The sequence below is a fragment of the Apteryx mantelli genome, chromosome 1, assembly GCF_036417845.1.
Source record: "Apteryx mantelli isolate bAptMan1 chromosome 1, bAptMan1.hap1, whole genome shotgun sequence".
Lineage (NCBI taxonomy): Eukaryota > Metazoa > Chordata > Aves > Apterygiformes > Apterygidae > Apteryx > Apteryx mantelli.
The window spans coordinates 25768313-25912491 of NC_089978.1; the positions used below are offsets into that span (position 1 = coordinate 25768313).

Sequence of the window (144179 nt, forward strand, 5' to 3'; positions counted from 1 at the left end):
ATTTTTATTCTTTTAAAATTAATGCAGAAAAGGGGAAGAAAAAGTTGTTTTCTCCTCAAAAGTCACAGGCCAATGATTAAACATTAGGGATATCAACTTGAACTCAAGTTTCAAAAAAGTTGAACAGAGAGAGAAAAATCTGTGTAAAATTCACATTTTTCATGTTTTCTTTTGAAAAACTTCTGTCTAGCTTCCTCTGTCTTTTGAATGTTCTCATTATAAACAAGGTGTCTCCAGTACGGTGAGATTTTTTATAAGCAGTGGGTAAAAACCATAGATCTGAGCAGTGTTCTGGGACTTGTAGTCTCTGTGTTTATATTTCAGAGATACGTGTGATTAATCCTCCATTTCATTCATTGTATTTTTACTTTTCTGCTACTGGGAACAGTAAATAAAAGAGAAGTTGCAATAAGAGTCTCCTTTTTAATCAGAGACCTTCTGTTTCCTGCTAACTGCAGGCTTTAAAAAAAAAAGAAAATCACAACTCTCTTGTACTCTGAAGTCATATTAAATGATTCAGATGGAAAAAAACAACACGTAAGTAGAGGCAGGTGAATCAAAGATGAGTGTCAAGCTCTCCATATGGGAAAAGTGACTTTAGGATCCACGGGAATATTGCAGGACCACCGGATATTTTCTCAGGTAGCATCAGGAGCAGCTTCTGCCCCAGAGGGGCCCGCGGGAAGACGGCTGGGGCGTTTTCAGCCCCCACCGGCTTGTCCGTGCGGCGGCTCCTCTCTAATCCCATCCGCGGCCCCGTTTGCTGGGCCTGGACAGGGCTCGTGCCAGGAATGGTCCTTAGTGCAAGCGCATTCACTTGCAGGGTCCTACTGAAGTCACTGCATGTCCGTATGGGTAAAAAGTCCCAAAGTGTGACCCCCGGACAAAACATTAGTCCCAGGGAAAAGTGTCAGTCTTGCAAAATGTCCAAAAGACAACACAGGGGCTGTTACTGGCCACGTCCGGATGGCCCCAGTCCTGCTGCAAGCTACACACATGGACTCTCAAGGAGCAGGAGTCTGTTAGCACTTTCCCATCCGTGGTTTTTACCGTAAAAATGAACCTTCTGCCCCCAAAACCTGCATTTAAAGCTGCTCCAATGCCGAAGAGCTCAGACTTTGGTGCACCTTCATCTACATTTTCCAGTACTGGTTTTACAAAAAAAAAAATATGTTTGTTTGTGGCGTCTTTCCTTTTAAAAGGTATCATTAGAGACCCGTGTCAACAAAACTAAAATGAGCGTAAACACCGCTACAGTTAAGTCTGATAATAAAACATGAGTCACTATTATTCAATCATTTACTAACCCACATTTTACAAGAAAGTTATCTCTTCTAGGAATCATCACCACATAAATTTGAGAGTCTTTTCAAGAGGATTTTGCTTTTTATAGCTTAGCTGGTTCTTTGCAGCAGCCTGTATCTGTGATCCCGATATTTGGCCCAGGCCCCTCTGCATTTCTATTTCGAATGCAGGTGTGAGTCTCGCCCTGAAGTTACCTGTCATTTACGGTTTATATGATTAAAGCTCAGTCCTCTGAGCACGTTACGTCACGCAGCTCCTTTCAGAACAGATTGGAAATTCCTAGCGGCATCCAAACCTGTAAAATAAAACCTTTTTAAATCAGATTGACCAGGGCATTTGAGTGGCAGCACCGCCACTGCACCTTTCCCTGCAGCCGCTGCAGGTGTAAAGCGCTCAGCAGCCGCCGCTTCGTTTTCTCCATGCCTCCAACCCTCCAGCCGCGGCTCCGGCGGAGGCACCGGCTCGGCCACCGCTGCACCGGCAGCAGCATCCGCTCCTGTGGCCGCAGAGCCACCTTTTGGCATTGCCAGCAGCAGCCCTCGAGGCAGAGCTCCCAGGTCTAGCTGCAAAATTATCTGCCCAGTATGTTTATGCATTAGCAGACAGGCACATTGCAAATAATTGCATGCCCGTGGTCGTCATCTGCCTACTTCACTTCGAATCAACCTATCTCCACACCGCTGAAATTTTTGGATAGGCTTCTTTAAGGAAAGCACAATTTTTGGAAGACTTGTCTCACAGCGTGTGCATCATCTGATACCGCTGAGCTTTACGCGTGCTGGGTTTCTTTTTCTCCTGTTACGTTGCATGATGCTGCCGGAAGACACTGGATTTCCGGCACCTGGTGCCAAACTAACAAATCCTTGTGATCGTTTCCTGTCTTTCCACGGCTCTCCAGCCGCGAGGGATTTTGAAGGCCCAGTGATTTTGGTAGCCTCTCCCAGCAGCCAGCGCTTCCCCATGTTCCCATGTAAGGCATTTTTCCAAGGGAGCCACCAGAGGCAACCCTGCAAACGCACACGAACGGAGGAGGCTGGAAACCCGGCTCCTCTGTCCTCCGCCACCAACGCTGCTGAGCCAACAAGCCTTCTTCAGAGAGAAGAAAAAGGATTTCCAACCAAATCCAGCATATCCAAATCTAAAAGTAATTGTTCAGTAAAACATTTCCTGGGTTCTGGAACTGAAAAAGGAGAAATCACAGGAAAGAAGCAGGAAAGAACAAGCCAATGCTGCTACCTTCATGTTATTTAAAAGGAGCAGCGAGGTATAAGGGATGTTACGTCTCAGCTAGAATTTCTTCTCATCCAAACATTTCTTAGAAAACATTATTTTTGCTACTGATGACAAGTGCACTTACCAAATGCCTTAGAACCACTGTCCTGTTTCCTCGCAATAAATGTAGCTTTCTTAAAAGTGTTTTGCAAAGAACATTTACATTGTGACCTCTTGCTGCTTTATGGTGTATAAAGAGAGCTGTTTCTCCCCCCCCCCCCCCCAGCATTGAAACTGTAGAATTTGGTCTTCCTTGCTTTTATTGAAGAATTTTGGGGAGGTCAGAAATGCTTTATTTGAGATTTTCATACATTAATAGATGAAAGGCTGCTGGAACCATTCGGATGAGACTTCTTCATCCCAAATGCTCGTCATTTAAGTTAAATACGTTTTAAGAATATAAGCAAGATTTTAAAAGGTGTAACTAAAACCAGGTAAAAATCCGCACTTTCCTTTCTTGCTCACTACTCACTGCTCTCTGCCATATCACCGCTTAGCTTGTCTCAAGCGCTCCTTCTAAAGGGAAGGCTTGAGTTTGTCATGTAGAAAACAAGTAGACTTCCTAATGTATAGCTTAAGTCTTTTATTCCATCATAAAGTAGCAAAAGAGACTTCTCTCTTGTAGGTCACCTCTAATAGCAATCACTTCAGCAAGATGAATTTCAGAATTAGGTGTTCTCAAAACAGAACCCATACTGTATTTTTCAACAGCACAAAGCTGCCATAAGAACAACCTGACCTTCATTCGTAATAGTAAATTCACTGGAGGGAAAATGCATTTTCTGTTTTTCTGCTTGAAGTACTGTCACAAGAAAAGTCGCAGCACAATGCACATACAAAGTAAAGATACACGATAATTTATACAAAACTATACAAAACTCTTGGAGAATTTACTTTTCAAATTTTTTCCTCAAACACTGGAATAAACTCTTAGGGCTTATCTACAAATACATCATCCTGTAATAAAGGGCAGTGTTTTAATTTAAAGTGAAATCTATTACAGACTAACTCCATGTGAATAATACTGTCTCAAAGTGTTTTTCTACAATCTATGGTTCTACAGTACAATCCACTAGCAAAGTTTGGGGGAAAAAAGTCTATCAATAAATACTCACATTCAGGCATTGCTTTGCACTAGCTGATTTGTAACATGTCCCTTAATTGTGTATTTCAGGGTCTAAAATAATGTCTATCACAACCTGCCAAAGCAAAATGTCACACACTATTATTTTCTTTTAAAGCACTCCCAAAAGGTGTGGTATGTAGGCTTAGTAGAGGAAAAAATATGGTGTGATGAAGAATATAACAAAGGAAAGTTGTTTGAAAATACTTAGAACTTTACTATTATTAATAAACCGACTGATACATTTGTGTCCTAAAGTCTCTAGCAACTACTACCAGCAGACACTGGAAAAGGTGCAAATCGATCGCCTCTTATATTAAATGCTATTTTTGCATTTTGCAATGTCTTTGTTACACATCCAAGGTTGAATAACATATTATAACCCAATACAGTACGTAGGCTTTGTTGCTTTGATTTTCCATGAGGCAGAGCTGCGAAGCCAGAACAGGAACGTTTATTCTGACCAGCAGGTTTAACCCTGAGGCTAGGAGGCATTAGGAAAATTTTTCAAGCTCTGCTTGTCACCCATATAAAGAATTTAATTTTACGGCTAGAGTCTGCCCAGCTCCTCTTCCGGCAGAGCTATTCCAACTGCTCTTCCCACTTTCCAGGAGCCCTAAAAACAATCATCATTTGGCCTTTTCTGCCTCGCAATGGGCTTATTATACCAACAAAGGCAGCTGCAAAGGGGCACAGCGTCAGCAGCGCCAGCGTTATCCTCATTAGGCTGCAGAAATCTTAACCGCTTCAGGTTTCTAGAGGCCTCTCTGCCTGGAATGAACCATTTTGGTTTATCGGCTCACCATTTTGCTAGACCTAGTGTGATCATTAAAACCACTGCAAAAGGGATGTATGCTTTCTGTACATCTAGTTAAACCAGTTTAAAATTATACAGAATAAAGCAAGCGGCAGCGACTTCAACCTGTTTCAGGATTTGAGGCTAAATTAAGACTAACAGCAGTAAGAGGAGTATGGATTCATTTGACATCCGAGATACCACAATTAAAACTTACTACTATTCAAGTTCTCTCCAAACCAATCCCCAATTTTTTGTTTAAAACAGGCAAAAAAGTTTTTTCTCTCTAAAATCAGCACTTATCTGAAGGTTAAAGCCCTTAGAAAATGCTTTTTGACAGTGATGTCAGTGCTGCCTAGTTCTTGTAGGGAACCACTGCCTAAATGGCTGCAATTTCCCCACTCATTATTCCTCAGCAAGCACAAACTTTTAAAGATCACAGGGAGGCAAATTCAAGCAAAAGTGTCAGTAATCACTGACCTCAGATCAGTAATCTCACAGTAAAGTCTGACCTAATATTGCTGAGAATCGGGCTGAGTTTTTGCTAACAGCATTTCATAACTGCCTGAGATAGCAGGAGGCCCTCTCCAAAGCACATTTTGAGAAAAGAACTTAAAAATTATGGCACTTCCCCCCAGAAATAGTGGTTTCAATGTCTCAAAAGGTTTCCAGAAGACGAAATTAAAAACTTCAGGCCAATATATGCATGCAAGGTCAGTGGACGTTACGTGCAGGTACCAGCTGCTCACAAGACAAGCGCAGCCCTGTGAACTGGGGTGCTCTCCTGAGGTTTTAATACAACTCCTGCAACCAGCCAACAAGGATATCGAGAGTATTATTGAGAATATTATTTCGGATTCTTTTTCTCAGAAAGTAGCATTTATAATGGAAACCTCCATTATGTCCACTCTTCAGCCTTGAGCACGTTGTGTTTGTTATCAATTTGCTCACCCCAAAGACAAGTCAAACACCATGACTAGCTGGTGGGTAAGCACTTTCCACTCATCTTTCAAGATCGGCTAAATCCTCCAAGTTACATTTGTCAACATCAAGCACTGAGAACAAAGGCACTGGGATCTTAAGTATGTTCTAAGAGCAAGAAATCCATCAACTTTTCCCTGAGGACTCCAGGAAGCAAAAACCCCTTCAGCACAGACAATTTATTTGTGACCAGCCACCATCATTCAAAGGGTATCCAGTTTAAAAAAAAGTCTGATCTGCCCTAAGTTGGCTGCTTTCCATATGGAGACCTTCTGAATGGCGAATCTCTTCTCTTTGAAACAGAAAGCAAGGATGTAAACATATCTGGAAACACCAACACCAAAAACAAAACAAAACAAAAAAAGAACAACCCTTAGGATATTAAGTGAGCCATTTAACTAAGTATTTAAAACCTCTGCAATTATTAGTTTATTAGTATCATCCAGGATTCAGATGTTCAATATTTCTCCTGAAGTTATACATAAATGCAAATTGAAATAAGAATCTGAAAGTCAAAATTGTATAACAAAACAATACTCCATCACAAAAGCGTGTAAAATTACAAGAATGCTTTTTTCCTTCTTTTTTTTTCTTTTTTCTTTTTTTAAACACTGGCACTTAAGAGAACCATAATTTTGTAACCAAAAAATTGCCAAATTGTCCCCCAAACTGGTAAGCAGGTATATGTGAAAACAGTTACAGTTGCCAGCACTTGAAGTTTTACTAAATATGCAAAAAAAAAACCCTTAGCTTTGGTTTTGGAAGAGAACTATATTTGACCAAATTAGACATTGTTGGTATACCATAAACATTTCACTTTTTAATGCAAAATTTAATAAAATGTACTTTTCCATACAGCTATATTTAACTTAAAAATGGGCAAACATCAAGAGTGCGGTATAAAACCTAACAGGAAAAATACATCTTATCTCATTTTCAATTTGAGACAATATACAACTTTGTTTTAAAGGGCTAAAACTAGAATTTCAAGAATACAAATATGAATTTACATAGATTTAACAAATAATAATGGTACCATTTATAGAAATCTTAGAAAGAAAAATCATTTCTCATGGGCCATTTGCTACCAGGAGAGTTTCATGGTATAAAGCCCGTGGCCATCACCAGACCTGTCACCAAAAAATATGGTAATTTTATGCTTTTAACTTTACACATTTTAGGTATGCTCATCTGTCATAAGTGTTCAGAGATTTACAAATACAACTTCCATTACATGGTAACAGAGTCGCACATGTAAATTTCTCCACACTGGACGGACAAACGCTCTTCCTATGGGTCCTTCTAGGACAAGTTTTTACGTCTCCTCCTGCTCCCCAGAAGTATTTCATTACTGTAAAATTGAACTCTATACTTCTCAACTCTCCAAGACTGGTAAACTCATGCAACTCAATAGAATATTACATTTCACAAAAATCTGAACAAATATCAGTTTGCTGAGATTGAATTTTTGTTTTGTTTCCAGTTACGGAAGAATATTCTTTCATCGTATGCCTATATATTTCTTTTCTTACCCTATCATGATTATGCAGGGTATGCAGATCAAAGCTTTGTTTATCAGCTGGTTATATGAAAGATGAAAACTGTAATATTCATGTGATCCCAAATGGGCATTCAACAAAGCAAAATATGAGTTCCCCTCAAAAAAAAAAAAAAAAACCTATGATTTTTCAAGGGCACCTATTAAAAGGACAACAATACTAATAAAAAAAAATTGTATTTACTTAGAAGCATTCAGAATGTCAACAAAACAGCTGCAATTTTTTTTTTTCCTTTTTGCAATTACAGAGTGGTATTCAGTTAACAGAACAACAATTATTTTTATGATGCATCAGAGACAACTGAAGATGAAAAATGAACTACATCCCCATATATAACTAATTTGTGCTGTGCACCAACAAGAACCTGCTTTAAAACTCCCATGCCAATTTACAACCCCCACACTGTACCAGGCAAGGTTAGTGGCCATTGAAATACCACTAAGGACAGGGCTATCTAAAGACACATTCGGTAGTGTGTTAACTATACAAAAAAAGAGACACTGTACAGTTTAAAAACAAATCTTACACAGCCTTACATTTCAATTTTTTTTCTTTAAAAGGAGTGAGTTGTGTACAGGGGGGTTAAATGCTTTATAGACAAGAAAGAAATTGCTCTAAAAGAGACTTATTCATCATCATCATCATCCTCGTCCTCCTCCTCTTCCTCTTCTTCATGCTCCTCCTCATCATCATCCTCTTCGTCCTCATCCTCATCTTCCTCCTCCTCCTTCTTCTTCTTGCTCATCTCAGCCTTGGCAACTACTTTTTTGCCTGTATCAACTTTCCCTTTGGCCCGGTATGCAGCAATATCCTTGGAGAAGAAAAGCAGGAACAATCTCTCAAAGATTTAACCAGCCAAGAGCTCTGAACAACTTCCAAATGATACTTGTGAAACACCTGCTCCATGTCCACTGGGGTAGGACCAGAAGTCGTGGCTTCAGTTATGACCAGGTAAACTGAGGCTCAACACAAAAAAACCCCCAAAGAAACAGAAAACCTCTAACACTGAAACGATAGTCGCATGCCAAAACACGCTGCTCATGGGTGTTGGGGAATCTCTACTGTTAGGCTTTTAGGAACACGTTGGAAAAGCAGCTGCCTGGGATGGTATAGGCACAGCTGAGCCCACTTTCCAGGAATGAAGTAGGGAAACCTCTCAAGGTCCCTTTCTACCCCTATTTTCTATGATGGCTAAAGAAATGCACACAAAATCCTTATCTGAGACATGAAATTATAATTAGCCATCAAAAACACATCAGCATGACATGGCCTAATATTTGCAGTGTTATGCCTCACTGAAGAGCAATTATACAGAATTCTGCCTAACTGAAGTTTACAAAATAAAAGGTACAAGAACTTTGATTAAAGGGTAGACAGTGCCACCTTCTGCATGCAATAAATTTATTCTAGTGGTTTATAACGCACAAAATTCAAGTTCCTGTCTTAGGCCAGTCAAAACTGTCCATGGGCTGCCCAGTTTTATGCCAAAATAATAAAAACAAGTATGTAACAGAATTTATCTACAGCACTCTTAAACATACCAGCTATAGAGAAATGTCAACACCTTTAGGCAGGCAGTCCAAATCTTCAAATACTCCCCACCCAGTATACATTATATCATTAACCTCACAGTTCTTTCAAACTCCCTTAGAGCTTAGCATTAAATTTTTAGAAGACAGAAAACTCACTATCAGTCAAAGGCCTATCAGTGCAATATTGAGGTTACTGCACCTTAAAAACCCCATCTGTAAGCATAAGAAACATGGACAAGACTCGTGAAGATAAAAATACCCAGGAATGAAGAATAATAATTCTACTGTTTTCAAAGTGTCTTATGAGTTGTTTGATGCAGTTGTATGTACAAACAATTACCATATTGGTGAGTTTTGCCTAAATTTTCACAGGAAGGACAATATGGGATACCTTCCACTCCTACAGTTCCTCTCCAGCAAATAATTAGGACTAAAAGGAGCCACCTTGCTCACTATAATGCTACAGTTTCAACGTGATTTTGATTGCCAGCAAGGACAAACACCCAGATAAAGGTCAAAGCACACAAATGGATAGCTGTGGTACACTAGCTATAGGTGAATGCTGACCCATAGTAAAGCATTATCAGTGTACGTTCTAATACGTATCCCCTTCTTTGGTTACACACCACTGTGTGCGCAACATGTGACAACAGCTCCAACTGTTAAGGCAGAATTTACCCTTAATGATTCAAGAAATTGTATGACAACTGCTTCATATGCATTAACTATGTTAATTACTAGAAAGGAGATAGATACAAAATAGAAACAGAAAAAGCAGGTCTAAAGCTAGCATCTCATTAACCTTATAGTATCTGTTATTATTGAAGGAATAAGCTGAAAATAGCATCTATTTTTACCAATTATTCCAATGTTCAGGGATGTTCTTCAATACTTAACCCCTCCAGAACCAGAGGGCATTCTTTACAGACCTTGCTTAATGCTACTACCTTCACTCAGATACTACTGTTGTGACTCATTGTTTTAATAACCAATACAGACACACCAGTATCTACTAAACCATCATTGGTGGTCCTGAATTACAGATGACTGAAAACAGTTCAACACCAAGGACTGCAATTTAGCGTTACAACTAATAAATAGTGTGCCTATTGAGTTATATTTTCCTACAAATATCATGACATTTGTCATTAGCATATTATATATTATAAATTATAGCACAAAATATTAGAGTACACTAGACAGGAAAAATGTGTAAATTCAGGTTTGTTCTCCCCAAACCTTCACCATGAATGTCCATGTTTACCTTTTCATACTTCTCCTTCAGTTTAGCAGCCTTTTTTTCATAAGGCTGTTTATCATCTGCAGCGGTGTTGTTCCACATCTCTCCCAGTTTCTTTGCAACATCCCCAATGGACAGACCAGGATGTTCTCCTTTGATTTTTGGACGAAACTCGGAGCAAAACAAAAAAAAAGCCGAACTGGGAAGGGAAAGGGGGAGAGGGGAGGATTTTAATTTTAGACTTTAATCTACTATAACAGATACAGAAAGTTACGATCTTTGTTACTGTTTCTTAAGAGCACTGTAAAAATATTTTGTAAAGCCACCTAGAAGCAAGACAAACATTAATTACAAAGGAAGACATTAGAACACAACTTTGAAAACTTAACACATCCTTGTACCTAAGCACTAAAGCACATCTGGTCTGATTTTTGGCAGGACCCCCAGAAGGGCTAATTTATATCTCGTATGCAGAGAAAATCTTAACAACAGAACGACTGAATGACACTAGGGGAGCAAATGTTAGGTCAGAACTGTTAAAGAAGGCAAAGCAACAACACATACACTGCAATATTTGTTGTGAAAATTAGGATTTCCAGATGACAGCATCAGCCCAAATAAAAGCATTCATTTGTACAGGAAGTTCCCTTATTCCCGACAGTGTTAGCTCCATTAAACAAAAAAAGAGAGATAAAAACGTATCTCTACAAAGTATTCTCTATATCTATACTAGGAGAATTTGAAAGTTAGTAGTCCTTTTTGTAAGAACTGAGGTTTTAATTCTCCAAAGCTGTTTCATACAAGATCATTCCTCTAATTTTAGATGGAATGCCAACCAAAGATCCTGTTCAAGCCAAAAGTTTGTGAGGATGGGGCCAGAAATATTACTGCCATTTTAGACAAGAATTACTGTCCAGTCAGAAAAATTGGAAAAAAATCAGTAAGAACTGCGTGACAGGATGGTGTAGATTTTTGCACCTGCTTTTAAAGGCTGACTCTGTTCCAACTTTATCCAAACTTGACCAACCCAAAAAATAAAACCTAATATTTATAATGAAAAACTCAACCTATCGTTACACCACCAATCAGAAAAAACACAGAGTCTTGTATTTCTGAAGTTTCCAAACCTGGATAAAAGATTACTTTGCAGATATACTCCAGTATGATGGTCACAAACAAGATAACCTAGCTGGAAATCTACTTACGGAGGCCTCTTCGGTGCATTTGGATCCTTGAACTTCTTTTTTGTTTCCCCCTTAGGTGGTACATAGTTTTTCATTTCTTTTTCATAACGAAGCTTGTCAGCCTTTGCCATATCTTCAAACTTTCCTTTCTCCTTAGAGGACATAGTCTATAAGGCAATAAAAAGTGAGAATCTAAGATTCAAAAGCATATGCAAGTCCCCTCCAAAACTCCAGTTAGGGGAGATAAAGGTAAGGCAAGAACAATGGATAGTTACCATTAGTTTTTAGCTATGTGTGAAGTACAGTTGTAAGACTAACTTTTAGGGAAATAGTTTACAATCTTGAATAATACTTTACACCAGGTAGTTATTCAAGGGTTTTTTTTGTTTGGTTTGTTTTTTTTTTAAGTTATTCCTACCTTCCATCGTTCTGAGCACTTTTTTGAGAACTCTGAAAAGTTCACTGAAGCATCTGGATGTTTCTTCTTGTGCTCCTCCCGGCAGGTTTGCACAAAGAAGGCATATGAAGACATTTTACCTCTTGGCTTCTTAGGATCACCTTTGCCCATTTTTGATGATTTTCTGTAACACAGTGGGGGGAAAAAAAAAAAAAACACCTTTACAACTTTTAAATCCCACCCACCATGGCAGAAAGCTATGAAGAATGATCATGCTGATTAAGAACTACCAGAGCAGTATTGTGATACATCATACTGGGAAGAAGTTTCTTTACTGGAAAACTTGCATACGATTTCTGCCATCACTGTTTAAGGTAACCTGGCAGATGCAAGCAACCTGAAACCTCAAAGAGCCTTCAAAACTTACACTTTCGGTCTCCTACAAACTAAAACATCCACTCCAAGCAATTTGTAGGTAAGTGGACATTGCACTCCTGGATTACTGCAAGTACATCATATGCTAGGAAGGAATAATTATATTGAAAGAAAAAAAAGAGTACCTTGGTATCCTGTCTCAGCTACTAAATTCTTTCTCTTTATAGTATGTGTTTCTGTCCCCCACCCCTGCAGACCTTCAGTGCTTATTTACAAAAATATATATTTTTTTGCATGCCATCTATTTTGACTTTCTCTTTTACTCTCTTCTAAGTGTACTGCAAGAAGGTACTCTCTCTTTGTATGTGTACCTAGAAATACAAGAATGAAACGTTGCACTCAAACATGTTATAACCAAGTCAGGGACTTGCAAAGTATGACCTTTACATATGACTAGCAGAACCGTGAGGACTCACTGCGAGGACTATCCTGACTCTTTCAGGGACTGAGGGGGAATGAAAAACACCTTCCTGGAACCTTCACACCCAAGTCAGATATTCAGAGTATTTCTTCATAGCTCCCTGGAAAAGGCCACTTGCACCCTGACAAACTCTGCTCTGCAGCAGGAATTAAAAAAAAATAAAAAAGTAAAAAAAAGAGAAAAAAAAGGGCAGCACACACCACCCGCCTGTATTGCCACAGAAGCAGTATTTCCTATCGGTTTGGCGGATAGACAGAAACAGATTTCTGCTCTGTGACTAAACACGTCCGGTTTGAAGTTTCTATCGAGTAAACAAGCGGCCGGAGGAGCGGGAGCAGCTCCTGCCCGCAATGGAGACGCTTCCCGGGCGGGCGCCGCGCTGGGGCACGCGGCGGCGGGTGGCCGCGGCCTGCTGCGCCGAGGCGGAGCCGGGGGCAGCGGCCGGCCGGCGGGGCCTCGCACGCGCTTCAGTGACTGGAAAAAAATATATATAAAATAATAATAATCACATGCCACCGCTGAAACGCTGCGGCTGCGAAGTTGCGTTTAAAAGCCTTCTTCCCGCCATTTTGGCCGTTTCCCCTAGAAGGGGGCAGAGGGAAACTTAGGAAGTCCCCTAAAAGAGATGGGGGGGAGGCCGGTGCTGGGAAGAAGCGGTGAAGTTTATTTTGCCCCCGGCAGCTCCGCGAAGCAGCGCAGCACCGCCCGCGCCCCCCCGCCCGCGCCTCTCAACGCCGCCAGGACAAAGCGCCCGCGCGGCCCCGAGCCGCCGCGGCCTCGCTCCGCCATGAGCGCCGGCCGGCGAGGCGGCGGCCTGCCCGCGCGGCCTGCGCAGCGCCGCCGCCGCGGTGCTGCGGGTGGCGGCGGCCGCCGCCGGGGGCCGCTCCCCGGCGCGGCGGCGATGGCGCAGGCTCCTGGCGGAGGAGGTCACCCGCCGCCGAGGCTCCTTCCATTTTGTGCGCCGAGCAGGGAACCCCCCCCGCCCGGCGGCGGCACCACACACACACACGCGGGCGGCCGGGCGGGGAGGGGAGGGGAGGGGAAGCGGCGGGACCCCCGCCGAGGGGCCGCGGCGGGGGCCGGGCGGCGCCCCCCGGCCGCGGCGGCGCGGCGGCGGCGCGGAATGGCCGCTGCTGGCGTCGCCCGCGCCCCGCCGCCGCGCGCACAGAACATGGCTCCTTCCTCCCTTCCCTTCCCTTCCTTTCCCTTTGTGTGAGTGCGCTCGCTACCCTGGCGCACACGCTCAGCCATTGCAGCCGGGGGGAGGGCGGGAGGCAGGCGGGGGGGAGCGGGGGGGCCGGCGCGCTTCCAGCGTCCGCCCGGGCCCCGGCGGAACGGGCAGAGCCCCGGCGGGGACCCCCGCGCCCGCCCGCCGCGGGCGGCCGCTCACCCGGACTTTTAAAGCCCCTTCGCCGCAGCCCCTGCGCCCAGCGAGCGGCGGCGGCTGGAAAAAAAGTTCCCCTGAACTGCGCCCCCGCCCGCCCGAGCTCCTCTCTGCTCCGCGCCGTTCGCCTTGTTTTCTCGCTCGCGGCGCCCGTCAGCCATGTTACAGCGAGGCAGCTCCGGGGCGAGCGGCTCCCCCGCCCCGCGCCCCCCGCGCCCGGCCCGGCCCGGCGGCGGCGGGCAGCGCGGCCCGGCCCGCCCGGCGCCCCCACCGCCGCCGGCTCCGCGCGCGGCGCCGCTCGCCGCCCCGCCGCCGCAGCGGTGGCCATGGCCAGCACCGTAAGCGGCTTACGGCGGGGCACGGCGCAGCCCGCGCCCCGCGCTGCCTCGCCCCCGCGGCGGCGGGCATTCCCAGCCCCTCGCCCCCCGCCGCGGCGCTTCCCTCGCCCGTTTCCCTCCCGCCTCCCAGTTCCCAAACTCGCCCGCTCCCCGCGCCCCCGGCGCCCCCGCCCCGCCCCGGCCCAGGGGCTCGCCCCCCGGGAAGTGCCTCTTAGACGCAGCCTAATTCGCCTTTGTGTGCCGGGGCGAGAGCCGGCGCTGCCCCGCGCCCCGCAGCCAGGCAGCGGCGGCGGGCACGGCGCGGCGCGGCGGGCAACGCCGGCTCCCTGCCCGGCTGCGAGCGCGCCCGGCCGCCCGCCGGCCCCCGGCGCATACTCACCCCGTGTCACACTCCGCACGCACCCCCTCGTTCGGCCCACGAGCCCCAGAGACGCTAGCCCGGCCGCTCGCACCGGCCCCCCAATGCTGCCTGGGTCTCTATGTAGCCCAATGCACTGCAATGGCTGTGAGAGCGGGATCGATACGCAGCCTCCTCACACTCTCAGCGCTGGTAACATTACTCTCAACACAGCCACGTCCCCATTGGCTGCCGCCAAGCCAGCCGCCGCGCCGATTGGCCGAGGCCCTTCCATTGTCCTGACCAGAGAGCTCCGCCGATTGGGCGCGGCGGGGGACACGTCACTGAGGATTGAAAGGGCGCGCAAATATAAAAGTGAGTGGAGGGAGCCGGGCGGCGGCGGGATGCAGAGTTCCGAGGCGGCGGCTCGGCGCCGCGCCGCCGCCGCCTGCGAGGAGCGCGGCTCGCTGCCGCTCTGCCCGCCGCGGCCCCCGCCGCCCGCCCGGCCCCGTTGCCCGCGGGGCAGCGCGCAGTGGGGCCGCCGCAGGTGCCCGTGCAGCGCCCCGGCAGCGCCGCCGCCCCCCTGCGGCACCTCCCCGCGGGGCTGCGGCGCGCGGGCGGTGGCCGCCCCGCAGGCAGCTCCATTTTACAGACGCGGAAACTGAGGCACGGAGAGAGTAGGGCTCGGGGCGCGGTGGGGCCCGCGACCCCGGGCCGGGTTTTCTCATTCCTCTTCCCTGGTTGCAGCTGTCGGATCACATTTACTGACACACGAATGTGGGCACGCGTGGCTTTGCTGTTAGCTGTTACACGAGTGTACAGGGTTTTGCATGCATGGACTATATTGTGTGGTAACTTTTTTTTTTCCCCCACCCCAGAGATGGATAAATTACTCCGGAGTCTAAGAATGAGAATCTGGAGATTTTGGCTCTCTTTGTAACTCCCTGTACAACTCTCAATGAAAATGTGCAGGTTGGGATTTTCAAGCAGTCCTCCTGGTTTTCAGCATTTCTAGAATCATATCCAGTTTGGGCACTGAAGAGCAGTGACAGGCTAAACTAACAGAAATTTGGCATTATGGGCCACATCTCATTTGCCCTCCACTTCTCTTTCTTCCTCTGCTTTTTTTTAGCCATTTGCACTGTACAAAACACCTAGAGAAGCCTGTCAAATTGAAGGAGTAACTGTTTACATCTACCTTACTCTGGTGCAAGTAACCATGTAAAGAGCATTGTTACAATAAATCCAAAACCACTCCCTTGAAAGGTGTTATTAGCATACTTACTGAGCTAACATACTTGCATGGAGAGAGCTAGACAGGTGTATATAGTAAAAACTGTTCTTACCTCTTAATTTTTTTTTAAGATGATAATATATGAGTAGCAGGTTCCTTGAAGAGATGATCTATGCAATCCTCAGAGTTTTGCAGGCAGTCTGAATGTGAAAATAGGACAAATCCTAGTGTTCAAGACCACAAACTCTTCCAAAACTTTACACGTAGGAAGGGATTTTTAAAAGAACAGGATAATTAAGTAGGTTGTCAAAATTAAATATTTACATGTGAACATCTGTGACCAGTAATAAAACATAAGTATTAAGGAGAAATACTGTTGAGCAAAGAGTCATGATACGCATTATCCTTGCATACAGAATTAAAAAACAGTAACATTGATTAAATTGAGTTTTTATACTATCACCTGGCAAAATAAACTAATTAATAAAGACATTATCTTTTTTTAGCAGGAGCATGGCAGGAAATAACTACAGTGACAAGTGAATTAACTCTTAAATTTCAACACAAGGTGCCTTTTAATTTTGTCTAATACTTCTTGCATAATTCTCAGTAAGAGAGAACCTTAGAGAATACTAGTTTAACAACTTCAGGCCTATACAAATGGAAAGCTGTGCAAATACTGAGAATTAAAAAAAAAAAAAAAAAAAAAAAGCCCCAAGCCCACATCTTAGTCATAATTGTACCAATTTCCAGTGCAGCCAGGTCTAAGTTCAATAAGTTAGCATCCTTTGCTTCCTCTTTCTTTAGATAAAGATGTAATCAAAAAGAAAGCAATATAATTATACTGGTACTAGTCCACTGCATGCACTTCTATGCCGAGATGTTCTGATTCTCTACTTGTTTGTTTCCATATTAGGTAGATAGAATCATTTTAACTGTATCATAGAAAACCCCTCATAAAATCCTGTGAAGATTCACCCAAGTGCTCACTTCACGTAGTTCTTTGCTCTTCTGTGTAAGCCATGGAAGACACTGCAGGAGTGGCTTTGCTACAGACTTACTATTTGATGATTCTTGGGCAAATCTTTGTGCTCATTCTTCCTCCTTTAAATGGGATAATATTTCTCCAGTGTTTATGAAACACTGTTACAACTGAAGTAAGTTGCAAATGAGCAAGTCCCTTGGTTGAGGAAATAGGTGCTGATCTATTAGAAGGAGTTATCCTACTGGAGTAGGACAACATCCTTAACTCTGTGCTAAGTATCAGTCCAGAGATAAACACCAATGACTGGTCTCAGTGTCACATTGGATGACATGACACAAAAAATGCAATTTGTTTCTTCACTGGCTCACTTCTTGAGTAAATTCAGTTTGCTTTTACATAAAGTACCTCTGTAAGTCCCATAGAAGTAATAAATAGGTTCTTGCTCAAGAAGCTGGCAGCACACACTAAGAGAACAGTAAGCTAAGAGCTGGTTAGCCTCACAAGAGTTAAACCATCTCCCAGCAAGCATTAGAATATGCAGCAGGGCAAGTTTATTGTTCAAGAAGTTTAAACCAAGGCTTCTTCTGAGTGTTGTCCAGACTTCCTATCCTTTTCCTAATGTGATTTTCCCATCCCAGAAAACTCAGATCTCTCCTCAAAGTCTTCCTAAATACTATTTAACTGGGCCACTTGTGGCTGAGGAACAGGCCCCACAAATCATACACATTTTCTTACAGAATATTTGTATTAGTATTCATCTGGTCTCCTTAATTAGACTGGGATCCAATAAGACCCAGTCCACTGTTACTGTTCCAGATCCTATGCCTGAACCACTTGCTGTTGTTTGGTCTCAGTTATCGCCTCTGATTTTTTTCCTTCTCTAGCTGATGTTTCCTTCAAAATATTGCCTATAAGAAGGCACACAAATTCCAAATTCTCATCAGAATTATCAATTGTTTGTCAAGGGCAGGTGGTGCTTTTTGGAAGCCAAAGACCCTCCTTAATTATTCTAATACTAAAACTGTCCCATTTGGGAAGAGGTCCAGATGGACACATGAGGAAGACAGGCAGTTCTTAACAGTTCTGATATCTGAAATCATGTGAAAATACATGGACAGTAAGGAACAGTAATATTTCTGTCTTAAGTAAAATTATTTTGTCTGGTTTATGTCTTAGAGTTTAAATCTTGCCTTTATACAGAATGTATATTGTAAAAAGTATTTATTTGGCCTAGCACACAGGAACTAATAACTTTGCTCATATTGAATGTCTTTGAAGTCTTTTCCTTGAAAGCAAGGCTGGAAATGAAGCAAATAGAAGGCATTTATCCCCAGCAGTTGTCTAGAGCCAACAATTTAGAAAAAGGTAAGAGATAATCTTTAAGGTGTCATTGTAAGGAGTGTATGAATGTGGAGATTCTGACTACATGACATATCCTTATAAAGGTTTTCCTTCATCTGTGCTGTTATATTCTAGGGCCTGTACAGGTTTCCATAGTCTGGGGGGCTTCCTCTGCTGTCCTTGAATACAGAAGTAAAAATAATTTATTCATCAATTGCAAACCAGCATTTTTTATGGAAGCAGTATGTTTCTTCTCTTGTTCATGCTGTGCCATATCCCTTCTGATACTTACAAACATGCCTTCTTCTGCAAACTTTATTGAAGTCAAAATCTGTTTTAAGTTACAGTCCATATAACAGGTGCAGTCACTGAGATCAATTGGATAACATGAGCCACCTTAGACTTCATGCAAAGAGGCTTTGCCCACAGAGTCATTACAGTACAATATGACTGCTCTGGAAAAAAGTATGTAGCTGCACAGGAAGTTTCAAAATCCCTATTTAGTAATTTTGTTGTTTTGCAAACTAGTGTATACTTTGGGAAAAGTCACACAGATTAGATGCAGTATTGCAAAGAAAGAATAAGACTACAACATCTACATGTGTGTGTTTTCAAATTCTTCAATTTTTACAATATCCTTTGTAACGACTTCGAAACTATTAGTAGAAAAGTTTGGAAGGAGTATTTTGATTCAACTTCTTTTCCATGCAAGGCGAGCTGAACTTGGATGGAAACATCAGCTATACGTTCTTAACCTTTTTTTAAAAAAATGTTCTTCATTTCCCATTTTCTTTAGAGATAACAAGGATAAGCAAGAGCAAGGCCTTTCCAAAGACAGAATTGTTCTTCTAAACAATGTAGTTAGTGAGTGGTAACAAGAAAGTTCCAATTAAATGAAGATGAATATAGAGAAGCTTTATTTTATGTATTTAAAATTATGCTCTTACTTCAGGACATCCTCTGTTTCACTCATAACTGAAGACTTCTAACAAAGACAAACAACGATGGAGAGTCCCAAGGAGTACAGATTACAGAGACTGTCTGGTTGACAGTGAAGCCTAACCAAAAGATAGATGCAGAGCGGATATCTGTTTTTTTCGCAACTTTCTGAAATAACCTGGTGAGATTCCTCTTTGTTCAACTGTATTTTCAAGGAAGTCAAACAATATAAAGAGCCATGCCTTAGAAAGTCTCTGAACTCTGTGATGGCTGACAGAGGTGAGAAAAGGAACTTACGTCAGGACACAGGAACTTTTCAGAACAGGGCAGCACACTTCCACTGGGACAAGGAGATCACTCTGCCATGCTGCCACCTTCTCTTTTGCAGATTCTGCTTTCTGTGAAGAACACTGCCTACTCCCCAACATTTTTGGCTGGAAGTCAGATGATTTCATAGCTTTCTTTGACAACAAAAAGAGTCACTGGAACTCTGGATTTTGTCACTCTTATGCTCCCTCCAGACAAAAGAGATCATTGTTTCTTCAGGTTAAAATTAAGAGTGTATTATGGTGAAAATGGCACAGCAAAAAGTAGCTTGTCAGTCAAATCCAAAAGCCACTATTAGGCTATTTTTGATGAGTTTTGAAAGCCTTTCTCAACAAAAATGTTACATTTTCAGCTCAAAATGAGACCAAAACCTCTGCAGAGAAAGGGCATCTGGCCATATGTACTTACAATTGAGCGGCAGATGATTTAAATTGTCACTGTTGTTTTAGAACACTTGCAGTCATGCACCCAGGTAGGTGGTTAGCGACGCACTCAGAAAAAGTGCTGTGTATTTGCCCTTTTCCTGAGGCTGCAGTGCCATCCTGTATGCAGCCCATATGAACACAGTTCTCAGTTTCTTAACAGATACAGACTTATAACCATGTTTTTCTCCAGTGTCTTATTCAAAATCTTCAGGAGATACTTCAAATATTTCCTTCAAACCATTTCTGAAAAAGAAAGACTCGTTTCAAAGAAATGAGACTTAGCAGGTCTACTAATAGTAAAAATGCATGGAATGTGCTTTGCTTTACCTTTCTGGCTGGATTTGTTCAGATTGCATACAGTAATCTGCATATATTGCTGACTCTCTTTTATAACTGAGCATTATCTAGAGAACAGGGTTTCAGAAAGCCATTTGTTCTTTCAGCGTGGATGAGTGGCTGGCTATTCTAGATGTGTGAATAAGCAGCAACTGAAGAGAAGCAGTAGCCAAACAAGGTAACCTCGGATGACTAAAGGAAGTGGTCGGGGGGAGATAGCCAGGGAACAGAGATGGGACTGGCGCTCCTGCAGTAATTTCCTCATCAGGCTTCGTTTGTGAACCAGCTGATTTTTGTTGACATGTGAGCCCTGCAGACAATTGCATCATTTCTATAGCTTGTTGATATGTTCTTCAATCAGGCTCAGTACTTACACAGTGGTCTTATCTATGGAATGAATAACACTGATACTTTAAGGATGTAATAGATACACAGTAAAGCATATAGGAAAATATATTTTATAGCAAAAACATATGCCCACACTGATCAACTCACAAAGTGGGCAAAACAGACTGATGAAGATACATTAGTATGGACTTTTCTTCAGATGTTCATTGTGCCAGGAACATTTTTTCACAGTGGAGATGTGTACGATAAGTAACCATTTCATCGTAACACTAATGATAATTATTTACTATTATGACATGTGATTCCTTCAGCATCTTATTCCTTACATATAAGCACGTGACTTCGAGTGCCTCTGTGAAGCTCTTAATGCAGTTTCAGACAGATGGGAATTGTGTTCAGCTCCAACAGCAAAAAGGAGTTCAAGAAATGTTCTTCAAGAACTGCACTATTTCTGAAATTGCTGACCTGTTAAGATGCTTGCTTTGCTGAGAATACAACATGTAGTGCATTTGTCTCTTCAACTTTCTGGAAACATTGCATCAAATATTCAATTCCTCTCCAAAATCTCCAAGCTGATTATGTGATTTTACACTCAACTTTACCACCAAGATAAGAGTTATCAACTGTAGTGCTTGCTTCTAATGAACACAAGATGCTGCTTTCCTTCACAGACACTCTCCTCTAAAGGTATTACTACTCAGTCTTCCTCACTCCAGTCTAGAGGTAGGTAAGTCTCTGATACTGACCCTGTTATTAGACTTCTACACCTGAACAGGCAGAATCCAACAAGGCCTAAGGTGACGTGAAAATATATGAGATTCCTTTTGTTCCTATTTTATCCATCTCAAAACATTCATGGAGATATGCTTCCTCACATCTGGGACTCCTTTTGATAGCCTTCAATGCTACATGATAATTTTGAAAGATCTCTTGGGCAAGGTATAGTACTGGGACCCAGCAACTATTCTCTTATGTATGTTTTCTGAAAACATACAGTACACAAACATCACTCTGACCTGCACTCTGATCCTTTTTACAGAACGCTATTCATATCTGCAGCACAGACTAAACCAGTCTATTTCTGAACAGATAGATAGAAAATACCTTAACACCAACAGTCCCAGACATTAGAAATCCTAGCACCTACTCCATAACTTGACTCGGTATTGTCTCTACAAGAGAGGAAAATAATGTGAATTTACAGGATGTTGGTATCTGAAGAAATAGGGGATGCAGCACACATCACTCTACCTGATAACTATATAGGATCTACCATGATGCAGTTCCAAGAACTGCTGGAGAAAATAACCATTAGCTTACAGCTTCAAAAACAAACCAGAGTAGTTTGACAGGACAGTCTTGCCCTTTAGTCGAATATGACTGCCACTGAGTACTATCCACCTCATCCCTGACAACACAGTGGTAGAAAATGCAGCGTTTCTCATTCATTCAGAGAATTTTACACATCTTCAGCAACATTAACTTGCTAACTTCCTGATGAGATATGGTGCTCAAGAAGGATTACAAGTACGAAAAATTTCAAAAAGGGATCCTTACAGACAAAGGGTGTGTTTGGTTACTACTTTAATGGATCTCTAGGACACACAGTGATCAATCACTATAACTTTATGGAATGCTATACTATATACTATATTACAGCTCTACAATACTACTTATTTTAGCTTTTTTTAAGTGAATAATAGGAGGCAGTCATTGATTACTAAAGTCTTTACTGGATACACACTCACTAAGAGCATCATGATTCTCCAGATACAACTAACTAGGACTACTGGAAAAGTCAACTCTGGGGTCTACTTAGGAAATAACATTTCTTTTTTTTTTTTTTTTTTCTCAACTTTTCTCACGCTGCAGCTTTTCTGTTGGAGAAAAGCATCTCAAAAGGGTCTTTAAACATGGAAAAACATATATGAGAAAAACAAATCCACCTCTGCCCCAAATTCCCAGATATTGTGGTCTCACCTCTGTGACTCTTCCAACCCTCCTGAATGCATGCAGTTTGCAAAAGAAACTATTACCACACAGATTCTCTTACATGGATGGTGGGCTTTTATGAATAAAGTCTTTAAGGAGGCATTCCCACCATCTAACCCAGGCTGCAATATGCCTTATAGAGACCATGCTGCATGCAGCCTAAAGATGAAGTATCCAAGCTTCACACAGCAATAGGGTTCAGGGTCCTCAATGTCAGCAGTTTTCAAGCCAGGGAGCAGGCCACGTAAGGAGGGCACAGAACCTATCCTGGGAGGGTGCAGGAAGCCTCATGAAAATGTTTTCCTATCTTCACCTCTCTCCTTTCTCTCCCTCTTTCCCTCCCCATTTTTTTCCCACACCACTGTGCAAAGGTAAGCTGGAAAATGTATTGTGGCAGCTGTGCCTGCTCACCATATACTCACCATAAGCACTATTTAAAGGGAGAGTAATTTTCTTGCCCTCTCCCCAAGTGGCTCTACTCCAGTTTGCTCAGATAAACTCCAGCTTACTCCAGTATATATTATACTCCAGTGGGTGCTGCATTGTTGCAACACCTATCAACAGTCTTTCCAATTTATTAGGAATTAAGAAGGAGGATCACCTCTTATACAGTAGTTCAAAGAAATGAAGTCACGCTAGGATTCTTACTGATGCTGTCTCCAGTTTCTATGATAATCATTCAGTCTCTTCTGCTATCTTCTTTCCCAGCGCCCTTTATTGAAGGGTTCTATTCCAGGATTTAGGGACTCAGAGGAAACTGAGGCAATCTAGGATGTAAGAAATTATACTCTTTATACTGACTAAGTCTGTGATACAAAAAGGCATTCAAGGACATGCCATCTTCTACCATCTCTTTCTAACAAAAATAGCTGTTTTAAAAGGGCTCTGTGAGCATCACCGCATGTCTACCCCAAGTCACTTTGTGCTACCAAAATCTTAGGATTAATTTTGTGGTTAACACAACTGCAAAGTATCTCTTTAGATTCAGACTTTTCTTAACTAGAGATCATCTGGCTTTTTATTCTTTCCTTAGTCCCCTTTACTCCCCTTTCAGGCATTTTAGAGGATTTTAAAGTCTTTTACATTATTTAATTTTCCTTTCCCCCCGTCATTTACCATGTCTTCATGAACTTTCATTTTGTTGAAACAAATTAAGTCCTTTATTTTGAATATGCTCCAAGTTTCATTGAGGGAATGTTGCCACAAAGGAGAGGCATATTCTTTGAAAGTAAAAAAGCAGGATAGTTTGGACAGAAAGTCAACTTGGTGACCTGAAATTTGTATAAAAATAATAGTAGAGAAACTTGCATTAAACTCATCTGTAGCACTGAGAGTTTAAACAGTCTCTTGTTCAGTTTCACTAAAATCTGAAGGTTTCTGTGAGGGATCAATGTGGATCTAGAAGCACAGATTCGATTTAGAGGCTGATATGCATGTAAGTCTTTGGGTAGGCCAAGATGTTTTGACCCTGCAGGCATCTGATTAGTCTACTTAAGGAAAATTTATATCAACTTTTTTTCCACAGTATGGATAAAAATCAAAATGAATAGCCCCTCCTTTGCTAAGAAATACTGCAGTAGCAAAACTTTCAAGAGGCTCTTTGAAATAGCAAGCTGCAGATTTTAATTGTTTGAACTCTTGCGGCGACTGCTTTTTATAACAAAAGAATTCTTGATACTATCTTATTTCTTCTAGTACAGTATAACATGTAACTGTTATACCTAAACCATGTAACTGCTCTAGGGTTTCCATATGTAAGCAAGTGACTACTCATGGGATTAAATGGACTTGAGGAATGTATATATTCTCATCCATTCACAGTTTCGCTTTCCAGTTGCCCAGACGGTTTGTTACTAACAAAGGTTTTTTTGCATTCACTCCTAACAAATTTTGGCAAGAAAAGGTATGTATTATGTTATCTATAGTACTTAAAAGGTTTTGATGTATTATCATTCTTTTTTTTTTTTTTTTTTACAATTAAGATTATTATTTTTGTTTCACTTCTATCTCCTTAAAAAACTCGGCACAAGCACAAATGCTTTTGCAAGCACTCCTACACACCATTCTCACTGAATTGATAGCCCTTTTGAAGTTTATGAAGCATTGCAATGCTTTTAAAACAATCCATCTTCTTCTGTCCTCCAATAATTATATACCCAGATGTGTTGAAGTCATATTAAATAGATGTTTATTTAATTGGACCTTGCAAAAACATCAGTTTCTGAACATACAAACACAGCAGTAACAGAGCAGTGAAGTAATTTTACTTCTATATTTGTGACTGGTAACATACAGTTTTATGTCTTTTTTTTTTAATAGAAAAATTACAAGGAACAGAAAAGAGCCACAAAATCATCTAAGAATGTGGAAAAAATGAGAGAACCATAAAAAGCTCAATCTGTTTAGCTGATCCCCCCCCCCCCAAAAAAAAAAAAAAAAAAAAGATTGAGAGGTAACTTGATTACAGGGTAAAAAGCACATTCCTGGGGAGAAAATAGTGAGTACTAAAGAGCTCTTTAATCTATCAGAGAAAGGCATAACAAGAATCAATGACTGGAAGCTGAAGGCAAACAAATCCAAATAGAAATAAGGTAGAAAATTTTTAGCAGCAGGCATGATTACTACTTGTATTATCTTAGTTCTAGGAAGCCAAGTCATGGATCAGGTCACTCTCCTGCTAGGTGCCGTTAAAAAAAACAACAACAAAAACAGAAAAGAAAGACAACCCCTGCCAAAAGGTTACATTCAAAGTGTAAGATAAAATACCACAATAAATCAATGATATAATATTATCCAACATGACAGGCAGCAGTTTCAGGCCACAGTTTCACGATACAAGCTGTTGGGTTGAGACACTGGCTTAAGGTATTTCTGCTCTATCAAGACTGATTCTTCCTGCTTTCACAACTTACCCACAGCTGTGAAACAACTTTAAAAACTGATCCATAAAAAAAGTATTAAAAGCAGGGGTTTGATTTTTTTCTCTAAACAAAACACTGGTAGAATTGACGTAATTTTGCAACATTTGACTTCAATGAATCCTAAAGAAATCCTTGACTGAAATTTTCCTAACTACCTCTATTTCCCAATATCAACTTCAATGCTGTTTGCAGGACATCTGAGTTTGCTGCATTACTTGTGGAAAAAAATTGTGCATAACACAGGGAAAATACGCAAAAGGGAAGCATATGGTTTTGTTTTTCTCACAGAAAATCACTAGCCCAGTCACCAAATCTCAGGCGTGGATAAGGTAAAATGTGAACAAGAAATAAAACTTATGCCATGGCCTATTAAAGATTCCCCCCCCCCCGCAAAACCCCATCATCCTAATCAATTCTAGCATAAAAAATACAGAGATTAGCTAGCAATTCCCAACACCACAGCTCTGTCACCAGATTCTAGGCACTATCTGTGGTAATTTACAAACACAACAGGCCATTATTGTCTGACTAAGGAGCAGATTAAAGGGGGAAGCTGAGAGCAATATTTTCCATTATAAAAGTTTTTGCTACATATTTTTGAGATTGAGAATCATATGGCTTGCCCCTGAAATACATATGGGAGAAAAATGGGATGCCTGAAGAGTGCCTTATCTTGGTTTCTAATAACCAATGTGAAAATGTGAAATAAATGTGAAAATTAAATTAAATGTGAAAAACATATATAGGAAAAAAAACTTTGATTTCCATTCCATTACTTACATTATGAGCAGATTATGCCAACGCACCAAACATCCCCAACTGATGATGAATACCTCTCTTAAGTTGGGCCTATCATGCAACACATACCAGGAATCTCCAGAAGAGGTAATTTCTGGGGTTAGGAATGCTGAAGAGGAAAGAAAAGGTAGGGTGAACACTCTGCAGATAGTTCCTGAGATTCAAGGGCAAAATAAGTATACCCATTTTGTTTATTACCCAGACTTCCTTCTCCCTCTCCTCCCTAGAGGTGACCAGCCTCCTCCTACTGGTTGATGTAATTAGTTTTGTATCTCACTGAGCTGAAGATTCATGTTCAAATGCTAGATAGGGAAATACTTACAACTATATATAATAGCATTTGCTTTTTTCTTATTTCTTGTTAAAAATACTTCAAACTACAGCTTAATGAGCTACATTAAAATAATGTTATTTCTTTGCAAAGTTTGAATATTTAATAGCCACAACATTCAGCCTCATGTGCTGATCCATTGCATCAATTTTTTCCACAGGACCATGGTCTCCCTGTGTGTGCAGGATATATGCTGCTCAGGAAATGAATAAGGGTTGTGCATCAAATTAGATTATTTATAGATTCCTATATGTGTTTGCTCTAGAAGTTGTGTAGAGAACAAGACAGACAACTACAGGAAGAAAGCAATGGGCCTGTGGTTAAGGCAGTTGAATGCCACACAGGAACATTCAGTTTTGCCTCTGCCTTTGCCATAGGGCTCTATGAATAAGGAGCAAGTCAGACCAAACACCTTGGCAGATGGCCACCAACTTTGTGTTCCTCATTTTCTGAGAGTCCAAACCGAAGCACCTTAGGCCTTTTACGTAGAAACATCAAGCATCTGATTGTAATGGAAGCTTTGGCTTTTGAGGGAGAAATAGAGCTGGAGGCACATGGTTAAAAGGCAGGAGGACCCAATTGAGAAGGTTGACTTCACTACTTACTGACTGAGTGGCTCAGCTCTCGCCTTCGTAAAACAGGACAACAGTGCTCTCTTGTTGTGGGAATACGCAAAAATACTGTGAAGCTCTTAGATAACATTTTAATAAGCCTACAAATAATAATAAAAAAGAAGATATTTTATTTTCTATACACAGAGACAATTTTGGATATTTTCATCCATTTATTATCCTGTACTGATATATACTTTTTTTCAATTTGTATCACAGTTATTTGATTTTAGTACTCAATGAAACTGTAACATAGTCAAATGGAATAGGACAGGAAACAGTATTCAGTGTAAACCAAAGATATTCTCTGGTTTACAAAAATAAAAATATTTTCACTCTCAGCTGTATAGTATATCATATAACCATGTCCACAAAAATCAAAAAGCAGCAGGAGAGCTAGTAAAAGTTAATGTCTTTTTGTACTGATTTTATTGGTCTACATTACAGTGTACCATCATATGAAAGCTTTCAGTAATAGTAAGCCACTAAGAAAATAGCACACTGCAAAATAAAATAAATGTACATTGTATCCAAATAATAATAATAATAATAATAATAAAATCTACCAACATCTTTAAAAATGACCTGAATAGAGTTCCAATAGTTACTCTGACTTCAAAATCTGAGTTAAGAGAAGGTTTCATACTATGGAAAATGCAGGTGATTATCTCCTCCTTTTTAGATAGGAAGTCATTAAATGTGAAAACATAACACAGTAATAACAGCAATCAAGAGGTTTTGGCAAGTGAAACAACATAAATATTTTAACCATGACTGACAATATCCAGAGTACACAGTAGACAAAGGATACTAAAGTACATGGGAAAAAGACTCAGAGACAATACCATTTTATAGGGTAATTTTCATGAATTAGGAACAAATAGACATGGGAGTAAAACAAAAATTTAGGTTCAGGCCTACAGTCACATCTTCAGAGTAGAAACTTCCAGTCTTTCAGAGTCTCATTAACTCAGTCAGGCCCCATGTATATAAAGGTCCATTTGAACAATCCAGTGACAGGATTAGGGCCTAAATATGTAAACAGAAAAAGGATGAAATCAGATAAACACAGTGCACAACTATAATTAAAGAGACACCAAACTAGTCCCAGAAAAATAATCTGAGTGTCTAGAATGTTGAAAGATTTACATTTTTATTGCAATACGCTGCAGCCATAAAGAAAAGCTACAATGATATATCAAGAGGTTGATACATCAATTAATCAAGAGGATTAATTGATCACAGCATATTCTCCTTCAGGCAAACATGAGTACCTGCAGTCCATTTGCTCACCTCTAGTGCACTGCTGTTTTTTCATACTTATATATAATTTCTTTTATTATTTTAAATAAAAGAGTGGCCTAAGATCAATAAGGGGGATATTTTTATCTTAATTATCAACTCCTCAGACAGTAGATTTTTAGCCTCCTCATAACAGGGTGGCAAAAACTAAAATGAGGTAATCTTACCATATTTTAAAACACTAAAATTGACAGAAAGTAATATTACTACCATAAAAACATTCACTCTCATGCCCATCTGAAGGTTGTAAGGAGTTCTATCTTGGCAGTGTTAGATGAAGTCACTTTTTATGCTGATATTTTCTCATTAACATACTGATAATATCCCACAGTACCATATATCTAGAATATGCAACTGCCAATGAAAGAATATTCTCTCTCTCTCTCTCTCTCTCTCTCTCTCTCTCTCTCTCTCTCTCTCACACACACACACACACACACACACACACACACACACGCAAGTTATAAGGAGGGTAGCCCACACTGAAATATATGCTTTAATATAACTAGAGCATTTAACAACAGCAGTGAAGACACGAGAGGAATATCAGTTTTATGACAGAACAGTTCCACAGTATAGCCTGTGGTTCTGTCCAATATCCTAGTATTCTAAGTTTGGTAGCAGTACTTCTCATCCAGCCTACAGCGGAAACGGGAAGGGGTCCATGATTTCTGTCTGCCTATGACCCTCCCATAGATCTGTCAGCTTTGAAGGGTGTAATGGTCCTCAGTCTGATCTGCTAATTCATCAGTAAATGTTCACCTGTAAATGTAGCGGCACCTTCACTGTTACTAGCTCTTTGAGATAGCCAGAGCAAAGATAGTATGAGAATGTCTAGGAGTATGAAACTGTTCCTCCCTTTACTATAGTACAGTCATGCCTTCAGAGATCAGCATGTAACAAGACAAATCAACATAAATACATCTTCTGACCAAAAACTTGTTTAGGAGAATCAACTACCTCCAATTAATTTTACTTTTCCTACCTGATGGTTTAAGACCCAGCAAGAGCCTTCATATGACATAAATTAATGTTTAAAAATTATTCCAAGATACATATATAAGGACATAAACATCAAATGAACACTGAAGTTCATTCAGAGTAGATGTTGATTTGTATATACCACTCATGGAGAGGTAAAGACTCAAATTACTATTAGTTATATGTGAAAGAAATATAAATGAAAATAATATATTCAAAGGTTTCAGTTCACTATACACATAGGCATTATGACCCAAATTTTTTCAAGCTCTGACACTGACTTAGACTAGGTACATATGAGGAAACTCATATATATGTAAGAAAGATGCAATTTCCAAAATCTGTGGAAAGAGTTAACATTTTTGTAGTCTTATTGTTTGTTTTAGTACAGAATAGGTATCAAAAACTTTATTTACATTTTAATGTTGAATTTACACCTGAATACCACATGCTTGTCAGAAAGTTGTATGTGACAAAGAACCTATAATACCACATTTGGAATACAGGATCAAAGTTTGGCTACTTTATCTCATGACAGTTACAGACTTAAATCCGGCTGTCACTCAGTAAGCGTACTGGGGCAGGGCAAGAAACGGCCACTTAGCAGGGCTCTGCGTTTCTCCGTTTCTGCAGAGGTCCCAGGCACAAAGCTGAGCCTGTCAGCGCTGAGAAGCCCAGCTGCCGGGCTGGCCTGCCTGCATGGCTGTTCGCACCCAGCCGCAGGTATCCAGGCAGCACGGTTTCTACCAGCAAGTGTCTGAAATGCAGTGAAGTGCGCTCCCTCAGGAATTTGCATGTGACTGCCTTACCTGGCCATCACAGCTCTTCCACTGAACAGCCTGAAATTATTGAAGGGCTTTAGTATCAAATTCCTTTTCAAAGGAGTCACATTTGTGAGCAACGCATTTTTTAAATTTCTCTTCTCCGTGAACATACTACACGTTTTAATATTTTAATCTGGACACAAGACAATATTTCTTCTTCTCTTGCAAAAATGCATTATCAGTTTATATTTCTACAACTGGTGATCTGAAAGGTACCAATCTATTTTAAAATTAACAAGAAAGAAAATACAATGCTATTCTTTTTTCAGGTTATGCCTCCCTGATATTAAAGTTGCCTCAACTCTGTTTTAAGTGAGAGAAGTCTAGAAAAAAATCTAATTCACACCTGTTTGCTATTATCCCCATAAGACTATAAGCCAATGAAAAATTAGTAAAGTGCAGATACAGTTCCTCTAACCAGATGTACCCTTTTTCAACCTGTGAGTTCTAGCAGATGCTGAATGGGGAAGGAAAAGGATCGATGCAATTGGTATAGAAACTGGCTATAAAGGCCTCATGCAAACCGAGCACTTCCTCCTCCTAGCAAGAATTCTTACATAACCAGGCAGGACACAGAGCAGGGAACTGAATCAATTAATTATATTACTAAAGTATTACGGAATATAGTTTTTTGAAACTTGACTTAATTTAATTGTGAAGAAATGACTGTACTTGGTGCTCATTGTTACTATGAGCCAAATACAAACATTAGTGCCTTTGCAGCAAACGCGAAAGATACTTTTTTGTGGTAGCCATCCTGCTGTGACATTACAAATCAAACTAAACAATTGAACGCAGTGCAGTCCTTGGCGGCAAGTTGGAAAATAGTCTAATTTGGGAAGTAATCATACAAGCAGAGAGAAGAACTCCCAATAATAAGTAATACAACTACATTTGAGAATAGTTATTTTAAGGTTTTCATATGAATGACAGTTACTAGTGGCATATACACAGCTGCACAGCTACATCATCCTCCTGCCTGTTGCTCAGACCAGCAACTCTAGCATCACCTTAGACCCAGCATTTACTCCAAATCCTAAGATTCACACAATGTTCATACCTTGCAGATACTTTCAGTGAGACATTTCCAAGACAGTAGTTTTCTTAATTGTTCCAATCAATTAAAACATTCAGTCAGGTTCTCATCATCACCACATTTTGATTCAGCAGCTGTTCTTAAGAAACTGTTCTCCTTCATACTCATTCAGAATGCTGCTGCAAAGACCCTTTTCCACTTTGAGAGCATGTCACTGTCTTCACAGCTTTCCCTGAATTCTCCTTTAATATTCAGTATGTTACTTGTCTTCACTTTCAAGGCCCTTCTTGGTTTATCACTACTGCATCTATTGTTCCTTAATCTTCATCAGGAAGTCAGCTGTGGTTTGTTCATATTTGAAGCTAGGTCAATTTTCATAAAAAATAAGGCTGAGAAGATCATTAGATCATCCAGTCTGAACTGTCATTTATTGTTTGGTGTTTGGCTAAAATACTTCTCAAAACCCCCAAGTTTTTACTTCAAATCTTTCAGAGATGCTTCTTATATTTCTTGGCTTTGTATCTCCCATATGTCATTCAGTATCAAGAGTCCAGCTTCTGGCTTTTGTCACCCACATTACATTTTTAAACAAGCCTCTTCTGTCTTCTCCTATTTTACTCTTTGCACTTGAAGGAAATGGCCTTAAGTATTTGAAAACACACTTCACTGCTTTTCTTCAAAGCTTTGGCTGAAATTCACCTTACTAAGATACCCATAAAAAACAAAATTAACAACTAAACTATCAAGGTAATCAGACAATTGCCTATCAAAGGTTGTGATAAGTTACATATCCACCACCTAATTTTAAAGTATCTGAAGTAGGCAAGCGTTTGACGTAGGAGATGGATCTTCTTATATCATAAATGAAGAGGCGCTCAAGTAATTTGTAGAAGAAAATCCTTAAATATTCCAAACTGTCCTCTGAAGGAAGACCGTTCTTTCTATTAACTATGGAGATGGCATAATCAAATCAGTCTGCTGATTTAGGTACCTAAAGTTATGGGGTATGAACATTACCCCTCAACTCCTATTATTTCCCTTCTCATCTGTGTATATTTTCTGTTTTCAACTGTATTATATTTAAATTGCAAGTTTTTAGGGTTGCAGATAATTTTTTGTCTATGCTTGTGTAGCCTAGCATCACAGGAACTTGGATGCCCAAGTAACACTCCTTTATTTTAAAGTAATACAAATATAATCTTATAAGGCTATATGGTATTTTATTAAATAGTCTCTGATTATGTAATTATAGTATAATTATACACACATGCCACGTAGAAGGTGTACAGCCATGCATCAACCTTAAGCTTGTGATTTTCTAACTTCCTTAATGCTGCAACAAAGAGCTGGAAATATGTTCATGACAGAAAAGCAGCTGGTGCCAACCCAGTCTGAATGCCAGGCAGACCCCTAATAAAATTCAAAACAGTGAAAGAGAAAGGAGAGTAAGAATGATGGGAAGGTACATGTGGGCCCAGGAGGCACATGCAGGTTTTGGCAAAGGAGGAGAGGGTGGGGGGGAGGGGAAGAGGGAGAACAGACCATGAAAACTCTTGTCATGTGAGAGACAGATGTTGTAATAAGCCACTGAGAGTTTTCTGAAACACTTGATGAGAAAATGATAAAATGTAAGACTTGTAAAGTAAAATTAAAGAATATAAGGAGTCCCTTGGTATACACAAAGAGTTCAGACCCCACAAAGCTTGCTTCTCTCTCCTAAATTTATCGTACTTTAAATATACCCTTTTAAAAGGGGGATTTCAATAACAGGAAGGTTCTTAAAGTCCAAAATAAGGAAGCAAAATCCCTAGATATATTTTGGATGATGCTAAGAAAAATCTGTGAGTCTCCAAAAACATGTTTATTGCTGGGAAAAAGAGACTAAAAGATAATGAGGAAACAATGAGCTTCAAGAGGTTATTTGACTCAAACAGAAGTCCTTTACACAAATTTGGAAATCTAATCCTAGTGCAAACAATAAGCAAGAGCAAAAGTCATAGCAAGCTTCATGTACAAAAGAAACAGAATAGAACAGCTAAGACTACTGAAGATATTCTTGTTCTGGATCTGTTCTGTCCAGGTAACAGAAAAGAAGTTCTTTCAAAGCCCAAAGTGAAAGAAAAATTGCTGCTGAAGCAAACTGCTAACTTAAAAAAAACAAAACAAAAAAAACCCAAAAACCCACAGACAGAAAGCAAACAGAAGTTCTAGAAGATGTCAACTATGTGTAATTTCTCATTACAAAAAAGATGCACAGTATTCCAGAGTACTAGAAAAGTCACAAATTATATACTCAGGTTCAAAAACGCACTGGAGAAAACCAAGGATTTTTTAAAAGCCTTTCACCTGATTGACCAAAGCTAAAAAACAAACAAACAAACAACCACAAAACAATTGGAAGATTATCACTGGACAGAGTCTAATCAAAGTGGACTCAGGAAAATCCTTCCGTTTTTATGAAGGTCATGCACAAGATGCTAGGCAAGGGTTAGACGCATGCCCTCCTCCAGATGCAGCTATGCCAGATGAAGAGGTGACTGTCCCATTCACTCCTAGCTCTTCATCCCTGACCCCTTCCCTAATCTACCACTCCTCTCCAATATGCTGGTTGATTTGCTCACGTGAGCACTTAAATATTAGTTACTTGCTAGCCCAGCTCAGGTGGACTGAAATAAGTTATAGTGCAATAACACATGCAATTCACACAGCAAACTGGAACAAGCGGTGTTTTTTCTATCAGGAAAGACAGTAACAAACAGCTAAGGACCATAATGTCAACTAGCAGAGCTTCAATTATAAAAGGATGGGCACCTTAGGTGAGACACCACTTCATCCTGGATCAAAATTGGACAAGAAGAAACAAGGTAAAATATTTGAGTAAATAATCAATATAATTATGATCAGTTTCATTCATGGCAAAGGGTTAACAGCCAAGTGTCACAAATTAATGGATTTGGTCCTATGTTATAAATATATTTATCAACTATCTAGAAACTGGGTGGTTAAGTATCATGATATTTAATCTGCAGTTAAGATTACTCATAATCATAGAAAACTGTGTAAATCTAATCAAAATGAACAAAAGCGAAATTTAGATGTTGATAGATAGCAAGCACATACTAGAATAAAAATAAAAGGAAACACTCTCCATTTTATGGGGTTTCAAATTAAAGGCACAGTTGTAGAAGATTTAGTGTAATAAAATTAAATGTGAAATATTATGGAAGCAGAAGGTGATAGTTATTTACAAAATTTCTGAATAAGTTGATTCTGCCCCCTCACATTCATTCTCTCACAGATTTCGTTCACTTACCCTGTCATGCTCACATATTCACAAGCACCAAGACATGCATGTCCAAATGGTCAGTCCAGGATACTTCCACGTAACACAGAAGACAAGGGTCATCAGCTGTCAAGTCCTCATCACATCTTTGGGGTTATTCACAATTAGCAATAACTAGTTTTTTGAGCAGATCTTTCATGTCCTTTAGGAATCATCAACTGTTACAGGCAGTCCTTTGCCTCAGAATCTTGCTTACCTCAGCTTCCATAACTTAGGCCAGGTTGCTGTCTCTTGTCTGTTTTCCCTTGTTTGCTGTATTGGTCTGAAATGTCTGTCTGCACTCTCTTTTCTTGTTCAGCTAACAGGAGAAAGAATAGCATCTGTGATATACTAAAACTTGTTGCCATCCTCCTAGCTTTGGGATGCAAGGCCTTCTGCTGGCACACCATCTGTGCTATGGAACACAGATACTGCTGGGAATGGTGTTCTGGGGACAGTGTCCTTCATTAACAGTACCCACCATTCCTTTAACCCTTTCTTCTGCTGTTTCTCCTGATGTTTACACACACATTTCCATTCATACTGCCTTCATACCAGTCTAAATATTTGTCACAAATCTTAGCAGTTTTATGCTAGTTGAACTGATCTGATGACTAGTCAATGCAGAAAGGACAGGTTCTGCTGTTCTGTTGCCTCCTTCCTTTGCCACGTGCTCCTACATCTTCCTTGCAACAGCAGCAGCCATCGCTGGTAAGCCTGTTCAGGGAGCAAAACCATTAAGGTGGAGAGGAAAAAAAAAACAAAAAAAAACAAAAAAACCCACAACTTTCTCCCTTTTTATTGGTAAGTTCAGGATTCTGTTTTTACTGGTGTAGCTTCACAAACTGGATCACTGGGAGAAATGAATGTTAGTGTCAGGTTCAAGGGAAGGTGGCATGACTGCCCCTTTTCAATGGCAGTTGTTCATCAGATCAGTTAAGTTGTAATGTAAAAGCACACCAAATACCTTGGCCCCAGGAAGGAACTAGGGCACCACTTCAGTAGTTTAGTCAAAAATTCTGCTCAATATGCTGCTTCAATCAAAATAAAAACAACAAACCAGGATGTTTAAAGAACGGAAAAGAGAATTAATTGAAAATGCCATAATAGGATTATTTAAAAAAAAAGAAAAAGAAAAAAGAAATCAACACTGTGACCTTGCAAGGAAAACCACAGGTGGTACAGGTCACCCCTTCTCCAAAAGGGTGCTAAAGAACTGGAAAGTGTTCAAAGGTGAACAACAATAAGCAATGAAAATATCATATGAAAAGAAACTGGCAAGTTTTAAATCAAAAGAGTTGTGAGTGGACTTCATATAAAATAATAAATGCTTTAGTGAGGTCTGATCAGAAGTTTCTGTGCTTGCTGTCTTATATCACAAGCAAAAACAATGAGAAAAATTTGATGTGTGCAAAATTCAAAACTGATTAGAAGAAATGTTTTTCACATGACAAGTAATTTATCCAGGAAATTCACTGCCATGAGAGGTGACAGTGTCCAGTAACAGAGCAGACTATCAAGAAAATTCAGAGTTACTAATATAAATATAATACCCCTATCAACAAAGTATTATTACAGACTACAGGCTAAACTATTTACTGCATAAAGAAAACAGGAAAAAATTTATTTGGAGTTAACACCAACTTAAGCACCAGGATGTAGTTACTAGTGAAACAGGAAACTGTATTATGGTTTAAGCCAGTATGGCAATTCTTATGTAAAAATATCAATCAAAAGAAGGAACAGCAACTTGATTTCATTATTAAATCTTTATTCACAATATCATGCTAACTTTTCCTTCAGTTTGTACTAAATGCTGTTAAAAGCACATTAACAGTAGTATAGTCATAGTTAGAATTTTTGAAATAGCTGCTTCTAAAGTTTGGACACATTAAGCTCTTCTGTATGCAATAAAAACACACAAAAAAATGAAAATCAACATGTAAATGATTATAAACCCATTTTCTTCAGCACTGCAAGTTCTATTTAATGGTTTTTTTCTTGATTTCCAGTCACAGCCCATTTCTTAGAAGTTTGTCTGACTACTTTTCAAAGGCCTGAAATTGAACATTTTTCCCCTTACCAAACTCCTCTCTGGACACCTACTTTCTTATCTGTTTAACTTTCCAAACGACTTTCAGTTTGATAACTCAACATAGCTTAATTTTTTTTTAAAGGGTTGTTTTAAAAGAATTCCCATCACAGGCAATGTCAAAAAGCACCCAAAGAGTGACTGCTTACCAGTCACTTATAAACACGGGAGCTAGGAATAGCTAGTTTCTTAAACAATGTGTATGCCTTCACTATTTTCCTTGTTTATCCTAATTAGATCATTCTGTTTTAGTTTGAAATGTATATTGTGGTAGCACATACAGAAAACCATTACCTGACTGTATTAATCATTACACAGACATATAGAAAATGATAATTCTTTCTCAAAGAGCAACAAGAGTCTTAATGAAAAAAGGTAAGACACAAATAGAAAAAGAAACAAAAGAGAGAACATAAGGAAGGGGCTTCATATATTTGTGAGGTTTTTTTCCTCCCAGTGTCTGGGCAGGTAAAGAGCAAGAGAATGTAACTGTGTCCAGGGGTATAAAAACAAGGAGAGGCTGCCAGCAATGCCAAAGCAAGGATGGGACTCCATGGTTTGATAAGTGAATGGATCAGGTTAAACATGACAGGAATAAATGGCAGAAGCATCGTATAGTAGAACAGAGGGAACAAATGAAGACTCAAATGCTCAATAAAATAGACAGCACAAAGAACCAGAAAGATAGCCTGGTAACTCTTTCTTGGGGAGAGAGAATGCAGGTGGTATCAAGACCAGAGAAACTGAGAAATTTAAAGAGCTAGATAAACTTTGAGCAGTGGCACTTGAATGTAGGCCAGGGTACTGGTTCTGTTAGAGAAAGAAGTTTAAGATGATGTGTAGCTGTGGGTCTGAGAAGACCATACTGGCCACAGTGATAGAGAAAACTTGTCTGGCATAAAAGCAAGCCAACAGTTTGCAGAAAGCCAATACACCATTTCTGAATCCAAAAGGCAACATACCTTGCATCTATGTTCCAAAAGTAGCAAACCAATCAACACCAGGAAATATGAACATAAAATTTATTCTCTTTAACTTATTCTGTTCTGCAGATCATACAAATTATGAATTTGTGAGTAAAAGAATGGCCACTTGCCAGATTTATCTTTTAGTGTTATAGCTTTTGCCTGTTATCATTTTAATAGTATCCCCCACCTACAAATACTGATCAGTTTCTAAAATAAAAAGGGTATTTGCTTTTCTATGTAAAGCTATTTTATTATATTCTTGAAAATATGTAATAAATATACATAACTCATAATATACATCACCATACGTTTTGCCATAAAGTTGCCATATACCTCCTTTTTTCTTTTTAAGGAGAAGGGAGACAATTCCAATAAAATAAACTCATTGTGGAAGAGGTATAAACTAACTTTGACTGTTTGAATGTGAAGGGATTTCTTGTTAAAGATGTTTATTTGCTCATCCCAATATTATGAAAGTTATTTATTTGGTAATAAAAACTTTGAGCTTGAAACAGACATTTCTGAACTTCTTGTTGATGATTAATGTACAGCTTAAGAGAGCCATTACTTTTTGATGAGCACTAAGAAGCCAAGCATCAGATTACAAATCATCTTGTACTCTACTTTCATTCTAGTTTAACAGTAAGAACTCTTTTATTCTTAATATCTTGCTGTAAATATTAAACTGCAAAGAGTTCATCAGATATGTTGCCACAAGAGTAGAGCACCTATTTTGAAGTGTGAATGTCATGTAAGCACTAAGCAGAAAATATTAAAATATTAACCACTACATATTTTTGAACATGAAGATTTGGTACAATGCACTGTATACATCAACAGAACATCTAAGTTTACGTTGTATATACACAACAGAAAAATGTCATTAACAAAGCAGCAAAATTATTACAACTTACATAGTAAACTTTTAGACTATACTTACCATTTGGTCCCCATGTTGTACAAGTTATTTTCCTGAAACAAATGAAATATTTCTTGCCATTTTAAATGTTTTCATCTATTATTATCTAGGCATATATTTCAGAGGTACACAAAAGCTCTAGGCAGGACTGTGTCTCCACTCTACATGGTACAGAGCAACACGCGAAGACCAAACAGCTCACAGTGCACTGTCTCACTTGCTTTAGAACAACGCAGTATTTAACTATGGTGTTACTAGAAATATTACAGTAGTACAAGGGGATCCCAACCACAAGTCTGTTTGTGCAAAGAACAGTTCAAATTCACTGTAAAAAGACAGATCTTGGTCTAAAAAGCTTACAGCTAAAATAGATTTCACAATCAAGAATGGCTAACCTAATATGAGCCTTCAATGTGCTAGATACAAGACCACAGCCGCTAACTATCCTAGTACCACAGAGCTTACAGTCTAATGGACAGGAGGGACACAGGAGAGGAAAAGAGAGTAAATACAGAAGCAGAGTGAATTATCACGGCAACAAAGGGCCTCCTAGATGTGGAACTGGTGCGGGGTTCTTCTGGTGGGGAATGGAGAAGATTGGCAAAAAAAGGGCTCGCATAAAGTGCAACTTGAATGGAACAGGCCACAACAAGGAAGGAGCTAAAAAAAGAGTACTTTGAAACACAAGATAGTAAGGGAGGATAAGGTGGAGGCAGAAGAGCCAATGAGCAGCAGGCTGAGGAGGCCTGCTCAGCAGCAGGCAGGAGGGCAGGCAGGCAGCAGCTGGCTGGGCGGGCAAAGGTCCCCACTGGCCGCTGCGGCTCCCAGACTGCAGCTCCAGCTGGCTCCTCATGTGGGTTTCCCCCAAGGCCACACGAGGCAGGAAGGTGAGGAATGGGCCAGGTCCTAACACCCTGGTGTCCAGAGGCAGCTGAGACTGGTGAGGAGCAGGTTGCCTTGTGCTAAGCCCATTTTATTTCCTACCCCTTGGTGCTGCAGTCCCTGCATTAGTGCTTCTGCAGCTACCTCCACTGGCTGGAGTCACAGAAGTGATGTTTTTATCATCTTAATGGGGACAATTTTATGATTATGCTGCTAGCTGGCCCAAGGCAACATTTGACTCTTGTATTGATCTAACAGAGAAAAATCTAAGGCCACTTGAACTTAGTCATGTGCAATACCCTAGAGTATTGGGTGACTGGCAGAACTGTGTATAGCCAGGGGTGAAACCACTGCCCCAAGATAAGAGGGCTAAAAGATTCAAAACAAAGAGGAAAAGGTCAGTACATTCAGCACCTAACATAAAACCTATGTTTACAAGAACCCAGATTAAGTCCTCAAAACAGCCACTAAACTTAGCCTTAGAGCTTTGCATCTTCATCATACAGTATCAAAAAGAAAAAAGATAAGCGCTCTGAAAAGTGAAGGTGGAAAAGTGAAGCATGAAGACAGAGATGCCGCCCTCTACGTCTACCCCATTCTCTCAAATACAGCAACCCAGCTTCAGTGGCAACTCCTGATCTATTTCCATTTTGCTGTTTCCTTCCTTCCCTCACCTATAGTTCAACACCACTTGAACATGAGACAGTGGTCCTCAGTTATATTTTTATATCAACTCTTTTAGTGAGACATCCTGAAATGACTTCAGAATGGGTGCTGAAATTTGAAACAGGATTGAAATTGATACTTTTATTGCCCTCCAGGATATCCTATGGGAATTGTGATTAATTTTATTAATAATTATGCTTAGTTTTCATTAATGTGTCAAGTCTTGCAGCTCAAACCAGACAAGGGATGGATGGACCAGCTCTGTTAGATAAGCACAGACAACCTGCTCCTGAAAATGAACAGGGACATAGGCAGAAAACTCACACACAATATACTGCCCCGAAAAGTGTAAAGTGAAAAATTTATGGAAATACTACTATTTAATATAAATGCATCTGTTCACTTTGGTATAAACTCCTTCACTACATATTATGCATGACAGAATAGGACTATTTCAAAGCCAAAATACCTGATTCATGATGTCCTAATAACTCCACAGCAGCAATCTGTCTTATTATTATCAAAACCATAGTCCATCATCCAGAGAGCAAAAATTCTGGAGATGACAGAAGCTTATAATTAATCCTACTGTATAGCACATAAAAAAAAAAAAAAAAAAAGGCAATCCCCCCCCCTAATGATTCAAAACAATATCTGAAGAGTCTTATTTTACTTTCTTTTCAATACTCTTCCACTCAGCTTGACACTGTGAATACATGTCTGTATTCATATTACAATAGAGATAAGAGTGCAGGATAACAGATACTTAAGAAATGTAGAACTGGAACCCTGGACCAGTTTTAGGCCTGCTTCTTGCACTGCTCCACTTCTGTATGAAGCTTCTGTATTATAAATGATAAATTATGCAACCTGCTGTCAACAGATAAACCTGTTTTACTTTTGACATTTTTAATAAACTACAAAAAATTAAATTGGTAAGAAAGCCAAAATTCAAGGATAGTTAAAATAACCAGAGGCCAACTGGTTCACTCTATTAGGTGTTTTCACAATATGGAGAGCATCGGATCTGTGCTATTAACTTGCCAAATAAAAATATTTCTGAATTTGTCCAAGTTATTACAAAAATATAGAGGTTGTAACACAAATACCTTTTGTCTCTCATCAAATAGTCTGGAAATGAATATACAGAAACTGCCACTTTGGGGAAAAAATAAAAATAAGAAAATCACTGTTTCTCAGTTCCAACTTACACTCACAAGAGAGATGTTGCCTATAAGCTCAGCAAATTAAGAGTGAGAAAAAGAGCAATCAGATACAATAAAATGGAATTTTTAAAAAAAATAAGTACATTGAGTGAAGTAATTGATAGCACACGTCTAATGTGCACATAATTTCTCAAGGAATGAAATGAGTATGAGCATCTATTACTATTATATTTTTATATATAATGGCATCAAGTTTCACTGTGGGCTGCAATATTGAGGGCATGCCTTTAGGCTGGCATGTTCATTTAGCATATGAGTCACTCAGCGTGGAAACAACATAACAGAAACATCCACAAACTAATGAATTGCGGAAGAATTATAACATTTTCCCCTTCAGGCTTGCACCTACTAGAGTGTCACAAATAAAGTTAATATCACAAAAATGATTTAGTAAGAGAGGACTTAAACACTAAGCGACAGTCAAGTCTGTCTTTTACAAGTCAATCACTTGCTTTGACCATTTTTATTTGAAACAATGTCATTCAGTACAGACACTTTAGAAAAGATCAAAAGAAAAAAAGTAGGTAACACTTCAGCTTTGATTTTTATGATTACTGCAACTACAGATAAGATACCTCTATGACATGGAAATTGCAAACTAGGTTTTTCTTGATTGATATTGTCTTTCAGAATTTGATGGGTTTTTTAAACTGAAAAGGACTCACCTTCTCCTTTCCCCCCCCAAAGACAACTTTAAATTATAAACAGATCAAATAAATAACTGAACACTTGTCAAGCAATGAACCAGAGAGAAAGATTAGGACTGCAAAAAAAAGTTGTGAGCAGCCTAACTTCTTCCTTTCAAGTTACTATGATAGCCTACAGAATCACAGCAATTTGAAAAACTATAATAAAATGTATCTAGCACATGCACTTGTCCAGTGCAGCTTGAAGAAGCTAGTAATACCCTTACACTAGAGTTGCCAATGCATGTTTTATATTTTGGCATCGGAGTGAGTGCATAACACTTTGAAGGCCAGATTGTCTCTTTTACCCACCTAGAAAGAGAAAAAAAAAAAGCTGAGTGTTGCAGAAAGGGATGTTAAATAAAAGTCACTATTAGTCACTTTCAAACTGATCTAATTTCAAATGAGACTGCTCACATTAATTTGTTCAGAAACTGTCTTAAAGCAGGTCTAAGTTGTGCACTCCAGACCTTTGGAGTATCATCTGTCTGGCCACAGATCTCAGAAATTCATCTACCAGATGTTCTTCATGCTTCCTTTCCCAGGCTCTTAGTGAGAATCCTCTGTTTAAACTAATGCTGCCGTAGGTACCTGCATGTCTATACTGTGCAACTGGGGACAGTGCAACCACATTTGAAGTTCTGTAAACCAGGCTGGTACTCCTCCCCTGTTAGGATACAGTACAGTGCTGTTATCATTGCACCAGGTGCCATACAGGATATCTGCGTTAGCACAACAATGCACCTGAGCTCATTATCCTTGCCCCTAACAGGGCTAAGGGCTCTGACAGACGTGCAGCCGCATTTGAGGGGAAAAAAGAAAAACAAAAAAAGGGTAACACTTTTACCCCTCTCAGACATAACCCCCCACCCCTCTAATGGGCATTGTCCACCCTATTGATGCCTTGCCACTGCTTGTGAATCAGCTCCTGAACCACTACAGTTTTCAGCCTGGCATGTTGAAATAAAGAGTTCTTGAGGACTGTCAGAATCCTAATTTAACTGAAAGTAGCATGCTGCTGGATGGCCACCTCAGTTCTGCAACCAGCTCATCAGAAGGAAGCTCAGTCAGAACGTGCATTGCTCTTCACTGCATAGTGTATACACACCCAGGATCCAAAAATACCTTTAAGAATAATTGTAAAGAACTGCCAGCTGTTATCAGAACAGTTCCATTGCAATAACAACCACCAGGGGAATTCAAAGAGTGGGAAGAAAAACAAAAGCACAAGTTCTTTGTGAATTTCAAGATCTCAGTAGATACAAATAAGATAATTGATTTTGGTGAAAACAAGAATTTTGCATAAAGATTTGTGGTCCTAAGCTTTTCAAAGACTAAATTAAAAGGAATCACTTCTACTGTAGTGGATTTTAGTTACAATGAAACTTCCACTGATGTTTCTACTTGCACCTTCCACTGCGTACATTATATAAATAGTGTGAAGCTTCCAACAAAGTAGTACCAGTATAATAGTGCAGCATGTTACAGTTATGCTTTTTTTAAAATCTATAGGAAGACAAAAGGTTTCCAGATATGATTAATTTGTCAATAAATACATAAATGTTTCCTATCTTCTGCAAAGTTGGATTGTTGCTTACAATGTTTGTTAGAATAGTTATATGCATACTGGTGAAATATGCCACTAAAAGTCAAAAAAGTTTGCTATAGGCCCGTAAGTAGTCTGAGTGCTAAAATTCCTTTTTTTGACAGTTAAAAAAAAACAAAAAAACAAAACAGCTTCTAAATATTCAGAGAAGGAGGCTCACAAACAGTGAGCCATAAATGGCCACTAACTACTTTTCTGAAATAGCTTATTTTTCTAAAAAGGTACTTCTAATTTACTTAGCAGTGACTTCTTACACGTAAAAACAGTAAAAATTTTAAACACTGGTTCAGAGTTTAGAATAGTGAAATCCTCTTACTTTTCATATTTTATATGAAATACCTTCATTAAGTGATCAGACAGTCTTCAGGGAGATGTACAAACACATTTGATTTAGAAACATTACCTTTCGTTTAATAAGTTACATTCAGATTCTTACCAGAATGTCTCTCTTTGTGAAGATGCCATATCCATTCTCTCTCATTAATACTCTTCTTGTTTCATACTCAGTCCTCAGAACACTTTTCAGACAAACAACCCCCACCTATCAAAATGGTTTCTAGAAAGCAAATGCAAAAGCTGTGAAACATGGACAAACTAACAACTTGCAAACTACTGCAAGTGCAATGCAAACACAGTCAACAGGAAATTCATTCCGAAATGTTCATCTTATTATTCTGGACTGTAATAGAACTACTGTTATAATATCTGTACTTTTAAATCATGAGATCACTTGCAGAAAAACTGCAAGAGCAAAGTTCCTCTTACACAGTTAATCTTGTACATCTCATCTCATTATAAAGGTAGTCATTTGCCTAGAAGTGATTTCTTATAAAAAGGCAGGATAAAGGAATGTTATTCTTAATCATATTTATTACAGTTGCTTCTAAGGACTAATGAAAATTGAAGTTCCATTATGTTGGACAGCACATAAACACAGAACATTAAAAGGTCCCGGATTAAAAAACTTAGTCTAAACAGATAAGACAGACAGCATGGGGGGAAAGTTCACACACAGCACAAACAGCATGACTGTGGTAAATGCAACAGTAATTCCATTTTGGGGGTGGCTTTTGCTTGCAAACAAAATGGAAGGAGATCCAGAATAAGGAGACTGGAACAGGGGGGGGAAAAAGCATAAGAAGTAAGCAAATACCAAAGCAGAAGTGAAGAGGCAGAATGGAAGGAAAGAGAGTGGAGCAAACAGTCGCTGAGCATAGGACAGAGAACAGCTAATCAAAGCTAGTCAGTGTTCTCTGGATGGCCAAAGGTCCCTGGACTTTTGGCTCTTTCTGTTCCTGTTAGCTAGTCTCTGTCTGGGTCCTTTCTTCACTGCTTCCAGGCTTAAAGCAGGAGGGTTATTCTGATTCTCAGTCTTTTCCCCATCATGATCTCATATAAAAAGGAAGGGGTGGGGGGAGGGCAGGGAAAAATCAAGATCTCTCTCTCTCATTTATGGCTTTAAAAACAGAATTATCAGGACCTGTTCAACTCTATTTTATAGAATGCATACATGCAGATCATCCTTGTTTGCAAGGAGTCCAAATTCTGATATTCAGACTTCCACTTCCTAAATTCTTACTTGGGTAACACATATTGGACAAGAAACTGATTTATAAAGCGGCAGTGAAAGTTTGGTCAGAGTATATAAAACATTATGTTTCATGCTGAACAATGCAGAGTTAAGTTAAGATTCAGAGGGGCAGCTGTGCTCTATGTTCTGGTAATATATAGCCCGATGGAAATATTCTAACCATTCACAGTAAACTCTACTTGTTCTAGTATAAACCAAGTAAGATAGGCTTATATCAGAGAGAAAGATGCATTTTTATTACTTTTATTACCAAAACATTCATCATTTATATCCTGTAACATAGATGCACATATATCATTAAGGGGCAGATTTGACCACAAAGGCAAATTGAACCAACAAAATTAAAGTGGCATCACTTTTTATGTGGACTCTGTGGAAAAGGGCAAATAAACTAGAATGAAATCACTTTTTTCTGGTATAATGTCTCCACACAAACAGTTTATACAGGCATAGCAATAGCAATATAATTAAAAACAATTTCTGGAATTGGGCCAGCCCTCCTAGGTTGTTTCCTCCTACGTGGAAATAAGCTATCAATATACATTGTTTAATATTGAGAAGGCTGTATTCAAACCAGGGGGAAAGAGGGCTGCTACTTTAATTATGCTGGTACAGACAAAGTGGCAAAATGTATGAATGGAGAAAGTACTGCTGTGTTTAGACAAAGCCTTAAGAAGTCTCGTATATAGTACATTAGCTGTTGCAAGATAGCCGCAATGCTCCTAGTGCAGCCAAGGCTTTAGAATAACTAATTCTTAACTTAAAAAAATAATACCTCCTGTGTAATTCCCAGAACATGATCCACCTTTGAAATGTTAATGGAATTACTAGAGACAAACCATACTTTGAATTTCTGCCAGATTCTGCCAGGAGTTCAGCTGATGAGAGTTTTCTGCATGCCACTAAGGTGTCACTACTCTTTTCAAAATACCCTTTCTTTCAAAAATGACTTGTTTCAGCAACAATGCTGTGATAATTTAGAATCTTGGTGAAAACACTCGATCCTGACAAAGTGTGTGTTTTGGCTTGAAACACACACATAAAAGCATCAGCCAGGACAGAGCTTGGGAAATGACCACTGCTTTATCTCTGTCTTGTTAATGAAAATAAGAAAGTAGTTGTCTTAAAAAAATTCCTTTAGTTCAGTTGCACAATAGTATTTCCACCACTATCTACTTTATTTGGTTGTTTTAAACACCACCAGCAAATTCTGACTGTGCTGTTAAAATAACCCTTTCTGCTTCTACAAGAACTACCTCTAGTTACCGCCACAGGTATTCTTTAAAGGAGAAAATAGCTAAAGAATGTTGAACTAGTACATTCTCCTTAGGACAGTGTGAATGGTTGCTCACAGACTACTGAGTTAAGACCCTAGAGTTATCTGATAAAACAAAGATGCATTTTTCCTCCTTATTTATTGCTTGCACCACAATAGTATCCAAAATGGACTCAACATAAACACATAAATGCAGTTACTGAATTTTGATCTGTGCATATAAGTTATAATGTTGAAGCCTAGAAAATTTACCTGTTACATTTCCTTAAACCAGGAAAACCATATCAAGCATGGAAGGCATCTTTGTCTCCTAATCTCCTTTTCCCTTTCCCCTACCCCCAAACACACCCCCAATCTCCTAGAAATCTTTGGACAAAGTGAAATATCTATAGTAGTAACTTGTTTATCAAAACTGAACTGTATGTGTTTCTTTAAGAATGAGAACTGTATCAAGCATAACCTAGTTCGAACATTGAAAGCAGTGATAGATGTATTAGTTATAAAATATATATTTTACAATTTGTTTTAATAATAACAATAATCTTAGAGATGGATCTGTGATGCAAACTAAGGTATTTAAAATATGTACGAGGGGGTTGCCACTTGGCCAATCTAAGTAGGAACAAAAAAATTGAACATAAAAATCAACAATACAACCCTTATAATAGTAACATCCTATCATAAATACAAGGAAATGCATATTTCTATAGGAAATCTTGTTAAACAAACATGACATCTCTATATAGAGGATTATCTCATTATAATATAGTTAACAGAGCACTTTAAGGACCAAACAGTAAATGCAGTCTACAGTACATAGGAATTGTAATTTCTTAATGCTATAGAATTCTGTATCAAAAGTAACTTCATCTGAAATATTTGTTACTTATAGAAAGCATTGTGAAGGACGCACATGTAGCAGGACACACATGTAGCAGGAATGTCATAAAGTATTAATTTTAAATTACTTTCACTATTTATTTTGAGATGTGCAGGGTTTTTTAAGCTATGTGCAAAATGTTCCTCAATTTTTTTTCCCAGACGTGTATTGGAACTCACTCTCTTTCCTATAGATTCCAAAGCTGGAATCTACAGCTGGAATTTTGGTTATATCTATTCTGCTAAATAAAATAAGGATGGGAAATTCACTCTACATAGCGCCTATCTCTGGGGCCCATCTTGTATCCCTGTGGCACTAAGATATTACTCATTACTCTTCGTTGTGTGAAGGATAATCAGAGAGAAAAGGTTGAAAGGTGGGAATGCTTATGACCAATGTCCTCACTATGAAATGATCCAGTAGTAAGTTAACCCACAATGAGTTGAAATTAAAGAGACTCTCTAAAAATGGAGGAGGAGAAAGAAAGCAGTAGCAGAAGCAGGTCAGGCTCTAAAATAAGCACTCACACCTGGAGTTTAAAATCAGAAGGCTGTGCCAAGGCAAGTATGGCTTAAAGAATCGTGAGCATCTTCACTGACAAGCTAGGCAGTAACTCAGTTCTGGGAGCAGTAGTGAAAACAACTGGTAGAACTTGGTGAAAAGATAGGTCTCTAAACCATGATCTTTACCTAAACCAAAGCACAGAGGAGTTTGTCCACCTACAAGCTGAAATATTTTGCTCCTTAAGATAAGAGGGTCTTCAACTGAACCAGTTGTCCCTTTTGAGGCAGCTAGAGTCCCGAACCAAATTTCTGAATAACTGCTGTATTTAGTGCTGCATCAAAGGGAGTTCAAGCCACTGACTCTCCCTCTCTGATGTGCTCACTGGAGTCCTTATTTGATAGCAAGTACAGAATTTCTGTCTCATAAGATGGTATTCCATAACTTGGACTGTAACCTAAGAAAATGTATCCTCTTCCTGATCCAGAGAATACTACTCTGTAGTTCTTTCCTTCTGCTGTGCTATAACCTCTACTATGAAAGAGAGTTGGATGGATAAAGATAAACTTGCTCTGTCTTTGGAATAGATGTGGTACTTCAAATTAACTATTCTGATCATTGGGTGTTGTTAAACCAAGCAACCAGGGACCAATACTGCCTAACATAGATAATTAAGGTAGAATAATGAAGTTCATCTTCAAGGCACTAGGTAGGTTTCATCACCTCTTCTTGAGGAGCATGTCAGGAATGAGATATCCTCTCTTGGAAGACCCTGAAACTGCCATAGCTAGACTGTAGATAAGGCAGAACAATCTCATTCTTCAAAAAATTAACCAATTAGCCCAATATGACAGCACTAAGAGTGGGATCCAAGAGCAGTATATTTAAGCTGGATTTTGATCATTAGGACAATACATTTTTTGGCTTGTTCTCAGAAGAGTGTCATGATAGTGGGAACAAAAATCTGCATATTGTGTTACTTACTTTAGGGCCTAACATTGGATCTCACAGGCAATGAGCCCTCTGCTCAGACTTTCTCAGAGCATAAGCCCCAAGAAGGTAAGATATGTCTCCGAGACAGGGGAGAGGAAGCTAAATGTCGTCCAAAGAGGAAGGGAACAAAGATGTTCCATAATAATTCTCTCTAATATATTAATGTGTTAAGCATAAAAAGAGCTATGTGCACAACTTACATATTGCTCAGATATCACGCCTCTGATTCAGAGTACTAATGGCACATACCTATCTACGATGATATGGATTGTCTCTTAAAAGATGTCACTTCTCTCTAAGATTGAATATGCTGTCCACTAAGTGATATTTTATTAATTATCAATAATTCTTAGTAATTGTTACTCAGATTTTATATAATTTTACTATTTCAAGAAGTACACAAATTTGGCCTTAACTGTTTAATATACCTGTGACAAGAATTACGGGAATTAACAAATTGTCTGTAGAGAAAAAAAAAAAAAATCTATATTTTACATCATCACTGAAGACATGTAATATCTTTTAACTTACAACAAGTGGGTGATATTTCTTCAGTTTAATTAACTAAATTAAAATATGAGCATGTTCATGGTAGTTCTTTAATAAGCTTTGTTTACACCATTGCTTGGCTGGAAAAGTTGTTTGCCTTCTTAAACCAGATGATCTACTATTCGATACATCAGTGTCTCTCACAGTCTATATCCCTATAGAAAATCCTAAACTTCTCATTGATGGTAGAACTTAAACATTTTTAAAAGGCATCACAAGTATTTCATGTTGTGTTGTAACCTCTCTTTTCTTAAAGTATCCTTTTTTTATTCTTGATCTTCATTTCAAATTATTGATCTTTTACAGCATCTTCCTTGCCTTTTTGAAGGCAGCAAGGAAGTAAGCCTGTAATTGAAATTGGGCAAGTCTTTAAGAAAAAAAAAAAAATCCCCAAAGCTTTAACATTTTCTCTTAGAAACACTTTGATGCAGAAAAAAATAAACTGATTTAAAAAAAAAAAAGAATATTTCTTCCTCTTTTTCTACCAATTTCAGACCATTTTCCACTTTTTTTCACCAAAACAGAGAGTGGGAGAGGACCTTGGGTGATAAGCTAGGGCAGATGCATATGACTGGTGATGGCCATAACAGTTCACATCCTCATTGCCCACCCTGTCCTTGTCCTTCTCTGAGTTTTCTGCCTCTGCTACTGAGGTTGCAGTACCTGCTGCACCACTGTACTTTACAAGAACACAAATAAAAGTAAAGCAGCATCAATTCAAGGTGACTTTAAGGCTCTAGGTTACAAGCTACAATGGGGTGTTGTACAAAGAATGGAGCTGCCCTTTCCCTGGAGAAAGGGGGGACTAGCTGGAGCAAGAAACCAACTAAATTAATCATGGAATGTGAACAGAGCCCCTAACGCATATTCCAATACAGAAGCTGTTACTTCTGAATTATGCAAGCATTGCCAAAATACATCTCTGTCTTTGAGAAATGTAGATTACAGTAGCTGAACTAGAATCTCACTCATAGCTACACATTGGAAAACAAGATAAAAAGTTGCTGGGAATAGAACTAGACAGTCCTCTTCTGTGCTGGTAAAGTCATCCTCTTTAGAAACAGTATTGCTGAAGTGTTAGGTAACTATGTAATGCTCAAACCGTAACCAGCAAATCCTCTCACAAACGTAGGAATATCTATTTTAAATGTAAACGTTAAGAGGAAAATATTTATAGTTTAAGTTGCACTCTTTGCTACTTAATTATCATAATTAAAAAAAGAAGAAACCTTTAAGTTCCTCCTCCAAAGAAGTTATTTACCTGAACTGTAGCTTGGGAGTCCCCAGTATCAGTCTGTTCTGAGATTCTCATCCCACTGAATGTCAAAGACCTAGTATTTCACGGATGGGATTTCAAAAAAAATCACTTAGCGATGACTTAACTTTATCTCACTAAAGATAAACCAGCCTTTATTCCCACTCAGGTCAACTCATTGATCTCAGGAAAAACACATTTAGAAAGCAGAGCTGAACACTTTCAAAATTCGCTCATGAGATAAAGAGAAAAATAATCGAACAGGAACTGACAGAAGCCATTTGAGACTTCTTAATGCATGATAACAGTCAAGTATTTTTGTACATGCTTGTGCTTTACAGACCATTGAAATTACTTTTAACTGCTCCCTGAAATAACATAATGTCAAAGATCTTACCTTCTTATTCTTCGGATATGCAATTTTGTTTATTCTTTGAGGAAAACCAGCTTTGTCCATGTACTGGAGTTTGTGCTAGGTGCAATAATAGTTCTGCTGAATGATTCAGAAAAAAAAAATATATATATATATATATATATGTATACACACACACACACACACACACACTTTTCTTAATACTTATATTTTTGACATCATAAGCAATATTGCTGAACCATAATGAACTTGGTTAATGTTTTATTCTTGTCTTGCTTTGGCTTCTATTGTATTCAGTAACAACTTGCCTTCATGTATACCAAGAATCCATTCTCACCAAAAGGAAAATCTAATAAACTTAAAAATACTGTTCTTTAAATACTTTTTAAAAATAAGGTCAGATGCATTATTTGCTCAGATTTTATAGTTTTGTTGCATTTATAAATAGCATTTTCATAATGATCTCTGGTGGACCTTATTCATTACATGCCTAGTGCAAAACACAAACAGAAATTTTAAGACACATCTCCAGAATGAATTCTCTTTTGTGATGATTTCAATTTTTACAATTTCGCTGAAGCAAGTCTCATTTTCACTGAGTCTTGATGGTATTTGGAGCAACTTATTAACAGTCCACAAGCTTTTCTTGACTAGTTTCTAATTTTTAGTCATCCATTACATTTACAAAGCATTTAAGACATCTTCACATTTTCTCTAAGTATAAAAAGACTAAAGTAAGTGTTTGCACCAAAAAAGTACTGTTCTTTCTCTGTCACTGAGCCTCTCAGGCATCACTGTTACACCAGGATGACACTGATAGAAAGCTAAGCATGTGCACAAAAACATGCAGTAGAGGAACCTCTATTACTGGAGCCAAAAGATACGATAGTATCCAATTTTAAAAATCTGGTACTTAACATTCTGTGGGCTTGTTAGCAAGACAAATGCTATTGTCAAGGCTTTTCAGGTAATATACGTATCCATAAAGATACATTTTAATGTATGCAAGTGATACAGTAATTTAGCAACAAAGCAGACTCGTGTCATAAAAAGGTTTTAGATTTAGGTGCAACACTAACAAACTATACTGTGCCATTCTGATAAGAAGCAACTTGCTTTTCTTTGCAGATTATCCCCTTTTTGGCTGCTGGTTGGAACACCAAAGCCATAGCGAGTTAGAAAACTCCCACAGTGTGCAATGAAAGCACAGAAAAAGAAATTCAAGTACCTTTTTAAATCTTCATAAGTATTTTACTATTCTGCTGCTAACACTTATTGTATGTACATTACATACAGTGGTCATACAGAATACTACTACTATCTGTACTATAAACCAACTTCTGCTGTGAAAAAGTCAATATTATGTTGTAAAAATATGTTTTAATTGGATGTCTAGTAAAATAAATACATCATGTATAGTGACAATTCATCCAGAAAAAAAAATCCAGATCCAATGTTAGCATGCCAAAATTTAAGGATACATTTTAGCAAAAAAATTTTCTATCTGACTGACAGAAAATTCAAAAGCTTATTTTTTAAAATAGAAAATGTGAAGATGTTCCAAGTTGTGAAAACATGACTGCTACTTCCTTTTTATTTTCTCTCAATGATTTGAGACCTAATAATTAACTCTAACATCCATAATAACTATTCTGGCATAGCAAAATATTGAACATAGAAAATAAAGAAACAGATAAGAAAACTCCAAAAAAGAATTCTTAGCAATAGTAGAATTGTGTCATTATGAAGAGATAATAACCTCCACCCTCACCAGCTAGTCCAGATATTAGAAGTTATGCCAAAATCACTTTCTAGACAACAGTTTCCTTCCACGCATCTCGTGTATGCATGCTACTACATGTGCCCTTTCGTTTCAGGATACTTCACGTGTCAAGTGACCAACACAAAGGCTGACAGGCTCTGACATGACACTGCATGTATGCTAATTTAAACAAAACACCCACGTACCAAACAACAAATAAGTATAATTAAAAAATAATAGAGACAAAGCACTTACCTGAACTTGACAAAGCACCTCTTTGCTGCATCACTACTGTTTCCCAAATGAAGGCTCTTTGCAAGCAAGTTAGCCTTCTTCAGATCATTATTCTGTGGCACAGGCTCCTCCAAATGGCAGAATGAATGTATTGCCATTACTGAAAAAGTACAGATAATCCAAAGAAAATGAACTGAAAGAAAGAGATGCAGCAGCTTTATTTTAGTTATGCAAACTTACTGCAAAAACTTTACTTAGTTTTCTAAAAGTTCTATTATTTATAAATAACATTTCAGAACACACAGAGTAAATGTGTAAGCACTGATTGATAAAGTATGTATAAATTACTGCTGTAATTCAACTAGATGGACAGTTAATATCATTTGAGCAGAAATCCCCAGCTACAGAACATTCATTTATGTTACTTTGGAGCACCATTAGGATAAATCTTAGAGTTGTTTCTTTTATAGTGTGCCCTCTGAGGTTTTCACTAAGGCACCTATAATGACACGTGTTTTCACACAACACGTAATTTAGGAACATCTTCAAGTATTTCAAGTTACACCTTCCACTGTGAGTTATTTTGTAACTGCAAATACTGAATGACAGGTATCATCATTATGCCAATATCTCCAGCTTTAGATGATTACCCTTAGTTCCTCACAACTTTCTCTAATGTTATGGAATGCATATTGTATATTTTACCTTGGATGCTTATTTTAGGACAAGACTAATCACTTCTAAGATAGATGTCTAGAACCATAATTTGATGAATGTCTATTTTGGTAACAGATCCGATTCAAACAGATACGATCCTTCTCCTGCTTCTTGTCCTTGTGCCGCATCCTTCTTTGTGTAGATATATCTACTTATGGAGCTGCTCAGTAAACCAATTTGAGGAACTAATTTGCAGTAAAAATTGCTGCTTTTTACAGACTCAGTTTTTAAGTCAGGATTAATTCCCTGATCCAAGTCACTGCATCACAACACAAATGGCTGTATTAATACAACAGAAGGGAAACAGGGAGAACAAGAGCATGTAGCTAACTGCTACTAATGCCAGCACTTCTGAAACTACTATTTGTCACCTAAGGCTAAGTCACAAGGTAGATCAGCTTTGCTTCTGAAAGCCAAATAAGGTGTTCCTGCACTGTTTTTCCCTTCATTTCCATCCCTACATCACAATTCACCGTCCTCTCAATTGCACCAAAATCAGTGCTTGTAGGACCACACCAAAATGACTTGGTTCACACAGTTTTAAAAAAGCTCATACATTGTAAATTTAATAAGCTGGAATGGCCTGCACAGTGGACATATGAATACATATGTGGGTGTGGGTGTGTCATTCTTTTCCATTAACAACAGAAGCAATTTAGACATGACAATCACTGTTTAGACAGTTAAAGACAGTAGAGATTAACATTGTTTTATATGTCTAGCTAGATTTTGTCTGACCCTTTAAAACTTGAATCCACTAACTGATTTCAACCAAATTTGTCAAAGCGGAAGATTCAAAAGTCATTCACAGTTTGAATAAGGATTCAAACATTTCAAAATTTCAAGTGCTGGGTGGATGAATAGACAAGAAAGATCCATGAACTGCCCCCAACCGAAGTAAAGGCTGCAGCATAAGCCCACATGTTATTAGAGAAACATGCACAAGTGTGTATCTTATAAATATCCCAGCTGCATTTGATGCTTGTAATTACCTGTAAGATGCAATTACATAAGAAACTAGGGTCTGATAGTCCTTATGCTCACAGAACTACATGACTATTCATTTAGTACTCCAATATACATACTTGGCATTAACATATGGATTGTGCGTCTGCAAATTCCAGGGCTGCTCCTTGTGCTCAGTTTAAAAGTATGGTATACACAACACTTGCTAGCTTCCAGTCTTCTGACATAGCATCTCATCTTATGAGGCCCATTCTTGTTAGCAGATCAGCCACTTCATTCTTTAGAACCACTGAAAGAATGAATCTCATCTAGCCCTCATGATTTAGGCTTAGGGGTCTTTATCACTTTATTCTAGCACTTGATCTTTTGATACTTCATTCTCTCATCAGATAACCAGATAATGCCCCATCAACATTATCTGACAAGAATAGAAACGTCCACAACATCTTTTGTGGTGAAGAGTAACACAAAGAAATCGTTCAGCTCCTTCCTAGAGCCTTTTACTACTTTTAATTCCTTTCCATACTCCCTAACAGTCCAGGAGGCTTAACAAATCCTTAACACATTGTTTATTTCTTCTACTCTGATAACCCTCCCTTTTCTTTTTTAATAAAAGCATACAAGCAGCCAACAATTTCTCCAAAATACACTGCTAAATTTAAGACATGACAACAGTCACCTTATGTTACTTCAGCTAATCCACATATTTGGAAGGGTTAAAATGTTAAATAAAAACATTTTTTGGTCACATGAGCGTAAAAGCAATTGGCCTTTTACAATCAATAATTGTGAGGTTTCCTCCCACAACACCAACTTACCAAACAGTAAATAATTAAAAGTACTAAATGAGAGCAGTTAAGCAGGCATCAGTAGGTAAAAGTTTTAGCCTAACACAGGAAGACAATCTACATACATTTGGATGAGAAGGACCATACTACTGTTCAGTCAAATGCTATTTCTAAAATAATGGCAAGGACTGTTCATCCTAAAATACACTTAACATTATTTATTAAACTCAGGCAGTTGCGGCAACATCTACATATATTCAGAATCTACATAGTAAGTTCTTACAGTTTTTTCTTTTTTAAATATAAGAATTCCGTCTCACATTCCAAGTCCTTGTTTAGGAAAGCTTTTAGGGCCTTACAAAGAAGTATAGTGCCTTGCAAACCATTCAAGAATTTATGTTTGGTTTTCTTTTAAACCCAGGCCATTATTGTTATTAGTTTATCAATGACATCTTCTAGGATGCATCATTTCACTTACAATGTTCATCAAGAAAGAAATGATTCAGTGTGGTCTCTACAAGCCTTTCTTACTCAGACTGCTAATGTGCACTGTCATTTTTGCTACTATAACCTCAGCGCTAGCAGTACCTGAAACTGTCTGAGTACACTTAGAGACAGCTCATACATCTCACTTAACTGCACATAAAGTATCAAATTTTCAGGCACTCTGCTCTGCACAAGTTCCAGCACTGAAACTGAGTAAACTATATACCATCAGATGTGAAGGAACTGAATTTAATATAAAAAAAGTAATAGTGTATTTCTCTCACTATTTTAAATCCTAAACTTAGATCAAATTTGCATCTCCACACTGTACAACATGATGCAATAGGAAAAATATGTGCAACAATTTGCTAGGGCTTAGCTTATTTCATTTATATAAATAAATAAATAAATGGAGTATCTGTTTGCACAATAGAAGGAGGTTAATCACAGAATCATTCTGCACGGAAGGGATCTTGAAGGTCATCTAGTTCAAACTGCTGCTCAAAGTAGGATCAATATCTGAATACTCATTAATGATACAGGTCATACTCCTAACCTTGCAGACCACTAATCACATGTAATCCTTAATCAGAGCCACTCAACTGACTGATGGGATTACTTATCTGCAGAAAGGTTTGTGGGACCAGTTATTTGACAAACATATTCGTAAGCATGGTACTTTATGCTCCCAACTATTACACTTCCATCATGTTAAACATCTTTCAAGCAGGTACTGTTTGAGAGCAATTTTGGAAGTGGGCCTGCTGTACATGAGTAGATTTCGGTACATGAGAATAGGATGGAGCAGAGTAGAGGATGGTAGATCATTAAGTGAGGCAGGGAGCACAGAGCTGGGTCCTGGTTTCAGCTGTGTTTCATAGGTTGATGGACATAAGACAGAAGTCCTGATTTGAGAGGTGCTTATACAACCGGAGAAATTAGGGACTGTTGGTGCCAATGGCATTAATCATCCATGCCAGTGAATGAACTTCAACAAAATAAGTATGGGAACCTCTAGTTTTGTACTGTGGTTTTATTTTGTTCCTCTAATTTTGCTCTGATAAGGATTTCCATTCTGGATTTGTATTCAAATTTTATACATTTTCTTTCCTGCACAAAGAAATAATTTAACATGGTACAGCATAACTCATTAAAAAAAAAAAAATAATAATCTAGATGTAAAAAGAAAAAAGTTGAAGTATTAAAAAAAACATGATTACCCAACAACACAAGCTGAATTACAAAGGAAACCTACCTTATATTAATTCAGTAACATCCCTCTGTTCTGAAGCATGAAATACAATAACAATTTATCTATGCTGTATGGTGATACATTAACTCTACCACACTAATTAAATAGAAACAAAAACTCATCTTGTAAACAATGATTTAAAAATTTATTACCTGCTATTATAAATAACTTCAGATATTAAATACAACTTATTAAAATTAAATTTATTTAACACAACTGAAAGAGTAAAGACTTTTATTTGGTTCATTCCTTAGGACTTTATGGTTATTTTTATTGAGGGTGGACACTGTATATCAGAAATGCTCTTTAAAAGGTTACAACAGCAACAAGAAACAAACAGCAACAAGATACAAAAAAAGAGATTGGTTTTACACTTTAGCAGGTTTGATAATCTTGCTCTTAAAAGGCATTTTAAAACATCAGCAGTTTAAAAGGTTTTTAGTGTATATTTAAGTTATTTTACAGTTCAGGACATTATTTATATGCCCTCCCAAAGCGTTCAATAGAAGCCACTTCTGTGAACAGGATGCTAGGCTGCATAGAGGGTCTGTCTATATTTGACCTTATACACCAGTTCTTAAAGTTCAGGGTACTATAAGAAATTTTATTCTTAGTTATCCATGAAAAAAAAAAAATTAAACTTCTAAACAAACTTTTCTGCCAGTGTATAAGATGCAGAAGTTAGGTTGCATGAGCCATCAGCCACACAATCATAAAAGGGCCACGGTTAAAAGATGAAGGTAGGAAGCTACTGCTGGACTTTTGAGTGTAAATAACATCAAGTAATGACGTTACACACATCTTTATACAGCAGACTACAAATCAGACTGACCACTAAATCTGGCTTGTAGTCCTAACGCAGAGGAGTGACAGCACTGCACTGAATATGCACGTGAGGCAGCCTGGTTGCTGAACAGCAAGAGGCAGGAACTGAGCAAGCAATCCTACAGCTGAGAGCAACAGATCAGATGGATGCACAAACTGACAGAGCATCTTCAACAACAAAATTTCAAGCTTAATCTCAAACTTTTGTTTTACAGTTAAGTCAAAAAACATTTAATATTTTGCTGGTTAATGAAGCTGAATAATTATTCTACTAAACTTTTCAGTGACCTTTTAATATCAAGCTGTACTGTTCTAGTATTTTAGAAAGTAAAAGTTTACTAAGGAGTACTTCTTTGCAACAACAAAAACACTATTTGCATGTTTGTTGCAACCTTGTATAGTAGTTGGCATTCTAGTTGAACAGGAAGCTCAATACCTGAACACCAAGTAACAAGTCACTGTCCTGGCACCACCTCCAAGTGTCCCAGGAGACACTCTCGTGATATTGTATAAAGGCAGATACGCCCAGACCTTGCTAGGTGCTGCTGCCATAAAAAGGCAGTTTAGCAGATGGTTGGTATTGAGTTTTGGCCAAGGTGCCAAAATACTTCCCTGACAACTCTGACTAAAAAACAAAAAAAGATGGTTTTGAGTGGCAAATATACTGTGTTGTTTACAGAGGACATGAAACTTGTGTATTAACACACTGCAGTTTATACAAAAATTACCAGTATGTCTAGTTAATACCATTTCTGATATAAGAAAAAAGCACTATCAGACTGAAAAGGACAACTACAGCTATTCTCTTCTGTTCTAAAGCAAAAGGTAGAAATTATACTTTATGTAGAACAATTACTGAACATTATCCCTGCTTTGAAACGAATTATTTCTCATTTTAAAGTATAGAGAAAGGTCAACAGATTGACAGGGAAGAGGACATACAATTAGAGGAAGTTAACTGGCCTGTAGGTTGCAAACAGGAGAATGAGGAGGGTGATAAGTTTTCACTAGCAAACGAGAAGGTAGTGACACTTTGTTTTGGCTAGAATTTGAACTATTGCTATTTTGGACTCCAGGAGGAAGAAAAAAAAAAAAAAAAGGTCTTGAAAGAAATGGTTTGTTTTTCTCTCTCTGACAACACAGAGCCTAAGAATTAGAGAAAAATTGTTTACACAAAGGGTTTTTTTTTTTGTTTTTGAGAAGGATAGTAGCCTTTAGATCCAAGATGTTTGCTTTATAAGGGTGAAGAACCCCACGTGTTCTTACAGCAACCAGCATAATGAAACTCAGTCATGATGTGGCCTTTCAGCATCACCACAAAATAAAAATCAACATATAAAAATATTTATGTCCTACACCTCATAAAGACTATTTTTGTTTGGTTAATGCTACCTACATCGTATGAATCCATACTCTTAGATTTATTAGCTGTCTCACATATACACATTTACTCTAGGTCTGATGCTACATTTTTAGACTTAAAAACAAACAAAAAACCCTGAAGAATATTTCAAACACAGGAAAGATTTTGCAAAGGCTTAGAGGCATGTTTGACTTCACACACAAGTCATTGCACCAAGTTTAACAAACTGTCTACACCTGGACAGTTTGGCAAAAAACAAGGAAACATGCAACATGTGAGCAATTAGAGAAAGGATAGGTATTTTCAAACTCTTCAAAATAAGCATAAGTCTTTCTTTGTATTTATACAGCACTTACTAGAATGAGATTCCAATAACTGAAGCCTCTGCTCACACATAACATCAATAAGTACAATGATAAGAGCATCCTTACACAGGATAAGTGCTTTCTTAAATTTGTTTGTAGAGTGCAAAAATCCAAGACTAAATCAGATAAGGACCACAAGATAATGTTTGCTAATATCCCCATAAATCTCAGCTAGAGTGTCTAAAAGTACTGGAAAGAAAAGTCTCTAAAGGTTAGGTAACAATATGTCAGCATAGGTTTCACCAGGTAAATAAGAATGAATTATCTGTCACTATTGTAAGCTTTTCCCAAAATATGTCATTGTTCCTCTTTCTTTCTCAGTATGAATTGCCATCTTAGCAACACAGAATAAGCCTATTTGAAAAGTCTCCATCCATTGAAAGTACCAGAAACTGGAATACATGAAAAATGATTCAAGGCAAGTTATAGATTATAACTAGAACGAGTTAATTTCTCAGTCAGCAACTATGTTATTTAATAATCTTGGTTCTGGTAACATATGAACCAAGTACTGCAGGCAAGATTTTTAGAAACTTTTTCCAAGAGTCACAATGGTTCAACATTTATTAATATGTTTATTTTCAGTCCTTGCCATCAAAATTAAGCCAGGTAAGATCATTGCTCTTTCAGAGCAGAGACCCGAATCTTGTTTTAACTGTTGTTACATTATCTCATGCAATAGCCAAGTCAACTTCTTCCATCAATTTAAACAAAATATCCTTCTATTTATGCTGATGTGCACTGAGTGTAGCAATGCAATACCACAATGCCCCTAGAACATATCCAGCCAGTACTGGAAGACTCCTAGGGACACAAGTAGACACCATAGCAGTCATGATCAGATCAAACCAAACATCACTCATCTTTACACCGGTTTGTGAAGGAAGATTTCACCACAATACTTTCCCACTAGAAATTCTGCTAAAGGCAATTCACTTCTGAAAACCCCAAAGCTAGTAGGTTATGAGTATTGTTCCCTACTGGAATGGAGTCAAGAAGCCAGATGCTGTAGGACAGGGAGGTAAAATAACTCTGAGAACAGAATGAAAACCAAGAAAAAAAAATGTTTTGAAGAGCTGCTGCAATTCCCAGATGGAAATCTTTGCAGTAATTTCACAGAACATTGAATCAGGCCTAAAGTTTTCAGTATAGGACAATCCCTCTTCAAGATAGCACCTTTGCGCTACAGAGCGGAGAAGATACTCCTGTTCAGGATGACAAAAGCCATCCCTAAGAACTTGGGAACAAAAAGAATCAACCTCTAACTCAGAGCAGCGAAGAGACTTCTCTTGCTTTGGGCAAGGTTACGGACACCATAGTATTGAAACAATGTAACAAGTATCTTCAAAAATACAGGAAACAAAAAAAGTCAAGATGTTCAGTAATATAAATGGCAAAGAAATTATAAAAATATTTTATAGGAGGCTACTTCTCCAGAGAAAAAAATTTAAACAGGCCAGCAGTTGACAAAAAAGAACCTGGCCTCATGTTTTGTCTAATCATTTTATAATATCTGTCTCAAAAAACGATATCCCTTTCTTTGGTTAAAATATTACAATGCAACAGCCAAGGGATATTGCATGTACATATTAAACTCAGTAATGTTAGCAGTAACGTAATATTCCAGTCTGTGGACTTAAAGCTAGTTATGAAAATACAAGAAGGTTTACAGTCACAGTAATTTTGACTTTATATAGGACAAAAAGCATCACAGTTACAATTATTGTAACCGTAAACCTTTTTGCAGTATATATATAACATTATATAGATATAAAAAATAACATCAATAAAGTACTTATGTATTTAAGAAGTGTTAAAAAAAAGTCCATTTACTTAGTTACTGTATTCCTGTTACATTTCCAAAAAGGCACTTTGCAATTTTAGATTTAATTTTCCTTTGTTAGCTTTAAAAAAAAAAAAAAAAAAAAAAGCAAACAAACCCTGAGAAACGAAACCTTCAGAGCCAAAGTTTTCAGATGGTACCTCCCACTCCCTGTTCAACTTCTCAGGGACCACCATGCAGTGACAATCTGGTTAGGAGTCAGCTGCCAAAGGGTATGTGATTTGCATGCAAAAATATTTCTAGAAGATGCACATGAATAGCATATGTTCTCAGCCTGAGTACAATCTTTTAACTACATGCCTAGAATATTATTTCCCCAATGTTCATAATTATTTTCCAGATAATGATTCCTGATACAGATATGCTACTCTTTGAAAATGACATATATATTGAGTCTTAAACCTCACTCATTTTAGAGTTCTCCTTGTATTATGAAAAAAAGTCTCTATATGGTAATTTTCCCCCCTCATGTCTGAAAATCCTACCCCTCCCCCCCCAAAAACAACAAAAAAGTCCCCCCCGCCCCGTTACACTACATGTTCAATTCACATGCCAAAAGGCTTCAGTCATGGAAAGTATGCATTCCAGATGCATGTTCTGGAAATGTAATAATTCATGGAAACAAGTTAATATTTAAATTGTTTTAAAATATTTACTGCAGGTGTAATTATGAAGTGTACAAATATTTGAAAACAGAATGCAACAACAGGAGACTCCGATTCAGAAAGTTAAATCAGATACGTAGTACACTTGCCTGAATCAAAGCAGTTTCAAAATCATATCAGAAAACCTTTCTGCTCTTCCTGTGTTAACTAAAATTAGTTTAAAAAAAAAAAGCAAGTTAAATTAATAAGACCAGTAATAAGCCATGCACATATACATGGTTAGCCAATTTACACTAAAACAAATTAATCAAATTGACACAACATGTCAGAGAGAATAACATTTAAGCAAATAGCAACTCTAACTAGATCCCAAAATCATTACCAGTCCACATCTGGAATGCCCAAACCAAATCCTGGTATCCTGGTGACTCTGAAGTTTGCATCATGTAGAAGCATAACTATGCTTCTTACTTCATGACTATTTTGTTTAGGCTAAATGAGGTTCTACTGTTTTGTGGGTTAAAATCCTTAGTTTCTTTTCTTTGTTAAAATGTAAACTCTTTTCCTCAGATCTCTATGAATGTTCATGCACATGAGAAGTCCCCCCTTTACATGGAAAGGCTCAGGTCTGCAATCCTTCTTCAGCCCAAGCTTTCCTTTATCCAATCTGAATGTCAGGGAGGAACAAACAAGGAACACCAGCAAATTATTCTGTGGCACTTCACAGTATACAAAAAATACCTGACAAGTAAATTAATTTACCCCCAAAGTTGGGGGAAAATGACAAAATAGAGAATGGAGGCACTGGCCAGCTTTAAAATCTTAACAGCTTCAGGCCATGAATTCTAACTGATCAGAGAACTGAAATCTATATTGGAGCTTTTTCCAAAGCCAGCTCGCACTGACAAACAAGGAAAGAGTCTACTTTAGTCATGCAAGATCATACACAAGCAAACAACTTTTACCACATCATCTGTTAGGCAGCGTACACTTAAAAACAAAAGCTTATGTTTGACAGAAGTTTAAAACAAAATAATGGACTCTAGTTACCCCTGGGAAAAGCAAAAATTTAAATTATAACCAAAATAAGTTAAAAATTTATTACTGAAATTAAGACACAGAGCATATATCAATTTTCACACATCCAAGCCCTGTTATTTAACCATAAGGAAGTATTACTAGGACTAAAGGAGGAATATGTGAAGGAATCTAAAATGCAACGAGGAAAACCATTATATAAAAGTACCACTATCCATTGAAACTACTTAACAACATTGTTCAATGTAATGCATTATTCTACCAGTTTTAATAGTCACCTACACCAACCGAAAAAGAGCTGAAATACACATGCTCTATCTAATGCACTGTGGATATAAAAAGGCCAACCTCAACAGCTATCAAGCCACTCATTTCCCTCTCCTATTCAACACACCCCAAAGTGTTTTACATTTCTGATGGGAGCACACAGAAAAAGTACCTTCTCCACAATAAAAGCACTAATGGATCAAACCCCAAGACCAAATAAAAGTTATTCTTCACAAAATTATTATTGAATTTCATTGCAATCTTTCACTAGTCAGGCAAACAACTTCTTCCTCCAACAGAGAAAAATATCCCAAAACATTAATTCAAACTTCAAAACATTGCCAAAGGAATGAAATGAAGAATAATTACAGAAAAAAAAGAAAAGAAAAAGAAAAAAAAGATTATGGATCTCAATAGAACCATTATACTAGCAATTTCACAATGCAAAACATACAAAGCTAAACGCTTTTTAAAATCAAATCAAGAATAAGGTGACAGCAAACCAGAGACAGACAATAAAATACAAGGCATTTCTCATGCTATTCCTAGAACAATTTCCTGAGTCATTCCATCTTCAGCCCCGGGGACCAGACTGGCTAGGGCCACACTAACAAACTTCTCAATGTAGCTGAGGCAGAGCGTTGACCTAAATGCTGTTGCCACTGAGCTCCTTGCAACTCGCGCTTGAGGAAGAGGGGCCAGGATGGATTTAAGAACTAAGCTATTTCAGCTTGAAACTGCTAGTGCAGAAATGCTCCTTGAAACAGCCCTAAATCACTTCAATTTCTAGAGACTGAAACCTCCAAAAATGACTGCAAAAAATATTCTAAACTACCTAATCGGACAGAATTTTTAAAAAGAGAGCTGAAACACTACAACGCTTCAGCAGAAGCGAACCTGCACCTTGGTGCTAGGAGAGAAGCACAAGACGCGAGGTACTGAAACTAAACCGCACCCTGGGCGTTAAGGCAAGCAGGTGCTCACTGAACTGCAGCTTAAGCCCTCGCTGCCTGCCCGAGCAGCCCGCAACGCGCAGAGCGCGCAGTTAGGAGCGGCGCGGCGCGGGGGGCAGCGAGATCCCTCGCGGCACCGGGCGGACACGGCGGAGAGCAGGCGGCGCTCAGCGGCCGCGGGCCTGCTGCGGACAGCGCAAACGCCTCCAGTCCGCGGGCTCTAACGGGCGCGGCTGTCGTGCCTTCGCCCTGCGGCGGCGAGACGGGGCACGCTGAGGGGGCGGGTGCCTGGCCCCCGCTCCGAGCGCCCGGGCCTCCGCGCTGCGGCGCCGAGCCGAGCCGAGTCCTCCCACCCCCAGCGGCCGCAGGCAGCGCCGCGCCCTCCTCTCGGGGCCCGCCCCCACGGGGGCGGGCGGCAGGGCCCGCGGCTCTCCCCGCCCATCGCTCCGCCCGACTGAACGAGAAGGAAGGAAGAAGGGGGAGGGAGGAGAGGAAATACCTCCGGCGCTCCTAGCCCCGGGGCGCCCCGGCGCGGGCCCTCGCCTGCCCGTGGGTGGCGGCTCCGCGGCCGTTGGCTGCCGGGAGCGGGGCGGGGCTGGCATGGCGGCGGCGGGGACGCGCCGGAAGCTGCGCAGCAGCCGGGCCCCGCTTGGCAGCGGCTCTTAGCTGCTCGCGCGCGCGAGGCGGCCGCCGGGTAACGGCCAGTGAGTAACGGCCGCCGGGTAACGGCCTCGTGGTGCGGCTGTTGCGCCTGCGCGGCCGCGGCGCGTGCACGTGCGGCGCGGGGAGGCCGGGCCGGGCCGGGCCGGGCCGGGCCGGGCCGGGCCGCCGGCAGCGCGGGGCTTCGGGCCGCGCGTGCGGCTCGAGGGGCGCCGCCGAGGGCCCGGAGCGGCGGCGCGGCGAGACGAGGCGCGGCGGGGGCCGGCGCGGAGCCGCCAGCAGGTGAGCGCGGGCTGGGGCGCTCCGTGCCCCCTCGGGGGCGGCGGGCAGCCCCGCGCTGCCTCGGCGCTGCCTCGGCACGCCGCGGCGCCGGGCGTCTTGGCAGGCCCGCTCTCCTGGGAGCGGCGTTAAGTCCTTTGCCTCGTTACTCCGTTGCCTGTTCCATAGGTTGTGTTGAAATGACCGTCTTACATATTTCTAAATGCCGACTTAGTATTTCTTGTCAACATCTGTACATGTGAGGTCTTGTTCTTTCTGTTCAGGTAGCGTTAGCTAAAACAGTATTTAATAACAGATGTATGTGGTGAGGTACTAGTGTGTATATGTTTTTCCCTTGCACAGTTTTTTGATGTTCTAGTAATTAACAATATATATTTTTTTCTTCTACAGTCTTTCCCTAGTGTGTGGATCGCTCTGGATGTGGGGGAAAAAAACAACCCTAAGGAGGCTGTTTACCCATAGGTTTATCTTGAAGCGTTGGAACGCTGCTTGGTGTTGAAGGAAGGGCAGCAACCAGGACAGCGCCAGCCAGTTAGCTGGAGCCACGTCCACGAGCCCTTCGCTTCCACTGCCTCGGGTTAGAGACTGAGGCTCTGCCTGCACCAAGTCTCTTTCTGAAATCTTGTATCTGTTAGCTGTAGCTATAATAAACATTAGTTTAAGGTATTTTTTTCCGTATCAGCTTACCTTCTTTCAAAAGGCTAAAAGGCCTCATCAGAAAGATGCTTAGTCCCTTTACCTTACAGTACTCCCATCAAAGCATTTAATATCAGGACATTTAAGATAAGCCTGACTGTAGAAGAAGCTTTTAGAACAACTTAGTAATCATGTTGCAGATTAATTTGTTTCATAGTTTCATGCATTTCAGCTTCATTTGCTTTAGTTGGTATTAGGTTATTTGCAGGAAAGAATCTTGCATTTGCCCCCACAGGAGACGAAATTGTAATTCTGCCTAGCACATATGGCCTGTGACGTAGGAACAGTTAGGTGACATCAACAATGTCTCTTTAACGTCACACAACTTGGGCCACGGAAACTTATCCCAGTAATTTTTTCATGCTCTGTGATCTGAATATTAATAGTCATAGCTGGAGATAAAGAAAAAATAACTCTGATGTCCTCTTGCATAAGGAATGCACACATATCTAATAACATGGTTAATGTAAATGCGTGTGACTTTCTTCTCAGGCTTTTGTTTTTTCATCCTTCCTTTTCAATTTCCCTTTGAAGGAGAGAAGACTTATGATTTGCAAGTTTATTCTCAAATGTTCCTTTAACCTTTAAATTGAGAAAAGATGTTCACTGTAACGTAATCAATGTTCTATCACCTGCTTACTGGAGTTCTTAACTGATTTTGTTTCACAAGATACTGAAACTGTTACTGTGTCACAAGATAAATCTCACTTACCAAAAGCCTTTTTGCCATATAAATTCTCCTCTTTCCTGCTTTCTTCTTTCTGCCCTGTTATCTCTGCAGCTCATCAGACCTTTTCATAAACCAGTTTAACTCACTAGAATAGTGGGGAAAAAAATCTGAGTTTTCTGCTGTTTCATGAGTTCAGTTAGCTTATGGAAAGTCTGACAAGGAAGTGAGCTGTGGGGTTGGTGATGGAGTGAGAAAGAGGAGAAAAGAGATGCGAGACCTGCCTATTATTTAGCAAGCAGTTACCTGTTGGATCGTAAGTTACCTGAAGAGCCATGACTTTAGCCTAGTAATTATATCTGATCGGTGGCATGTTTTGCATTGCATTTTGCAAGTGTCCAACATAAAAGAAGGGGAAGTACCATAAATGTTTTAAAACTTGACTACTAAGCTTGAAAGCATGTTCCTATGTGATTTCTGATATGTAATACTGGTGTTATATGCTGTTATAATAGGTCATTTTAGTAGTTCATAAAGCAGTCTCTCAGTTTTCTGTTTTTCTTGGCAATTTTCTCATTTCTTACACTTTTTACAAAGACCACAAATAGCTTACTGTAATTTTACACATACTGAAATGTACGGATAAGTCACTTAGTACCACTCTGTATATCTAGTACTGGTAGCCCCATTTTATTTGCTGATTCTTTGTACGTCTCTGAAATAAAAAGTTGATTAAGAATGTAATAAACATTTACAAAAGTATTAAGTGTGATAAATAGTATGGGCTCCAACACTGTAATACTGCTACTGGGTGATTATATTTGAGGAGGCATTGTACATCTCAAAACAGTATTTAAGCTTAAAAGGAAGAGCAGAACTAAGAGGGAACATAGAAGAAAATTGGAAAAATACTTGCTTTCCTTTTGAGAAAATGACAGAGTAAGCAGTGACTTGCACAGCAATAAATATCATTCTTTATAAAATCAAGAAATACTTAAAAAGAAATAACTTGTAGGTTGTTAGTGTTACTAATGCATTTAAATACAGGCAGAGGCTTTGTATTTGTGCAATGAGAAATCACTTAAATACATAGATCACGTGACTGTATAAACTTTGGAGAAATAAGACTGCTACAGGCCAAGGAATTGCCTAAAAGTTCCCTGAACAAGTTAGAAACATCTTATTAGCTAGAGCATGAAGAACAATGTCATTCTGTATTTTAGAGTGGTCAATATTTGCAAAAGTTTAATACTACATTAAAAAGTCAAATTCTGAACTAGATTAAGTATGTGATAACAGAGTTGATAAACTGTGGTAGTGTGATTGGCACTGGTGAAAAATTGGAGAACTTGACTTTCCTTCGTAATGCAGTAGAATTGCACATTTTGAGCTAATTCGTTAGTTTTTACCTTGAGTGAGCCTAGGACCATGTTGCTTCTTGTACACCTTCCAATATGGGTTGATACTTTTGTTCTTATCTTCCGTTATAACCATTAGTTTTAGAAGTCCCAGTATACTACCTCTTCATCTTGCAGCCTGCTTTTTCTGAAAAGAGCTTCTATACATGTTGAAAGTATCAGTGGGACATGTCATCAACTTAAGTTGCCTTTGGGGAGTGATATGAAATAATGAGTTGTTACAGTTTGCTACTGCACTTTTTTATTAACACTCTGTCCATTTTTAACAGTCTGTCCAGTTCTGTAGGGTCTCTTCTTGCTTAGTATTATAAATGGGTTTGGTTGAACTGGTATCTGTGCAGGTCTCCAAAAACACCTTGGGAAATTGAGTTCTTTGTTCAAAAGAAATTGTCTTTTAATCTGAGTTAGTGCTATAGTGTAGGAGTTGTGGAGCATTGTGCTGTGGAAGAGGTTCTTGTTCAGTGAAGTATTGAAAAAGAAAATATTGGCTGCTCAAGGAAAGATATTAACTTTGATGACTTTGATGCTTTTCAACTTAATTATATTTCACCTACTTTAACTTCCCCCTGAATCTTGAAGAGATGCATATTTATTTTGGTTAGCTCTATTTGAATTCAGCGGGTATAGATTTGGGTCCATATAGTTCTAAACCTCTGTGTTCTTCTGACTCATTCAAGATGTAGTTAGCTTCAGAGCCAGAGAAAGAATGGACTTATACGGGTTTAAGAACCTGTCTTCTGATGTGTATGTAGTCTATACTGGAGTCTTCCTACACAGATGTGTGTGTAGGTATATACATATGTTACTTAAGTGAACAACAACATATATGAATCAGAAGGCAAAATTTGGCCCTGAATTTGAGAAATCATATGAAATGAAATATGCAGTGCCATTAACAAAATATGAAATATATTTATGTAGCAGTAATACTGTGGAAGAGCTTGCTAGGAAGTCCGTAGCATTGTTAAAATGACTAGATTATGAGAAGTTTCCAAATAGTGACACTAGCAGCAGGATGCCCTTCTGTAGTTAGAAATCGTTCCATTTGCAGGATAAGCTTTTTATAGTTAGTGTACTAAATTCACTTTTCTGAAAGTTACAGTAGTTAGTTCTTTAATGTTCTTCTCCAGCTAAGCTGTAACTGTGTGGCATCTTACTGTAGCCATTTTTAAAGAAAATATCAGTCAGAAAGATCAGTCAGAGGGTTAGATGTAGTAAGTTGAGATGTACAGGCAAGACATCTACGTTTCTGCTAAGTATAGTGCACTTGGAAAATAAATGAGACCTTGCAGAGTGCAAAGAGTGTATAGATTTGAAAATTCAAGGTCTAAAGCTGCTAAATCTGATATGTGACTTAAAGTTCTGAGTTTGTAATCTTCACCAGAAAATAAGTATGTTCAGTCAAGAAAGTACGCTTCTGAATTCATTCTCACAGAAAATACAGATTGCGTTACTGTTGGTATGCTTTTATTCAAAATTTAATCTATTTTTTTCTTTAATTGTTGTATTCACTTCTTATTTTTCAGGGTTCTTTGAAAATTCCTTAGTGGTCTTGACATTGTTACAAGTGACATAAATTAGCCAGTGGCTCAGAATGATGGATACCCAGAAGACTACAAATGGTTTGCAAGTGATTGGACAAGGGACTGGTATAGGGATATCGACACTCCACATGGTGGGGTATTTGGGAAAAGTCAGTTGAAACTTGTTTTACATGTGTGCAAAGTTTATATTTTTCCTCTGCTTTGAGAGATTTTTAATTGGTCTTAATTTTCCAAAAAAAAAAGTGTCAAAATTATTTTTCCACGGAAATCTATAACAATGGCGAAAGATTATTCTAAGTACATCTGTGTCTATGATTTTTTTTTACTGGTGCTATTTTTGAAACTTAGCTTTCCTGTGAAAATGTGTTTGTCTTTGAAAGAACTGAATTTGTTTTCTCTGGCAATAAATGTCCTTTGGTTTAATGCAAACAGAATGAGATGTTACGTAATAGTGTTGTTACTTTCTTTCTAAGATACTTTCTTAAATATTTAAATATTTAAATCAAAAGATGAATTCATTTAGAACATTCTATTGTATGAATATATATTTTATAGCTATGATCAAAACCTAATCTAATTAACTTTTTTATACTGTATCAGATATATTGCTTTTCTGTCTTGGTATATATGTCTTATTCTTGGGATAATATATAAAATACATAAGCTAATGCTTCTTGGTTTGGGTTTTTTTTTTTTTTTTTTTTTTTAGAACTGCAGTCCTCTAGAAGTAACTACACATGAGTATTGCCCAGTCTGCAAAGAGAAGGGCCAGACACAGGCTTTACGGACTTATCGCATTAATTTTCAAGAGTCCATTTTCCTTTGTGAAAATCCTCAGGTATTATTCTAATTAACAGTTTTCTTGGGTTGTGTTATCTTCAACATTTACACCTCTTTAAGTTCAAGAGTTCACTGGTGGTCAAGCAGACGTGGAATAGGACTCTTTTGAGTTGATCTGCTAGACAGTATCTGGCTGTATTTAGACAAAAACAAAGCTAACCTCTATGCGTGTAGCGTTTATTCATAGCTAACCAAAAGAAATGCTTAAAAAATAAAAAAGGGGAGTTTGGCTTACATAACAAAGGAGAATAAATTTGTATATGAACCAGATTACAAGCTAAAATTTGGTGATCCCTGTAAACCAGTATTCTATCCATGCAGATAGTTTCCCAGTCTTTCTTTAGGGTTTTTGTTTTTCTTTGCTTTTTTTCTTGTTTTGCTTTTCTTTTCTGAGTAATACAAATAGGTTTGTAATTATAACTGCAGTGTTTTTGAAGTTTTTCATTTTAAGTTTAACCTTAGCTAGATTTCTGGGCTCCTTAATAGTTAATGGTGACTTTTGCTGCCTCTCCGTTCCCTTTCCTGCACTCCACCGTGTGTGGGGTGAGGGTGTAGCAATCTCATATGGCCTGGTACCCTTAAATTAACAGAGTGCAAAGACTAGATACACTTCTGTAAATTGGTCTCATAACCCCCTTCCCTGTTCCCCCGGACCCTGCCCCTTTACAATAGTCATCGTACTGGTTTGGAGGAGGGGAATAGTGAATTTGATTATATTCTCCTGGTTGCAAAACGTTCTTATGCATAAGACCCTACCGACACTTAGTCTGACCTGTCCACCCTAAAGGAATGGATATAGCAGAGTGAGAGAACAGGAGTTTCCTTAGCAAGATTAGGACATCTTTAAGGGACTGGAAGTGGGGAATCAGGTATTTACTGGAAAAGCAAAGTTGGTTATCATTTTTGATACATTTTTTCAGCATTGCTTATAAGACAGTGGTTGGATAAAACATCCTTCCTGTCGTATATATGTTGAATTTATATATCAATTTCATGAAAGTATCACTTTACAGAAGTCCTGCACTCTAACAGTATAGTTTGTATCTTTTAGCTACTGTTTACCTGAAATTGCTTTGTAGATTTCATTATAACTTTTTTCTTTCCTTTAGTGTATCTACCCACTTGGTTATAAACCATTAAACAGCATAATTATTTCTGCTGATTCAGAAAAGCATCAAATTCCATGTACTGATAAGAAAAGGAAATTGTGTGATATTAGTGACTTTTCTCCCATTGAATCACATGCAAAACAGGCAAGGACTAATAATGGGATAAATGTTGAGCAGACTATTAATGCAAATCCCGCCGTCAAATACTGTGAGAATAGTTTATATACTCCCAGGCCAAGCCTACCTGATGAATTACAGAATGACCAGCAAAAGACTAGTAGCAAAGCGGAGTCCCTCACGCAGAAGGTGGACATTGAAACAACCCACAGAGCCAGCAGTTATCGAGAAAGTCCTTCTAAGACTTCTTCAGCCAGAACACAGCTCTTACTGAATTCTGAACTTTGCTCGACAGCATCTGAAATTTTGCTCAGAGATGATGAAGGTTCCACTAATAACACAGATTTTTGTCTTCAGTGGAGGAACGTGTATGCTCTTTGTTGGTTAAACTGTATTTTGTCAGCATTGGTACACTTAGAAACATTAAAGTTTGCTCTAACAGAAGAATACACTGAAGAAAGATGTTTACTCCAGAGACTCCTTACAAAATATAATCAAGCAACTGCACTTCTGAATACCTGTAAAAGAAGTAAGGTAAAAGGTGAGTAAGTTTAGCTACTGTTTCGTTATATTCAAACTGATGTATTGGCTGCAAATATGTGGAATTCAGTAGAGTGTACTGCAGTAGAGTCTGCTTCCCTTTTATTTCAAGATCACAAAAGAATGAGTTACACCTCATTTCCATGAATTTCCAGACCAGAGTTCTTTGTCTAGCAGATTCTCAGTGATCACTGAAAAAATATTTCTCTTGGGGAAAATAGGCACACTTTGAAAGCAGAGATCAAATATTAAGTATCTCTTGAAATTTTCTGTTATAAACCAGGTAGATAAGTTGTGAATTGTTCATGTAATTGAGCTTGAATTTGTCTCCTTCCCCTCTGTTGGTTAATGTATTACAGTGCTGTTCTAATCTTAATCTTTAAAATCTTTTCTGATGTGTTTTTTTATATCCCTGTATAAATACACAGTTGCCTTGTCACACCAAAAATAGTAAAGCTGGGAAAATACATTTTTTTCTGGCTCCAGCTGGGCTGACTGAAGAAATGCTTCCCCTGAGGTCCACAAGCTATGCTGCGGATGATGGTGCTTCCTAACCCGTTTCAGTCAAAACCAGTCAGATCTGTTAACATGGTCCCTGCTGTCTGGAGCGGGTTAGGAGCATTCCACATGAGTGGCTCCGCAGATTGGAGGGCAGTGGCCTCCAAGCACTGGAGCAGTGATGAGCAGCTGGAGGCAACCTTTCAGCCAGCACAGCAGGAGTTAGAAGATGTGTCACAATAAGCTGTTAGTATGGACTTTGAACATTTTGTGTAGTCTGGATTCAATTTAAGACTCTTAAACTACTAAGATATATTTTTCCTAGTTCTTTTGAACTGACCCATTGGAGTCATATTAGAGAATTAATGCAGATCTCTTGACCAGCCGGTACCTTTTGTGAAGTCTTTTTCAGTAGACCTCCCAGGAATAGTGGGTGTTGGACTATATAGCCTATAGTACCGTAACAGCATTAGGTAACTTAATATCATATCTTCCCTAGAAAAAACGGTGTATGAAAAATGGTTTACTAGACTTTGTGACAGAGAAACCATAATATTTTTAAAGAAGGGAAAAAATCTAAAGAAATTCTAAAAAATCTCACATGCTCTAGTTCTAGCCAGAAATTCTGGCTGCTTATTTTAGGTTTTCAAATGTTGCCTCTACCATCACAGTACCTGTTAATCTGAGATGGTGTTTTCCCCTCTGCTGTGCTACTGCTGTTTGCGAAGAAGCACTGGTATAGAAGAGCCCTTAGTGGGAATGCTAGCTTGCTTTCCTTAGGAAGCGTGTTGTAATACAGTGTTGCTTGAAATAACCTAAACCTTTCCATTTCCAGGAATCACTGCAAAACAAATTAGTTTATGTGGGCAACAGTGGAAAAGGGAATGGGATGAACAATATTGTTATGGTGTGGTATTTATTTTGCCCTGCTATCTAATTTTTCAGTATCTTTTGGTTGTTTTTTAAAAAAAAAACAGAAGCAGTAGAGCTGCAGAAGATTTTTTTATTTTTTTTCAATATACATAAATATTATAAGTAAGAAATAGTTTCCACAGCTATGTTAAATTCTTCCTTTAATTTGTGGAGGTTATGATTGTGTAGTAGAAGTTACCTTCTTTCTTGAGCTTAAGTAATCTGTTTGTGTATAAACAATCTAACTGTTGTAAAATTAAGTTGCATACTGAGATATATGATGTAAGCTATTTAACAGATTTATTTTTAATATTTTTAAATGCTGACTTAGGAATTTAGTATTTAATCTGGGACAATACATTAAAATATTATATTACTAATTGTGTGATATCATTACAAAGCATTTAAGCAAGTTTTTGCCCTTTTGATCTTAAAATTTAGGTTTTTAAATCTACTCTTAAACTCTGAATATCCAGGATTTATGATGTCCGGTTACCTTATCCTTAAATGTCTTTACTATCCAGTTAATAGTACACAGTCTTAACCATAATTTAAGTCAGGTTAAGTAATTTCTGGTAAAATGTGTGTAATTTCTGTAAATTCTACTGTAATTTTCAGATCAGTTAATACTAAGCATTGGCTATTTTACCAACAGTTACAGAGAAGTGAATGTTAATATGAGAAGCATCTGTTTGCAGACAATGAATGCATCTTAGGTGAACGTGGAATGGGGGAGTGTTACACATAAGTACATGGAAACATATATCTTTTTTTCTTTAGATGTTCTTCCAAAAGCAGAATCATATCTCAATGAAATCAGAAACAGAATTTTTACACAGCTTCAGCCTCAGCTTGGGTGTAAATTGGGTGAGTAATTATTGCAGAATCTCAGTATTTATTTTCAGGAAACTATATGTGAAGCCTTGTAGTTTGTCAGCATATAAAAATATGTATGGATATATGCATACAAGACAGCTTGCAAATACATTTTACATATCATTTGCTGTGTGGTAAGCTTTTTTGTCCCTTAACTATTTTTGAAGTTTAGAGAGCATATTCTTCTCTTGGTAACTATGCTATAGTCACGAAATTGTCAGTGAGAGCAACCTAATAAAAGGGATCTGTCTCTTTGTGAGGATTAGAAATACAGCCTTGAAAGGATACCTGGGATTAGAATCAATAGCAGTAAACTTATCCTCTTTCCTTTCGAAGTACTGAAGGCTGACTTCAAATATTCAGTGACTGTTTTTTCCCCCCTCCATCTTTGAAGGTGAGAAGGAAAGTCCAGTGTTTGCACTCCCTCTACTTTTACGACAGGATCACCAAGCTGAGAAACTATTCCTGCTTTCATTTTCATGGAAGTTTGAGTGTTTATGTTGTGGCTACAAATACCAGGACCGGTGAGATTTTTCTTTAAGTAGCTTTTGTCTAAAAGTTGCATCCTTACCTTTTTAAGTCTGCACTTAATACATGTTTTTTCTTCAGATCTCCAGGTTTTGTATGGCTTAAGCTTGTTGGTGATGTTTTATGTGATCCACTTTTTAGGCTGGCATTTGCAAATGGTTTACTGCTGTGTCATGTCTTAGGAAATCATGTTATCATGTAATTCAAAAAGAAATAATAGGCAATTGTGATGCCTTAGCAGTGCTCATGCTGATTTTTTGCTGAGTATACAGATTGCTGCTCTTCCAAAGAGTATATGCCTGGCACACTTTTGCTATTGAAGAATACCTGTAATATTCATTTGGATTGCAAAGAATCAGAAATATATGAGGTTTGTTCTCATAATTGGTTTATTTTACAATAGTATTACAGGGAAGTTGTTTCTTGATAATTGATCGAATTCTGTGTAGCTGTAAGTGCAAGCTGCTCACTTAGGCTCCTTTTAGAGTCAGCAGAAAAAGAGAGGCACCTTCAGAAGACAGCTCGTTTTACTTTAAAAATGCCTGTTTCCCTCCACTGTCTTAGATTTACACAATAAACTTCTAGACCCACAAATGAGGTGGGATGAATTCTGTCCTTTATACTTCCAGCTCATGTGTAGTCCTGGTTAATAGCATGTGTTAAGAGCCTCTGTTATGTACTGTGTTTTTCAGTAAGTTGAAAAATCTAGGTTAGGCTGAATATAAAATTAGATCCTTCTATGGCTGATGAATGAATGAAGTACATTGTTTCACTTTAATACTCCATACTTTGTATTTTCATGTGTGTAAGCTCTGCTCTAAATGTACTGGTTCTTTGAAAACAAGGCCTTGTATTCTGCATTCTGATGTAACTTTTTACTGCTTCTTCACTCTGTCTTGAGCCTCTGTATTAGTAAATTACTGAGGTCTTGGTAGAAGCTTCACCATATTTTGGAAAGGAAAGAGAGATAAGATGTTAGGAGAGAAAGAGCAGATAATGTGGAATTAAAGGCCCTGATGCTGCTGAGAACAAATGATGACTGATAGTGTTTGGCAGAAGTGAATTCAATGCTGACTTGCATCTGATGCAGTCTCATTGGAGTTCATGCAAATGGCATGAATATGAATAGAATTTGGCTTAGTCATAACATTTTTGTAACTTTTTTGTGTGAAGTATGTATTTTTATTGTTTTCTGATCAGCAACTTAATTTACTCTTTTTTGTGTCTGTGTGTGTGTCCAGATGTAGGAAAACATTAACAACATTCACAAATATAATCCCTGATTGGCATCCACTTAATGCTATTCATGTTGGTCCGTGTAATAACTGTAATGATACATCTCAAAGAAGACAGATGATTTTGGAAAAGTAAGTTTGAATATGTGAACTTGAAAAGAGATAAAGTTCTGAGACTTCATATAGTGAACATAGTTGCACTTGCAAAAACAAGCTGTTGGGTTTAAAGAAATGCTAAACTTTTAATCTGATAAATATTCAGTTTCCTAGATTTAAGGTCATTCTTAAATGCTGAAACTTGCAAATAATGTTTAATAAACCTGAAACATAGAAAGTACAGTGTTTAACATACTGAATAGCCCATTTGTTTGAGCCAGGTAGTAAATACACTACTGATACCCAGTAGCAGCCTCTCTACAACCCCTGGTGTTGGTGAATAAAACTGCTCTCTGATCATGTTTATTGGTTTGACTTGGGAATACTGCCCTTTCTAGTTTGGTTATAACAGTTGTCTCCTGTCTTTCTCACCCCACCCCACCCATTTCCCCAATCCCTTGTGTGTTGTTTTTTCCCCACATTCATAAAAAAATGAAATATCCATTTGGAGTATTCTTCTCCTGTGAGTACTACTCAATCTTAGGAGATTTGTGTGGAGATAAAATAGTAACGGCAGGATTGCCTACTCTTTGAGATGCCTTGCTTGTGATTTTTTATTAGGAACTTCCGCTGATGTTTTGTTGCAATAAACTGTTCTGTTTCTTTTATTAGAGTACCGGCAATATTAATGTTGCATTTTGTTGAAGGCTTGCCACATAACAACCTGAAGAATTACTCATTTCAGTTTGAAGGGGATTCCTACCAAATAACATCTGTTGTTCAGTATCAGACAGTCAAGAAACACTTCATAACCTGGTCTTTGAATCCTGATGGTAAGACCATAAATTCTATTATAATAGTGCATGAGTCTACATCAAATACTGTTTTATGGGTTACTGAAATAGTCCCAACTGTCCATAGATAATAACAAGGGGGGGTTGTTTGTATTCTAAACTTCATATTAAAATCTTGTGAATAACTATAGGAACTTTGTTATTCTGGGTGAAAGTTTCATTTTGGTTTAACTGATTTGTTCAGCAGTGTTCTGGCCTCGGCTATCCTCACTGGGAAAGGTTATTTGGGTAGAGTCATTTCCTTTCATAACTTTGTAAAAATGGAAATAAATGCAAGCTGAGCATAGCTGTTGGACAAATTGTATTGGTTAGTTTGAAGCCAAATATTCAACCATTCTTGGGCAGGAATGGGGAAACTAGGAGCATTGATGCTTAGTTTCTCTTTGTTTCTGGACTTTGCTTCACCTGATGGTTGGGAGGCCCAATTTGGTGTTAGAAACATGACTAATGGTGTGAAGGTTCTGTTGGTTCAGCAGCAGAGCTTCATCCAAGTGGAACTCCACAGAATCAGAGAAGGTGAAAAGTTGACATTTTGATTCTCATGCTTCCGTAGAGGGAATGGATGCAGTCCTATCAAATGTTCTGGCAAAATGAAAGTTGCCTAAATTGTACAGCTAGAGTTTAGGAAGAACTGAGAAGAGGAAGCAGCTGGGAAGCAACTAGTTAGAAACATTTGATATGTTGTATATATATGCTGTATATCAATTTTGTAGGTTTCTTAAAGCTGTAAAATATTTTTTTCATGATTTGTAAACAGTTTGCAGATGATGGGGCAGATTACTAAATGAGCAGTTTCTCTTAAGCTGTTGTAAGTCTCAGGCAATGAAAGCTTCCATTGAGAAACGTTTTTGAGAGGTGGTTCTTCCCTCAGACCTGTGCAGATATTTTCAGACAGGATGTCAGCGTCATTAGCTCAGACAAAAAGCATTAGCTTTACAGGTCACCTACTCTGACCTGTAATAATATTGCAGCAAATTCTGCTTAAGTGTGACCTTTTTAGGGTGGAAGCCTCCCAGTTTCCCTCTGATGCAATAAAGAATGGAGGGGAAAAAATCTGATTTTCTGCATGTCAAGGAATGGGTTAATAAAAATGTTTGACAAGTGTCGGAAAAATAGTGATTTCAATTTTAAAGGTCTTTGAGTTTCTACATTGGTTGCTGTTTATTTTTCAGGAACTTGGCTTGAATGTGATGATTTAAAGGGTCCATATTGCAAGAGACGTAAAAGATTTGAAGTTCCTCCTTCAGAGATTTTTATTGTTTTCTGGGAAAAGAAAACATCCCATGTGCCAGAAGAGCTGAATTCACAGTTCCAGAGTAAAAATATTGACAATTTTCCTCTTAAAAATGTACAGTCAAATTCCACAGTGTTGCATTGTGGTTTTGAAAACACTGTAGACAAAATATTTGCAGAACATCACAAAAAGGATTCTGTGAGAATTCCAGATAAGAAACAACAGCAGGTAGCTGAAGATGAAAGCAGTGCTCATCGTGGTTTTGAAAATCTGGCACATGATGATGTTATAACTCTGACGCTTGTAGAAATTCAAGTTGACTCAGAAGCTAAATCACTGGAGAACAGACAGATGGTGGGAAATAACCTTGTTGTTGAGACGGACACACTGCGACAGCAGGAATCAGCTTGTTCACCTAACACTCCACATACAGAAGAGGTTGCTGGAACTAGTCTAGCTATGAATAATAAATGCACATTATCTGAAGATGGCAGCATTTGCTTACCTCTAGAAGAGTTAAACACAGCAAATATTACTCCTCCTGTGCCTAAAAACCAGGACCTTTACCCATCTTACTCACCACTTGCTCAAAGAACAGATGACAGAGCAAATTTATTTAACACAGAAAATGGTACTGGCTTAAATTCAGAACTACAGCTAAACAAGAATTTGTCACCAGCAGAGAATATCACTCAAAGATCACCTGACTTGAAAGATGCAAGCAAAATTGTAGCTGATTCTCAGATCACAAATTCTTCTGCTGCCAATAATCCTTTTCAGCCTTCATACAAAGACCAAAAAAGAGGATTTGTAGGAAGCTGGGTAAAGAAATTATTAAGCCAGAATACTTCTTTTATGCCTTCAAGTGCCTCAGCTCTTAAAAATGAGAAAAATTGCAAAACTCCCTCAGTGCAAAAAATAAATGATGTGCGGCTGCCAATTAAGGGAGCAAGTAACTTTGATGGATTTCAAGGCAGAGGTACAAACAAAATGACTGAGACCCCTAAATTAGCAGTTCCTCAACGTAAAAATATTCATCCTATGTCAAATTTCAAAGGATTTTCTCAAGACGTTCATCTTCCTACAAAAAATCATATTGCTAATGAAGGTCCAACTTGGAGAAAGTCAGGAAGTGTGTTGGGTGCCTCAGGTAAAGTAACTCAACTTAATTCACCCAGCTGTAATTCTGGGAAAGTAGAAGAGTCAGATACTGATAAAACAAAAAAACTTCGTCAAAAACTGTTAAAAAAACTTAATGCTAAAAAGAAGAAGTTAGCTTCACTGGATAGACTAGCAGTGGAACAAATGAAACATGAAGGACCTGTGAACGGAGGTGGAAGCACCCCGTCACATTTTGAATCTCATAATGATAGTGAATTATTACAGACTTTTTTATGGGAACTGCAGCATCAGATTGATGTTGCAGATAATAAATCTGATGCAAACTCTGTATCAATGTGCACTGGCCATGATGCTAATAACGAAATATTAGCAGAATTACTTTCCCCTATTTCAACTGTTGCTTCCTTAGAGGTTCCAAAAGGTGAAGATGAATGTATGTATTTGGAAATGGTGGACAGCAATGTTGCACCAGTGGTGCCTGCTGAGTCGACCAGTGTGTCACATGCAACAGTGCCACGTGAAGACCACAATTACTACAGTCCCGTAAAGGACGGTAATTCTGAAGTTCATACAATGAACAAATCCAGCGTGAAAAAACTTGCTTTTGAAAGTCCTACAAGTGAAGATATCCTTGAAGACCTATTCTCCATTTCAGCACCAAGCTCAATAGCAGGTGATATAGATTTACCTCATTTTGATGAAACTCTGTTTGAAACTTGGTGAATATTCAGTTGCTTATTTTTAGTACTTTTCAATATTATGTATATTTTGATACAAAGCACTATTTAAATTATATTTTCTAACTGGTTTAATTGCACACTGGCTGTACTTGAACAATTTACATTTGAGGTATTTTTTTTCTTAAAATTGCATTGTAGCAGGCAAATAAGGTTTTAATCCATTTTGTCTGTGAACTAGTTATTTTAGCTGTAGAATATGAGGATAGTTTTAATTAAAAGCTCCTATAAGTCTTAATTTTTTGCTGCTTTTAATATGGAAAACTCATCCATATTTTATTGAGCTTGAAAATAACAACCTTCAATATCCTTGATGGTGTAAGTAATACTATTTAGGAAGTACTGATTTATTTTTCAGGATCTCTGAATTCCTGAAGTCTTGTTGTCCAACCTAAAAAAAAGAAAAATACTGACTGTAATCAGGGATATTTGCATCCTTTTATACAAAGATAATTTGCAACACTAAGAAATCAAGGATGGTGTTCTGCTAGGCATTTTACTCTTTTCAGAACTACAGTTCTGCAAGCTCTTCCTGGTGTGTTCACCCCTTGGATCCAAGGAAGGAGGGATATAAAGTAGAAATTTTCCTATTTAAAGTTATGACACATGCTGAGGTTTTCATTCCAGGTTAACTGAAAATACAATTTTGCAGAATATACTTCTGAGCCTGCTAGTCTTTTAAGTAAAATAAATAGGATTTGACCCAGAGTTTGCAGCATTAAGAAGGAGTTAGTACCAAATGTAACTTTCATGTATTCATTGCTGCAAATTCATTACTGAAAGAAAAGTTTCCAAGCAATGAAGTTAACTGTACATTAGCACCCATTACTGTTGCCGCTAGGAGTTTTTCATGGATAGAGCTATGTACTCCTGTCTGTATATAAGAGAATGCCAGGGATGAGCAAGGACAGTAGGAAGAAAGTAATGGAGAAATATGGCAAGAAGGCAGAGAGTAAGGAGAAGGGAGGAATATTTACATCTTGGTGTTTCCAGATTTGTGTATAGCTTTCATTTTGTTTGACAGGGAGTCTTACATGAATTCATGTATACAAAGCTGAGAATATTATGTGCTAGATTAGATCACCTAAAATATTTTTCATGTATGTGGAAATAATAAGGATTTTATCAGCAAGCCTGTTTCAGCCATTTTTAGAGGTACTTTGCATTTTTTTTCATCCCAAATTCAAGATGTAAGCCCTTCTGTCGTACTCTTAAACAGGTGCAATGGAACATAATTGTTATTACAGGTCATGGCTACAGAGATAGATGGTCTTGGATAGCTTGAACAGATTCAAAAAGTGTTTGAAAAACTGTCAATGACACTGAACTCGCTTTCCCAAACTATTTATGTTGCAATTGTGGGCATGTTTATCAAGCCTGCATTATAGAGAATGAATAATTTCATTTTTGATACATAACTTTTTAAAGAACTTGAGCTCCTCCTTTGTTTTAAATGTGTTAATTGTTGTGCTGCAATGGAAAACAAATCAACGAGTTTTGAATGTAAAGTCCTGGTATACTGCTGGAGAAATATTTGTCCGTGAATTCCTCTTATTAAAAAAAAAATGTTGACCAAAGCTAGAGTTTGACTTATCAGTAAGTAACATGGGTGCCCCTGCAAGACATGAGGGGGCAGTAAGATTTTCCTGCAGAGTCTCTCGACCAGTCGTTTCTGTATATGCAAACCACTTAAAAGCTGTGTACCCCTAGCTCCCGAACACTTGCTGCAGAGGTTTCCATAAGGTGAGGGGAGGCGCTTCCTCCGCAGATGCCGTCTGGGATGAGCTGAGTTGCAGTTACTTAGAGCTGAGAAGTGGGAACTCCCTCGCTGCTGGCTCAGGACGAGGCACAGACCCCAGAGGGAGTGAAGCAGCAAGCCTGGGGCTAGCGAGATGCAGAACGCGTCGGTCTGCATGGGGAAGATCCCGCTTTATTGGGATATTGGAGGGGGAGGCTGTTGCAGATGAGAAGGTCCAGGTGTAAGCAGTATGATAAGGTTAATAGCAGAGAAGGGTATGGGGGCGCAGCTGCTGGGCATGTGCCTAGACAGAACAAGGAATTGCCATGGTCAACCTTAGCACCCCTGCAAACTCATGTAGGAGTCCTTGGGCTGCAGCTGTGTGGAGTACAGTATGGGTGCACATATGTATAAAATCTCCAAGCGCAATTAAATAGCACTGGAGATCAAAATGAATATGAAACTACTTACATTACTGGTGCAAGCTTTTTGATGCCTTGCTCTGAAATAATTGTTAATGAAAGATGATGCTGTGCAAATTTGTCTGTTTCCTAATTGGATCAACACAAGTGTTTTACTCCCACTGATTCTTTGGAAGTGAGAATTCAGCTGAGATTGAATAAAATCTCCTTCACCAAAGAAACAGCTTGGAATTTGGTGATTACTGTACTTTTTTTTGGAGACTATTTTAAAATGCAGCCTGGATGATCAGCCTTTTATTTGCAGTGAAGAGAATGTAATGTATCAGTTTTCTGTCAATTAGAAATATATTAGGTGGGCATATAGCAAGTATGAGTAGTGAGCAGTTATTAGTCACTTTATTTTGTAGGTTTATCAATGTTTTAGGGTAAATTTTAAAAGGTCCGATGGCTTTGTGCACTTGGGATTGTATTTTACATGTTTTTTTCACCTCTTGCATCACAGTCTAATTTGTCTTCTGATTTGGGAAAGGCACAATTGTGACACTTAGAAATTTACAGTTTTTAAGGTTAAAATCAGCTCTGTGTGGAAGAAGTGGCTCTGGTTCCGATCTTACTACTTTATGATATAGTAAATCACTTTTTAATAAAAAGTATATGAAAAAGAAGGAGACATCTCATGCTGTCTGCAGGAAACCAGCCCATCTGAAAAGGAGCTCTCTACATGGATTTTTTTGCAGCCCTCTCTCCACTTGCTAGAAGACTGCTCTAGAAATTCATTGTGCTGCTTGTTAGAAATCTCCTAATTTCCATCTTGTTTTTCATGGTTGGTTATTGCCATTTATTCTTGTTCTGACATTGGGTTTTGGCTTAAATAATTATTCCCTTCCTGACAATGTATTAATAGAGAGCAATTGTGTCCTCTGTCTTCCTTTTGCAAAGCTAAATAGCTGCTATTCCCTTAATGAGCCACTTTGTGCTCTGAAGAGCAAAGCAGGTAACTTCCTGAGCAGATTATTCTGTACCCCGCTCTGCAAGCATGCGCTGGGCTTCAGAGTCGGCCAGGGTTCGGCCTCACGGTGGAAGAGCTTACGGTCCAAGTGTAGACCCACGGGTGGCAGTGCATGCAGAGAAGAAGAGACACTGAGGTTAACCAGATGAGGCGGCTGATCAAGCCTTATCGCAGCATGTCCCCTTCTGCGTCGTACACAAACAGAGTTTGTTTCTAGGGGAGGTACTGGAGCTGCACAGCACAATGTGGTGGAACTGTGGGACACACAAAGAAGAGCAGATGATAGAAAGGAGTGTAGAAAAGTAGGTCTTCGCTCTCCAGTTTTGAGGTCCAGTGAGCCAAACTCATGTCTTCAGTTCGGCAGTTTTGGCAGACTCGGATTACAATCCAAGGCCTCACAGGCCTTTTTTAATGCCAAGACTGGAAGACTAATCAGTTGGGTGTTAAGGGTCCAAACGTGCCTAACTTAGGTTTTCTGGAGGGAAGTTGAAGAAATCTTAAGAAGAGGCTTCTCCCTGAATGTGGGTTCATATTGTTCTTTTGTTTAAAACACTATCTAAGGAGGCTTGTATAATGCTCAAGAATAGGGTTTAGGATAGCTCTAATCCTGCCCCAATTTTCCAGTTTAAAAATGGGGGAAAGAGGCAATATGATAAAATACCTGTGAACTATAAGAGTTGGCAATATTCTGTGAAACCTGACATAGAAGTACCTGTCTAGGAGGCAGGGAAGAATCTCACCTTTCATGTTTAGAAAAATGAACTTCCAGTCCTGGTAATTGGTACTGTTGCAAAAATTTTCTGTGCAACTGCCGGAAACAAAGAGCAGAATAGTCAGAAAACCCATAATTATTATATCTTACTCTTAGTGGACTGTGTGTTCCATTTCTTTGGCTTAGAGAGAGTGGTCCATAATTTTTAAGTATTTAGGAAATATGTATTTGATCCTTTAAGCAGTATTTTACAGTTCTTGCATACACTAAATCTACCTGTTGTGTGGTTTGTTTTCATTTTATTTTTCAATAGTCATATTTTCAGTGACTTGCTTTTTCTATAGGTGTAGTAGTGCAAGAGGTTCAAATAATGGGGAAAGCTGTAAGAAAGAATTAAGTTGTGCTTTTGAATTTTATAAGGAGCTAGCAGTTTTCATATAATCTCTCTTTTTTTTCCCTCCTCCTTCAAGTCTTGCTTTTCATTGGGAAGATGAGGTTTTCACATTCTTCATTCCTCAACACCATAAATTTGAGTGTTGACTGCCACTATCTCACATGCCCTCAGTTCCAGTCAAAACTTCAGCAGTGCTTAGACTAATTAGCCAAACCTCTTCTACAGCTTCTGCCATTCAAGTGCAAGCAGTGAAAATGCTGTCATTTGGTTGTGGAATCATTTTAAAGGTTTTGCTACAAGTTTTCTGATGACACTGAAGTCATTTAAGTTTAGACTCATTTCTCCTCCTTTAGGTTATCTTTCCAAGCAGACAGACTGAGATTATGTTTTTAAGGGGAAAGTTTAAGTGATGGAATGAACCAAATCTTAAAAATAAAACATCTAGCCATGTCCTTGCAGTATAGCGTGCTCCTTTCTTGTAACGGTACGCTTCCGATCCCTTGCCTAGCTCAAGTGCAAAACCTTTCTATAAGGAAGGCTTGACAGAGGTTGTGGCTTCATATATGTATTGCAAAGACATACAGTACATACATGCTATGTAGTCACACTGTTTACTTAAAATTTAAAATAGCAAGTAGAAAAATTAATAGGAATATTCTGCCCTGTATTAACAATAATTGGTTATAACTGAGGTTACAACTTTTGATTCTAGGAAAAACTGTGTCTACAGTAGTGTGAGAGCATGTTTGCAGTTTTTGAAAAGTAGTTACCACCCAAGAAAGGATTCCATATGATAATGATATGGTCTTTCAGCCCCTTAGTAGTGAATATTGTACAACCACAGGACCTGAGACCTGGATGTAGGAAGCAGCCTTGCTGACTGAATCCATGCCATGTGCTGCTTGGAATCCTGAGAGGTCTGGTTATGCTTCTGAATCCATAGGTGTGCGCACGGTGCTTGGGGTGATGGAGCACAGCGTATTTGCCCAGTAGCGTGCTGGATCAGTGCAGTACTGCAGTGTATTTGCCCGGTAGCGTGCTGGGTCAGCACACACCTGAGATGAGCGGTGGCTGCCGTGCAGTGACTCCGCTGCAGCAGCTTCCTTGAAGTCACGCTGAAGGCAACAGGCACTGCTGCAGTCTTGTGGCAGTGCGGCTGCAGCGCTCTGGGTTTCGGCTTCGTTCTGCTCCCGGTACCACAATGTGAAATCAGACTGGTTTTAGACGGAGAGCTGGAAAAATTGGGCGGTGAGGAAAAAAAAGCGCCTGGTGTTTCCGCCCGGTTTCGAACCGGGGACCTTTTGCGTGTTAGGCGAATGTGATAACCACTACACTACGGAAACTGCCGCTGCCGAAAAGGTTTCTGGAGTGGCCCTTGCCGCTCGCCCTGGCGCATGCGGGCGGTGCCCCCTCCCGAAGGCGGCTGCTGCAAGGAGCGGCAGAGCGGGGCGGCGGCGGCTCCCACCGGCTTACCGGCCCGGCGGGGAGGACCTCGGCCCCACTCGATTTCCCACGGAAGAAAAAAACTGCCGCCGACCAAAAACACCCCTTGCCCGTCCCTGGGTGGGCTCGAACCACCAACCTTTCGGTTAACAGCCGAACGCGCTAACCGATTGCGCCACAGAGACGCTCTAAAAACAAGATCCACCGCGCCGTCCTGATGGCTACGCGGGCGCCCTCCGTCGCGCCGCGCCTCGCCTCGCCGCGGCTGCCCGGAGCTCGCGAGCAGGGTGAAAGTGCAGACGTTCATAAAAACAAGAAGAGGCCCCTGAGCGCCCCAACCAGCACCGTAATGTGCGCCCTCACACGGGAGGAAAAAATAGAAAGAGGAACGAAAAAGGCTCAGAAAGACAGGGAAGACAGGAAAAGGAAAATGAGGAAGGAAGAGAAACAAAGAGAAGTGGCATGGGCCTACACGTGCTTCACACGGATGCCGAATGTGGCAATAAGAAACTGCATCCGTAATAAATAAAAGTATCATTTCCTCACAGTGGCGCCAGTTGCCCTTTAGTCTCTGTGCAAATTTGTCAGTGACTGGGAGATCTGGTATTGATCAAGTACAAAAAATTGAATTTAGACCTCAGCTCAGAGGCTGTAATTAACCGCCAAAGCAGGGCCCTCTCAGCAGCAAGTTTGACACCCTAATGCAAAACAGCTTTTCCCACTTACTCTATCGATGGCCATAAATGCTTGTCAGTCAGGCCAGCGTGGGAGCCCTCTGCTATGGGACATAAAGGCAGGGGACATGCTTTGGAAAAAAATGCTGTTAGCGGGAAGGAATATAACCGGCTTGCAGTCTAGTTCATTTAAATCATGCAGTTAAAGGCAATTTCTGTGAGTCTTTCTGCCAATGGTGGTGGCTGTAAAACCATATTTGGTTTAAGTTTAAAAAATATTTTTCTCTCTGGTTGTGAGTGCCACAGGCCCAGTGGAGATATTTCTCTCACCCCAAAACTATAAAAAGTCGATGTCCGTAGCGCTATGCTGGGGTGCAAAGCAACACATCTGGGTCCTGGAGCGGAGCTGAGCAGAGGGCAGGATTATTCAGGCAGAAAGCGCCTCCGGTGGTGCCAGCACTGCTCCCTGGAGGTACCGTTTTGTGGTTGTTTTAAATTACAAAGAGGGCTGCGTGGGGAACCTGCCGGGAAAAGGTGCTGAGGGAAGAGGATGCGCTGGAGCGCGGGGCTCTGCTGTGGCCCCTTTTGCTCAGCACCAGCGGCTCCTGGCAGCGCAAAGGTCCCTTTTGCCACCAAAGCCATGAAACGCCTCCCTGTTGCTCAGGGCCGTGGAAGAGTTTAGCTTTGTGTTTCCACTTCTTCTCCTATAGGGTTTGGGCTTTTTTTTTTTTTTTTTAATCTGAAGATATCAGGTTTGGAGTTTGCATATTCTTCAGATTAAAAAAATAAACATTCTCATTCTTTTCTGTTGTTTCTGTGGCTTTTTAGGTAGGATCAAGGAACAGAGAAATAGTAGACAAATAGAAGAAAAAGGGGTTTAGAGCAGTATCCATTGGCAGGAGAACTGGAGATGGAAATCTGAAAGCTTCTTTCAGAGACATAAAAGCCAGCACAGAAAAGTTCTATCCATACATTGAAAGTAAGAGGAAGACAAAAATTAGCCCAGGCCTATTATTTAATCAATGACCAAAGTATTCAGTATCTTTTTTCCCTACAGTTTTAATAAATAGGGACTAATTGTGACAAGAAGCTTAAGGAATGGAGGTCAAAATTCATCCCACAATATTTAAAGATTGCTGAAGCAATGTCTGGTGCTTTAATCATTATTTGGAAAAACTAATAGGGAGTGGATACACCCTATAAAAATGAGTCAGGGCAAAAAAACCATCTTAAAGGGGAGCGGATGAGAAGGGAATTCTCGCCCAGGCAAACCTGGTTTCAGTTCTAAAAATTTTATAAAACAAAATTATTATACAATCAGTCTGCAGCTGTGTAAAAGATAATGAGGTGGTAACAGACAGCCGGCCTGCGTTGTCAGAAATAAAGCACGTCAAGACAATCTGATTTCCTTCTTTGACAAGATAACCGGGGCGCTGTGCTGCGAGGAGCCATCGCAAAGATGCAGCTCGATTTCGGCAAGGTTTCCGACAAGCTGCTTCCTGGGGCGAGGGAGGGAAGGACGACAAGGACGCAATCCCCACAAGGTGGCTCTACCACTCGTCGCAAAGCAGCTCTCCGAGAGCAATAATCGATAGCTTCCTGACAAACCACGAGGACTTCCCCCCAGAAGGTCTCCGAAAGGGCTGTCCTGGACTCCCTTCAGTTCCCCGAGTCTCAGTGATGACGGGGAAAACACGAAACCTGCCGTTGTGACCAGGTCGGGTCGGGAGGGGGGGTTCGGGCATCCTGGTGGAGGGGATTTGAATTGAAACGCTCTCGCTGCGTCGCAGAAACTTCCAAAACGCAGCCTGTGGAAATGTAACCGGCAGACTGCAGCGCTCCCACAGCCCCTTCCCGCTCAGGAACTGGGGATCCCGCAGCCGCGGGATGATCCGGGCTGGAAGGGCCTCGGCGCCACTCCGCCTGCAGATGCGGAGGTGTCCAAAGAGCGGCCTCCAGCCTCCTCAGGGAGACGGAGGGTTTTCCAAGGCATTGCTCTGACGGCGCCCACGGCTTCGTTCGTTTGGCTGCGCTGGGATGTAGCTGTGGCTCCCAGGTCTGCCTGCCGAGGAGGGCTGGTACAGATCGCTTCAGATCCACCGCAGAGCCCTCGAGGGCGGCTTTTCACCACGGTCACCTACCCACAGCCCAACTCCAGGGTCCGGAGGTGGTGGGAAATGACAGAAGCATTTAAAAAATTGCAGCATTGCCTTTTGCTTCGTGCTGCACTTCACATCTCCTGCTCTGTTCATATTTCCTTTCGGGTTTTCGTCCGATTTTGGGAAGGATGCGATGATTAAGCAAAATGATGTCACACATACGTATATGTACCATATACTTGGTGGTTATGTGGTGCTTTAAGTTTGCAAAGTGCTGTGCTGGTGTTAACCGGTCGGTCCAAGGGGCTTGTGTTGCACTGCATTTCTGATAAAGCATGATGGCTGCGTGTCATCTGCAAGTTAAATATAGGAGCTTCACCAGGGCAGGTTTTATTAGGACACACACTTACGTTCAAGCCTTTGCAGCTGACAGCTGAAGATCTGCAACAGTGTATATGAGTAGAGAAAAGATGAATATCTGAAAAGATATTTTTAGATCTGCATCCACAGTCTCTTCCTATTCAGTACGAAAGTATTTCTATGAAGGAATTATTTTGAATGGCTCTTAAAGATTTCCAGAGAAGGAGATTAATGTGCTGGAAGTATCATGGCACAACTGGAAAAGCTTGCCAGCTGTGTACATTTCCGTGGGCTTCATAGCTCACTCTGTCAAGTTTATCTTCCCCAAACAGGAAGATGTGGATTTCAAATAACAGTAAAGAAAGCGGAAGGGCTGGGATCAAACAGCAGCTGATGAAATGCAGAATTACCTGTGCTTGAATAGCACAGACTGGACCTGGTGGTTACTGTGGATGCAGACCTCTCTCCTTAAGGCTTCCCCTTGCATACACTTTTTTTTTTTTTTTTTGGGGGGGGGGGGGGTCCTACTTGAAAAAATTCCTTATCTCAAATGGCCAGGTGCAATATGATGGAGGTGCTTTGCACCAATGTTTCTTCCAGTCAAACAGCATTTTCCTGGGGTGCCAGCTGGTTCCTGGGGTGCTAGTTTTCTGCTCTACCTGACTATGTTTACAATAGGGTTGCTCTGCTGCAGTAATGGGTCTCATACCCTCTTAATTTCTTCTGCTTTTCCTTAAAATTTCTTGGAAATGTTCAGTTTAATGTTATACTTAAAAAAAGACCCGCAGCGTTTATTTTGGGCCAGTCATACCACACAGATGCTCATTGGCAAAGTTTGGGTTTTTTTCCTGCATATGCATAAATCAGTTCAAGAATCCTGAAACTGGTGCAATGTGTTTTGGTTTTTTTTGGGGGGGGGGTGCATCTCACCTGCAACCTTCAGGTCATCCCTTTCCATGCACATCCCGCCCAAGGCAGACCGCAGGGAGCAAGGCTCTGGCCCAGCCAAGCCGGTGGTTTGGAAAGCCCCGTGTTGTGCCTGGGGATGTCAGTGCGAACCCCAGTGAGAGGCAGTAACGGGCCGGGTTTGCAGGGCCGCGGGAACAGGGAGAGGAGCCACGTCTCGCACGGGCCCCACGACGGCGTGATAAAACCGAAGGGGTGGGAAAGAAGCGCCCAGGGAGGGGGAAGAGGAGGCGCGCAGCCAGCAGCCCGGCCCGAGCGGCGCACGGGGTGCTGGCGCGGGTCTTGGCTGGGCCAGCCGGCAGAGCGGCCGCCGTACCCTCCTGCTATCTATTTCTTTACCTTACGGCAGCTTCAAAGCTTCGGAGCCTGACTGCCATCGCCTTGAATATGAGACCCCTGCCAGATCGAAGCCGTCTTTGGGAAGCCTTCGAAAGCAGAGAGGAGCGTGCCACGGCTGCCCCGGGACCTGCACCACCTCCGCCGCTGTGTCCCGTCAGCAGCTCCCTCCTGCGCGGGTGCCGCTGCACAGCTCTGTCCTCCCCGCACATTGCCCTGCCTTCTGCTGTGCCAATAGTCCTCTTTCGACTTAATTTCATAGCACTTCCAGGTGATGGGCTTTCCTTTCCAGAAGAATAACAGAAGCTTAACCTTAAATACCATCCTTAAATGCCAACTATGATCCTGCGCTCGATAGATCACAAAACATTGATGCTCAGGTAATAAAAGACTATTTTATGAGGAAAAGAAGAACTTCAGTCTGAATAAAAGCATTCTCAAAGTGCTACTGTGCTTTTTTGTTGTTGTCGTTCTTGCTTTATTTTAAAGCAAATTTACCAAGAGTTAAAAGTCTGGAAAACCTATCAAAGGCCAAATCTGAAACCAATACTATTTATGGCCTTGCCGCTCACAGGGGTGCATCTCTGTGGCTCTAAGATCGCAGTTTAGTTTCCCAGAAACACAGCCTTCACCTAGTAAGTTAATAATAGGTCACAACTCAAAAACTAAGTTAATCATATACCTCCCAGCCAGTGTGTATCTGTATATTTGCCTGTACCCAGTGATAGTTTTCCATATCAAATAATTCAGGTGTTTTTGCATGATAAAGAGCCTGGATAAAAATACAGTTGTAGTTAAATCTGTCATCGTTGTAAAAGATGAATTTCACAGTTTTGCATCTGCTGGAAATTAGTATCTATCTGAGTCACATCCAGAAAGATGTGTCTAGTCATCCGGATGTGGCTTGGACATTGGGCACTATCCAGACCTCTTAGGTAGCCTGTCGTGGAGTATGGAGAGACAGAGATGAGGCAAAAATTGTCTGGGGCTCAATCCAGTGAAAATAATGCTTTTATTAGTGTTAAATCCCTACTAAGGTAAGCATTTTTAGGAAGTCTTTCCCCATCAGAATATAGGCAAAAGAGAGCAGAGGGGTTATGGTGAGCAAGTGAGGTGCACTTTAGATGAGGATGCTTTCCAGCAGTCTGACAACCTGTAAGAAGCTTTCTGCAGCCTTCCCATACCCTAACCTATGCTTTTCTGCCATTTCTTTAATGGAGTCGATAGCGTAATCTTGCAACAATGATGAAGCCAAGGCAATAAACATGCTGCAACACTTATGTTCAACTGCACTGCATCTGGACTAATAAAATTGGGCTACAATTGGGAAGTCCAAGCCTGTAAAATGCTGAATGCTGACAGTTGTTGCTGTCTTTCAGGGAGGTATTCACAGGTGTAAGAGCTGCATGATCCGTCTCTGGTAATGAAAGATATATCTCTTTGCCCAGCCATGATGTTCACAGCATTTCCATTCTCTTTGTTTAACCTGTCTGTTCCAATTTGCTATAGGGGTGAGGAGCTTTTGCCTACGACCCAGAGCTGTGGGGTCTCGTCACCAGTGCGACTGATGGAGCTGTGACCAGGGAGCTGTGCTGTTACTGCTGCTGCCCACCAGTTTATTCCTCTGACCATCTCTGTGTGCAGTGGCTGGACTCTTGCAGGCAATGACGTGATAGCTTGGCTGGTCTTTTCCAGCCTTTCTACTGCTCAGCGCAGCTAACCAAATGCTCAAATATACTTTAGACATGGAGGCTGGCGTTTTGCTCCTGAGCAGGAAGGGGAATAGATATCTTTCTATATTACTTATCCTCTTGGATCCTGGACATATTATCTCTTGTTTCTCTCGGCTTCATCTGTAAACAAGAGTATATGGTGAGGTGGTGAGGTTGTGTACTGCAGCTGTGTTGCACTGATAGATATCTAAGTAAGAGATGCTGCCTATGCTAGCTGTGAAGCCATAGGAAGTGTTTCATGATTCAAGATAAGAAAGTCCATCACTTCCTCCTTCTGTGCTTTGCAGAGCTGAGCTGCTGCCAAGCACACAGACAAGCCTGCTGACAAAATGGACCATGAAATGCTGGGAAGTATTGTCCTGCTCGCCATAGTCACCTTGATAAGTGTTGTCCAAAACGGTAAGCCAAAAATAAGCATTTATTTAAGGACTGAAAGGGAATGGGGAAAAACTGAGTATGATGTATGCTGATCTGATCTTTGGACATGCAATCTCTATTTGTATGTGTGTGTGCATTTAAGCATGACTTTGGCTTTGGGAATTATTCTTCCAAGCATACCATTTTGCATGACATTGCTTCAGTATCTCAGCAGTCACACTGTCCTATTCTGTGATATCCTAGAGTGAGTTTGTTATACGTACGCCAGCTAATGTAAGGTATAATATGTTGTGGTTGCCTGTGAGGGTGTGTACTGAGCTCCAGTGACTGGGACATCTGCTGTCCGAAGACCCTGACGTGGGCAGCCGGGGCTGCTCTCCAGGCAGAGCTGCGCTGTGAGCGCAGGGGCCGGGGGAGCAGAGTGACCGTGGCATGGGGCCGGATCAGGTGTTTGCTGGGTGAGATTGCACAGAGCTGGGTGAGGCCGCTGAAACTGACTCCCTGCAAGAAGTCTGACTATCTGCTGGTATCCAGTTATCCTGCTTTTCTGCATCCCCGAGTCCTGCAGCTGGACTAGTTTTTACTAAGTGCCATCCGGAGAACGCTGCGCATTTTTTGCAATGGAGAAATTTCCTTTTTTTTGTCCCTTATCTTATTCAGACCTCTATAGCCTCAGTATTATGCTTTAGGGTTTTTTTTTTTTTTAGGAAAACTATAAGTTTTTCTCTTCTGAAAACCTTTTTTTTAACTTTATCCTCATCTCTTACAAATACTTAATCAGATCAGTATTAATATTTAATACTTGGGCAGAAAATTCTGCCCAGAATACAGACAAGTGAGTGAGTTTTCCTGAAGCTGCACTGAGATTGCCCTGAGTTCAAGGAGAATTGTATCATGGGGATCTGGCACAAATGCTTGAAATCTTCAGTAACAGCTTCGGGAGGCAAATGCAAAGATTCCCGCTGAGTGCAAACCACACTGGAAAAAGCAAAAAACTGCACCTCGGTTCTTGGTAATACACTCTTCTTGGGCTGTTGCAGAGAGGGGAAGTGCCAGGGGCCACAGCATAAGCATAGCTGCCACTGAGTGAGAAAAGAGGTGAGGATTGGAGTAGTTTTGACGTAGGCACTAAAAGCAGTGTTATTCGGCCCAGGCCCATTTTGTGGTAAATGCACAGTGTGTGACGTCACCAGTGCTGGAATATGGCTCGCTGTGATCGGAGCACATGCTGCAATTAAAAAAAAAAAAAGTTGAATTTCCCGTTCTTGTTATTTAACCAGATGTCTGACTTTATGTACGGATTTGTCCTCTCACTCTGAAAGTCGAGCATTTGCATTGCAGCGTGAGACATGCTTTCGTTTCATGGAAATCAGTCTGGAAGAGTACGACCTGGCTGCCGTGAGCCGGCAGAGCTGTGCTTGGCAGAGGGCTCCGGCTGCCAATCAGAAGTGGCACATGGCCCTAAATTATGATTCTTGAGCTTGCATCATTTGATTTCCTCCTCCCAAGGTTTCTGTCTAGAAGGACCTGACCGCTAGTCCCGCAAGGCGTGCAGTAGTTACAGCAGGAGAGCAGATTGTCAGGTGTCAGGTGTACAAAACTCTTGCTATGGCTTTGGTTCAGCAAAGCACTTAGGCATCTGCTTAACTGTCTTTAAGGACATGAAGCCAGTACAATGTAAATTCAAGCTTGAATGCTCTTCTGCATCTGGTGCAGGGCTATAAAATACTTCTGATGAATGCTGTTGGTCCAGGGGTGGAGGCCGGCTGCGGTTCTGCCCCAGTCCAACATCCGTTTTCTGGTGCCTCGTTGCTGCTGGAAATCTGACTGTTCTGCAGAACACAGCGAGCTGTCAGACGTCGCTTAGCCACACATGTAACTCTAAGTTTTGTTCTTGCGTCAGTGAGATGTTGTAATTAAAAAGCTTTGCCAGGCAAGCCGGGGGCAAACGCTGAGCAGATCAGGAAGGAAGAAGCAAAGCAAGTCAATGGAAGGAAGGGGCAATGTATGCATTTGCCAGCTCTCTGGGGGTTAAGCGTCAGCACACCACTTCTGCTCGCATGGATTTGTGAAAAAAACAGACTTGGATTTAGCTCTTTTGTACCTTAATTTGACCTCAGTCCAAGCTGCTGTGGTCTTGTCTCCACTCTTGATCCCAGAGACAGGTTCCTCCCTCTCTCTCGCACAGCCAGGCCATGAACCAGTTCACAGGAATGATCCCATTGAAAATAGACCTAACAACAAAAGTGTTTTACTTTCAGCTGGACCATCTCCCCAGCCCACCCACTGCATGCACGTGCATGCTGGCATCAGGAAGGGGACAGGAGCGCAGCCGGGCTGGAGGAGACGGTGGGATTGCAGCAGCTCCTGCTCAGAGCAGCAAGGCAGCCCTGGAGCCTCGGGGCATTGGTGCCTGCTGCAACTGAGCCAAATTAAATACCCCAGACAGGAGAGGTCCCCCCAGCCCCACTCCTCTCTCTCACTCACACCTCCCTGCTCTGCTCACTCATTTCATGCCATGTTGTGAAACTACCCTCTGGCCTAGAGGTTCAGAGTAAAAGACCAGGAAATATAATTGTGGTGTTGCAAAGAGCCTCTCTCTGTAGAGTCTCTGGTCTTCCCTAGCCATGTCAGTCTAACACAAGCCCAATGCCTTTGTGCTGTGAGAGCAAACCTGTGATCTGGCCCACCGCTGGATGCGAGCCACCAAATCTGGTCCAGTCCTCTGCAGAGCTTCAGCCTGAGTGAGCACCAGGCAGCTAGGCTCTACCTCCAGGATGCCTTCCAGGGAGATCTGGGGATCCTGCAGAGCATGTGAGAAGGACAGAGCCAAGGAGCAGCACAAGATGAGTGCCACTTCCAAAGGAAAGAGCTCACTCAAAGTGAGAGGTTCCACTCCTCCTAATGACAGCGAGACACTGGGCTCTCCAGAAGTGCAGTTGGAGCCAATTTCCTCCCAAGTGTTGCCACCTTGGAGGTTCACATGGTCCCAAGGAAATACAGCTGCTCCATTGGGTCAGAGGTGGTCGTTCCAGGCGCTGTTGCTAGCAAATGGTCTATACCTCTTTTTTGGTTGTCTAAGCTGTTTGTGAAGTCAATGAAGAAAGATGAGCACTTCCCTGGGGTGATTTCTCTCATGATGGCAGCTCTCTGGCAGATGGATTGCCCTCTGGAGGTGCCTTTCCTCTGTTTCCCTCTGTAATCCACTGAATCCATAGAAAGGTGTTTTTTAAGAGGAAGCAACATGCTTTAAATTCTGAATTCTTTGGTCATGTTGTAATATGAAAAGTGACTTTCTAGTTCAGAAGACGGCTTTGAAAAACCTCAGAAAGACTGAAATTCCAAAGAAGGTGGATAGTAATCCACTGATTACAGAAGGAAAACATCTATCCAACATTTCTGAATGGCTAAAATGAGGTGAGACGAATCCTGTTCCTCCTCTGTGAAAGGAGCGCACATGGTGCACCTACTTCTGTCCTTTGACCTAACACATGATCCTCTGACCAAGGACAAAGGCATTAAGTTGGCAGTCAGCAGAGCATCTGAAGTACGTGCCAAAGTGCTCTGGAGAGCCTGAGCCCCATGCTCCAGCCAGAGTCACTGCAGTGATTTCATATGCCACGTCAGAGACAGTGAGAGCTTCCAGGACAATGCCTGAATTTTCATAGCCGGATCCTTGTCACGGGGGAAAGGATGGCATTTACAGCAAGCTGAAGGGAAAAGGAGTTATTTGTGAGAAGCGGTGCTGTGCTGCCACCTCACTCTGGTTGGAGAACCTCAGGGGTGGTGTGGTCCCTAGCCAGCCCCTCCAGGTCGCTGCACTCTGTAACCCCGGCATGTCGAGGCATCGGGGCTCAGCCTGGCAGCCGCTCTGCGTCACTGTGCTTGTCTGCAGTGGCACGCCGGCATTTGAGAGGCGGCGGTGCCAGCAGCAGCTGAGAGGGAGGTATATATATATACATATATATATATATATATAGCTCACTCTCGGCTTTCTCTGAAGCTGTGGCATGTTCTAGTGATTTCACGTAGGAACTCAAAGGAGGGGAGGAGGTATGCTACGTACCCCAGTGAGCCCATGTAATCCAAGACCATCAGGAAGGAGAGGCTGTTTCCCATCAAGAAAATGCCAGCCAGTCTAGTCCTCTTTGATGAGGTCCTCTTACATGACATGGACCAGTTAATAACCCCCCTGTCAGAGGCTGCAGCGACAACTGGATGCCTTTGCATGGATCCCACCGTGGCTGTGCCACAGACGGTGCCTGCTCCGGGCCCCCAGCCCTTGTCTCAAGTCCTCCCGCGCTCCAGCTAATGCACTGCACCGGTGAGCACCGAGAGGGTTCGCAGCCCAGCAGAGGCACTGGTTTAAAAATATAGGGGTTTTTTGGAAGAAAGGCTGCAAAACAGCTGGATGTACCCAGGAAATCACTCATTATTGGAAAGCAAAACACTCAGCAGCTTTTGGTGAAGGCAATTTAAGTAGAAAAGACATACAGCATCTGTGAAAGAAAAAGAGAAATAACTGTTCAGATTCCAGGGATGAAATCCTGCAATTTATCAAGTTCTACCTACTTATATTGTTATAACAATGTTTTTCCTGATGTTTTATCTTTTATATATATCTTTCACTAATATTTTAAATTGTAGAGCAGTTTGGGTACACTGAGATTGGTTACATGATAATACACAGCCGGTAATTTATAGCCCGTCAGAGGTCTGTCTGATGTATTTAGACATATGATTGATGGTCTCTGTTTTAGTGTCATTAGATAAAATGTGTTTATCATGTGCTCATGATAAATTATCTCGCAGTGCTGCATTTTTGCAGCAGTTAACATCCTGACACAAGACTATTGCTTAAATGGGGAAAACACAATATGGATACATAAAGATCAGCGAACAAGGTAGGTGTCTTTATGCTAGGACCTCAGAATAATTTCTTGAAACTGGAGCATCATTGTTACTTATTTACAGTTACCACTGACTCACCTAGCAACTTTAACACCCAACTCAAGCCGAGAAGAGAAATGTGTTGCTTTGGATGGGGGATTTCTCCAGCTCAGATTCTGATTTGGAATAAAAACCCTTTTTCTTTAATTCTCTGTGAAAGGAGTAAAACAGCAGCACAACAGCTGTTGCAGAGCTATGGCCCTAGGAGCCTTGTGATCCTTGGGTTGGGAGCTGCATGTCTGAAAAGGTGCCCTGGATGTCCCAAAGGCCATGCAGGAGGTGCAGCTCAGCCCCCCAAGTCCTCCTCACAGGGTGTCCCAAAGCGGTGGTGTTCCCGTGGGGCTGGTCCTTGCGCCCGTGTGGGGCAAAGGGTCTGCAGCCGGGGGGTCTGCAAGCCAGTACCATGCCGGAATTGGGTTTGCAATGGGCCGGTCGGGAAAATGAACCAGCCCTGCAGGACATCCCCATTTTGGCAAGTGGGTATCACCAAAAGGGAAGTGATTCCCTTGTCTCCCAGCTTTATTAGAGAAGGAGACTTGGTTTTGGCAACCCTGACTAGAAAGCTTGTTTCCCCCGGGCATACAAAGGGCTGAGCCTGGGTCCTACTGCGGTAACGGGGCTGTGGGCTCCCAGCGAGGCGCTGCGGGGACTATCCGGGCCCCAGAGGCAGAACCTGCTGGGGGCCGCAGCGGCACGGGGCAGGGTGTGAGGCTGCACCACACTGCACCCAGGCACAAGGGGTTTGGTGACGGCACAGGGACAGAGCAAGCGTGCCGGCCGCATCCTTCCAGAGGCACGCCTGGATGCCCACAAGCGCAGAATCCGGCCCATAAGGCCAAGCCTCTGAAATACCCCCAAACTACATCTCTGATCAAACCCTGTTTCTTTTTCACACAGCTTTTTTTGCTAGCAAAGTGGAGCACGAAAGTAAGCATTGCAATGGCAAAGGGTTCCAGCGGCCGGGATCCTCCGCCTTCGACCGCGTCTACACGGCCAAGTGAGTAGGCAAGTCCCGCGCAGCCAGCGGAGGGCAGCTCTGTCCTTGTTACGGCTTAGTCCAATCCTTCTGGGGCCCGCGGGTGGACTCCAAAAGCCGCCGGAGCAGGGCTGTGCTCTGCAACCCCATCGCTGCGCGCACTGCGGCGATGTTCAGGCAAGGGGCTCCCAAGTACTTGTGCTGCTTAGCCCGGCTCTGTTCCAGGCTCTGTGTGCGTTGCTCTGTTTATACTGATCTTGCAGCGCTGTGTGCAAGTATTATGTCCCTTCGTTCGGGAACCAGTTCACCCAGTAGTACCTAACGTTGGAAGGATGATACGAGCGCAATCTGTGTCCCAGACACACTGCAGCTCAGAAGGGAAAGTAGAAAGGAGCAGCAGAGAGATGCCAACTGGCTTAATAACAGGGCAGTAGCAGCACTCATAATAAACGCCTGCTCTTAGTCCCCAGGCAGTCCCCGAGCACTTGGCTTGCTGCTTCTTCACTGCTTTCTTTAGGTCTTCTTTTTGACATCCCTTAAGAGAAAGTAGAGGGGAAAATTAATTCCAATCCAGAAGAGAAAAGAACACAAAATACTTTTTATTACCCATGAAGTACTGATAATGTGCTTGAAACAGTCCAGAACACCAAAATACTGCCCTTCACAGGGGTGCAGGTGCCACCAAGAAAAGATTTCCCTCTGGAAAAGCATTTCCATCTGAAGGAAGGAATTGGAAATAATTCCTGTTCGTGCACAGAGATATGTAAACTTTGTCAGACACTCCTGCTTGCTGTGCATTTTTCCTTTGCTTGGTTTCACGCAGTTTTCCGTGCCAATAACCTGATTAACGTGACTTGATTATAAGAATTTTCCAAGCCACACAGTATCTGTTATATAGGTGCCACCATTAAACAGGTTAGCGGAGGAAAACGGCTTCGACCCGTGCCAGGCATGTCTGCAGGGCAGCCTGTTGCCGAGCAGGCAGAACAAAGGCACCTCTTATCCCAGGGAGGCCGCAGGGAAGCGAATCCGCGGGCGAGGCGGCGGCCGTGTTTGGGCACGGACACACAGACCAGCCGCTGCGAGCCGTTTCCCTGCGGTAACTGCTCGCACGCATGCTCTCTCCCCAGCGCACGTCAGGCAATTCGGGATATGTTACCGCTCAGTGACAGCTACCTTGCATTACTATGGAGTAAAAAACCTACACAGCTGCAGCAGAGCCTTTAGGAAAGCCACAGTTCACACCCATGAAACGTAACGATTCGCTTCTGTTTTCCCTGTGTTCTTATTTCTCCTGTATAAATTCCTTTCTAGCCAAAACTGCGGACACACGTACCCTACATTTCTTGCTGTGCTTTGGTGTGCTGGGCTGCTTTGTAGTCAAGGTAACACACATTTTTTTTCTCCCTTCAACCTTCAGCGATTCGGCAAGGGACAGAGCGCACTGTGCAGGTTACACTCCCAGACTGCGGAGGGGAGCCCGGCCGTCTGGCCATGCCTGGGCATTAGCTCCGCTCGTCTCCCTGCACGTCACATCATTGGCAGGGGCTGGCCAAAATTAAACAGGGACCAGATTCTCCCGAAGCCTGGGAACCCATCTCATCTAGCTCACGGGGTGGGCGAAGAAAACCAGCTTGTTTGTGCTGCGGGTGGAGGGAGTCGAGGGCCTCAGCTGGAAGAAAAGCAAGTTTGTTAGCACAAAGCTCCTGGGGGCCACGTCCACTCCAGCGAGCCGAGTGCTGCCGAGGCACCAAACCAAGCCCGGTCCTGCGGCCATCCATAGTATTCAGTTATTAGCACGCTCCCTGGCACAGTTTTGCCTTATGCCCACAAATGTGCTCCCAGGCATGATTCAGGGGCTAGTCTGGGCCAGGGACTATTCCCAGTACAGTACGGACAAGAATCCCTTGTTTTGGGAGGGGGAAAAGAGATTTTAGGAGCCTGGATGCTGGGCACACCGTGTTATTCACCCTCCGGAGTGGAAATGGGCTCATTTGAGCGGGCAGCCCTTCCCAGCCCTGAGGACAGCCCGGGGGAGGCTGTGATGAGGCGGCTGAGCTGGGTGGTCGGAGCCAGGGAGAAGGTGTCTGGGATGGGGGCAGGCAGGTGAAAGCAGTCTCCTGTCCTGAGACAAGTGCCACTCGCAAGGTATTTACCTGCATACCTAAATATGCTCCCATTTAATGCAATAGGAGTTTTCCCAAATTTAAGGTCAGGTGCGTGCATAACTACTTTCCTAGGGTCTTTGAGTATTTTTTCTGGAAGAGTGGAGTTTCTTAACTGGGAGAAGAGGGGCTTTTGCCTGCATGTGTGGGGAAAGCTAGAATTAGGGGAGAAAGGAGTGTGCTCCTATGTGCTCAGAAATGTATACTGAGCCATAGTATAATCCTTCACCTGCTCCTGGAAAAGTGCATTTATTGGCTACCTTTTATTTCTGGTGAAACCAGTGTCTAAGCTGACACACTCCTTCTCCGGCAGGACATGACCTGCAGCAGGTTTCCAGCTGGAGCAAGTGTGCATACTGCAGCAGGCAGAGCTAAGGGCAGAATTAGACCCACAAAGTTTCCTGAAAAAGGGGAGTGGGGGGAAAAAAAGTCTTCTGTTTTCCATACCAAGTTTTCTGTCCTGGTTCCACTGCTCATATCATAGCTCAGGGCTGCGGTTTCCCCACACCCCTGCCCAGCACAGGCAGCAGACGGGGACAGCATGTACAGCGAGACCTAGGCTGGCCTTTGTAACGCGTTGTTTTACCCTTTGCTCAGCGCCTGCCGCCTTTGCAGGACTGATGTACCTGTTTGTGAGGCAGAAGTACTTTGTGGGCTATCTTGGTGAAAGGACTCAGAGGTGAGAATTTGCAGACCCTCTTTACAAAACCCCCAGCAAAGCCCTGCCCTGTCACCTTCCCTGCTCACAGCATATGTAAATGCACATATGTGTGTTTGTGCTTCTATTTGCCCAAGATCTTCCTTTCCTATTAATAAAGCTAATTTTGCACATGTGGAACAAACTTGTCCCACCACCTTTGATGTCTGAGAAGACATATGGGTCTCTCTGAACAGCCACTGTTGTCAGAAGCAGCCTGCGCTGAGCACAGAGGGCCAAATCCAGACCCACACTGATGCTGAAACTTCCCACCAGCATTTAAGGGCTTGTAGCTGGCCTTTGCAGAAATGCAGGTCAGAACAGAAATGGGCCCTCTCCATCTCACCACCTGAAATCTCCCAACTGGTCTCAGCAACAAACTCTGAAGCCTGAGGACTTCTCAAGTGAGATTATGTATTTTAATGAATTGCTTTTCTCCCTTTCTGTCTCCTCAGCACTCCTGGTCACTTATTTGGAAAGCGCATCCTTTTGTTCCTGTTCCTCATGTCTGTGGCTGGAATACTCAACTACTATCTCGTCTTCTTTTTTGGAAGTGACTTTGAAATGCACATAAAAACGATAACCAGCGCAATCTCCCCATTGCTGCTCATTCCGTAACATTCATTGCACTGAGGGGGTCAGCACGCTTAATATATTGATGCCCAGAAGCAGCCATAATTCAACTGTTTAAGAAATGAACCTATAACCCTTTTAGATTGCTGTAAATCTAATGCTCAGTGGGCTTTGTAGTTTGATTTAACCTTGCTTTTTCCTTCAAGAAAAAGATTTATTGTGAACACTCAGCATGCCCAAGGAATGGTAACAACTTCCAGTTAATTCTTTAGATTCTTTCTGTAAATTGCACTTTTAAAGCTGATTTCATGACTGTGAGGAGTATTTTATGATTTCAGCATAACTGTGCTGTACTTAGCTCTTGTCATGAAAACCAGGAGCCTCACAGCCTCACTCGCATGCAACCATCCTGATAGATGTGCAGCTACAGCTGCCTCCCGCAGTTATCCTCACACACCACACACAGGCTTTCGCCATCACCCTGCACGCAATTGTCCACGCAAATGTACAGTCCAGCCTCTTCACCTACCATGTCCCTTGCACTTGCTGGTGACCACGCTCCCACCAGTGCCAGAGGACGGGAAACTGGCCCCTGTCTGGTCTTCCTTGATAAATATTCATGTGCATAATTCTCCTAACACTGGTCTCATTTACACTTCAGCCTTTTTATGCTTCCAGAGGTGTGGAAAGTAGTCTTGTGTAAATGAGGATCTGGTGTATTCATGATGGGGTTGGTTTTGTTTTGTTTAATAAAGCAGCCTAAAAGGATGAAATCTGTTTTCTCCCATGTTCTTTGCATAGTGCTCGATCCCGATCCTCTGAGGCACAAACGTGCCAGTGAACGGAGCCGCAAAGGGCTGGTTCACTGCAATGGGAGCAGCGCTGGGCTCTGTGTGTGCTCTGCCTGTGCCATGAGCTCTGAAGGATGCATACTTAACAACTCCTTCTCTATTAGCAAGTTTAATTCTCTGCTTCCATCACTTACAATGTGCCCCTACAAGTCAATATCATGGAAGAGTTTGATTACAGAGGCAAACCGAGGCAGGCAAACAGACAGGCACAATCTTTTTAAACATTGCTACCATATGAATACTTAAGCTCTTAAGCCTGTCTGATTACCACATGCAGGATGGATAAAGTTGTATTTTATGACTCCTTTGGGAGGGACGGAGTCTGCTTGCTACGTGAGGAGAGAGTCTGCAGAGCTGTTTTCAGAAAAGATCCAAGAAAGCAGCCTGCCTTTGTACCAAGGTTTGTGGGGTTTGTTCCCATCCCGGAGCGTGGCAGAGGTGCTTGTGAGTGCTGCTCTCTTTGACATCAGCCTGTGTTATCTCAGCACTTGCAGTGCCAAAATAACACATGCATTTTTTTTCTCTTATCTTGTACAGGAATGTTAGACATGAAAGATTAGTTATAAACATTCTTATTGCACGACAATTAGCAAATAAATGCTCTGACTAGTTAGAAGAGGTAATAAAAAAATATGTTACCCTTCTAATTTACAGCTGCAGAAACACCTTATTTCCTGGTACAGTGCTTATATTCCTTTTCTCCCCTTCTTTTCAAACCATCCTGATACACTTCAGAAACCGGCTTCGCACCGCGCCTTTCTCCCTGCTTCTCTCTCCTTAGCCCATCCGCAGCCTCAGCGTCCTCGGTGGCGACCTGCACCGTTCGAGCGGCTTCAGCAGAGGGGGAAGGTGATACCCCTTTTCCACCCTACCCAGCTGTTTCACGCCAGGTTACCGCAGCGGGGCCCAGGGCAGGGAGGGAGAGCCTGGCCCCAGCTTTGGGGGCCAAGTTGCTGAGTTTCAGCTCTGTCACATTGCTGGTACCAGCAAAGGCTCATGCTGCACCACAGTTGGCCAGTTCAGAGGAGCGGCTGGTTTCGGGGGACATCGGTGGGGCCCCGCAAAGGCCACAGTCCCTGTTCTCCAGGCAGTCTGGTCTCCCTGAGCTCTGAGACTTGTTTCTGGAGACCATCGCTTGTTGGGGGTGGCTGTCCCAACCCTATGTGTTTGCCCGGCAGGTCCCGACAGCTGTGCCAGGCTCCCTTGGATCTTTGTGTCCTCTGTGTCATGAAACAGCTTGCCTGACCTCTTTTTGACATCTGGTAGCATCCATGAAGCTCCTGATGTTCTTCACTGACTACACAGGGCAAAGAATTCAAATATCTATTACAGGCCTCTCCACTGACTAGATGGCTAGTTTTACACAGCTGGATTTAGGTGAGATCAGTTCAGGCCTAAGTATCTTCATAGGGAACGAAGTCAGGCCCATCTTTTGCTGTAACCATTTAAATTCAGAAGAATGTCATCTGCTTACTTCCTCAAAGCCCTTCTGATATTGAAAGAAATGAAAATGTAGGCAAAATCTGTTTTTCATCTGTCTATAAATGAAAATGACAATAGTATCAAACAGATAGATAAACAGGCGGTAGGTAAATTGGTCTCTATGTAAATTCTCCTGTGAATGTCACAGTGTGTTTCCTACGTTACAGACAAAGCTTGTGGCTGCATTTGCCTTTTCATTCTTTCTAAGAAAAGAAGGCAATGTCAGTATTATTTGGGCTTTCTCCACTGTGTTAGGGAACTACAGGTTTCGTTTTCAGCAAAACTAGGCAGTACAATCTCTAGCACTTTGCACACTGGCTACTCAGAAAGTCACAAACGTAGATCCACATGCAAAAACACACATGCTACTGTAAAAGACATGGGCACATATTGGGATGATATACGTGCAAACCTGCTCAGGCTCATGGACCTGCACTGCACCTGGGGACACAAGTGGCAGCAGAAGTAGCAGCCCCCTGTCACTGCTCCTGTGTTAGGCTGGCTTGGAAGCTCCTGTGGTCAGAGCCTGTGTTTCATAAAACACATATCACAACAGCTCCTGAGGTTCCTGGGGCTCTGTGTGAAAGATGATCTTTGTTGTCCTGCTAATTGCCCTGGTGACGTTAACTGGTCAGCTCAGGCACCTTCTCAGACTGTGGCCCCTGCTCTACCAGCAGTGCCAAGCTCCATCCTGGACATGCAAGCGCCGCGCTGGGCGGCCCTGCCTGCTCCGCACCGACACAGCCCAACACCCAGCAGGGAGCTGCTGTTCCACTGGTCACTCTCAGGTAAATTAAATTTAAGAACCACTTGATGAGAAAGTCGAACAGTTTTTTACAACCCAACTGTCTCCAAACCAGTTTGATTAACATTCAGCAGAGAAACTCTCCTAAAAACCAGGCAGCCTTCTTGCACCCTTGCAAAGTGTCCTGCAGCGTGTCAGCTCTGCACCATGCTGCCAAGGGAGCTCTGCTGGCTCAGCACAGTGGGGCTTGCATTTGCACCTGGCTTTAGTCTCTGCGAAGGAGCTCTGCCCTTCTGGCAGCCCTTGGAGTCATGCTGAGGTCTGCCAGGCTGGGCCATGGTTTGTGACGCAGACGCCTGGGAGGTGTGCTCTGGATGCTGGCACAGCCTTCACCAACAGCTCACACGAGCGTGCTTCTACTTGTACCTTTTGCAGAGAGAGCTGCAGAACAGGGAATCCAGGGTCTCTTTTTTCTTTATGCTACGCAGGCCCCATGGCTGGCATCCACATTCATGTTCATGGGCTCCCACCAGACCTCAGAAGGCTGTTCTGTTCGTGCATCTAAATACAAGATAATGCAAATAAACATATTGTATATGTGTGTTTTTGTACAGACACAGTGTGTTTTCTTACTGTGTATGTATATATTGTAGCTGCTGAGTCACCTAAATGCTAGAGGATTTTCAAGAAAGGCAGGGAGGAAGGCTGCTCAGCCATCAGCCCTCTCGCAGCTTGCAGGCTGTGTACATCAGAGATTGCAGAGCCTGCTAGAAGCTGGGCTGTCCCAGGATGCTTTTGATCTCCTAACAAAGGCCTGGAGTACATGCAATGTTCCTGCTACATTAACTGCCTCTGCTTCAGTACAGCACTACAACCCTCTAGTGGAAACTCGCTCCTATTGACACTCAAGTGCTTCTGGCCATTGGATGAGCTGTTCCCTTGCGTTTTTAAGCCTGAGAGTGATAAAACTGCATTCACATATCTAAACAGATGCGTTGTTACTATTGTTGCTATTTTTATTATTCCGGCATGCAGGAGCCCTAGTCCTGAAGCAGGACTCCACTCTACCCATCGCAGCGCGATGTGCATAGCACAGAGTCTGAGCAAACAGGTAACATTCAAGTGTTATGAGAAATCTGTGTGCACCACCCCTAAGAGTTTCCTACAGTATTTGCCAGATTCCTAGTTTCCCAGAACTCTCAAAATCAGACGTTGCAGTATCTGTTCAGCCTGTGCCATGTCTCTGCCAAGTCAAGTTTCCAAACAAGTCTCTGAGGATGGGGAGAGCAGTTTTGCTGGTGTGGAGCAAACACTGGCTTGGGATAGCTTGTTTAACTTTTACCTGGTCTGAGATTACTTTTTTTGAGCAGAGCAGCTGGTTTAACATTCACAGAAACCTTTCAAAAAGCAACCAAAAGCCCTGTCGGGACAGGATGCTGCAAAGCGTTTAGCGCTGGCCTGGCTTGGCCCCTACCCAAGTCAGTGGTGCATCTTCTGCTGCCTGCAGTGGGAGTAGGATGAGGCCATGCAGATCATACTGCAAAATAGTCCACCCTTAATAAATGAAAGGGCAGTCCAGGATGAGAATAATGGCAAAACCATTCCCTGGATGATGTTAAATTAGTCTCATGTTCCAGCCGAAGGGAGCAGAATGAACATGCTCATGGAAAAGCACATCGGTGTGCTGTGACCGTGCTGGCAGAGCCTGTGAAACGTCCTTGCAGAGGACACACTGAGCTGGCGGGGGAGAGGACTGTGGAGATCGTCATGTCCCTCTGGGGACACCCAGGGAAGCACACGTGTTTCACCGTCCCTTTGGGTAGTGCAGACTATTGCCCCCAGCGCTGTTGGGGAGGGTGAAGGGCACCGCAGCTGTGGCTGCTCTCAAGGTGGTTTGGTGCCTCTAGGGATGACAAGCGAGCAGCAGCCTCCACACTGTTTCCAGGCTGATGTGTGTGGCTGCAATGGAGAAAGAGCTGCTTTTAGTAGCACTGCTGTGAACCTCAGGAAAACATGGCCTTTAGAGAGTGACCAGCTCCTGGCTGTGCCCGGACTCTGCTCCGGGGCATGCAGAGGGACACTGCGGGTGGCATTAGCAGTCTCACGAAGGCATTGAACCAGCTGCATCAATCTCACTGTTCACCTTGTGAGAGCATTTCACAGCCTCCAGCCAGGGCACGCAGAGACACAAAACCTGGCGAAAGTGAGATTGCTGCCGCAAAGGGCTAACGGTCTCCACAGTGAGCTGGTTTCCCCCTTTACAGGAGAAATAAATAACTTTTCAATTTCAACTGCAAGGATCTTCCCCCTCTACAAGATGATTTCAACAGACAAATGCACTCCCAGGGCTTCCTGCTGGCTGCCCGTGGAGCTGCTCAGACACCATCAGCTGGGCACTTCTTCCACGTTCCTGGGCAAGAAGACCAGGTGCTTGTGGGTCAGCTGGGATCTGGGGTGTAGAGATAATGGTGCGTTTTTCACTTAAAAAGAAAGGTGCAATGGTATTGCAATTCATATGGAAAAGCAGTCAGGGCAGTGCTTTTTCTTTCATGTGGGAATGGCCAGGAGTGTTTATACACTGTGACCTCTCACAAGGCCAGATGATGCTTCAGGAGACTTAGGAAAAGGCCTACTGTCTGCTGTGTTACTATTTGCCACTGTTTGTACAAGCATATGGTTTACTTATCATTGCTGTGTTTTCCCAGGAAAGTGCCACCACAGCCATCCCCAAACACCACTTCATCCCCAAACAATGTTTTCTCTGCTTTTGACACTGGCTCAGTACTTCAGAGGGGGACAGTCTGACCCAGCAAGGGCACGCACGATGATTTGGCATTAAGCAAAACAGCACAGTGTCTCTTCACCAACTGCTTCGTGCTTCTCCAGTCATTCGTGCTGCTGCAAAGGAATTTCTTTCCAAAAGGCCTTCCCTCTGCCCTTGGCAGATGAGCAGGAGCTACTGCGAGTCCCCACCAGCAGCTGCGAGACCCTGGCTCTCTGGGCTCCCGTGACTGTGTGTGCTCCCGCCTCCATAAGGCCAGCACCTTCGCTGGCGGCCAGATTTGCTTCCTTCTCTCAGACTAGAGAGCTTGGGCCATAAAACGAAACAGACTGTCATTTATCAGAGTTTAAGTTAGAGCCCAATCTGGGGGTGTGTTTCACAACACTGTGGTTTCTTGGAGCGTACCTCACTCCCTAAGCCTTTGGCAGACACCAGCGCTGAGGAGCTGAAGACAGTTTTCATAGCACAGCCCCGCCGCTCATCCCTGCTCTGACCTCATTCCCTAAATCCTACATGTCCTCCCTCAGTTTTCCTGCTCCCACCAGGCTTTGTGAGGGTCCCTTTCCGTGCTCGCCCCATTCACTGTCATCCCTCCCCACGCTTGTTCCCCTTCCACATCCCTCTGCTCAGTCAGAGGGTGGAGATACCAGGGGAGCCAGTTCAGGGAACCTGTCTGGCTGAAAAAACACACATTCTTTTCTCCCCTTTATTGAGTTATTTTTAACTCAGATCAGCTCTCTGATCCTCTTCACTGTGTGGCCACACAGCCAGCTGGGGTGGCACAACCAAGGGGCCGCGCTGCCCACGCAGGTGGTGACCCCAGCACAAATGCTGGGGGAGCCCCTGGGGTTTTCCCTCCGCTCAGTGTAAAGGCCATGCTGATGTTTCCGTGCTGAGGCCCTCCTGTGTGGGAGAGGTTTCCTTTACCTAATTCGCACTTAGTTATCACAGAGTCACCAAGCCAAAAAAACCCTTTTCTCCCCTTGTGTAGACCACAGGATTTACACGGCACCCTGTGCGTCACAGGAAATATACTTGTACCCATGCTGCCAAGCCTGCAGTCCCTGTTGCAGAAAATGCCAGATCTGTGATAGCACGGGAACTACAAGTGGCACGCTAGCAACGCAGTTAACAAACATAAAATAGCAACAGAAAACTCTGTCCAGGCATGTTTTGGGGACCAAAAACCCTGCCAGTCATTGCTCATCCCACCCACTGTCAGTTTAATGGCTCCTGGGTTGCAGTATTTCAGAAAAGTGCTTCCGTTTCCCAAACAGGGGCTTACATTCGTGATTCTTTTTTTGACTGAAGTAGCAGGATGTAACTCTTCTGCCAGGGCTTAGCTGGCAGCAGCAAAGTCTAGGTTCAAATTTAAAGAGATTGCTAATAAAACATCAGCTCCAGCTCCCCAGCAAAATTAAAATAAACTATCCCCATTCACACAGAAGTCACTTGGCTTAAAAACAGCAGTCCCTTCCAACCTCAGCGATTCTGTGATTCTGTGATTCTGTGAAAAGGGAGAAACGAAAAGCAGGAAGGTGAATAAACGGTGCAACACTGGTACCATTTCACAGCCCAGTCCCCCCAGAGGGGTACCACTGGGCTACCTGGCTGCGTTGCCTCCCCTGCAGTATCCCTGAAATCACAGCTCAGAGTGGTCAACCTTGCAGGGTAGCAAAGGCCAATCCCTCTCCCGCTCTGCCAGTCGCTCCACTCTCCACACCAGTAGTTTACAGAAAACCCCCTATAAAGAAGAGCTGCCTGCTGCTCTTCTACATTATAACTTGGGCCCCCCTGCTATGCCTTAGGTGGAGGTTACCGATCCCCCCCAGACACAGGGGGTAATTTCATATGTCCCCAGACTTCTACAGACGACTAGCTTTAGAAACTTCATGGTACACCTCCTTTTTACCAGAAAGGCCTCCTGAACATGGTGAAACACCCTATATAAAGTCAACATGTTTCATGCTTGTCCACCGAGCTCTTCTGCTCGCCTCTCCTTTTCATGAGGTGTCAACAAAGTCCCCAGCCTGCAGGAGCTCTCACCTCCCTGGACATGGACTTTCCCTGCTGCTGCTCATCCAGAGCACAAAGGTCATTACATTTGTACCACCATGGCACAACCCATGTTTGTACCACTGTGGCACCTAGCTCCACTGTAACACTAACAAGCATCTTTCCAAAGGACCACCCTGGCCTCTGAGGTCTTGAGTGTCCTGTACCACTTCATGCTCCTTGGTGGACTTCTCCAGGGGGCTGGATCATTGCTCACTTCCCTTTGCTCGGCACTCCGCAAAGCCCACACAGTGGTTTCTGGTTTTCCCGATGAGATGTGTGGTCTAACAAGCTGCCAGCCAGCAGTGTATTCAACATCCTAATTCGAAACAACACAAACCCACCAGGGCAACATTCCTAATGTTTATCAGACACAGGGTGCAGCGTGCTCTGTGTTTGTGCGCTGTGGGACATGGGAGACACGCATCCCCACAGCTGTGGGCAGTCCTCACCTGCCAGCAGTGGCAGCAGCTGCATAATGTATCGGGCCTGGCTCTGGTTAACCTTTCGCACCACACTGTGGGTGTGAATGGATCTGACCAGCTCTTCCCCATACAACCATAATGCAAATAATGACTAATGACTGAAGGTCAAGACATGAGGTTACACATCACATGGCAAAGCTGCAGTTTCACGGACCACTGAGCTCATTTGATAGCTTGCAGGCACTGGAGGAAGATGGCCCATAAGACCCTATCCTTTTCCTAACTCCCTCCTCTCTTGTTTTCTTGTTCCTGGTCCTGCAGTCTCATCCTTACCTTTCCTTCATCTATGGCACCCAGGAGACCTTTCTCTGAGCCATTCCACTCACTCAAATGGCAGAAGACTGCCATTTCTGTGAATTATGGTAGTTTGCAGAAAGAGTCTGACAAATGCCAGAGCTGTTGCAAAATAAATGGCAGGAATGGGAAGCAGAGAGTGGAGTCTTTCCTCTGCAGCCCTCTGACTGTGACTGTCAGTTGTATTTGGCTTGTTGTAGCTAAGATTGCACAGATGATGCTCAAGTAGCTATGGTGTGGGACTTGAAATCAGTGGGGTCTTCCTGGCAGGCCCAAGCACTGCTTTCAAATACAGCCAAGTAATGCCATTGTCAGGGGCAGGATCATGTCCACAAGGATTTTTGGTCTGACTCAGTACAGCTGATCTTGCATTTTTATAAATTTCTGCTCCTAGCTAATTTCACAAAGCACACCATGGCTATCCACAAATGAGAGGGGAACAGAGGACTGATACATGCTGGAAATCAATTGAGATACATGCTGCCAAACCTATTCTTTTCTCAGATGATTCAGCAAGGGACGATGGAACAGTACAAGTGGGTTTTATTAGTATAGCATGAAAAATTCAGCACTGTAAATGAATGAAAGATTAGACAACAGTCCCACAAGACAGTAGCTGGGCAGGACTTATTCTCTCCCTCCACCAGCAGATAACCATCCATCACACACAAGCTTTAGCTAGGGAACCTGGATGGCAAGAACCTGGACCAGGGCTTGTGATAGTGACGCAGGGTCCTCCTAACATTTCCCGGGCGAGTGGGCCTCTCTGCTGGCCCAGGGCACAGTGTGGTCCTTGTCCAGGAGCTCAGCATTGCCAAGGCCCAAGGGCAGCAACAGCACCACGGTGTGTGTGAACAGTCACCTCTTGGCTTGGGTAAGAGCTGCATCCTCTGGCCTGCAGTGACACAGGCCAGTGCCCCGCTGAGCGACGTGCAGGTGTCTACAGACAGTCAGAGAGGACAGCAGCAGGGCTGGTTTTAGGCCAGCCCATCAGAGATTTGCACTTGCCTGCCCCAGTTTGCAGGCAGCTTTTCCCTTCCTTCTCACATCAGGGCCTGCGCCCCTGGGACGCGCAGGCTTGGCCAGCCCTCCCAGTCAAACATTTCTCATGCCCCAGCCAGCATCAGGGAATCCGCCATTACCCGCCCTGTGCCAAATAACACGTGTGGAGGAAAGGCATTTTATTTAGCCAGAGAGAGAACAGTTACCACCTCCACAGTTGTGTTCAGCAAGTCAAACAGCCCTGAGTGACGCCAGGCAGCCAAGGACACGATGTGCTCAGAGGTTGCTGCATGCACGCGGGAGCACGTGGGAGCTGAGGAGGGGAGAAGGGGGCTTAGCTGGGAGGACATGCGCAATTACAGGACAGACAGTGCAAGCTGAGGCCAGCATGGAGCAAAGCCGGACACCAGTGGCTGAGACAGAGCTCCTGTCCTCCTCAGCACCCCCAGCACCGCTGCACACCGCGTCCTTGCCCTGCAGCACCCTGTCAACACAGTGCATGCCCTACCAGAGAGCTGAGCTGCTCCTTGGGCAAACCTTTGGGATGCCACTTGCTGGTTCCTGAGTCACCCTGTTGCTGTAGGAAGAGGCTGCCAGCTTCCCAGTGATCTGCCTCTCATCGCTTGGCAGCTCTTTCATGCCCCCCATTTTCCACACAGAAAGGCGATCTCACACAGGTCCTTATGAACATCACCATTGCTGTCCTGAGGTCCTCATCCTGCTGCTGCTGCTGCGTGACTTCCAAACTGGCTGCGTGACACTGTCAGCACCCAGCAGCCTCTGCCTGGACCTACGTCCCATGGGAAATGGAGCTGCCCCTCTGAAACTCTGTTATCAGAGAGAAATGTAACAATGTAGTCAGTGGCACCAGCTCTGTTTGGGGCCTATTTTGTTATAGGGGGTCTAGAGTGAACAGGAAGCCAAGATGCATTCGAACTGCCACTTGCAGGACTAGTGGCATGCACATATCCACACTGCCGGACCTTCTGCAGCTTGCAAAAGACATTCAGCAAGTGGTGAGGAGCAGGCAGCCTGGTGCCCTCCTTTCCAGAAGATGGGATGTCCTGAGATTGATTTGCAACACTAGGCTGTTTTTTTTCCATACGAGTGTCACAGGGACAGCCTGGCAGGGAGCCAAGCAGAGGCACAGGATGCATGCACCTGGTGATGCCACACAGCACACCTGAAACATGCACCGTTGGACTCACTGCATGCTCTGCTCGGCCTCCTTCACCAAAAATGATACCAAATGCAGTCTCATAGCATATCTAAATCAGATATATGTTTCCAAAAGAGCCAGCTCAAATATAGTACTAGTGCCTGTGGAAGTGTGGCTCAGGGCAACACTTGGCAGGTTCCTTACTGCCTTCCTTCCTTCCTTCCTCCCTGCCTTCTGGGCTGAGAAAACACAGAGGGTGATGCAGCAGTCATTTTTTCAGCAAAGTCTATGTTGTAGCTCCTCGTTTTATAGTGGATGTGCAACAACCCTAAAAAGGCTGGGCACCCCAGGAAGCATCAATACGTGGACAGCCTTGGAAACCTAGTTCAAACCAGTGTGCAGTGGTCCTTGGACAGTATCAATTAGACAAGATATAATAAAAGTTTGGTTCCTCATATAGCAGTGTTATTTATTGCTGCTCTCTGGGGTTTTCTAACTCAGAAGGCATGTACTAATTGGCTTTTTCCTATGCTTGACTATTGTAACATGCTTTACACTAACAAGGGCTCTAAAGTTCATTACTGGTGCAATTTCTTGGGCTTTCATTACAAACAGCAGTAGAAATTTTAAGATACCTCCACCATAAGTGTATAGTGAGTGCAAAGCCCTGTGGAAACTATATAAGGATATAGACCTTATTCTTTATATTCCCCATCAATATGGTTAAAACCAAAATTATGACATGCACATGGTCATGGCAGCTTGTGGCTTATGTCCAAAGTTCATGCACTGGTACCTTGCTAGCTATGTCAGGAGACCCTACTGATTACATTAGGGAGTTTACTGCTTTACCATTGGCAAACACGAAGTAGCAGTAAGATTCTGGGTGCAGGAGCCCATCCAGGATTAGGTGTGTTGATGAAGTAAATGTTGCTGCCTCTGCAGGAGAGGGCAGAGTGCACCGAAACACAGTCAGTGTCAGCTTCTAGCAAAGGGCTCCTCTGCACGGTGGCTGGGAGGGGACAAGGGCTCTGCCCACAGCCTGAGGAGCTGCGTTCTGCCACGATTGTCTGGAGTCTCAAATGTTTCAGTCCTGGGGCTGGGATATGCCGAACAGTGACTGGCTACCTTGCACACTCCTTTTCTGCCTCAGCACATATTATTTCACATAGGCCAGTGCTCTTCTAGCAGGTCTCAGGATTTAGTGCTGTTCATATTCAATCAGGTAGATCCCTGAGGAACCATTTAAATTGTAGAGGATATGAGTACAGAATATGAAGGGACCACCTGGGTCATTAAACTCTGTCCCCTGTTGTCCCTAGCAACCATATAATAGACATTTAATCCAGAAGGACCCAACTACCTCCATTCCACCTCCCCTGTGCACTAGGAGCTGGTAACATGATATCAGAACCATCACTGAAAGCACATTTCTTGCTGTAAAAAGGCAGTGCTCCCAGAAAATGGAAATTCTCCAGTGTCTTTGGTCATAATATATTGGTAGGAATAACACAATCTCCAGCAATAGCTTTTCACACAGCGCCAGACTTGGCATTTCCCCAAACACTTTCTCAGCCATTTTAGAGATTTATGACTAATAATTGCATAGCTGGATAAATAATTAGACTCTGAGGTTTTGTCTTAGCTTTTTTCTTACTACTGCATTATAAATAAATCCCTTATTCACAAGCTATATTAAAACACCTGTCAGTACTACAATGTGCATTTCATATTGGTGACTCGCTTATTTCCTGCCTGGATACATTGATTTAATTTCCATTATCTGTATTGTTCTATTTTTGCAATTATCAAGTCTGTCTTTTGTCAGAAATACATGTGTTTATGTATATAAGTATACAGTATAAGTAAGTAAGTATAAGTATAAGTAAGTAAGTATAAGTAAGTATAAGTATAATAAGTAAGTAAGTAAGTATAAGTATATCCCTATACACATAGGGATATATGGCACCTACACATGCACAGGCACGCATGCACACAGTGTTACAGAGAAGCAAGTCAGCATGAGGCAGAAACCCCTCACAAAAGGACAGATCCACTCTGCACTGCTTCTGATCTCTGAGCGAATGCTGAGCTCACTGTGGCTGGCCATGTCGACCCGCTGTGAGGGAGCAGCAGTGACTCCCTAGAGCAAACACTAACTCTGCAAAGGAATTGCTGGATAATGCCTAGAAAGGCCTTTGGAAAGCAAGTCCTTCTAAGGAGAAGAAGATTAAGAAGGCAGAGAAAGATACTGCTGAGCTCTCACGGAATCCAGCATTATCAGGTGTCTATTGAGCATCTAGGAAAGTGAAGAATAAAGAAAACAGAGCAGCATTAGCAATGTTATTTCCCTCTCAGAAATGTACATTACTCCAATTTCATTCTTGATGTGGCTGAATGTAGTTACACAAGTACTTAAAGGCAAAGACAAGAGAGAATCCAAACCAGGTTAGACTTATAAAGGGAGAGAACAGTAAATGGGGCCTTCCACCTTTTATCCAGCTGTACAAGAACTTCTCCTCAAGAAGGGCTCTTCCCTCAGCCCTGGGAAGAGATGGGCGCACCACCTTTCATCTGCTGGAGGCAAATTTATTGGCGGAAGGATGTGGGGGGCCAACGAGGCTTCTACTTTGCCCCCGTCACTGCTGCCTGGCACAGCAGATGCTCTGCATCATGTCCAAGGGGCTCCACTGTCCCCTCGTCACTACCACAGCAATATCTGGCCCCATTTTAATTCCACACTGTGTCAGTCCCTCGGGCAGCTTTGTCCCTGCTCCACGTCTTCGCCTGTCTCTTGAGTTAGATGAAATCTCTGTTCTAATGTAGGCAATGGGGTTTGTAACCCACAGGAATTAGTGTCTCCCTGGAGGATGTGCTGGGAGGAGGGAGAAACGCAAAAGATGCCTGGGAGTAGACTGACTCTTACATAAACAGAAATGTAAGCTCAGGAGACCTATAGATGCTTGGACCAAAAGCCTGCGTTTTCTTTGCCCTGGATTCCCTTTGCATTTTAGGCCAGCTGGATGCTGCTGTGAGCTAAAGCCAATGGAGCTGCAGCAAGTGGGGCAGTAAAGATCCACGTCCATTGCTCATGCCTCAGTCTCACTGCAAAGAGGGGATTTAGTTGACATGGACCTGACTCCACCTGACTTCAGCAGTGAAAACTGGGCTCATTTTTTGTGCCAGTCAACTCTATTTCATAGCTGTGTTGGGACACAATAATAAGTAAAGACACTGGCTTCAGGCCTGTCATCCTGTGTCTCAGCTCAGGTTCTGGGTGAGGGTGACAGTTTATGTGCAAGAAGTATTCTTAGCGACGGTAACTGCTTTTTGCCCACCTGAAAATTTCTGGCACAACACCTGCAGTTGGTATCAACAGCAAAACAGCATAAGCATGTCTTTTTCTATTTGTACTCTAAGAATGGTCAAATTTTGCATATGCAATTAAAAAAAACAAACTCTAACGGGCTGAGTCAAATGAAAACAATCTGTAAGAAGCAATTACTATTTCCTCATAGCCACATTTTTCTTTTCCTGATTGGGTCTGTGCCCTGCAACAGTGGCCATTTCTTATACAAACCCACGAGATGTAATTCTAGGCGGAATTCCATCAAAAGTGGAGAAGCTGCAGGGCTGGAGAGCTGGCCTCGGCCTCAAGGCTCCCCACCCTTCCCAGCACCCCTACGGCTGATACTTGCACATTATGTTTTATCTTCAGACATTTGAGACACCTACTCAGAGTAGATTTGTATGGGTACGTTTGCAGAGGTACAGGCCAACTGCTTCTTATGCAAGTTTTGGCTACTTTCCATCTCAGGGATTAGACCAAGTGAAGCCCTGAGGAGTCTGCAAAATTCTAGTTTAACTTTTTGTTTTTGCTGGCTCACAGAAGGTTTATCTGCCTTTAGCTTTCACTGAAGGGCAGTCCTGAGCAGTCTGTTCCCTGACAGCCATGGTAGTGCTGTCAAGCAGTAAGTGGTAGGTGGCCAGCTGCTGGAAGGAGGCCAGGACAGTTTCAGGAAGGATGTTAGTCATGCCATTTACCAGAAAAGTCTTCAGTAACCATCAAGTACTCTCATGGCCCTAAGAGTGTTTTTTTTTCCCCCTTGGCATGTTGTGTTTTATTTTTGCCATTACCTTGTGGAACACCCAGGAGAACCTCTGCCCTTAACAGCTGAACCTGTCCTCTGCCTCGCAGATGGGTGCAACTGGCTCCACTTCTCTGCAACCATAGTGTTGTGTGTTCTGCTGCTACAAAAATATTAACAAAGCTGGGCCCTCAGGCATTTTTAGTTACAGAGCACTGAGACTCTGCAGTTACTTTCCTTACACTCATCTTTCCTCCTAAAAGGATGTTGACATCATAAAAAAGTCAAACTATTCTTTACGCCATTAGCAAAACCTCTAATAAATAAATAATGTGCCTTTGTGGGTCATTTCCCTCTATATGTACAAGGGAAAGAGAGGGGTCAGATTTACCTATGTTTATCATAAATTTTCATACAATTAGAAGGATTTTCTGACTAGGGCTCATTCTGGTCCACAGAGTGCGGTGCAGTAAGAAGCAATTGGAGCAGTGCGGTAAGAACAGCCAAGCTTCTCTGTAATGAGGTGATGTGTGAGACTGAGAGACAAAAGCACTCTTAATTCAGGGCTACTGTGTCTGGAATTAGAAATATTCCATAACCCACCCAGAAAACATTCCCGTTGATGTTAAACTGTGTTCTCTCCAGGATATAGTGGAATTAGAGAAAGTGCAGAGAAGGGCAACTAAAATGATCAAGGTACTGGAATAACTGCTTTGTTAGGAGAGATTAAAAAGGCTTCTGCTTGGAGAGGAGAAGGCTGGGGAGGGGGAGGTATGGCTGACATTTACAAAATCGTGAGGGTGGTGGATGAGGTGAATGCAGAATTGCTATTTGCCATATCTCAGGATCCTAGAACTAGTGGGGGACATGTTGAAACTGGTAATAGATTGGTTTGAAATAGATAAAAGAAAGTGCTTCTTCACACAGCGGGTAGTGAACCTCTGGATTTGTTGCCAAAGAGGCAGATAGGATTGGAGGCAAATAGGGATTAGACACACTTACAGAAAACAAGTCTATAAATGGATATTAAATGAAACAGGCCAGGAAATACCATCTACCATCCCTAATACACCAGTTGTAGGTGATGGGGGAGTACAATGGGAATGGACTGCAGAAAATGTCTGGGCTCATGTACGCTCCCTAGGAGGCATTTCTTATTGCCACAGTCGGAGACAGAGTCCTGGGGTAGAGGAACCATGATCTGAACCTGTAGGACATTTCTCATGTTCTCAGAGAGACACTTACATTTGAAAAATGCACTTCTCACTGATGTTTAAAAATGACTCAAGCAAAAAATGTATCCCATATGCTTCAGTGCAGTAACTGATACTGGCCCAAACAGGAGAGACAGGGATATGGCATAAGGGTGTGGGAAGGGTGTGATGGGGAAAAATGAAAAGCCTTCTGGGATAGTGTTTAAAGAGTGTCGAGGGAGTCCAACCTGATGTGGTCCTGTTCATACCCCCTCAAGCTATCCTCAGAGCCCTACCCGGGCTTTATCTAGGAGAGAGCTAGCTGCACTGAGTGCAAAATGGAACAAAGAAATAAGCCAGTGAAAACTAAGCAGTGGATCATTCAAGGATAATCGGTGGTCCAATATCCCCATTTTTATTTATTACTGTAGTCATATGCATTGTGTACATGTCTCTAGCCTATATTCATTGTTAATTTTGAGATAAACCTTGTAGACACTCATCTACCTGGCTGATCATAAGAAAACATCCCTAGCCTGTAATTCTTGCACAGAAAGAAAAGAAAGAATTTATTAAGAGCAGTAATTTACAAGAATGAGTAAGACTGTTTAATCTAGCCAGCTAATTTTCCTTTAAATTTCTGCTGAAAGTGGCAGGCAGGCTTCCAGCATGTGATTTTTTCTTCAGTATTTTCTATGATTTGAACAAGAGTTCATCTAGAGTTCTAAATGACCGTGGGGAAATTGGCTCTTCTCCATCTGGTTTCCACCAGTTCTCCAAAGATCACACACAAAATTGAAATGAACTTCTTAAAACCTCAAAATGTGCTGCAACCATTGGAAATTAGTGGGAAGCACAAGTGCAACAACCAGCCAACAAGACTGCACTGCAAAAGAAGCCTGATCTTTGACTGCAACATGACTGGAATACTATAAGGAATGACAAATGTCAGATCACATAGGAGGAAGAATTCTTCTTTAACCCAAGTCAGTGGGAGCCTTGAGGAGAGTTTTAAGGAAGTCACTTTCCATTCAATTCACATGAAAAGAAGTCTGGAAACTGAAATCCCTCAAACTCTAAGTCAAACCCAAAGTTTGGCAACCCTACAGGAGACATGGTTTTAAGCTGGAAATCTCAGAGCTTCTGCCCATATATTTCTCTAATGAAAGGGCCCAGAAACATCCCAAAGTTCATGTCATGATGTTTCAGCATGCTCACTTGCTGTTTCTGAACCTTGTAAGAAACTTTGTAGGGGGTTAGTTACTGAGCAGGTTGCATGTAGCTGCTCTCCAAAAGTGGAGCCTGGCAGAGCACAAAGAGGAGAAGGAACACCAGCATGCAGGTAGCCCAGTGGGCACAACAGCATATTGCTGTACATCCAGGGATGTTTAATGCAGGAGTTAACACCTAATACTTATGCGACTTGGGATACAGGAGATTGCAGGTCCAGTTTTACTTATTGTGGAAACCCACCACTTGGGAAATGTTTGGCTCATGTAGATATGTTTAATAGACTTGTGAAGAAAGCTGAAATGTGAGCATTTATCTCTCAGGGCTGCTCAGTCTATAGGATTCACTTTGTAGCTGTGATTCTCAGCCAGAGAATAGGGCAGAGCTTGGCATAGTGAATTCTGAACTGACTCGGGTTTAGAACAAATAAAGGTAGAAATCTGGATAACTACAGCCTTGGGACAGACCTATGGAACAACCATTTTATATGCTGGTCCCAAACTTTTACATTGTGGTAGTGGTTACAGATTTGTTTCACTGCAAGTCCTGATTCTGCGGACAGGAATTTCTCATAGCAGGGGGGCAGCCTGCAGCAATTCCTATTTGTTCCCTCCTCCCTCAGCTGTGCTAGCACAAGTGTTTGTGGGAGGACGTAGAGAATTCGTTCAGGCGACTAACGCAGCTTGAAAATAAACTTGAAAAAAGGGGGCACAGGCAAGGAGCTATTCCTAGACCACATCAGTTTCCTTGTTTGGTGCAGTCCTGAAGTAGGAGTCCTGGCACAACTGAGGGCTGCCTGTGAACAATGCTGCTGAAGCAGGCACTGCTACAAAGAGAAATATTTGTAGATCCACAGCCTGAAGATGGGTTTTTCATACCCCAAAGGTGGGTTGACGACTCCAGACTAACTGCCTGTAGGTCTGTGAAGCAGAGTCTGGGTCAGGTACGCAGACAACACAGTACTGTCACTGCAGAGGGAAAAACGTTTTTAAAAATGGGGAAGTGTGGGTTCAGAGATGTGTGTTGAAATGTGTTTTTATGTTAGAGCATCATATTTAGAGATGTAACTGCCACAAAGTGAAGGAGTCTATATGTGAAAACACCCACAGATGTGTTCTATGATAGTTTTTTTAGGTCTATATGCTATACCAGATACTATTTACACATTTTCTGTGAGTATTTCTTTGTTTACTGCAAAGTCGTAGTCTCTGAAGTATATTGGCGCTTGTTAACTAACAGTTATATTCAGAGTTTTACATAATAACCCTGAGGTTTAACTTCAGATTATGCTTTCTGAAAAGTTAAGACTTTGGCCTGCGCTTCAGCAAAGGATTAAGGCTGATGCACAGGACAGCAAGGATGTACTATAAGAATGCAGACTAATTGCTTTCTCCTCCTCTCCTCATTTCTAAAACATGATTGCATCAGACTTGTCATTAAAAACAAAATCTCCCAAAGGCATTTAAGAACTCTTCCAATTCCCCATGTGATTTCAACCATCAGATGGCAGCATTCCTATTACTAATGGCACTAGAGCTAAGATTCTTGTTCTCATCAAAGCATATAGTTGCCAGGTTCCTTGCAATGCCTTGGACCTCACTGATGAGCTAATAGTCAGAATGGCACCTAATAACAGAGCAACCGGCCATGAAACACAAAGTGTCTCCATCTGAACTGGCTCTGGGCACTCTTCGTTGTGTTCTTGGGGACATGATGGCTTACGTGAGACTGTAAATTCCCCATGAAAGCACAGCTGAATCCTAACAGAAAGACCAAATACCGCTGCTCCACTAGCAGTATAGTAGATGACTTGTAGAGCCTTCAGGAATGACTGATCCTCATCACTGATTTTTCATAAATGAACTCTGTGTGTTTTATGTAACTCATTTACTTACACACTGAATTCATCCCATTTGCCAAACAGCATTTGGCACAAAGAGCATGTAGGTGGTCCTTTCAATAAAACACTGTGGGCATTTCTCACTTATCCTGGCTCTTTACCACATGTCCTCTAAAGACATCTGGCCATTTGCAGACAGCCATGGACTTTTGCCTCCTAGAAACCACTTGAAACTCAATCTCCTTACATAAAACAGTTTTCTTCCTCAGCCAGCACTTACATTTTACATCTGCTCTTTATTTTCAGTGTACAGTTAAGTTTGCCTTGCACATCAGTAGTATAAAATTCATTTTTAGGCAGACATCCAGTACAGAGCTCATCTATTTCATATATATTTTGCTGGATGTGCAACATACAGCCCCAAGGCTAGACGTGGCTTGCCAAAAAATTTGCTTGGCCTACTACACTGTATTGGAAAAGGAAATTACATAACTTCCCTGATCCTGGCCAAGCATGCAGCAGATGGTGAGAGCCAACGCTTTTCTGGTGCTTTGCCAATCACCATTAATCGGCCCTCTTACATGCAGACCGCCTGGGCTTTAAGAGTATTGGCCTATCACCCAACAGTGGATTGGCAAGATGGGTGAGAAACTCCTATATTGTCCATGAATCACAGAAGAGCTGGGGTTGGAAAGAACCTCTGGAGATCATCTGGTCCAACACCCCTGCTCAAGCAGGATCAGCTCACCTCTGTCATCCCGTGTGGCTGGGAGGCCAAAGTGAGGGACTCTGTAGGTGAGGGGACAGTCAGGCATCAAAGAACTAGGAGGATGCAGTGGTCCAGGGCACATGTGGGGCTAGGCAGCCTCCTGGGGATAGGGAGAGTGATCCTGAGGATGTCGAAGAAGGAGGGAGATGGGAGTGTGTAGCAGCGCCAGCCTTGCCTTGCTGATTTTGATTCCTTCCTCCCAGTGTCCTCATGATGATTATCTGCCTCTGCTAGGCAACGGTCCTTGCTTATCGGGAGCTGCACAGTTAGTGGTTAAAGTAGCAGCAGATGAAGAACAGGAAAAAAGTAGCTGTTAGATGTTCAGCAGCTCCCCTGTGACAAGCGTCTGGAAGAGCTAATCAGCAGTGTCTGTGTGTCCTGGCATCGGCTGCTGCCTGGTAGCCACAATTGGCTGCAGCAGGCTGGCAGTGCCTGCATATCACTGGGCACAAGCTGCTGCACATGTACAAGCCACCATTTGGGCTCTGGGCAAGAAAAGGGACTGTGGGGATGTAGGAGGTGAAGACAGGAGACCTGAAAGAGTGGGGGCAGCAATAGGGGCCAGGCTAGGCTGGAGTGACCTAACCACTCATCTGTGTACTCCTAATTTGAATCAATGCCTCAAGCAAATAAGCAACTATTCCAACATGTGGAGAAGTGAAAAGCTTGAGAGAAGCAGCAGGTTTGCTGGCCATGTACAAGGCTCTGCATACTTCACCCATACAGTATATGATTCCTTAACATGAAGGGTGCTGCAAAAAAAGCCTAAAATAATACTTGTGGCTTGCAGATGGGCACACAACTGAACAATGCTAAATCTAGGTCTTACTGGAGTACTGAAAGATGCATCTTCTTAGTATGTTGCATTTCCTTGCCAGATTTCAGTTTCCTCTCCTTTCTTCTTTAGCTCAGGGAGAGGTTCAAATACATTTGTGTATGATGGGACAAGGTGTATGCTCTTCATTTGTAATCCTAACTAACCCAATTTTACTCAAATTTTCCAAACACCTTCACATCTGGAAAACTTCAGCATTAAAGATGAAAGATCTGGAAAATCATATTAAATGTTTGAAAAAAAAGGCAGAATGGAAATAAGTAATTCCTTAGTACAGCATTCTTGCCTAAATAGTTGCTACTCTACTGAAATAATTTAAAAACAAAAACAAGTCATTTCTTCAGACAACTGGAAGAAGCCTCATGTTCACAGGCCCTGGTCCTCATGGGGGACTTTAATCACCCTGATATCTGCTGGAGAGACAATACAACAGGACACAAGCAATCCAGGAGGTTTCTAGAGTGCACTGATGATAACTTCCTGAAATAAGTGATCAAGGAGCCAATGAGGGGAGACACTCTGCTGGATTTTTTACTTAAAAACAAAGAAGAACTTTTGGAGGATGTGAAGGCTGAGGGCAACCTTGACTGTGGTGACCATGAGAGGGTGGAGTTCAGGAAACTGAGAGGACAGAACAAGGAAAAGAGCAAGATCACAACCCTGGACTTCCAGGAAAGCAGACTTTGGCCCATTCACAGATCTGCTTGGAACAATCCCATGGGAAATTGTCCTGGGGAGAAGAGGGGTGCAGGAGTGTTGGTTGATTTTCAAAGACCACGTCCTCTAAGCTCAAAAATGGTCCATCCACATGTGCAGGAAGCCAAGCAAAGGTGGCTGGAGGTCTGCATGGATGAGCAAGGAGCTCCTGGCAAACAGAAGAAGGAAGCGCACAAGAGGTGGAAGCAGGGACAGATGACCCAGGAGGAATATGGAGCCACTGTCTGAGCATGCAAGGATGGGATTAAGAAAGCCAAAGCACACCTGCAGTTGAATCTGGAGACAGTTGAGAAGGACAATAAGAAAGGCTTCTGCAAGTATGTCAGCAGCAAAAGGAAGACTAGGAAAAATGTGGGTCTGCTGCTGAATGGGTGAATGGACCTGGTGACAAAGGACATGGAAAAGGCTGAGGTAGTGAGTGCCTTCTTTGCTTCAGTTTTTACTGGTAAGACTTGCTGCCAGGAATCTCAGAGACCAGTGGGAAAGTCTGGAGCAAGGAAGACTTACCCTTGCTGGAGGAGAATCAGGTTAGGGAACACTTAAACAAACTGGACACACACAAATCCCCGGGCCCCGGTGGGATGCACCCATGAACGCTGAGGGAGCTGGATGATGTCATTGCGAAGCCACTCTCAATTATCTTTGAAAGGTCATGGCAATTGGGAGAGGTTTCTGAGGACTGGCAGAAAGCAAATGCCATCCCTACTTTCAAGAAGGGCAAGAAGGCGGATCCAGGGAACTATAAACTGGTCAGCCTCCCCTTGATGCCTGAGAAAGTGATGGAGCAGATAATCCTGGATACTATTTCCAGACACATGAAGGAAAGGAATGTGATCAGGAGAAGTCAGCATGGATTTATGAAGGGGAATTCATGCTTGACCAACCCAATAGCCTTCTACAATGAGATGCCTGATGGATGAGGGGAGAGTAGTGGATACTGTTTCTCTCTCTACTTTAGCAAGGCTTTTGATACTGTTTCTCACAACATCCTCCATGACAAACGGATGAAGTATCTGCTAGACAAGCAGACGGTGAGATGGACTGAAAACTTGCTGAACTCCGGGCTCAGAGGGTTGTGACTGGTGGCACAAAGACCAGGTAAAGGTCAGTCACTAGTGGTGTACCCCAGGGGATGACACTGGGGCCAGTACTGTTTAACATCTTCATTAATGTTGTGGATGATTGGACAGAGTGCATCCTCAGCAAGTTTGCTGATGACACGAAACTGGGAGGAGTGACTGATACACAAGATGGTTGTGCTGCCATTCAGAGGGACATTGACAGAAATGGTAGAAATGGGCAGAGAGGGACCTCATGAAGTTCAATAGAAGGAAGCGCCAAGTCCTGCACCTGGGGAGGAATAACCCCATGCACCAGTACACGCTGAGGATTGCCTACCTGGAAAACAGCTTTGCAGAGAATGGGGTCCTGGTGGACAAGTTGATCATGAGCCAGCAATGTGCCCTGACAGCAAAGAAAGCCAGTGGTATCCTGGGCTGCACTAGGAAGAGCATTGCCAGCAGGTCAAGGGAGGTGATCCTTCCCCTCTACTGGTGAGACCACACCTGGGGTGCTGTATCCAGTGCTGGGCTCCCCAGTATGAGAGAGACATGGACATACTGGAGCAAGTCTGGCGAAGGGCCATGAAGATGATTAAGGGATTGCAGCATCTGTCATACACGGAAAGGCTGAGAGAGCTGGGACTGTTTAGCCTGGAGAAGGTTCAGGGGGAATCTTATCAATGTGTATAAATACCTGATGGGAGAGTGTAAAGAAGACGAAGCCAGACTCTTCTCAGTGGTGCCCAGTGACAGTGTGAGAGGCAATGGGCACAAACTGAAATACAGGGAATTCCATTTAAACATAAGAAAAGCATTTTTTGCTGTAAGAGTGATTGAACACTGGAAGAGCTTGCCCAGGGAGGTTGTGGAGTCCCCATCCTTGGAGAGAGTCAAAACCCGACTGGACACAGTCTTGAGCGATTTGCTGTAGCTGACCCTGCTTTGAGCAGGGTGGTTGGACAAGACAATCTCCAGAATCTCAAATATTCCGTGTTTCTGCAATTCTTTAAATAACCTTGTTTTCAATACAAGTCAAATGCATATTTTTTGCTGAAGTGAGAGCTGAGGCCAAGAAATGACACAGAAAGATGAATCAGTGGAATCTTATGATTTTTAGAATATTTTTAATGGTTTGACTGTTCCTTAAAGTAACCGTGGGATTAAGTCTTGATAGAGACTATTCCTTAGAGACTAAAAGCTTGCTGAATTCCACTCCATGGAAAAAACAGTGGCATTGCCAACACCCCAGACACCAAGTTTATAACCTTCCTCCTCCATCACCATTTGAACTAAACAAAATATATTAGGCATCTTATTTAAGTATATGCAGACACCTTGGAAGGCATATAGACAATGACTTAATCTACAATTAGCTCACTAGGTCTTGATTCTTTGTGGATTTTCTTATACTCTTTGATTATGCTGCACACATTACTGTACTTCTGTAGCACGCCTCTGCAGCTGATAAGAATACACAAACACACACGACTGCAGTGACCTTGTCCGTTCTGCCTCACTGCTGATCTGTATTTCGTCCCTGTGATAGTCCTGCAGTGGAAACTGTCTGGAGCTCTGTCTTTTTGTATCCCAAGCACAGTGGGGCCTTTCTGACTCTGCTGCATATAAATAAATCAAATTGAGGTCATTCATCTGGGTTATGTGATTTTCAGGAGAACATTGTTGGCTCTTGCTTCAGAAGGGGATAAGAGAAAGCTTACCCAACCAGCCCTCACTCAAGGGTCAGGTACAGTTGCAATCTCTGTACTCAGAGGAGGACAGCAAGTACTTAACTTCTGAATACCTCTGGCAGAGCCTCTTTAAACATAGAAGAGAGACAGGGACATACGTGGCTATGATGTTCACAGAGAGAAAGGAGGTGAGAGTAGGGGTTGTAGCTACTGCTCTCAAAGAGAAAAGGGTGCACATGTGCAGTCCTAGAAGACAGGCATCATTTGCTTTTGCTCTTTTGAGCAAACAAAGCAAAAATAAATCATAATAAACATTCCTGCTTCTACAGGTTCACTGAAAAACAGCCCAGCTGTAATAACAACAAATCGTACACCATGCATTGCTCATTTTTCCTTCTGTAGGTTAACCAGAGAAGGTCACAGCAATCACGTTTAAAAAAAGAAGAGTTCCCTTATTTTCTGGCAATGGCTCTGAGCAATTGGCCTGTAAGAGCTGCTTTCAAAATCATTCCCCTGTTATTCTGTGTCTTTTCTGCTCAACATTCCTTGAGGCACTTGCAGCCAAGTAGATTATTTTTCATTTTTTTTAATAAAATGATTAGATTAATTTAGCTCATATTTCTACTAAAACATGTTTTAAGTCTGCAGATTTTATATTAGCATGGTAATTTTGAATATACAGTAATTGAAATGCATTATATTCAAATAAAGTTTCAGGAGGGCAGCTTCAAATACTGGTTTAATTCTACTGCATTTATAAAATGCAGCCTGTGCATGGTGTGAAAATAAGTTATTAAGAGACTCTCTCTACATTGATGAACTAGTCCATTGTTTCCTCCTAGTGTACCTTGTACTTTTTCTTTGACAGCTGCCTCTGAGCATTTGGTTTGATTATCAGCATATCTTTCAGATTCTGTAATCCTGGCTGTAAGAAATTTGTGGAGAACATTGTCAGTATTTCATGACTTGCCCATCACCAAGCACACAGTCACTGTTCAGTAACTATTGAGTTATGCTACCTGTGGCTGCATCCATCCTATCTGAGAGCAAACACACTCACCATGCACGCTGGCTAGCCACAGCTCTTCTCTCAGATCTGCTTGTAGGATGTCCTCGCCAGTCACATCTTAGGATGGTAGAGGGCTCTCCAGATACCCTCATTTGCTGGCTGGATACCCCACAGGTGGCGTTCTCATCTCCAGGACTGCTCTTGTTTTGCCGGTACCCCTCACAGCGAGCTCACAGCCTGGCTCCTGGCCCACAATGCCTGCAGAGTCTTTTTAATCTCCAGAAAGGATGACTCATGCAGACATCACTGTCACTGCTGGCTAGCTAAGGAATGGAAAGCCATGGTAATGGAAAGCAAGCCTGCAACTTGACCTAAAAGCAGTGCCTATAAAGGCTGGCTGGTCCTGCCTGTGATATGCCACCTACACAGGTTCCTCAGGAGACAGGCCACACACGAGTCCCAGCCGTAAAGGACACTACCATCAGGGCAGCCTGCTCACCACTGGGTTGAGGAGATGCTGGCCACAGGGATGTCATCTGGAAGAGGAAGGAAACCACACAGGCATCTCCCAAGCCATGGCTTTGCTTATTTACAGCTGCCTTGCTGGGAAAAAGCTGTGCCGACAGACTGCTCAGGTTCCTCAGCAGCTGAAGGGCAGAAACTTACAGCCTTAAACCTTCCTGCTACCCCAGAGCTACCTACCAGCTCAGGATCCTGCAAACAGCCAAGGATCTTCTACCTGTCAGTGCCCCGTCCTCCTTGGCACTCCTCCAGCCAACAACCCGAAGATTGGGGGCTTTTGCTTTTCATCTTCCCTTACTTCAGGCCCATTTACCATTGTAGCTAATCTCAGTCTTTCAAGACAGTTGGGTGCAGCTGAGCAGTGGGTGCTGGGTGCTCCCTTGAAACATCGAGGGTATCATTCAAGGAGACAAAGACAATCCCTGAAGTGTCTGTGCCTACATTTCCCCCTCCTAAGGTTCTCTAGATCCCACAGATACCCCTCTTGCTTGGGGCACTGACAGATTGTGAATCAGAAGGTTATAGTAGGAGCCATGATCCAGCAACTTCACAGAAATCACCCTTTCTCTACTGCTGATCTGCCTTTCTCACCCCTGCTGCCTCCACTCTTGTGGCTAAAGTTTCCACTGCAGCCTGCCCATGTGCAGACCTTGTTGCTGCTGACCCCAGCCCAGTTCCCACCTTCCAGCACTCCCCACTTATCCCTGCTCATACACCATGTTCCTGGTGTAGCTCCTGTGGTTCATATGCTCTAGCTTGCAAATGAACATTGACAGCATTGGGAATTTTAATAGAAGTTGGTCAGCAGAAGGAACCCCTAGGAACCCTACAAACCCCAAGAAACTCTATAAAAATGACCTTGTTCAGAGATGAATGAAATGCATGTACCTTGTTCTTAACCCTAACATCAGATTCAGCAGCCAAGGTCAATCAGCAAACTGTGCCCTTATACTGGCCCCAGCCTGAGGTGGGAAATGGCATGGGTACAGAATAAGGAATGTGCTGGGGACCACAGCATCCTCCAAGCAGGAAAGTAGGGCAGGCAAAAGCCAGCAGGAGAAACACCTCCCTTATTAAAGCCAATTAGAAAAGACACCGAGGCACCATTATCATGTTTCTGACGAGGAAGTATCACTTACCAGACAAGGCAGGGAAAGGCAACACCGATTACTCACTGACGGCAGGTCGTGGTTACATAGCGAGCCAGCAAAGAAGACTGGCTGTTTAGAAAACAGAGGCACAAAACTCGTGTGTGCAGAAAGCATGGAGGGAGTTGGGGGACTGTCATGATCAGGCAGACACACAAGCGATGACAGCCGTGGTGTGGGGACAGTGGCAATCCTGGTAATGCCTATGAGCAACACTGTGCATAATACAACACTGATGAGCCACAGACTGCAAAGACCTGGCAGAGCCCATTTGTCTGGAAGCCTTGAAGGGGACACATAGCAGCCTCAAAACAGACCCTTGCAGGGTCATTTCTGACTGGCTTGATGTGGGGATGCATGCAACCAAGTCAACAGATGTCATTGCAGTGCCTTTGGTCTGAATTGAAAGAATAGCTGTGTGACAACAAAGTTATTTTATGTACACACCTTCTGAAACCCCAGCACCTTCTGCTAGATGCTGAGCAAAGTGATAGAGCCCAGTATCACCCATTCACACACAGTTTCTGAGTAGAAGTTTGAATATTCACACATGCAATTACACCAGGGTTTATGAGGGAATAAGGTATTACAGCAAATTAATTTCTGGTGCCACAAAGCAGAGTCATTCCCCTCCAAACCACAATAGGACAGCTGAAATCACTGCCTCCTACAACCCTAACTTTTTAGTGATAGTCTGGAGCACAAATGCTAATAATGCTAGAGCATATATGTTTCCAGATGTGTTAGCCAACAGATTTTTTTACCAGATGGTCAGTGATTTTGGAAAGTAGTGGGAATGTTTTAGAACAACTGATCAGAGAAAATTACCTTGAACTGATTAATCTGAAGACAGTTTCTAGCTCTTAATATACTACAAACAAGTAGTTTAAGTCATTTCAAACCTGGCCATGGCAACCCAGGAAGTCCTTTCCAGTCATATGATCCTATGAGCCACCCCAGCTTTCATCCCCTTGTTGGGGATAAAAGCTTTCTCTGTAGTTTAGTAGTCAGGGCTTTTGGTTGCATTTCTGCACATCTTTTCTTTCTACTTCACTAATTAGGATAAGACAGCAGGTATTACTGAAACATAGCTTTGAGCTGCAGCGGCATATAGAGTACCACTGTTCTTTCCAGACCCAAATGGTAAGTGCCAGGAACTGCCTTCACAAGCCTGACAACCAGTTTGGTCAGAGCAAAGCTGTAAAAGAAAAAAAAAAAAGTAAAGTTTTTTACATATCAGATTGACTGTATTAAGGATGGCCAGAAGTCTAAGTGGAATGTTCTCAGTTCCTTCCAAATATTCAGTATCTGCTTGCTGGCCCCGTAGCTGCATTTGTTAAGTATGGAAATTCATTACTGTAAAGATTAGGAAGCTTCTGAAGTACCAGGCACTAGATAATGATATGGTGATGGATGATGCTGTGCTGTGTGTGTATTTCAGCAGAAACAGAAATGATAAAATCTGTAGCAGGAATGGAAATGACAAGATATGGGTGATCCAGAATGGGCTGATCTGTCTGAGAATCTGAGATCTAGACAACCATATAGAAATGGCACTCTCAGCCCCAGTAATTCTTTGTTCCATTTTGGATTAGACAACTTGGATTCATGCCTCTAAACCTGGGAAAGTTTGAAAGAATTCTGCACTCATTCATTTGTTAGTGGAGCTATCTTCACACAGGATAATCACTGTGTTATCAGCACTCCTTACAGAGGATGCACAATGAAGACATGAGGACAACAGAGGACCAACTGCTACAAAGCTTTTCAAAGTACTCCCGAACACAGCACGGTAAACAGCATATTTATGCTGCCTGAAAATCCAGAGAACTGGTTGCTACAGACCAAATGTTATCACCAGTGCAAATGTATACAAACTGCAAAAAGGTTCAATTCCAGTAAAAGAAACATAGATGATATTCTCTCTTAAACTTTTTCACTACATGTCAAATGGAACTTCTGTGTTAATAAATTTTGTATCCAAATATTTCAGTCCAGCAAGTAGAATAAAAAAATCTCGGAATCATGAAAGAGATGGTAAGTGGTACCACTCACCGTGCCCAGTAGAAATTGATTACCAGCTACCATAAAGATGGACTCTTGAAACTAGAGAAACCATTGCTTTGGTTTGACGAGTTTCATAGCACAGCACTTAAGTGCAGTGTTTTTTAAATTCATATTTTTTCTGAGATCCACATATGCTAAATACAAATTTTATTACGTTTTTAGCTCAAGTTTCCTGAACAGTCCTCAATAAAGCATTTTCACTATGGAAAAGCTGAAGTCATCTGGTTTCTCTAAATAATTATTTTGTCCACTGATAAAGGAAATATATTGTACCTTTCCTTTGCATTATTTATTATCAGGATAACTGAGGAAGAAGGAAAAACCACAAGCAGTGCCTTGTTTCAGCACTTAAACTGCCTCCTGGGTATTCCTGGCGTAAAAGGATGGCAGAAAAGCCTGTCCCAATTGAACAGGTGTCCTTTGCTCTCCTGTTCTCCTCAAGGCTGCCCAGTTCCCTGGCTTGGACCCTGCTGGCTTCAGAGCCAGGAATGCAGGTGGCTTCTTCTGGGCCTGGGACAACAGCAGACTAGAGTGCCCACTCCTCTTGTTGCCATGCTTGCCAAGTGTCACTCCACGCTCATTAATACCATGGGACCCAGCAGGACAAAGCTGATGCTGATTAAGAGTAAAGACTGAGTTTCCCTTCTGTTAGATTAGCCAGAGCACATGTCAGGATATTTATTCTGACTTTATGCTTCATCCTATCTTCATATGTGTTGTGGGAGGACAAAGGATGCCTTATCTGGCATACAATTAGAACGGCTGACAGACAAAACCAGCTAAGTGTGAAGTGTGCACATTTGCAAGGGTGGGAGAGTACTGTTTCTATACCTCCTGTCGTATGGCTGCAGCAGTTTTGATCCATTCTGTGTAAAACCAGCTTTCCATCTCTTTGAACAGCACTGTTATTCTAATTAATGCAATGATGCGGGACCTGACCCCTTTTTTCTCTCCCTCTCTGCCCATACACAAATTCACATGTTCCTTCCTGTCAAGGGCCTGTTTATAGAATAACATGTGCTCCCTTTCACTTGCTGAGTGTCCCACTAGCACCTCTGTCCTTCTTTTAAGAGTCACAGTTCTGATCTGGAAGGCACAGTAGGCTCTTTTCTGCCTTAATTGTGCAGCACTTTCCCTGTATTCACCTCCAGAAGCTCCTCACTCCCCTGCAGTTCTACTGACATTAACAGAGCTGAGCCCTAGCCTGGCATTGCAACAAGAGTGGTCAGGGAAATAATGAACATGAGGGCTCAGCTGTATGTCAGGCACAGACTGGAAAGTCAGGTGTGAGGCATACCAGAACGGCAAGCTCATGAGGAAGTCTGTCTGTTTTGGACCAATTTGGTTTGGCCTCCCAGGTTGTCATTGCAATGCCTTCCATGTTCACTTAGAGATACTCTTATGCAGGCTGAGCAGTGACTGAAGTGGGATGGTACAGCCTGATATGCCATATGAGGCATGACAGAGTAGCAGTATGCTGGGGCTTTCTTTTTCCCTATAGGTGCTCCCATAGTCCCAGTGTTGCTCCAGCTGTAACAGCACTACTCCAGAGATGCAGTCCCCAGAATGGATCTGAACCAAGCACACCCCAACTTCACCCTTGCTTCTCACTTAAAGCTGCTACATAGGCAGCCTGGGGATTTGCTGACAAACAAGTTTATGCTTTTGGCTCAATCTCACACTCAATTTGGTTGTTTTTAGATAAAAACTATGCTTAAGTAATTGATACTAAAATCAGGAATAAGTTTTTCAAGGAGTTTTGCTTCATTACGCCCTTAAAACCTAGCTACTTTAGATCTTAGAAAGAGCACTTCATTGTATAGAAACACAACATAATAGCGAAGTCCTTCTGCCTTCAGACTTATGTAGCACAAGTTCCTTAAAATCCAGTCAGCTTTAGAAAACCTTTAGTCCTTCACATTAGAAGGAAAAAGATCTTAAGGAAAAAAGTGGAAGCATATCTGTTGCATGAACAATCTGTGGATCTTGGTTAGTGCTCAGAAGCCTCTTTTTAAAATGCTTAATGTGAATTCTTGGTGATATTGTTTTGCTTCTATCACATATGCTCCATCCATAAGATTTGAGTCATTCTCAGAGAAAGCAGGTCTCCATGGTGACAAATTCCTGTGGTCTGAAAAAAGTGACAAGATTTTTCTCCATTTCCAAACATTTTTTCTTCTGTGATTTTTTTTTATAAAGCTGGGCATAGAATGATAAGCATGTAAGAGCATGTTTTTTAATATTCAGTATAAACAAAATCTTCCTGAATGTACAAAGAAACTGTTCTCTCTTATGTACATCTGCAAAAAGTTATCAGCATGTTCTCATGTAGTGAAAACTCTCCAAGGTAGGTATGTTGGCACAAATGGCTGCAGACCCACCCACACAAGAAGTACGAGAGCAGGAAAACATGATTTCCTTAGCTTTCCCTCATGAAAAAATACTACAGAAACATCTCTCTCGTAGGTCTTTCCAAGCTGGAATTTGCAGCATTATATGTATTTGCTAGCATGGGCCCAAATCCTGGGCTGCGTTAAAGGGCCTGCCCAGCTAGGTTCAGGTTGTATTAAAAGTTACTCTCAGGACCCCCAACCCTTGATGCAAGGGCTTTCTGACTGCAGGTTTGGGCCCCAGTATGAAAGTACCCACTTCTGGTCTGCTGCATTCAGCTGCTCAGGGCCCCAAAGGGCAGGGAGAGGACACCGTGACGAGAAACTGTGCTTTCAGCCGCGCTGCACAGCAGTGCAAGCTTTCTGCTCTCGCACAGCTCTCCTTCCCCTCCAAATCACCGTCACTGCAGCTACATCTGCCATAATCAGAAGAAAGTATTTATGTCTGTACCAAACCACCACCCCCAGATATTAAGTGGCCTATGTAAAAGGTCAGGCATGAACTTACACAGCTGAATTATTTTGTTATGAGAAAGCAACCTGCTGCTAGTGAATGACGACGACTGCAAGGCTGTGCTGGCCAAGCAGAGTATTGTAAAGCTCCTTGAACAGGGCCAGGGCTTTGGGTCCCTCCTACACCAGCAACTCTGAGAGGCCCTAAGTCAAAATGAGAACCTGCTGTGCAAAGGTCTGCACACTGCTCCCAAGGGCTCACACTCTTGGTAATGAAATTTGAGCCATTTTTCTCAAATCAATGGAAGCTGCAAAAGACAGAATATCTAACCAAATTAGAGGAAAAAAAAATGACCTCCTGTACTTCACACAGACTTGGAACGTATCTGTCTCAAAAACCATCATACGTTGCAACTGTTATTTTTGTATAGACCCAATTCACTTCATATACACAGAGTAATTCTAGCAGTTGCCATATTGTTGGTACACATTTTATAATGCCTGTGAATAAACCTATGTGGGTTTTTAACTGGAGGATTAGATGATGCAAAATGTTTGGCAAAGAAACTCTAATTGTGTTTGGCTCTTCCAGCACTTTGTGCTTACACTGATCCTATCACAAACACTCCAGGAACTTTCAAAGCCCTAGAAGAAGGGGAGCCAGCTGAGCTTATATTATTGGGAGCCCTTATTGCTCCCAAAAAATTAAACAGCAAACCCTTTTATATTACTGTTTCTTGTAAATATTCCAGATTATGCTTTTATGAGTAAATTATCTTTTATCTGAATTTTCTTCAGCATCTGTAATAATGACTGGGCTGCACAACCAATTCTCCAAGCAAACGGCCTTGGCTCTCCTGAACCTTACACAGATTTATAACAGAATACTTCTATTCTTTCTGCAGGATAGCTCCTGATTTATACTGGCTTCTTACTGGAAGAAAAAAAAAAAAGGAACGGCCAGTGAATTATATGATGGTTGTTTTAACTCCAATTTCTGGGAAAATTCTGGAAGAAATAAACAATTTGTAAGCATGAAAATGAGTAACAGCCAGCATGCATTTGTCAAGAACAAACTGTCAAATTAACCCACATCTCTTATGGGTAATAGACCTTGTGAGTAAGGGAAAAGAAACAGAAGTTATGTATCTAGATTTTCGTAAGCTTTCAACTGTTTTACATAAGCAAAATAGGGGAAAATGGACTAAATGAAATATGACTACACAGTGCAAAAATAATTAGATCATGTACGAGGCTACAATTATCAAAGTTTAACTGACCAAATGAGTGGATATATTGATTGGAATACTTCAGCGACTGCCTGAACATAAGTCTGTCATATGCTTTCATTAATAACCCGATGGCAGAACAGAGAACAAAATGCCAGGAGGAGCCTACAAGCAGGCTGAAGGCAGATTAGCAATTTGAAACAATTTGGAAGAGTGCAGTAATGGTCTAAATAAAAATTGGTGAAATTTGCTAGGTACAAGTTCAAAGGTACAAAACTGAGGACAGAAATACTCAACTGGGCAAATACAGGATGAGGAAAAAGCTGGTTTGATAGCAGGTCCTCTGAAAAGTTTCCAAGGGCTATAGTGGATCATAAGTTCAACATGAGTCAACAATGTCTTGCTGTGATGAAAATAGCCTAATATTGAGGCTTATGAACAGAACGGTATCTTGGAAGATACATGAAGCCTCACTGCCTTTCACAACTCTGGAAAGGCCTGAGCTGGAATATTATGTTGAATTATTTAAATTTGACATTAAAATAAATGTGATAAAATATGATCAAAATGAATGGTCAGAAAAGATCCTAGAAAAGATGGCCCCTAAAGAAAGAGTGAAAGAAGGAGGGTATTTAGCCTAAAGAAGAGACAACAAAGGGTGGAAATAAGGTTAGACACTGGGAAAATTTTCTAACAGGATGATGAAGACACATTGCAATAGATTGTCTAGGAAATTTTGGGCTGCAGATTGCAGCTCAACAGGCTCGACAAGCGCCTGTCAGTGTGGCATTAGCACCACTGACCCTGTCATTCCTATGGCTGGGGGATGAACTAGACCAGCTCCCCTGTAACTCAGACAGCTCCCGTATGTTTTAATGGTTCTTTCATGCATGCTCTTGCTTTTAGCAATAAGCACTGATAATATTAGTTATTTTTTGATCTCAACAGTGATATGAAGAATTAAGAGTCAATTAAGGGTGATCAGCACTAACGTTGTCATTGACTTCAAGGGGAGTGATGGTGCACTGCTCTTGTCACCATTATCAATAGAGATCTTGGGCAAGAGACCCAAACAGAGTAAAGATAAAACTTGTAGTCAAATTACTGACATTGCTGGAAGAAGCCTTCAGTTTTGGGCACAAGGTTCCTTCACTGGGTTCATTTTATGGTTCTACTGTTATTGACGGATAGAAAATATTAGCTTCTATTAAGCATTTTCCCATTATCTTCAAGCACTTTACAGACAGGATGTGCAGAAAGAGCATAGATTTTAACCTACTGCATATGTATCCAAAACATCATTGCACTTTTGCACTTCTCACCAAGGATTCCCAACTCTAGATACTTTATTCAGAAAATCTTTGAGATCACATCATGTTAAATGGAAAAGTCTTGGTGCTTCCTTTCCCCCTTTCCTTACATAAGGTTTGATCCCATTGTGTGAATGCCTGACCTACAAATGGAGCAGAGTCAAGCAAGAAGAAACTAGCCCTACCGTCACGCTTAAAGCATTCATGCTAATTAAGATCATGGTGGGGCAAAAGTACAAAAACAGAAGTTGCCAACCAAGCAAAATATGCTATAGAACACAGAGAGATTGTAAATCATGCAATGCATGACCCAGAATCACTCAGTTTTCTCATTTCCAAACTGCAATGAGATCTGAAAATTGCCCACTTTCACATCATTTACTGAGGATTAACAAAAAGAACCCCTCTTTCTCACATTTTGCTCCCTAGAGAGTTTCTAAATCATGCGGCTTTGTTATTGTAGTCCTTTTCTGTTTTCAGAAATTTCTCTGAAAAGTTGTTGTGCCCAAATGCCTGTTAATTGTGCTCAGTTTACTATGTCATGATTGTCTTTTCTTCTAATGGCTTATCCTGCAAATCAAACATATAGATCTGCTCACTCATCTGAGCTCACGATTTCTTGCACATTAACAACAGTGCAGAGGAAAGGTTCTGCAAGCTAAATTATGCCCACAGTTATTGTGTGCAGTCATGATCTTCCAGTCAATCTCACAGTAACATCACTGGAATTCCAGTAGTAGAGATTAGACTGAATTAAGCATCTATTTTCCACCAGTAATGTAAAATAGAATGAAGTTCCTTCTCTCCGATATTTATCGAATCTGCAGAGCTAACAGTAGCATGTAGCTATAACTTATTTTCCAACACAGCTTATTTATAGTGCTTCTATGAAGTGCACATTTCCTTGACTGTGTTTACAGTGTAGATGTGCATTCAGAAAGTGGGGTGTTGAGGGCAATGGAAGTAGACAGAATCCACCCACATCTAACCTGGGCAGCAGAGAGCTCCCTGCTGTTCATACAATACATATTGGCTTCTGCAGTGCCAGTACAAGCAGACAGGAGCCACACACCATGCTGGTTCTCTTTCCTTTGATGACTACGATGAAACTTGGGTGGACTTTCCACTTGTTTTGTCTCATCTGGATCTTGTATCAGAGAGGATGATGTGACCTTAATTTTCTTCTCTTAATAATATCTCCTACTTTATCCTATTGTAAAGGTGAAAGTGCCTACTTTTCTTTGGCAGATAAATTAATCTTTCCATTGTAATTATGTCCATGGGAAGCTAATTAAACATAACTTCCACATTTTTTCATAATATATAAACAATCTATCTTGTTTTCTCCAATTTGCTAGTTGAGAAAACAAATATATATAATCCAACCATTCTTGAATTAGTTGCACCAGTAAATTTATAGAGAGAAAGGGAAGAATACACTCCTCATCACTAAAGTCTCTCCTTTTTTAATCAAACTGCTAGTTCATCTGGACCAGTAATTTCCACTGCTATAGATTCTAATTAAAGTAAAAAGGAAAACTGAAGTACCTACAAACAGATGTGAAAACAAAAAGAGTCTAATTTGTGGAACCCCAAACCTATGACCTATTTTTAACATTTCAGCATGCCCATAAAAATTACAAATGTATCTCTAAAAACACTTCCAGCTGCTGCTGTAACATAAATGATTAATGAAGTTGTAATTGGATATTTAGGCATCTGCCGATTAATTTGGCACCAAAGCATTCAATTTCCTCTCCTTATCCTATGATTTTCTTTAACTGTAAATTCATTTGAAATCCTCCTCACTGTGAGACCCAACAGAGTTTGTACGGCATTATCTCTGGTTGCACTCAAAGCAACTGTCAGTTTGCCAAAGGCTCTTTCAGTGTTGGTTACACCCTACTTTGTGCCAAGACATGTTTAGTAGCTCGGTTAATCTATCAGTTAATCTATCAGTCATGTTAAGTTAAAGTACCTGAGCATGACGATTTGACATTCCAAGAAAGCAGTGGCACTTTCATATCTGAATAAATATAACTGTAACTTTGTTATGTTATTGTTAACTGGAGTTAACATTCTCTGTTTTTATTACATATGGAAAAACTCAGAAGTATTCTGAGCTTAAAATTCCCCCACTACTACTGCTACCACAAATCAAAATTCGAAGCTAAGAGACAGTCTCTGTCCCACTTGGACAGTGCATGGGAAACTTCTGATATCAGGGAGGTCATGCAGCAAGGAAGAAACAAACCTGAGAGACCTGAAGATAGCAGAAATTCATATGCTGGGAAACTTATGTGTCTTTACTATGCTCTTTAGTATCTTTGTGAAAGCTCAGAAAGCTCCTTCCCGAATTAATTTTGCATAGTTGTAAACAGATATGAACACTGATATTTTTTTTGCCAAATGCAAGATCATGCCCGAGGTCTTACCAGAGTGGTTTGTGGGCCAGGTGGCCTAACTCAGCTATTGAAATAGCTAGACAGTGCATTCAGAGCAATGCATGCAATTACCAGAGCTCCTTACTAGCCAGTAATCTTGAGACTTTCCCTCTTTCCTGCAACAGAATCTCTCTCCCAGCTCTTGAACACAACAAAATACTAGCAATTTGTTAAAAGATGTGCTAGGTTGCCTCAAATAGTATGCTTCAGCATTCTGGTATTGCTCTCATGCAGAGAAATCAATGAAGCCTTTTCAAATACTCATAAACTCCCTTGAAATATTTCTTACTGATTTAAATTCATGACTAACTGCTGAAGTCAACAGCTTTGAACAGGGCTGATTATACGACAGAGCTAAGCGGAAAGGACTGAGCAGGGGCAGAGATTTCGGAAGACCAGCCAAGGCCAAAGCAAGGCTCACAGGTGGAGCGGCATGGGATGGCACAGGGACATGTTCTGCCTTGCCCCTCAGGGACACCCACCTCAGCACACCCCCTCTTCACCCCGTCCCCCCAGGGCCAGCCGCCCACAGAGGGAGAGAGCCGAAGCAGCTGGAGGTCTTTGCCATGACCCAGGCCCCAGAAATACAAGAAGCAAGCCAACCCTTGCCTGTGACCTGTTTGAAGATAGTGGGCTGTGGGAAGCATCTTGAATTTCCCTTTTCTTTGGTGATCAGCTGCTCTCCCTCCTGCCTTTCATTGTGGTGATCACCCAGACTGATCTGCTTCCCGCAGCCCTTCACTGTGCACAGGCAACGCCGTGCTGCAGAGAAGGAATGGGGCCGCGTACACGCTGCCCCATGCCCTTGAGGTCGGGGTGAGCAGGAGCTTCAGGATCTTGCTGTCCTGGCTCATCTCTCCCTGAAAATGGGGTAGCATTTGCCCTTGGTATATAAATGAAACCTTCGAAGTTGGTTTCGCCAAGTTAAGTTGCTAAATCTCCATTTAGACATTAAAGGACAAGTAGGTTAACCTGCAAAGCTGTTACCTACCTCTGACTTAATAGAATTTGCAGCTGCAAATTGCACAAACTGCTTTTCTGAAAATCAGGCCAATTCCACCTCAGTACTTATACTGAGAATTAGGATCCTGGCTGGACGGACAGAGTTGCTGGGGGAAAGGTTGGCTTGTTCTCCTCAATTTATTAAGATACAGCTAAACTTTTTCATATGCAATCCACAATTGGTGCTTTTGTTTGTTCTTCAGACTCCTTACCTTTCTCATATTGTGTGTGAGTATGGTATACACATTTAGATAAAAAGGCTCTATGTATATCTTGCATGGTACAAACATAATGGCAATTTCCTAAAAGTGATAAGATTATGAGCTTTCATAGGAAAAAAATCCTCACTTTCACTGGAATAGATTCCATCTTTGGAATTTGGAAACCAAATTGCATGGTCAGCCAGACTTTTGAGTCACACAAATGTATGTGCAACCTGTGTTCTTGCCACCCATCCCAGCTTTCTTTTGTCTATCCCACATCCTGCAGTGCCACCCCTCCTGTTCCAAAAAATGATTACTGTAATTGTGGTAAAGAAGGGAAGCTGATAGACTGTGTTTCAAATCCTGCCGTTACTAGTCCAGCAGGTGTACAGAATGATACTAGACCCATGGGTAATTAAGAGTTGTAAGCAACTTTTTAAATGGATGTGGTTTCCTAAAGTTATGCTTTACTGTGGGGAGAGGAGTATGCTGAGACATCTGGATCTCCTATCATAAAAGTCAGGGACTGGCAGAGAGATGTGATGGTGCCTTTTGGCCAGGGTTTGTCAGGAGGCAATGGTACTCACCCCGGTATGGGGTCAGGATGTGACCGTGTTATGCACCTGGACCTGAAAAATATTCCTGAATCCTGCAGCTGAGAATTTCCCTTAAATAAACCTAAAGATGCAACCAATTATTATCTGCATATACAAGTGCAACAGTTTAAAACTGTACAAAAGGGGCGCATTGTATATGTAATTCCAGAAAACCACAGACTTGAAGCAGAGTAGCCAAAAATGTGAGTTATAATGAGTGGAATTTTTACAGGTTCAGTTCTCCTGTTGCGTAGCACCTCATAACCATGAAACATGCATTTTCTTAAAGCAGTCAACAGTCTACAACCATTCAAAAGCAATTATTTAAAATTTGTATCTCTTTAAGAGGTTTATCATACCTTAGATGGGATCAATAGGGGAAGCTGATTTTTTCCAAGATTCTAGGTTATTTTCTGGTTTAGTCTTGGCACTGAAAAATTTTCTTGCCTTGAAAAATTGGTCTTACAGAGCAGTGGTGACAAATTACTGAAAATGAGACAGTCTGAAATTGTTGCACAGGAAATGTGGAATATTTTTCAGCTGTATTCTTACAGTTTTGTAAATAAAAGGCATAGATTAGGCACATCTTTATTTTATGGGCAAGAATCTTTATTTTTCCTCTTTCGTATAATCTGCACCATCAGGATAATCATTACTGATCAAATGGAGATTTTGTATGAAGGCTTGAGAACTGCGAAGCAATTGATAAAGGACCTTAAATTATCAGTGTCATGTGTTTCAGAGTGAAAGTATAGAAAAGATGTTTTTATAACCTGCTTTTTTCATAAGCCTAAATGCCTTCTCTGTGTTTTTGTTCTGTCTGTTTTTAATCGCAGTCCATACAGGACTGATAGAAATTGTTAGAAGCTGCTTTCAGAGTGACCTATGAGCTGCAAGTAAAGTGCAACAGATAGGATTATATTAAATTGTCTCATTCCTCAAAAATTTTCTTCTCCCTGTTATCTTTTATGGTAACAGCTTTGCTACTTGACTCATTTTTGTGTCTTGTTTGGGGGAGGAGAAAAAGAGAAAGTTTTCTTAGGCTTTACACATTTCAGCTGACTTTTGTTTTTGCAAAGAATGGTGGGATTAGCTAAAAATAAATCTGGTATTGACAGTGTCAGCTGTTCTACAACATAAATTAGCTCCCAAAAATCATAGTATTGGCTTAAAAATAATGTTCTTCAAAAACATTAAATCTGAAAATCTATCTCCTTCTTACTTGTCTGGATCATGCTTTCAGGTTTTTTCTTGTAACTACAAGGACAAGGAACTTACTTTCTAATGGAAGTTGTGTTATTTCCATTTTCTTCTGACTCTAGGCACAGAGACATTAGAAGATAAATACGTAATATAGTATGTCTCAAAAAGATCCTGAGAGCTGGGAACACAAACCAACAGATTTTCAAATGCTGGTGAATAAAACTGGACATCCACGTCATCAAATGCCTTTTATTTAGCTGTCTAAATTTTGTCATGATAATTTGGAAAGAATTGTACTGTATCCATAAATGACTTCTTAAGCCTTTCAATTTCTGTGAGACTTTTGCTTAGGGAAGATTTGGATAACAGAAACTGAATTACATGTTGTTTTTCTTTTCATAAAAATATGCTCTCCATACAAAAAAAAAAATACTGAAAACAGAAAAATGTTCTGTTCCAAAATAATAGCTGATGATAGTATCAATTACGTTTTGTTTAATAGGGATGTAATACTCACCAGCCACAGTGATTATAAAGACTACAGAGACACTATCCTAAGCAGACCATTAGTATTCTTTAAAAATGTCAAAATGAAAAATGATTCCGTAAACAGTATGTATTTTCTATTCTGCCTGTATTTCTATTTGTTTTAAAATTGTCTTGATTAATAATAAAAAGCTCCGTTTGTGTTCACTGGCCCAGTAGGAATCTGTTGTGCTGATCAGCTGGGCTACAGTAACATATTCTATTCTTATGATATTTGCTTATAGTTGTGTTAAATGATGATTACTTCAACTAAAGTATTTTACACACTTCTTACCAATTATTTTAAGCAAACAGTAACTCAGTCCCTTGGAAGTCCAAACAAAATGTAAAACTACACTTCATTTTTCACTAAACTGATTTACGTTCCACTGGAAGAGGTACTTTCATGTGGAAATAGGTCTCAATGAAAGTGTACCTTGAAATGGGCTAGTGAAAACTGACTTTGAATCTAGTATCTTGGCAAGTGCTGTCATCCCCTTCTTGAGTACTTTCAGCTTGTAAATTATTCAGATGGAAACATTTTGCTGCATATGCTCTCTCATAAGAGCTGTGAAATGAAGAGAGTGGTGCACAGGGATTGAAGGAAACGTGTATAAGAGACTTTGTAACTAGCCACGTCTGCTTTTCAAAATCCAAAATCTGCAAGGGTTTTTGATGTCTGCAGGAAAAGAAATTGCTATCAATCAGGTGCTTTACCAGAAAAGAAGCACTGCTCCCCACCCGGCCACCCCATTACTTTCCCTGAAGAATTTTACCAACAGGCAAATACAGTTTATAGTGGATGCTCCTGGGGTTTTATGCTATTTGGTTAGCTTCATAACACTAAGAAATGTATAATACTGGACCAGCTTTATGCTGTCTTACTTTGGGAGTAGTTTGAAGTGAATCTATAAATGTACGTATACAGATATTTAAATCTATTAACTGAGCTGACACTTCAGTGCCAAGATCAGAGATCCGGATTTTTTTAACCTGCCCATTAATAAGGATCAAATTTTGTGCACCTCCTGCCCTTGTTAGATTTAATCCAGTTATTCTAAAGCAGGGGTTAATGCCTGTCCTTTAAGAAATAAAAATATATTTGTAAGTACCCAGAAGAATAACTACATTTTGTGCAATGAATTAACACCACAGTGAGTCTTTCCAGTACCATACATCAATAAAGTAAGTGGATAAATGTAACAAGGTAATAAATCTCTCTTAGAAAGATGCCAATTTTTAATGTATAAAAAAACAGTGGGTTTTCAAATCAGGACATAAATAGATTTGAAGGCACCTATTCAGAAAGTTGCCTCATTCTTTATACTAAAACTGTTTCAGGGGCAAAACATAATCTTTAACTCTGAACCTGGCAGATAAGAGGTAGTTTTTAGTGGAATTTATATTAGAACAGAGGTATAGCACCTATATAACAAACATAGAGCATTAGCTTAAACTGCTGTGGAGTTTGCCTTAAGCTGCTGGATTCGGGAGTGGGAATCAGAGGTGTGAGCCCACATGCACTGTGAGACTCTCCGCTGCACAGCGCTGATCTCCAGCAAAAGAGCACGGCAGATAGCTGGGCTGTTGGTAACCTCTTAAGGCACTGTAGCTGGTGGTTCAATGAACATGTAATCAGAGCCTGTCATCTTAATCACCTTCCTTGCGTCCCCTGAAAAGTCTACTCTGTACAACAGAAATACAGTGTTTGCAAATCAAGGTGAAGTAGAGCAAGGGCTGTCAGTTGAACTCCACCGGCCTCTGCAGTTTCACACTGGAGCTCATCTTGAATGTTTATAGTTTAGTACTGAAGTTCAGCCAACAGGTGTAGTATCTTTTAGCAGATAAGTAGATTTGCAGATCTGCAGATAAAGATTTGTGATAAGCATTCTTCTCTCTAGCAAAAAATGTAAGCAGAAACATAATACCTG

General features: G+C 41.5%; 3 protein-coding genes, 1 long non-coding RNA gene and 2 other non-coding genes across 11 annotated transcripts; 2 read left to right on the forward strand and 4 right to left on the reverse strand.

The window, feature by feature from the left end:
* Positions 1-5882: 5882 nt before the first annotated feature.
* Positions 5883-14520, reverse strand: HMGB1 (high mobility group box 1). Of its 3 annotated transcripts, none has more exons than XM_013962121.2 (5): positions 14347-14520; positions 11411-11573; positions 11014-11159; positions 9833-10007; positions 5883-7847 (listed from the first exon to the last, which is right to left on the reverse strand). In XM_013962121.2, the coding sequence occupies exons 2-5, from the start codon at positions 11558-11560 to the stop codon at positions 7662-7664; spliced, it is 657 nt and encodes a 218-aa protein (XP_013817575.1). In that variant the 5' UTR covers positions 11561-11573; positions 14347-14520; the 3' UTR covers positions 5883-7661. The 3 variants fall into 3 exon arrangements, with proteins under 3 accessions (XP_013817575.1, XP_067147010.1, XP_013817576.1); XM_067290909.1 differs by lacking the exon at positions 14347-14520 and adding an exon at positions 12755-12931; XM_013962122.2 differs by lacking the exon at positions 14347-14520 and adding an exon at positions 12241-12632.
* Positions 14521-18582: 4062 nt separating this feature from the next.
* On the reverse strand, positions 18583-64848 carry LOC106500381 (uncharacterized). 2 transcript variants are annotated; one of them, XR_010883372.1, is made up of 9 exons: positions 64784-64848; positions 52838-53009; positions 50845-50940; positions 50454-50523; positions 43839-43958; positions 27814-27921; positions 26887-26993; positions 25933-26059; positions 18583-20278 (listed from the first exon to the last, which is right to left on the reverse strand). It is a non-coding gene; the product is annotated as an uncharacterized lncRNA (long non-coding RNA). The 2 variants fall into 2 exon arrangements; XR_010883371.1 differs by lacking the exon at positions 50454-50523.
* On the forward strand, positions 64672-81823 carry USPL1 (ubiquitin specific peptidase like 1). Of its 3 annotated transcripts, XM_067290941.1 has the most exons (10): positions 64672-64988; positions 65614-65800; positions 69531-69697; positions 70258-70386; positions 71498-72155; positions 74345-74431; positions 74835-74964; positions 76210-76335; positions 76972-77132; positions 78326-81823. In XM_067290941.1, exons 3-10 carry the CDS (start codon positions 69599-69601, stop codon positions 80230-80232), a joined length of 3297 nt encoding a protein of 1098 aa, XP_067147042.1. In that variant the 5' UTR covers positions 64672-64988; positions 65614-65800; positions 69531-69598; the 3' UTR covers positions 80233-81823. The 3 variants fall into 3 exon arrangements, with proteins under 3 accessions (XP_067147042.1, XP_067147026.1, XP_067147033.1); XM_067290925.1 differs by having other exon boundaries at positions 65614-69697; XM_067290932.1 differs by lacking the exon at positions 64672-64988 and adding an exon at positions 65148-65226 and having other exon boundaries at positions 65614-69697.
* Positions 81824-85791: 3968 nt separating this feature from the next.
* Positions 85792-85864, reverse strand: TRNAV-AAC (transfer RNA valine (anticodon AAC)). The gene has a single exon. It is a non-coding gene; the product is annotated as a tRNA-Val (tRNA).
* Positions 85865-86075: 211 nt separating this feature from the next.
* Positions 86076-86149, reverse strand: TRNAN-GUU (transfer RNA asparagine (anticodon GUU)). Its single transcript has one exon. It is a non-coding gene; the product is annotated as a tRNA-Asn (tRNA).
* A 6194-nt stretch (positions 86150-92343) lies between these two features.
* Positions 92344-102612, forward strand: ALOX5AP (arachidonate 5-lipoxygenase activating protein). The gene is made up of 5 exons (XM_013962220.2): positions 92344-92531; positions 98358-98457; positions 99751-99821; positions 101199-101280; positions 101754-102612. The coding sequence occupies exons 1-5, from the start codon at positions 92462-92464 to the stop codon at positions 101914-101916; spliced, it is 486 nt and encodes a 161-aa protein (XP_013817674.1). The 5' UTR covers positions 92344-92461; the 3' UTR covers positions 101917-102612.
* Positions 102613-144179: the final 41567 nt, after the last annotated feature.

Coding starts and splice junctions, on each gene's coding strand:
- USPL1 (XM_067290925.1), top strand. CDS start 69,599: ATGATGGATACCCAGAAGACTACAAATGGTTTGCAAGTGATTGGACAA. Junction 72,156..74,344: donor TAAAAGAAGTAAGGTAAAAG/GTGAGTAAGTTT, acceptor TTTTTTCTTTAG/ATGTTCTTCCAAAAGCAGAA. Junction 76,336..76,971: donor AGACAGATGATTTTGGAAAA/GTAAGTTTGAAT, acceptor TTCTTTTATTAG/AGTACCGGCAATATTAATGT.
- ALOX5AP (XM_013962220.2), top strand. CDS start 92,462: ATGGACCATGAAATGCTGGGAAGTATTGTCCTGCTCGCCATAGTCACC. Junction 98,458..99,750: donor GACCGCGTCTACACGGCCAA/GTGAGTAGGCAA, acceptor ATTCCTTTCTAG/CCAAAACTGCGGACACACGT. Junction 101,281..101,753: donor CTTGGTGAAAGGACTCAGAG/GTGAGAATTTGC, acceptor CTGTCTCCTCAG/CACTCCTGGTCACTTATTTG.
- HMGB1 (XM_067290909.1), bottom strand. CDS start 12,813: ATGGCGGGAAGAAGGCTTTTAAACGCAACTTCGCAGCCGCAGCGTTTC. Junction 11,574..12,754: donor CAGCGTTTCAGCGGTGGCAT/GTGATTATTATT, acceptor ACTGTGTTACAG/AAAATCATCAAAAATGGGCA. Junction 11,160..11,410: donor AGTGCTCAGAACGATGGAAG/GTAGGAATAACT, acceptor ATTGCCTTATAG/ACTATGTCCTCTAAGGAGAA.